The sequence below is a fragment of the Diadema setosum genome, chromosome 16, assembly GCF_964275005.1.
Source record: "Diadema setosum chromosome 16, eeDiaSeto1, whole genome shotgun sequence".
Lineage (NCBI taxonomy): Eukaryota > Metazoa > Echinodermata > Echinoidea > Diadematoida > Diadematidae > Diadema > Diadema setosum.
This window is the reverse complement of record NC_092700.1, coordinates 9,748,226-9,892,404: the sequence shown is the minus strand read 5'-3', so window position 1 is coordinate 9,892,404 and position 144,179 is coordinate 9,748,226. Positions and strand designations below refer to the sequence as shown.

Here is a 144,179-nt window from a genome sequence, read left to right as displayed (position 1 = left end):
CCCTTCCCCTAACTCCCGTTTGCACTAGTACTCATGAACCTATAAGAACAACGCGCAGTCAGTACTGTATAAAATCACATTCTATTCTTTAGTACTGATCACAACAGCGACTTTCCGTTTGATATAGGAACGGGTGGTTTTCACCACCGACCGTCTGTCAGTGGCGGTTCATATCTACTTCTTGGGCGTCATGGCGAGATAATCTGTCGCACTTTGTCTGAGTCGGCTTGAAAATTGATAGTCACCGCAACACAAAAGAATTCAGTCTGCGAAACCAAAATACCCATGATTAAACCAGATCTGTTGAAATATAGGAGGGCAATATATGCAGCGACCCCTTTGGAGCATCACACTTACGTCATTTAGGCCTACATCCTTTTTTGTCTATTTCCATCTTCGTCAGTGAAGGATATATATACGTACACCAGCAAAAAAGAAAGTAAACACTTTTTCGAGTTCGTATTTTGCATAGAAAATCTTAATAAAAAATATGTGATATTATATCCATATTAATTTAATCACTCTATCACCCTAGTAGGTTGATACAAAGGGAAACTTAACGCATAAGTGAACACATTAACTTTTATCCTCAAGGCACAAAAGTAAATATTACAAAAACTGACATGTTGTTTTTCATTTTCAAATGCCCTTCAAGATAGCTATGATAGCAAAATACCAGTTTAACAGAATGAGGCACCTGAATGAAATAGCAATGATAAGTTTTTATTCACTTTATCACTTTATAACCTCAAGCTAAAGCAGAGCGGAAAACTAAAAGGGGAAAATGAGACAACTTTATGAGACAACTTTCTAAAACAACTTCAAGAACCAAATCTGACTTATAATTTTTCCTAATCAGAAAAAAAAAAATCAATTTCTGTCATTTCTTTTTATACTGCTTCTTTTCTTATCTCAGTTGAATTTGAATTTAACTGAAATTTTTCACTTCCCTCCATTATTCTTAGATTGTACTAATCTTTGGGACTTCATAGATATCATAGAGATCAAAGGGATATTTTTGCAACTTAATTCATGTCTATTGTTGTGTTTAAATTGTCTTTTGTTCTTATTATTATCTGGAAGAGCACTGACGCTTGAATAACAACTTGTTCAATTTTGCAATTTTTACTTTTGTGCCATGGAAGAGAACAACAAAGGTGCTGACTCATGCATAAAGTTTTCTTATTTATTGGCACACCAGATTGATAGCCAATTGATTTACCTTTAATATGATATATAATATACACTAGCTTTCAGTCAGGTATTCTATAAGAAATATAAAGTTGTTTACTTGTTTTCTTTTTTTTTGCTGAGTGTGATATGTATCGTATGTATGTAATATGTGTATCGTATATAATATGTATATATATATATATATATATACATATATATATATATATATATATATATATATATATATATATATATGTGTGTGTGTGTGTATGTGTATGTGTATGAGGTCACCATTTTTGCCGTTTCCACGTTATCATTCTTAGAAAAATTCATCTACCAAAACATTGTCTGTATACAGTATGTTCACATCTACGGGAGATGTATACAGTTTTCAAGTATTCTCCTGATAGCGAGTGAGGTTTTAAAAGTATGTTGACATAACATAGCAATAAACACTGCAAGGAAAATGGATTCCTAGTTTTTGAATGTCTTTATACCAATGATTTAAACAGCTTGTTTCCAGGTGTTCAGAAAATAAAAGGTCATTAATTTGAATCCAGTCATTAGTACAGCACGGCAACCTATATTGCCCTGCTAATGCACTTAATGCCTTTTCACATTTTGCAAGTAAGCAGCTAACAATTTAATTTTCGTTTGCATATTCCTAAATTTCTAATATCATGTGGGGGAAAAAGTCAAACGAAATACCAAGACAAAACCATAGCCCGCTATCAAATGCATGTAACTCTTTTGCATTTCGTTAGTAACTGGCAAACAATAGATTTTCATTTGCGAATTCCTAAAAGTCAAATTCTTTTATCCCAAGGAAAAAAAAAGACAATTTTAGCACATAATACAAACTGAAATACTAAAACAAAGCCGTTGATATACAAGACATGGATAATGTAAACGTCATCAGCCCCCCCTAAAAAAAAAAATGGTTAAGTTCTATTTTTTTCCTTTAACCTCGTATTTCACTTACCTGCGACAAACTGCAATTGCATTGCATTTCACAATTCAAACGTTGCGAAATGACAGTCCGAGAGAAAAACGTGTTTTCCATGATTTTGCGGCACAACGTGTTTTATCATAACCATTTTGTTTTTTCTTGTTACTAACCACTGTTTTTTTTTTTGTGTGTGTGTGTGTGTGTCTGCTTTGGCAGGCGAAAGTGAAGCAAACTTCCTTCAAATATGGCGTCATTTCAAAAAAAAAAAAAAAAGTGCGGAACGAATTCGCAGATACTCTACAACCTCTAAAAAATATCACATATCACATCAGAAAGGAATGGCGTCGCAGGCTATTATACCAAAGGTTTCTATTGTCTGAAATTATCAATTCATCGCCATGTAAAGCCTGACTTGGGCTGCATTTGCGTCCATTTTTGTCGCGTATCATCCTATCTATGACAGCGATCACCGCGGGGGTTTAGGGACTTGCACGACTCTGCCAGAAAAAGAAGAAGAAAAATCACATTCCACGTTTTGCGGCGATGGTTGACCAAGCCACTTGTTCTCATGTTTCCGGATGTCCAATTTGATGGTTGTTTATACTTTTGCTCGAGTTCCCTGCGAGGGTTGCCGGATTATCAGAACAACAACAACAACAATAAAATAACAACAACAACAATAACAACAACAAGTTATATATATATGCTACTTAGCATCTGATCTCCTTCATTCTCGAGTTCATTCAACTTCTATTTTAAGACCACCAAAGTCAAGTATGAAATTGGCCTGTAAGTGTTCACACGTAATGGAATGGTCTATCACGGTGGAGTATGCTGGATGTACTAAAATACAAATGGCTGTGGTTTCATTCCGTGACGTCATCTACAAAAAAAGGGAACTGCATGTCACAGGACTGTGGCTGTTTTGAAAATACGGGAACAATCTACTCTGTAATTTATCTTCCCCTATTATTTCATTATGCAGTTATAAGATGGGTTCAAGAAAGACAACCAGAAGAGCTGAAGTGCGTCACGTTTGAGCTCTTTATTTTCCTACTAACATACATGGGCGTGCAAGAAGTGTTCATCAAAACAAAACAAATCCCCCCACCCCCCCCCAAAAAAAAATTGCTCTAGAGCACGACGAGTTATCCTGTGGCAGATTACTGATTGCTCGGTGAAGCCGCTAGCAGTGTTAGCCATCTGTGTAGAGTGCTGCGTACCTAGCTAGCTGCATTATGTGCGATCCAATCGAGTACGTGTACGTTCCACTCCGCACGAACTCTAGCACCTTTTACGAGGTCGTCTGTACTGACGATCGAAAAGCGGCCAAATTGCATCGAAGTATGAAGCTCTACCAGCAGATATTACGATACTAAAGATAGTTTATAGACCCATTTCATAAAACAAATAATGCAGAGGTTTTAAAGTCATGACGTTAGTAGAGATGCAGGGCACTCTTACCTGTGCATTATTTGTATAATATGATGGTGCACTATAATGATAGTCTATTATTATAGTTGGTTCTGCAAATGCTATTTTAGGAAATGATATATATGAAAGACCCCGTGGTTGAAGTTGAAGTCAAACGTCAGCCAGTGATTCGCGAAAGTGAATTATACCCACTTGCTTTTTAGAAACCTATGAAGATATTTCTTGAACACTCAGTCCTTTAATCTCGAATTACTCATTGAAATGAAAAAGGACTAAAGTAAGTGGAATATGACGTCCAAATCTTCTGTATATAGGACTAGAAAATTACAATTTTTCGACTTATTCAATGTATACATTTTTCTCGGCGTTTCTAGATTATCTATAGATAATCTAGAAACGCCGAGAAAAATGTACCAAACGGGTAGAGTCACATTGATAATAAAACATCCAAAATGAAAATCGTCCAACTGACTCTCTTGCAGGGAAAGCCAAACACGCATGACACCGTGAGGAGTTTGATAGCAAAATGAATTAACTCCACTCTTGCTGATTTGAAATATTTTTTTTTATGATTAATGCTGCTAAAAGAAAAGAAAGTGATAAGACAACATGGGATATTTTCGATTACAGCTTTATTTATAGTATTTGATGTTATTTTACAAGTGATGTATCACCAAAAAGGTTTTGCTTTGCTCTATATGTGATGATGAACTAACTCTAACATGTTTAAAACATCAATATTTTATATCATGCTCCTCTGTGGTAGAAATAAGAATGATTACGTTCTTGCATAGTCTGTCTGGTAGTTTATGTAGACAGTGTAGTCGCGCAAATTTGTTATTTCATGACATTTTATGTATTTGTTTTTCTTCTTTTTTGAAGGAGGGGGGACGAGGAGGGAAAGAGAGTAGAGACCTGGCTTTAAATAGACATTTCCTGTCTTTCTTTTTTAGGCACGGCAAAGTTAATTTAAAACGTAAACCGAAGAGGAATATTTTTTTTTTGGGGGGGGGGGGGGGGCAGGGAGATAAGAAGAGTTTGTTCGCAAAAACCGATAAGTCCATATCTGCCAAATGGAGATATTTGCGATTAAAGGTCAAGAAAAACAAAGAGAATTATAAGAAAATTTGTGCTTCTTTTGGCCATAACTTCAAAAATGTCCCTTTATTATTGTAGTGACCAATATATCATTTAAAAGGTATTATTTTGTACTTTATGACAGACACCGTACTTCAAAATCTTCAAAAATGGACTTATCGGTTTTTGCAAACAAACTCTTCATATTTCCCTTATTTCATGAAGTCAGTTTGACTTGACTGATGTTTTCCCATGTATTCTTTATAACTTATCAGGAATTAATGTCTTCAAAGTCGCAGTAGGAATTACCATTTCTTCGAAACAAACCGCATTCTAGTGATTCTGCCTGAAGTGAATCATGGCAAACAGTAGACGTCCTTGTCTTCTTTGCGACACAAATCATGTTTACCTGAGTTATGGTAAAAAGACGTTTTTCCGTCACCCTTAGGAGCACGCATACGCACAGTGTAGGTTGTTCCGCCGAATATGACCATAAATCATCACCTTACCTGCATTGTTACTGATTTCATTTATATTTTACAAGATCTGTTGCTTTAAATGCAACCTGTTCTCCCGAGGGGTTAATTTCTTTCCGCCGCTTCAGACTTAAACGCGCTCTAATTTCAGTCCGCGGGACCGGTCGTCATTGCCACTTTCTATGATACATGAGCATCCCTCGCCGCGACACGATCAGTAGGGGGCGTGTGTCTCCCGAGTACTAAGAGCAGCTCCTCCGGAATTTCGTGTATAAGTGTTAAAAAGGTCAAAGCCGAGAATAATCAATTTAAACTCCTCATGTTTTTCTTAAAAGATGCGACAACTTCGCCGAGGGTGGCACGCAACCTACAGGCCGTATATACACTCCCTAAGGATTTGCTGAAGTGTGAAATAAGAGAGAATTCCTGGTTCGTGGATGTCAGGTAACTTGCATATTTATGATCGATCTCGACGATGGAAGAGAAAAGATGACGGAAGAATTGGAGTTCCAATACAGAAGAAAAGATATGAGAAGATGATGGGATACGACCATGCGTCAATATATAGGGTCAATATCTCCTACAGGGATTCTTTTGACAACGGGCTGTACAAGGGCGTCGAATTTAATGTAATCGGTGATTGATTTGGGACAACCATAGCAGACGATACTGCCATCCTGTTGGTTCTCAGGTGTGAGTTTTTTAGTGTTTCATCAAATCAATAACAGGAAAATGGGAGCAAATATTTTCATAACTCAATCCTGGCAATTACCTCTTATAGTTTCCGAGCCCAAAAAAAAAAATGAAATTATGATTAAGCTATATATTCAATCATTTCAGTGATATCTAAATGTTTATGTGCTTGTTTGTGTATTTCATCATTCTTTTTAATATAAAAAATAGCAATAAAGAGCAATGTCATTGTCCGTGGCCACCATATCCTTGAATCAATGACTGTGCTCTCCATTGCTCTATTGTTCTTGCACTTTGGCTATACATAAAACGCTATGCAGGACTTTAGTGTCCAAGTTCCTTTTTGACATTTATGGGTGTGGGTTGTTTTTTTTTCCGGAAATGATCATACAATCGTAAAATGGATGTTCATTTACAAAGAATCATTGACGATTTTTGTGGATATGAGGCGCATTATACTGAAAGTGGAACCATTACAATACTCATTGCTCCATTTTGTTGCCTGCTCATTTCTTTCTTTATTGTCGCCAAAATTCCTCCAACAAACTTTGCATCTATAGATTAAAGTCTCTACCGGTATGAAACGTGAAGATACTACATAAGTGGAATATTGGTGATCATGACACCCACCATTTCTTCTTTTTTTTTTTTTGGGGGGGGGGGGCGATGAAACCTTCAATCAGAAGTAGCAGCAGTTTAGAGGGCTAAAATAGCGCAAAGTGGATTAATAATTTTTCGGTTTCCCGAATGATAGTTGTTACATTACGTTTTCGAATCCAAAATTCTAAGAATGGTACCATAGGGATGAAAGAAAGGCACGTGACCTTGTGACCCTAATTAATATATCGACACACCATTCATTTTGTTAATAATAATGATAACACACACACACACACACACACATACACACACACACACACACAGACACACACATACTCTGACTGAGGAAATGTTATCAGGTATACTCATTCATTCGATACGAAGAAGAATAGAGTCGAACATGAAGAATCAGAATTGAAGGGAAAACAAAAAATTTTTGAGAGAATTTTTAACATTTATTTGTGAAAAGGCTAATCTGCGGTCACAATAACATGTGGAAATAGGATAAGGAATAACGTCATTGTCACGCAACATTTTCTCTGATCTGTACATAATCATTCTGTTATTCTGTTTTACTCAACTTAGATGCCCCTCCTTAGAGACATCATGAAATCCCTTCACCCCGGAAAAAAAAAAAAACAGTGACTCTTTTTGTTTTCTTTTCAATAATATTATTCATGTCATAGCGGAACTTTGGTGAAGATTTCTGTGAAGAAGAATGCGGAGCGGGTGGGCGCGGCGGCTTGCGGGAGCACTGATCACTACATGGAAGTAGTACTTTACTTGTAGGGCCTACAAAGATACATATTTATCACAGATATCAGTGGGCGGGGAGGGGGGGGGGTGGTGGTCGGAGGGGAGTTACTAGAGGCCATGAAGTCATCATTTCCATGCGAGAAAGTAACCAGTGTCACTGTCCTCGGAAGATTTTATCGTGTGAAACTTTCAAATTTGATAACTTTCTCGATGGTGTTATAAGACTGCAAAAAAGAAAATAATAAAAATAAAAATCTGCCACAAATTTGAGTATTCTCCTTCTTGTGTTGTAGTTATATTCGGTTTGAGTATTTTGAAGGATATTCTAATTCTAAATGCGCTTTTTTTCCAATTTTTTAAGGGGATTTTATCAGAAGGGGCTATACGGTACTAGGTATGTATTAGTGTGTCATTACTATAACGAAATGCACGCGTTGGCAGGAGGACTATTATCAAATGTTTACTAGTATAACCAACGGATTTTTTGTTTTGCTTTTTTTGTTTGAGTCAAGGAGGCTCTCTTCGCAGAGGTTTCTAATTTCTTGAGCCTTAACCTCATATTAAAGGTCAGTCGAACACTCTCGGCAAATTTTGACGAGAAGGGGGTGACGGGCGTGCATAAAGCCACCGGTGGAGTGTGAAATATTTCTGATTGAGTGGTCGATCGAGTTTCAAAGTACTCTTTCACCAAGGGTAAGGGTAATTCGCAGTACCTGTGGGGAATTGTTTAAAAATTGTGCGTTCTATAGCTTTCGGATTACCCATAATCTGATTTCGTTCCAAGGCGTGTTGCTATTCCATACAGTAAGTATATAGGTCCGCATTGTTTTAACAAAAATGCCATTCGCAAGGTCCCATTGTATACTCTCTAAAAAAAATCGAGTGAAAATTTTCACTCTAAAAAGAGTGAAAACAAAAAAGAGTGAATTTCGAGTGAAATTGGAGTGAATTTTGAGTGAAAATGCTCATTTTCACTCATTTTGGAGTGACGTCAGGGATCACTCCAAAATCTTCGAGTGATCCCTGACGTCACTCCAAAATGAGTGAAAATGAGCATTTTCACTCAAAATTCACTCCAATTTCACTCGAAATTCACTCTTTTTTGTATTCACTCTTTTTAGAGTGAAAATTTTCACTCGATTTTTTTTAGAGAGTAAGGTAGGAGCAGAATTGCGCATGTTATGATAAATTGTTGGAATGTTTTCATCTTCAAATGTCAATGTCTTTCTATGAAGTCCTTATGGGAATATTACATAGAATGATATCATCAAAGATCAAAGGATATTATTCAATAGTTAGAGTTACGACACCCTCTTCAAAAGCATAAGCGTTTTATACATGACATCCCAAAGGATAAAGACGGGTTTGTTTGTGGGAGGAATCGTATTAAGTTAAAGTAGACACCATATTATAATGTATAAAACATAAACTGAGATTCATTTGTCACGTGGGCGATATGGCGACGATGGCAACAAAAAGTAGGACTACCAATGACCTGACTCAACGGTGGTATCAACGGAAGTATACACTGCCAAAAGATCGGTGTTAGATTTAAAACCACATGTGTTAAACACAAATCGATGTCAATGGAGGACAACACTGACAGGTTGAGAAAGTATGTTGGATGGTGTTAAAAGTGTTCACTTGGCAATTCTTGGTGTTAATTTGACACTGTAGCTGGTTATTTATTTTTTTTTAATTGACACTGCACCGGTGTTAATTCAACAATAACACTACATACAGATGTACGTGTTGATTTGACATTACTGGTGTTAATTTCAGTGGTATAACATTAGCCCAGCGTGAATATCGTAGGAGACCACTCAACTGGTGTTAATGTGGACAGGTGTAAAAGTGTTCTCGGTTTTCTTTTCATAAATTAAGGTCTTTATCGGGAAGTTCTTGTTAGTCTTGTTGAAGTTCAAAATCAACAAGAATAACAGGAACTAATTACCTATCAATAAAAGAGTTTAAACTTTGAAGTGACACCGGGAGGTATTAATTGAACACCACAAATGAGTACCGGAAATTTAACGTCAGCTCGGTGTTAAACATCCGACTTTTTCATCACGTAATAATGATTTTTATGCATTCATGGTCTGTGTCTATGCATGCAAATGGAATTCAGCACGATTACAACCTGTACCCTGCACAGAGTATTTTTTTTTTAAATAAAACATATAACACTTTGGTTTCCACAATATGGATACACCTTCGCTAAAAGTGTATGCTAGTAGTAACGTTCCACTTACAGCTCATGTAATGTCTCCGTGTTCTTTTTTTCTCTCTCTCTCTTGATGTCTTTATTATACTCAGTTTTATATGACTTGTTTTGGCAAAGACGAAGGTAGACATTTGCAAATCATATCAGCGATGCAAGTGTTTTAGTTTGTTTTCATTGTTGGTGAGGTAAGAATGACATAGCATGATCATAATTACGATTGCTTTCTTTTAATAATATCATAGAGTAGAGAAAACAACACATATTGCACAGTTGATGTATATTACATCTAATCTGTCTATCTATCAATCTATATAATACAGCACACTTATATACATGTATACATAATGTGCATTATCATTGTTACGGCGACGCAATACAGAATCTCAAGATTTCCATGTCGTTCAAAAACAAGGCCAACTCATGCGCATTCGCAGTATAACGGGAGAACCCAATACGAGCTGTGGTGAGAGTGCGGTTCTGTCGGTAGAACTATCGGGTGTCGGCCGGCCTGTAAATCTAGCTCTGGTTCATGGTGGTTGTGCAATCGACAAGCGTTAAGTGAACGAGATTTACGATATGGGGGTTTTTCGCGCCGACGAAACGAGACTTTGTTGAAAATAAAGCGGGAGGCGGTCGACCTTGGGATATGCTTTGCATGTTTTGATTTCGTTTTATTTTGTCGTGTTTATTTTTGTTTTGTTTTGTTTGTTTGTTTGTTTGTTGTTGTTGTTGTTTTTTTTTTTTTTTTTTGGGGGGGGGGAGGTTTCTTTCTTCTTTGGTCGAGTAAACGTCAAATTCACTGAACGATTAGTTGTTTCTTGCAGGGTAGCTCGTGTGGACATAATTAAGCCTACCGTCATTTAAACTCACCATGATAATTACATGTGAATCGAGCGAATGCAGCAATATCAGTATAACACATCATTGATAATTTGAGGAAAATCAGACAATCCTTTGAAAAGTTATTAATTTTTAAAGTTTCTGTGCAGTCATTAATTGCTGGATTAGAAGACTAGGTTTTGATGTCACATGACAGTGTAGAAAGAGGAAAGAAAATAAAGAGAGAATTCCACGAAATTTCGTTAAAAAAAATACAAGTTCACATTCCCTCGAGTAATTGCTGACGTATATGTTGGCGGTAATATTGTTCCCCCGGGCTTATGAAAGAGGAAATTCAGGTGCCCTTTTACATGTGAGAAAAGTTAAATTATGTTGAATTTTCTTTCTTTTTTTCTTAATATCATTCTACGCATGTGACATCGCAAAGCTGTAGTAGTCTTCTCTTCCAGTGATGACGGCACTGAAACTTCAAAAATTCATAAATTGTGAAGAGATTGTCCGATTTTCTTCACACGTTCACTGATGCGTTCTACTAACATTGCTGTATTCACTCAATCCACGTGTAAATGAAGGTGAACTTGTCCTTTAAAGGGGATGGCTAGTAACTGATCAGTGGGAATGCTGGGGGATGACTGTTCCAATTCTTGTGGGTTTCATTAAAGAATACATCATATATCTATTGTTGTGTGAAAATTATTTGCGTCAGAACGGTCTTATATTCAAGTAATGTGCAGTTTAATGTCCCGTCACTGTACAGGCACGCTAACCTGGAAACATTAAACTGCACATTACTTGAATATAAGACCGTTTTGACGCAAGAGAAAAATTCACACAACAATAGATATGTACTCGATAAATCCCACAAGGATTGGAACAAATCATCCCCCAGCATTCCCACTGATTCCCACTGATCAGTTACTAGCCATCCCCTTTAACTGTATCAAACCATAGATAGTAGCTCCATGATCACTATCGAAGGAAACGGACTTTTCGTCGCGAGTACTAACTTGGATGACGCTTGGATTCATAAAATTATGAATATAATAATATATAGATATAGATATAGATATAGATATAGATATAGATATAGATATAGATATAGATATAGATATAGATATAGATATAGATATATCTCCTGTGATTCGGTGTCCATAATAATGAATTTACCAAATGTACAGTACAAGGAATATAAATAATAGGCAATAGAAAGAAGAAGAAGAAGAAGAGGAAATGATATCCATGCTGGACAGAACACAATGTTCCACAGTTTGAAACACAATGTGAAGCACAGTGTGACCACATTGTGAACGCAGTGTGAAATCTCTTCACACTGTTAAATTCGAGCGTTTTAACATCGTGAACATAATCCATTATTGTGAATCAATAATTCACACCGTGAATCAATTCAAGGTGTGAGACAAAACATTACTTTCTGAACTCTCTGTGAAAACACACACACACACACACACACACACACACATACACAAACACACACCACGGTGTGAAGTCATCTGTATACTGTGAAATTCGAGTGGTTTCACATGGTTGACTGTGTGAACACATTGTGAACACACTGTGTTCTTTCCAGCAGCAGCTGCAGGGATGAGCATTCCACTGACAGTGGACCCCCCCTCCCCCCCCCCCAAAAAAAAAAGAAGAAGAAAGGATACATGTATAATATATAGGGCAAACTAAACTTATAGTCCCATGAGTCGCTAGAAAAGTATTAGTATAATCATGTAAAGCATGAAAGTGAAAAGTCAGTTTTTCTTTTATTATATATAATATATATATATATATATATATATATATATATATATATGATTATATATATACATATTGCAGCTGTTTTTGTATGCGTAGCCTATATCATCAGTGCCCAGGCCGAAATGAGCAACATGATTTTGTAGTCTTGCCTTATGATAGAATTGGATCGCGGTACTAACCAAGTATTGCATCCCCCTAAAGATGACATTTGCCTGTACAATAAGCCAGGTTAGGTTTTGGAAACACAGTCCTGTACTGTATACGGATGTGATTACACATTGACTACTCCCCCCCCCCCCCCCCACCTCCACTCTTTCTCATTCTCTTTTCCGCTCTCACTCTCAAATTTGCCCGTGTCTGATGAATAAATTCGAGTAATTCCAGAAGCCCGTAATTGAGATGAAAGCATAATGGCGCGAGCAGAAATTGAAACAACCTGCGAGCCAGAAGTGGGATCGGGGTATAGATGAAAGCGCGCAGAAACTGTTGGGAGAAAAATAAGGGGAAGGGGCCTCTTGGGGGCCACTTTCTGACATTCATTGGGGGCCTGAGTCAACACCGTGCCAAATTCGGATGCTCATCCCAAAGCGTATTATTGGCACTTAATGTCACAATGATGGATCAGATTATTAATTGGGGGCAGGTCGGTGGATTTCGTCCACATACCGTCTATACTGAAGTGGGCCTACATGATTGTATTCTAACTACATATCGTTGCGGCTGGATTCGTTGGCCCAAGGGTTGGGTGGTCGGGTGGCGCTAAGCACATATTGACCCAGATCAATAATCGTTGCGGAAACAATGTAATTATTGTCATTAACGAGGAAAATAACAATGTTGGTAATAAACATGTAAAACATGGATCATAAAATTGATTTTTTTTTTGTTTTGTTTTTGCAATGAATTGTGGTATGATGCTACCAATACGAACAAAAAAGTTAGTTGGCAATCTATTCAGAAAGCAATGTATACGGCTTCGCTTTTTCCTTTTTTTTTTAACTCGAATGACACAGGAAGGTGATTTGTTCTTTTTGTTTTATAATTGTGGTTTCCAGCAAATAACACTCCGTCCGACAGCCTCTCAGCATTGGACACATTTTTTTCCAAAAAAAAAAAAAAAAATACACAGTAAAAGAAGAAAAAGGTGAAAATTATTATCTGTAAGTAAAGGAAAATCTTTTTTTGTTTTCAAAACAACTCGTTTGTTTTAAGTAAAGCTACCTATAGACCGATTCAAGCAACTGTTCATGGAAGTGCGCCCTCTTAAGGCGACGCCATAACTGGGGGCCAAACAGGCCGGGTCGGCAAGCGCCCTGCGTGCGTGGCAAGGGTGCCAGCGGCAGCCAGTGCTTTTACCACCCGGCGCCAGCCGGCCAGCTAGCTATCTCTGGCGCTGGCAGCGATCGACGCATCTGGATTTGTGACAACTAGAGTCTACATTTTTTTTTTTTTTTCGCTAGCTAATTAAAAAAAAAAAATCAAGCAACTTCTACCGACTATGAGCGAATGGGTAGATGACATACGGCTGTAGCCAAAACTTGAATTTCAAGGTAAATATCGGCACGATCCGTGAGTGTTTGTAGACTCTATTTCTTTGGCGATGACTTGGTTACTCGCGTGTAAGCCCCATATATTCACATTTGTGTAAGAGAATAAAAACCGCTGGGGAGAACTATGGCTAGGCGCAGGCAGACGTCTGAATTGCTAGTAAGCATAGACTGTTGAGAAGTTAACTGGTATAATCAAATACAAATAATGAATAAGAACCTTGAGCTAGATATGGCGCTATAAATTGCAACCTATCAGTTAACTTGAACCTTTTTAGGCTTTTGCCTTTACTCGGGAGTCTCGGGCCAGCGGGGTAGAATCTGTCTAGATCTACGTTAGATCTTGTCTAGAATTCTAGGCAAGAGTCCAGACTAGATCTAGACCTATTGACTTCTAGAACCCTACATCCTATATCATTTTCGGTTGTCGATAACTTCAGGCAAGCCTAACTAAGTAAACCAAAAGGAATACACATCTAGGCGTTTCTAAGCCGTATAAACTTAAATTACGTTGCCTGATGTCAACAACCAAAACTACTTGGGTCTAAGTAACCTTGCATAACATCACCCTAACGCCTAAGATCTACAAAAGTGATTTTCAAATCATGATTTTCAAATCATACTTTCTTAATATGATTATGAAACGGATGTTAATTTGCCACCATCCATGGTTTAATATTTAAAAGTATCACTTTATCAAAAATCAAATTCAGAGTTTCAGGCCAAAATTGAATATGGTCAATTCAGTGCTGAACATTGAAGAAGTGAAATCAATAGGCCCCTATAAGAATTTAACGCATCTTGAAACATTTATTTAGCTGTAGTGTAGGCTGTAAAATGTGTGGCATAATAATATAGTATAGCCAGGAAGTGTATTCTAACTTTGGCAAGTAGTGCACACAAGCATTAAAAAAAAAAAAAAAAAAAAAAGATCAGTGAATTATCAAAATCTTTGATCTGAACTTGTCTTCTAAAATGGACAACATATTTTACGAATATGCAGTGAAAGCCTAATCAAATAGAGAATCTAGTAGGCATAGTTTGTTTCGATATCTATGCATTTTTTATACCGTTTTATTTCACTTAATTGTCTCTAATTGTATATTTATCATGCGTCAGTGGTGTCTGAATTGCACACACTGCCGTGAAGCTTCCATTTCCATTGTTTTTTTTTTTCTGTTATTTGTGCACCCAACAACTGCACAATATGTTTTCCTGATCCTTCCTCTGAAGCTTTCATTGTAGATCAATATGTCTGAATCACTCAATTTGTCCAAAAGAAAAGCATTAAAAGCCGCTGAACGACTTTTCCCACAGTGTGTAAACAATCACAATATTAGCGCGGCGGTCGCCGGCCGCGGCGCAGCGGCCAGGCCCGGCTAACTATGCGCGACGGGTACGGCTATACTAGGCTGTTGAGCTGCAAGTGCAACTCGCTGGGTAGCTAGCTCGCTGGAAGCCCCCGTTGGCCCCCAGTTATGGCGACCGTTATACCGGTAGGTGAATAGGTCATCGAAATTGAATCGGTCTATATTGATCCACGGACTTGAGCGTATCCATCTATGAATGCACCACACCGGCAGGATAGAAATAATTTTTTTCTTTAATATAGGTCTACAGGGATGTGTGTGTGTGTGTGTGTGTGTGTGTGTGCGTGCGTGTGTGTGCGTGCGTGAGTGTGTGTGTGTGTGTGGGTGTCTGTCTGTCTGTCTCTTTGTGAATTCACAAAAAGGATTGTTTTGCTGCTATAATTACCCTTAGAATAACATGTATCATAAAGAAAGAAGAAATTGAAACTTTTGTTTGTGTCGGCTCATTACTTTGATTACGTCGCAACTCAACATGTGGGAGTATGAAGAGGTACAAGCGATGGCGTGCCAGAATCTAAGCATCGCACACATACACTGATAATATGATAATAACTAAGGACTTTGCTAGCTGAAAACAGGCAAAGGGAACTTCATTATAGAGAGTCGAAATTGAGCCCATGATTAGCATAACCTCTTGGGCCAGACAATTTGCAATCAAAGAAAATATTTCTGAACGAAAACCTAATTTCAGCGCCAAATGAGTGCCTGGAGATTTCTTCAGCTTTGTGTGTTGCACCGCATACGATTCAAATAATACATTTTTTTTTTTTTTTTTTTTTTGCCCCGGAGCAGTTTAAAGTAATTCAAGTAGTTTTTTTTTTTCTATCTCCCCAAAACTCTGGGGCATTAAAGATCTGTCTTGAAAGTGCTTGTACATACATAATTTTCTCTGTAAAAAAGAGTATAACGTAACAATAATGAGCAGTCATGGCCGAAACAGACAAATATAAAAGAATGGGGTATTTTTCAGTGATGAGATCATGTAATGAAGTACACGTTGTACACAGTGCCGGCGGCGGAAAGAAGAAAAGCTTCCATTTAAACATAAGAGCAGAACAGAGAGATAGAGAGAGAGAGAGAGAGAGAGGGAGAGAGAGGGAGAGAGGGACAGACAGACAGACAGACAAAGCGAGCTATATTCTTTAAATATGATTTAAAGTATGGTAGAGTATGATATAGCTCATTTTTTATGTTTTATTGATTTCAACCATTGACCATTGGCATACAAACTTAAATAATCTCTAATTATGGTATACAGATTATATTATATCATTAGTATTCTTTGTTACGTCATAGAATGGACTTTACTGAGAAATTCCATGACGACATTAATGTGTGGTTGTCGAAGACGCCAAGAGTCCTATATGCTCGGTGTCAACAGTCCTATATGCTCGCCAGACAACCAAGACGCGGCAGTTTCTACTCAACTTTCCGCCCCCATAATAATACAGGCATATTGAATTACAAGCAAAAGCCTATCGACGACCGTAAGGCATTGCCTAAAGTCGCGGCTTCAAATAAACTTTTCTGTTATTTATCATTCAAGCAGTATTCTTTCCACGCCATCCGTGAAAACACTGGCGCATAATTGTTTGCGACAACCCAGCCTGCCATAAGTGCTAAAAACTAAACGCATAAGATACAAAAGACACCAAAATATGAATATATAAACTACCAAAGAAAATAATGTCTAGCTTTGGGAGATGCATTAATAGCCGGAAGCGAATCCATTAGGATGTGAGACGAATACATAATATCCATGTGGATATATACAGCCACTCGTATTGATATGAATACAACTTACCACCGTATCCCTATTCACCTATTCTGCTATTTCTTCCGAAGGCATAATTCAAAGTGACAAGAAGTTCACGTATAAAAAAAAAGGCATTCGCAAAGTATTCTTTGCTTTATTTCGCTCATACGGTTCAGTGTCATTTTAAGCACTGGAGTCTACATTATCGTCCTCAAACTGAAATTCAGCGTTCTGTTTTGCCGTTTGTGTTGTTTTTTTTTTCCATTTTCTGCTGTTCTTTCTGTTTCAGATTTATTGTTATGATATGTCACCTTCAGCTTTAATGGAACGCAACATTTTGCTTTTGTTTACGTTGTCGGTAGAGTGTGTGATTGTCTTTTCTGAAACAAAAGGTCTAAAGCTACACTGTGAAAACATCGGTGTTATATTTAACACCATGGGTGTTAAATCTAACACCGATCAAGCTTCAATAGAGGACCACACCCACAGGTGTAGAAAATGTATTGTGATGGTGTTCACCTGGCACTTCGTGGTGTTAATTTGACACTGTGGCTGGTGATATTTTTGACACTGCGCTCGAGTTAATTCAATAATGACACCGCATGGTGTTGATTTGATATTGGTGGTTTTAATTTCAATGGTATAACACCCGTCCAGCTTCACCAACTGGTGTTACTGTGGTGTAAATGTGTTTTCACATTTTTTCGAAAATCAAGTACTTTATCGGAAAATTCTTTATCGTCTTGTTAAAGTTCAAAATTAACAAGAAGTGCAGTAACTAAGAAACTATTCGAAAGACAATTTTATATTTTGAAATGACACCCGGAGGTGTTAATCTAACACCATGAATGAACACCGGAAATTTAACGCCAGCTCGGTGTTTCATATTTAACACCGGACTTTTTGCAGTGTATCCTCTAACAAAGATAGCATGAACGATTTGACTCGGTATTCTAGTCTCTAAATGTAAGACAAGATGCTCTGTTTCAGGGTTGATGTTGGTTACGTAATAAGTTCATCATCAATCCACTTGAAAGCTGTTTGAGAAAAGTACAAGACTAGTGCATTCCCCAGATCCCACGCAAGATTATCCTCTGCGACACGGACCGAAAAAAAAAAAGCTCTGTATAAGAACTACGAGTAGGCCTATTATTGCTTTTTGTGAATTTGGTCACAAGTTTGCTGCAAATAGATTATGACGTCGATACAAATTAACACCACGACAGACTGACCCATATAGGCGTACATCTGATCATGGACCATGATCTGATACATCCATACGGAGATTACCACGATCGATCAACATATCCCAATATTTAAATAAAATAAACGTCAAATTAATAGTGAAATAATACAGAAAACTCTTCCCCTTTGGTATATTTACGTGTACGAGTGCAGACAAAGTAAAAAAAAAAAAAAGACAAACATCTTGGACAACTCGGATATTTTCAACCAAGCCAATCACATTCAGTTTGTAATTCTCATGCTGTTTAGAATGAAAGGGGCTGTATTTTCTTTAATGTATTGCCATGCATGGGTATACAATGTTCACTCTATAAAGTTTTATATATATATAATATAATGTATATATGTACAATATAAAATATTATAATCTATACACACATACACACATCCATACATGCAAAACTTTTAAGAGCCAACAGGCACTAACACACACGGAGACGCTATAGAGGCACAATAAAAGTAAAGTCAAATATAACGTTCAAAGTATCATTCAATTTATTCTAGAAGCCATCCGTATTGTGTGACACATAAGGGAGTCGCTCTACGGCGACGACCGAGCGAGGGCGCTAAAGCAAAATCGAGACAGACGCGCACAACATCGCACAAATTAAAAAAAAAAAGAAAAAGAAAAAAGAAATCGAGTTTACTATTTGGAGTTATATATTACAAAGACATTACATCCCAGAATCAAATTCAGAACTCACGCATCAAATATAAGTAATCATGGTAAGTATGTGGTCGTTGTGAATGCAATGGGAAACGCTGGCCACTGTTTGGTCAGGTGGAGGTGTGTTCGGGTGTCATTTAGACTTAATGAAATTAAGTGAGAGGTATCAATATTATTGCTTTAAAATTAACAAGCACGATCATGTCACATAGACAACCATTGAAACTGAATTTATGGTGCAAAGTTCATCAACCATCTTTAGTACACATCATGATTATCATTATCTTCTCTATATAAGTCACCTCAGATCATGCTAATCGCGCTGTTGCCAAACGTCAACGTAACAGATCGTCAACTTTCTCTATTTCATTTCGCACCGAGTTCAAATCTTAATTGAAATGAGAAAAGTTATTCTAATAAAAGAAAATATATAAATCTATACCTGTCGCAGCGCGTGTTCTCTGCTTGGTAGAGTTTTCGTTATTTGTTATTTTTTGTTGACAGCATACTAGAGAATTTCTTTTCAAGTTCCATCATGTCTTAAAGGAATACGTAACTGTCTGAAGAGCCATCTCTTCATATCCTTTATACCATGCGATCATTTTTGCAGTCAGTAAAGTATTAGGGAGCTTTAGATTCTCGCAACGCAGACGGTGGGGGGGGGGGGGGAGAACAAAATCCTGTTCTGCGCATGCGCAAAATTGCTTAATATCAAAATCGATGTGATGGGGGCGCCATTTTACTTGGTAGAGGTTGCGTCTTCGTTTAATCTTTGCAACGCGACGCAGGGAGAGAAGAGAACGGCCAATATGAATTGCCGTCTATTACGTCCGCGTCGCAAATCTAAAGCTCACTATTCTTGTGCGAACTGCTATCACAATTTACCTTTGTTCTAAAATCGAAACTGGGATTCTAACCTCCACGGTTAAACTATAATGAGAACAGTGTCACTGTCCATAGCACACATAAAAAACAAACATACAATCATGAATACATACTAGTACATCTTCTCTTCTTAAATCTTGATCCATAAATTCTTTTCATCTTCTTCTGCTGTAACAGTTCTGCTTTAGTTTTTGCTGTACAATAATCATCAAGTTGGCAAAGAGTGGCAAAGAATAGTCACATGGAAAGAGCAATATCAATTAAGACAAATTTCATACAAAGTAATCACTCACTACTTAACACACATATCCACTGTACATAGAGCCCCAGTACTACAATGTATGTTAAGGACTATTTCACAAAGTTAAATCCATTTTGGATTAGTATAGAAACTTCTCGATTTTTTTTTTTCTTTTTACCTTTGCTTTGATACATATATTTTTTTGAGAAAAATAGCACATTGAATCAAAAAGAACAATTTCATCAAGCTTGTCACGGAGGTATAATATCTGGGAATACATGGAAAAAATACAGAACAAAATATATACTATTGATATAATGTGTGTATATATCTTTATATCACAGACCTCAGTGTGCAATTCCTGCTGTTTAATATGACTTACACTTGTATGATACCACTATAAATGTAGGTGATATGATTTTTTTTTTCAGTTATAATGTAGTGTTATCCCAACAAAATGTAAGTACTGCAGTTCTTGGCGTATCCTGTACTGTAAAACTACCTCAAGAAATCACATATTTCACACCTGTATATTTCATATTTCTGTTCTTTTAGCTAACAAAGGCACATATGATCTTTCATAGTTTGAAAACATTTCCATGAGTATGACCTTCCCGTTTCCGTATACATTGCCAGTAGCTTGCATGGATTATAAGATCTATTATGATGACAACCTAGACCATCCTGCTCCTAAAATTATATCCTACACTAACTCCTCTCCAAAAGTTTCTTTGTAGTATGGTTTAACCATGTCCAGCATTGGAAAAATAAGTAGACGAAGATGTAGAAAAACAGAAAGAGAGAGGGAAAAAAATACTAGTAAGCTCCTACAAAGCAAATATTTGATACACGACATTGAAATTTCCACCCATTCACGATCACGTTCATTTTGCAAACTGTTGAACACACACACATACACATACAATACACATACACTTGTACACATGCACACACACTCACACGCACCCACACACATGCACAAAAATATGTTTAAGTGACCACAGTGTGAAATTTCACGTTTGACCTAGCAATTACATAATCACAGGAAAACTGTCATGTAAGAAGCATACACACATACTTTAAATCTCTAGTTCATCTGTGTTAAAAAACAACAAAAAATAAATGAATTTCTGAAAAACTAGAGAGGAGAGGTAAAAAAAAAAAAAACACCAACCAAAACAATTTGCAATGTCTTAAATAGTAATGAGATAATTGAACAGGCATGCTGGAAATAGTTTAGGATATTGTGGACCAGCCATACATTACATTATAATATACAAAATCTACCAAAAAAAAAAAAATGAAAACCTGGTGATAAAGTACTCACCATCCTACTTTTCCAATTATGGGTATGTTACATATCTTGCAATGAATTCTAAAGAGCACAATTTATTGTCATTTCATTTTATCAAAACAGCAAGTTATCACAATATTTGATTACAATTCTGCACTGTAGAAAAAAAAAAAGAAATCTTCCCAAATCATAGGGATATCTTTCTTCAACTCCTTTTATGTCCAGTTTTCATTTCGTGAGAAAAGACCCAAAATCAGACTTTCTTTTGTATGAGTGATGAAATAAAAGTTGAAGAGTGAAATATGTACTAGAAAACAGCAAATGTAAATTAAATCCTGAAGGTTGTACAAGGGATTAAAAAAAAAAAGAAGGTTCCCATAATAAAGATGAATACAAGTTAATGTTGTTTGATAGAGATATACTGAAATACAGTGGTCATATCTATGGACGGCCATGGAAGTGTTATAAGGCCGTAAAATACACCCAAAAGGGGCTAAGAATTTGAAGATAAAGAACCGCAGTTAGAAGTGAGAATGTTCCATAAAAGGAAAGCTCATCAAGAAAAGCTGGAAAAAAAAGGCAACTACACTGTATATGCTGAAAGGGAGAATATAACAAACAATACAAACCACATGAAACCTTTTCTTTCATTAAGGTTCCAATCTTGTGTGGGGCGAAAGAGAACAAGAGAAAGATGTGAACAACACATGCAGTGGGACAAGTCCTCACCACTGTAAGCAATGAGGTATGTGATAGTCTCCTTCAAGACTCACGACCAATTAAATTCCTGCAGCTTTTCATATCAAACATACTGCTCAACAGGACTGCTGAAAATGTACACACACTCCAATAGGTCTTACGTTCTGCGAAAGCATAAAGTGTGTTCTACGGTAGTTTGAAGAAATCAACATCTGTACAATTAGTTCAATTCACACGCACTGTACATACACTAGTACAGATGTATACACCGTACCAGTATTTAATACGACAGTTCATGCAGAGACACCGATCATGTATTCATGGCACATGAACAAGAACTTGGCCAAAGCATAGGGGATAAAGAATCACCCCAGTATGTCCAACATCGAATGGCCTCATAACCAGCGGACGAGCGAAAATCCTTCTCAAGTCTCTACAGTGAATCATATCATCAAAAAATGATTGAACAAAAACACAATCAATTGTGACCACTCAATCAACAGAGTCGCATTGACATTTGAAAGTACTATAGAGAGCACACATGCCACATTAAATCAGCAAATAACGGTCCTCCTTTCAAAAATCTGAAGGCAGCCAAGAATATCACATAGTCAAGAAAGTACACAGAGGTCACCGATTGGTACATACCAGTATCTCACGAGCATCAAATGCACACATTAAGCTATTTTGCAATGCTTCACATATTTTCACTCCACAAGAAGAGTCTTTACATGCCCTATTATACCACTCTATGGCATCAATGCCTTTTGGCTTTATATTACTTCCCTAAAGTGTACCAATACCTTGGAAAACAAATTTGTTACAGCTAGAATATACCCCCCCCCCCAAAAAAAAAGGGTCATAATTCACCTGTGATAGCCCTGAAAGTGTGCATATTTAGATAAATCAGACCATACCTCTATAACAATTCGGCACTTGTGCTCCGTAAGCGCCAGTACTGATGTGTGCGTGTTCTTGCTATATGCATTTGTTTTTTAAGAATAATATTAAGATTCCATGTTGATCTGTTAGCTGATCGAACGCACGCCTGGCATGTCACTATCATTCAAGATGTATTTGAAAAAAAAAAAAAAAATATATATATATAATCCATATATTGATAGGGCGATCATTTGAGTGAAAGAATCTGGTGATCAACTGGCTATTTGAAGTCATTTTTGTTTTTGAATACTCTTTAGAAATCACATTTAAACCCCAATAAATAAAAATCTGAGAGACGAAAAATTCTAATATTTTGCAGAGGGGATGTCTCAAGTATATTCTACAAAATAATATAGCAAACTTAATACTCCGGGTATTGGTACACTTTAAAAATAGCAGAGAGAGAGAGAGAGAGAGAAAGAGAAAGAGAAAAAGAGAGGGAGAGAAATAAAGTACAATCCACCAATCACCTTTAGATCTTACAATGTATATGTCCAACAGTGTACACTGTATATCCTATATGCTTTTTGTTGTTATTGTTGTTGTTGTTGTTGTTGTTGTTGTTGCTGTTGTTGTTTGTCTAGATAAGACTCATATCGTCGCTGGGGTGACAAGACCTTGTATCTGCAATTTTGGTGAAAATGACTCTTTGGGATTAATAGTCAAATAATGGGTTAGGTGATGTCCAGGCCAAATCCCAACTGTCTTTCTCCAAAAATGAAGCCACCACAGCATGTTAAAGGAAAGGCTATCCCATTCGCTTTAGTCCTTTGGCCACCATGTTTTTGGGCTCTCCTGAACATTTGACATTTTGTAGATACGAGGTCTTGATGCCCCAGCGACGATATGACACCTGAATAGTATGTTGCTCTTATTGCTTTTTGCTTCTCACTCCCTTCCCTTGGAAATATGAAATGTCCTGTCCATGGTGGTCACTAGGGCACACTGATCCCACCATTACCTGAAGCATTCATACAGATGTTATTAAAGTCAACACTTTGAACAGATATATCATATTGTGTATAGATATATTTTTACATGTACCTCTTTATTTTTGTATATATACAAAAATAAAGAGGTTGTTTGTGTGACTCCAATACACCGGGAAAGCTGTCAGAGGGCCAAGGTACTTAATAACTTGAATGTGTGTGTCTTCCTTTTTAATCCTTTGGACAGACGAGTTTGGACAGTTGCATTAGTGACCCACTAAGTTTCCTGATGGCTATGTTGGTCTTTGGAGCAAGAAGGCAACAATTAATGCATAAGTTCCGCTATGAAATGAAGACGTTGACATTTGTCTATTAGCAATTCAAAGTTTGGTATTTTAATTAACTCTTGTCCGTCCGACCGTAAATGTGTAAGAATGCTTTAAAATCTGTACTTTTCTCTTTTGTTTTTTGTTTTTGTTTTTTATCCATTCCTTATCTCGTTGTTATCCCGTTCCTTATCCCATTTGAAAATATAGGTCCATCTTTATTTTGCAATGTTTAATGGTGAGTGTAGTTGACGGTGTGAATGGAAAACTGGTACTGCTTATCTGCTTTCACAGATGAAAAGCTCTCTAAGAATTGCAAGAAAGATGGGTTATGAGATGTTACAAGCTGCATTAGATGTGTATCAGGATTTATGGTTATAGCCCTGCACATTTGATTTCATGTATGTATCAACTTTGTTGGTGATGGGTGACAATGGGCAAAAGGGCAGAGAAGTATAAGCTTGCAATGAAAATATGCACATACAATTAATAATATCTATACTCCTCTTTTTCAACAAATACACCTTTCAGACATGTTGCTCGAGTCATTACCCAGGACATTCAAAGGGGAATCAAACGGGTAACACCTTTGAAGATATTCTTTCATACTAGCAACACTGAACTCTCGTTGAATTTCTCTCCTCAGCGTTGAGGGTGAGTTGATTTTGCTATAACACACATTTCCCATAGACACCTGCCCAAGTATACTGGGGACTAGTCTTCAACAGGTTAAGTACACATCATGGCGCATGCACAAAACAGCTCGCAGGAGATGTTGGTACTATGGAAACCTTTCACCCCAGACTTTATCCACGATGCCTTCATACTGCAGCATCACCCGAGACTTTACCATGGATGGTTTGAGGGTAAGATTTCTGAAAATTTACCCGGCATTTTACCAAGGGATTTAACCCAATATGCCGTTCATACTAAAAGCGTCACCTGCGAGTTCCCGGGTAATCTCAGGTGAGATTTGCTATGTGTGGAAGGGGTATCAGCTGATCCTGAATACTACGAGAAACTTCCTAGAGACAAATGGCAGTGCAGCTCACGTGGCTGGTGCAAAGTAAGATTTCATCTTTAAACACGTTCAATTCATGCACACATTATAACATTTTCCTTCAAAATCCACACAACATTTCGACATCAACTTTTATTTTTTTTTTTTCTATACAGCCTAGTACATCCATCCAACATCTCTTTTTTTTTTTTAAGGTACTGGCACCCACGGACAATAGATGGTATACACATTATATATATATTTCATCTTGCAGTAGCACACATATGGGAAACAATACTGAACATGACACAGGAAACACTGCATCTCTTGTAGTACCTTACAATATGATCATTCAGGCAGTGAGATATATAATATATAGATCACATCATACAATATCATACAATAGTACAGCGAACTTCACTGCCAGCAGACTCCTTTCCGTTGATTATGTAATCATTGTCATCCCCTCTTCATTCTGATTGCATCACAAGTTGCTATTTCTAAAGACAATGATTTTTTGGACGAGTACCTCCATCACTCATCCATTCTTCACCTGCACCACTTCTGTAGCATCCCCCATCTTTAATACTCCCTACAGAATTACTGCACTGGCTACCCATCTTTACATGAGTGTGTCTTTCAATACTATAAAAGTGGAAATTCTCATGAATTCCATGCCGCATAAAACTAACATGAAAATAAGAGAGTGCACATTTTTTGCTTGTTGTATATTATATCACTATCCTTTCTTTCAAGGTAGGCATTATTGTAGAGGTATAACTTTTATATTGTTTGCAGTTTTTTGTCATGTTGGCTAGTGTTGCAGCATTAGTGAACTTGCTGTCAGTATGCGGGCCAGTTGGAATACCTTTCAAGACAGTATGAGCTGTGACAGGCCTTAGCCGGAGTGGCAGTGGTGACCTGTTTGAATCCGCGAAATTAAAAACGCCCACAAAAATTTCGTAGTGTGAGCGTATGTATGTATGCTGGCGAGTGATATTTTTGTGCTTGTTCATTTTTTTCATCCCTGCATCACTCTGCTCTGCTGTTCAATCGCCAACCATGTCGCGGATTTAGTCCTTCCTTCACAGAGTACAAGCTGGTATAGCCAGAAACTCTGGTTTCAAAAAGGTCAAGCAGATGGTATGCTTTCAGTAATAGCAGGCACTCAAAGTTATACTTATATTATATCTTTATACTTACACAGATATTTTGGATAAAAATATCATTTCTGATCATGAAGATAAATTGCAAATGTTGGGCTAGGCACCTATCAAGAAGCTACAACGGCATAATCTTGTAATTCATCACATGAATGCATCCTAAAACCCAAAGGAGCTATTTTGTTTTTAAAAGTTTTTGACACTAGGACGACATAAGGACGACTTGGAACTGTGGTTTTTGGAGGTCTTGCAGAACAGGCGAATATGGAGTACTCTTCTACAGGTTGAATAGAGTATGAGCATGCACTTGTATCAAGCTTTAGGCTCAACACTCTTCAACAACCTCCTTGCAAGGTTGTTACAAACACCACAACAGATTGCTACCAGGTTGCTGCAAGCAGAACAACAGGTTGCACACACCCTGGTACAGAGACAGCTCGATGGCTGCCACTCACAGTTGTTGCAACCGATGGCAAAGGTGGCACAGTCCACCCACCCATTCCCATGACTGGTTGTCGCTAGCTGTGAGCTACTGTACAGCTACAGCTGGTTGGTGCCACTAGTGGCAACAATGACCACTACTTGAACTCCGTGCCAGAGGTAATGATCCATTGCAGTGGTCAGAAAACAGTTTACACCGCACACCCTGCCCCCATCTTTACCATGTGACAATCTGTCATATCACTGCAGGATACAATTCCCATGGTCGGACATCAAGGTATCTAGCAGCAGCTGGAGTGAAAACAAACCCACGATCAGTGCACAATCGGCATATTTTTGAGACGAAAATCGTCTACTTTTCTTCCATAATTGGCTTTGAAATTCCATGAAACATACATGTATGGTCCATCTTAACATTTCTGATAGCCACAAGAAATATTATTGATAAATTGAGTAAAAGAACGGTACCGTATATCGAGGATTTTGAATGCTGACATAATCGTCTGTATCGCAACTTACATATTCATACATGTACATGTACATCCTGCATGTGTATGCACAACATTCACATCAATTTAACCTCCAGCTCCACACATGTACTATATGTATAGGCCAGACTGCTGTTAGTTTTCACTCCAGTTACACTGGAAGTGGCGTATACCCGACCATGAGAATTACAGTATTTACCATTTACATGTATTTCTAAGAATGCCAAAGAAACAGACATACATTGTACCTGTAGCAGAGTATAAGATTACTGACACTTTCATATCTATACGCATCTGGGGACTGTTGAGCACACATCTACTACAGCATTCATGTACAAATGAAAGTCCTTCAGATGATAGATATTTGGCCATATCCAACAAGGCAGTTTGCAGAGCTCTCCCTTCATCCATTTTACATTATTAAACACCCAGATGGATCCTTGGCATTTGATTGTTTGATATTAATAATTTGTCCCATTTGACTACAATGCCATCTTCATGCCACTGTGGTTCCAGTTACTGTGTAATCTTGGATCCACACGATTTGCTCCATTGCACATATGCTGGGAACCCGGCACACTACTTACACAATACGTAAAATGCTTGCGTTTGCAGTGTGCAAGCGTACAAGCATATTGACGGACAGCGCGCTAGCATCTAGCGCTCAACACTCCCTCAATCTCAGATCTAGCACGTTCTCTCCCGTTTCTAAATTCATAAAACATCAAATGACAAGGATCTATTTTTAGGTGTTAAATAAAACAAATAATGAATATTTTCATTCGTGCAATGGACAGAATACTTCATTCCGTCAAAGATGAAATTATTGATCACTTCATCTTTCACCCCATGAAATATCCTGTCCATTGCACTCATAAATATTCATTACTTGTATATCATCAACAAAGCAACTAAAACTGAAACGAGGATGTCATGACAGGGTGTGACTATCCTATACCAATAGGATTAATTTTGTATTTCACACTTGAGAGAGTTAAAGCACTTTCTTCTCCCTCAAAGAATAATAGTGATATTCCCAAATACATTTTCATTCTTTTTTTTTTTTGATAACTCAGAGAAGTGGCTATCATAATATCTTTTTTGAAGGCACCTTTTCATTTTGAACTTGTAAACCAAGTGACTATAACAAGCCCAATATATGTTCGCTTGAACCACGCACTTGTATTCATACATAAGGACATAACATCACAAGACACAAATTTACGTCTATACGCAGAGGTCCTATAATAGAAGATGTAATGTGTACAATTCAATTATTAAGCTCCCTTCGTATACGAGAGGGGCGCCAGTCCTGTGCATCATTTCTGCCAGCAGAATAATTTTACACGCCAATTTAAACGCTTCTTTGACATGGCTACTGTCAACACGAAAAATACTTCGACTTTTTGCTGTAGTAAATGTGCACAACATCTCAATAACAGTTGATCACACTGATGTTTGGTTACAGTACTTGCACACACAATATCAAACAGAAGTCTGTTAACAAGGACGGGGACATAACTTGGTTATTTCACCCCAAAGTGACTATTCAGAATCTTCTGAAAAATCAAAGAATACAGGATTGTCTCGACACGCTGTTTCATAATGCATATAAAGCATACATGACTGAGTATCTTTGCTTTGTTTACATTTCATTTCACTCTTTCTGCAAAATTACAAGGACAGAAATATTTGAATACAATTTTTGTAATAGGTACTGTACAGTTGACACATTTCATTCAATAATGTCATTTGCCTGATCACTATTGTGTTTTCTTGAAACACATTTAAGGTTTTAAGACGGCGACTGCACTCTGGCATATACTGTGTAACTTTACATTGTAGAAAACATATCCACACTTATAGTACTAAGAGGGACAGTGATTCCTTAGAACCGACTGTCGCGCAAGTTAGTTGTGACACTTCTCAAGCCCTCTGACTTGGTAAAGTCGATTGTGGAGTAATTTACCTGCTCCAGTTGCTTTTCCTCGTTCGGGGAGCGCCGGAATGGCGACCTCGACCGCTTTTCTCTCAACGTTGGCGTCGAGCTCCCGCTGATGTCCGCGACAGGCTGTCCGATGTCGACATCGATGTAGTTGAGTTCTTTCTCCCCGACCAGGGATGACTGGCTGGAGCGACGGGAGGAGTGATGTGATGAGGGGGGCCCACCGAGATTGATGGCGTCGTTCCCCCGACCCAGGCCCGTCAGCGAGTTGGCGCTCCCGCGCGAGGGAATGTTGATGCGGTTGCCGAGCGACAGGTCTTCCAGCGACTTCTGGAGGAGCTGCTCGGCGACGGGCCGCCGGAGCCAGGACGGGGAGGGCGGACTGTTTGGGGTGTGGCGGGGACTCGTCTTCATGCCTTCCTTCCTACCACCGACGTCCACATTGATGTAATCGTGACTGTCTGGTAACGGGTGCGGCTTGTCATCTAGGATCAGCGGCGGCACCTGTCGTAAACTCAGATCCATCTCAACTTTGGTGGAGCTCTTTGACCCCCGGCCTCCAAAGTTCATATTCACATACTCCCCATTCAATGCGTTTTCCACGGAACCATTCTCCATGACTGTTAGCCCCTCCTTCATCGTGTTAACATTTTCTGGAATCGATGTCCTGTGTCTCGATTCGGGCGCATTCACCGTGACCTGGACATTGCTGTCCACTTCATCCTGTGACTCCGTGTACGCCACGTTGATGTAGCGGGGCTCCTGGGCTGGAAGGCTGTACCGCTGGCTCGGACTCTTAACCGTGTTGTTGTTATCGCTGGAGTCCTGCGAGCCCCTCTTCCCTCGCGGCTGGAACTCGATGTTGCTGTACGTGTCCACTACGGGCTCGCTGTGCGACCGCTGATGGAGCGACGAGCTCACGGTCAAGTGGTTGGACATGTCCTCCCCGGCCGAATTCCTCTTGTTGTTACTGACGCTGCCCCTAGGTAGTGTCCGCTGGGCGGGGAAGCTCCCCCCACTCCCGAGGGGTGACACAGCAGGAGGAGCGGGGGCCCATGCCAGGCTGGAGTTGTTTCGGGATGACGAAGATGAGGAGCGGTTGGTGGAGGGGTTCATCAGCATGTAGGTGGATGGTTCGTTGTTAGTGCTCCCTGCCTGAGGGGCAATGGTGATTGGAGTTGCCCGTTTGGAACCTAGGAAATCAGGAAATCATGTACAGACCTTCATTAAAGCACTGCTGGTAGAACATCTTGCATGTACAATGTAATCAATTGTCTCTTTAGCTGTGATTTGTAAAACTATGTGGGAGCAATTCTTTCTTTTTTGCTTGAGTGTTGCCTGCACTAATAGACAGAAATAAAAAATCAGCATATTGCTGCAGACACTGTAATAAAAGCGAAAAACACAAATGACTGTATACAACATATATTTCACAAGGATTTTATTTTCACAAATTTGCAAGTCAGGTGCCAGTTGTGAATTTAAAAACACGCAAAATTATGACATGAAATGCGATGTGCATGAATACATTTCTCTGTCCATTACCAGACTCCACGATCACAAAGTCAACCACTGGTGAAATTCTCCAGATGTCATGATGCACGAAAAATTAGACTACCTATTGAAAATATATGACTATATATTAAATAAAGACCAATTCAACCAAACACCTGTGGCCCGTTGCATAAAACTTACCGTTCAATTTCAATGGTAACTACCGTCAAAATTAGGCGTCACAGCCAATCAGCATCAAGGATTATAAGCTTTACCGCTAATTTGAAGACTTACCGCTAGAAAGGAGCGGTAAGTCCAGCGGTAAGGGTTTTATGCAACAGGGCACTGGCATTTTTTAGGTAATGGTAAACATTAAGGATGAATGAAACAGAAAGCAAGATGGCCAAGAATTCTTCACCTGGACTTGGTCCCATCATCATGTAACCCTCGTCCTCATTGGCCGCTGGGGGTTTGAGGGCTCCAGAAGCCAGTCTGTGATTGGACGACGGGGTGACCAAGGTGGCCGGGGAGCTGGAGACCAAGGAGGCGGAGCCTGGCCGGGATCGGTTGCTAGGCGTCATGGCCATGTAGGAATCCGGCTCATCAGCCACAACTGTCACAAACAGAAAACCAAACACAAGAACATAATGCCAAGAAAATAAATAAAATGTCAATGCCTGATCAACCAATTAAAGTAAACACACTAAAAATCTACATTTCATAAGGGAAGAAATCATTGTCCCATATAGGCTAATGGCAGGATTAAGTGGAAAAGTAACAGTTTTTTATGTACATTGTAGGTTGGTCATGCACGCATACAAACTATAAAAACAAGAAAAGAAAACAGCTACAAAGCTAACATTAAACATTCTGAATCTGCATGCATCAGAACATGGTTGAACAGTAATGGTCCCATATACTCACATCCATGTGGTTGAATTGGTTTACCTTGAACAATACCACTGTTCACAGCATTTGACATGAAAGGCTTACAGCAAATTTGTTGTTTGTTCGTTTTGCATTTGACAGTTCCTAGCAATCCAGAATGTATGTACATGTATGAGATGAGATGAAACTGACAAGTCCCAGCCAGGGCTTAAAAAACCTTTTTGTGCTGCCCGTCCAAGGGAATTCTTCTGATACCTACAATGTTTGTTTAACTCTTTATGTGCCATGTTCGCAGGTCCAACTCAGTCGACGGTGTGCTAACTTCGCATATTCTGTTCAAACCCACAAAACCGCCCAAACCTATCAATAAATCGCCAAATGCCGCAGTACAATGAAAGCTTTTCTCGCGCTTCCTTTCGTCTCACATATAACTATTATCTTATGTGGTAATCGTCTATCAAGTGGCGTTTCCTGATAGATTTGCGTGTAAATTCTAAATTTCTGTCACTGTTTTGTGTGCAAAAGTCACGGCATTTCTTCTACAACTTTGCTCACTACATGTCCAGCTTAGCAGAAATATTACAGAAGTTACATAGATTTGAAAAACAGAATGTTTTCTCAAAGCATGACTACGTTCACTGTCTCAGAATAAAGTGGCACACAGGGGGTTCTACCATGGCACATAAAGAGTTAATACAAATCCAGCTAGATGTACAGTACACATACGTATGTACATACATGTATAAAGAATGCAAAGATGAATGTCTCAGTAAACCATCTCAATCAAAATTATTGAAGATATAAAGAATATGGCACACAGCTTTTGGTGCTTCTGCCCGACAGAACTTGTCCACACCAAGAAGTCTCAGATAGAGACACACAAAGAAACAAAGAAAAACAGACAGAGACAGGAAAAGACAGATGTACAGACATTAAAGATATGTAAAAACAGACAGATGGTGACAAAAAGAGGACAGATCATGGACTTGATATTAAAGGCATCGGGAAAAACTCGCGACTTTTAAAAATGACTGGAGACTACACATCGAATACCCTGATATGCAACTTTCATAAAAGCAACGACAGATAAATGTGGACATCTCATTAGCATATCATCCATTTCCACGTCGGACTTTCTCTGGTATCAAAACCAAAATGATCGGTACCTAATGGGTTCTATCCCCCCAAAGGCAAATGGAACGCGCCCCACGGGTATTCGCGGAGCATGAGAGAAAAGTCAAGTGAAAGTTTCTCTTCTCATTTCCTGACTGATGCGAGTCGAAAAAACAACGCTGACAGCATGCCATGCGACGCCGGAGGCGATCTCCCACCCGAATCTGACGGATATTGATGGGATTTCCAAAGACGGCCGACTACTGATGTGAATATGAGGAGGGTAGATGATGATTTAGAATGGAAAAGACTCAGAATAAAGTGATGTGAAGAATGACACATGGACATGGGTGGGACTTTAGGTGAGGTGTATGCATTTCTGAAAGGTGTCTTAAAGGGATGGTATAGTTCTGGTTGAGATGGGGATTCACGTTTTAACTTATTTGTGAGATAATCAGGAACCACTTATAAAATCATTAAATATACATGTAAAAGAGCATACAATTCTAAGAGGAATCGAAAGTTCGTTTGATGAAAATCAGTTTTGAAATGGCTGAGATATGTATCCCAAAAGAGAGTAAAACAAAGTGGTCCTAATAAAAGGTGGGACCCATCTTTTATTAGGACTTTGGTTTTGGATATATCTCAGCCAATTCAAAACTGATTTTCCTCAAATAAACTTTTAATTCCTCTTAGAATCATATACTTTTTAATATTGGATATAAGTGGTTTCTAATTATCTCGCAAAATGTTAAAACCTGAATCTCCATTTCAACCAGAACTATACCATCCCTGTATCAAACATCAAAGGCTTCTACCAAGAAATGCACTGTGATCACGTGCAATTATGTGCGCAAAATGGCCTACAGCAGATGCACTGTTTGATATTAAAAACAAAGCATAAAAAGAAAAAAAAATTCTCCAACTGAGGAAAGATTCCACTTCACCACTTTACATGTACAGCTGTACAGTCTGTATATACCGTACACTGTACATGTAGAACTTGGATAGGGTTACAGCTCTTGACCATTGCAAATTTTTCAACTACAACTAATTTCCATGGACCAGATGCCAGCCACTTTGATTTCCAGTGCATATCATGCCCACAATCGTCATCACGATTCTTGCACACTCGAATGTTTGTTTATGACTACATCCATCATAGATGCATGCTCAAGACATCACCGGCATGGCAGAACAATGCAGGATTTTCATTAATCTGAATAATCAACTGAATGAACGTGTGATTTTTTTTTTTTTTTTTCTTTAGAAAGTCTCTATGAAGTTGATTCATACGAGATGTTTAGGATCTGTAACATAATCTCATCTTTCAAAACAGTGCCTTTCTTGCCTGCTTGATTAGTTTGTACATTTGATATGAAAACTACAGACTATCATACATCTAAAATGTCGCTTGGTTTGGGTTAGGACATGCAATTGATTCAAACAGTTAGAATGGAACCATCCCACGCTGACACCAAAATTATTACGGGTGTGTGCTGAGTTTATAGGTTGTCACTACACAGGGGTACATCTAGCCTTAGTTCTCTGTAGAAAGAATTCCTATCATCTACCTGAACCATGACCATAAAAGGGTAGCTGTCCATACGATTGAATATACACAGTGATCAACGATTTATCAATGAATGGTGTTCACAGAAAAACGGTGAACTCATGCAATGAGGAAATGGGGGATTGAATCTGGACTTTGTAGTGTTACTTCAGGCAAGAATGGGTTCGCAGGTAGTGTGGTATACGATGAAAAAAGAAAAAAAAAATCGGGTTTGTCAGTGACATGCACAGAAGATGCACAAAAGAAGAACAATGAATACATGAACAAACAAATAAACATATTGACCGATTCGGGTTCGTTGAGGGCAGCAGACATTTTATGGCACTAGGCGCTGCCATGAGCTCAAATTGCGGTGTCTCAGCCGACCCCCCCTGCTCTCCCCCACCCCCCGGGCAACATGTTTATCGCGCACTTGTAACAAAGGTTCGCGCACTAAGCAAGCATTCGCGCACTCAGTACGAGACGCCCATTGGCTAAAGCAACCATGCATCAGTTTTTCATTCTGCGCGCGTGGTAAAAAATGTAGGGAGAGGGGTGGGGAGTGGGAAGGGGGGTTGGCTGAGACACCGCGTAATGGCGCTGCCCATGCCAAAAATACACATAGCGCGTCACAGAATCGGTCAATAGATACTAAATAATTACCTATATTGACATTTAAATATGTGCAGGAAATGTTGAAATGAAGACTGAGGAACCCTGGATCCATTTATGTTTTAAAGTTAATGTCAAAACTCATATTGCTAGTATAATCTTTTTTTTTTTTCTTGGGGGGGGGGTTGTTTTTAATAACATGTGTATGGTAAGAGTGACAATCAGCCAAAATTATTTCTACACTTAAGGAAAATGAGGACAACAATTGCAAATTAGGCAATTATTAACCCAATCTGTGATACTACATTAAATGGCAATGAATGGGATACCAGGGAACATTAGCCCTAACTCATTGTGCAATATAGCCAATGGTCAGTGAACACATGTTATAGTCTTTAACAAAGACTAGATGAAAGTATGTATTTCTGTTCTAGGAATTCTTTTAATAGGTACAACATGCCTTTTGATGCCGAGATGTACAGTGTAACTGTACGCTGAAAGAAGGCAAAAAGGGATTTTATGGCATAAAGAGTCAATAAAGGTACACATGATTGTGTATATGTATAATGAATAGAGAAAAGAGTCTGGGATGAAGTACAAAACACAAATGATCACATACAGAAAGGGAAAAGATGAGATAAAGGAAAACAAAGAAAAAGCAAGCAATATATATATATATATATAAAAGCAAAACAAACAAAGAATTGACTAACGGGGAGATAAACTCCGGGGTGAGCTTTCACTGCTAGACACACATGGGAGGGGTGCGGCATGCGGGGTGTGGTTCTGGTAGAGGGGGAACTCCCTTGGAATAGCCACGCCCTGCTGGAAGAAGGGGGTGCTTCCCGCCATCGTGGGGCTTACGATTGGAGAGATAGCCGGCGACGATGCCCGCCGCCAGGACAGGGCGGCAGCAGTGGAGTGGGTGGGGCGTCGGAGGGTGGTTGGGGAGAGGCGGTGAGGGGTGTACTGGTGGGAAGGGGGGTGTAGGGTGTGGCCATAAGCCCTGGGAACAGGTAAAGCTAAACGATGGATACAAAAAATAAAAATAATTACATGCCGGGCAAAATACAGAAAGTGACATCAAATGAAACAGACACTGACATTGCTAAACATTCAAATAGTATTAGCTGTAAAACAAATATGAATCTGCAAAAATTCATACTGCTAAGAATAGTGATCGAGGAAGATAATTTATGGATGTCTTTGTTCTGAATATGGAGAAAAATATCTATTTGGTATCCGACACTTTTGTTCACATCTGTAACATGCACTATCACTTTTTTGTTCAGTTTTTTTTTTTCCAAAAGCACATAATGAGCATTTGGTGTAAACAAAGTGATTTGTCAACAAACAAACAAATGAATATGTTTGTTGATGCATTCAATACGTGCGGTCTGTATTGGAAATCATATACATACATGTACATTCAAACATGCTGCACCAACAAGCATCACACATTACTCCAAAGTTTTAATATAGATTGGAAAACTAAAAACAAAACCACAACAAATGACCATCGCATGTTCAAGATATCAAGAGATAAAGCAGGTATAATTTCATATCTGACAAAACCATGCACTACCGTGAAATACGCAGGAACACAGGGAACATTTCGCACATTAACACAACACATTCAAGCCTGTTTACATGAACACCTAAAAGGGAAATCAAAAATACACATCTTAAAGCATGGGTGACTACTACAACTTGTAGGTTTTGTTAGGTTGGCACATTTTGCTTGCTTGCATATCATCAGTAATGAACACTGACAAGATGGACATGGGTGTAATATGTAAATGCAAACAGTTATTCCATGTTATACAGTTGTACTATTAAAAGTCAGGGATGATATTGAAGTTTGTTGAAAAAATCAGAAATCAACATTTTCCGAGTGTGATTTTGATGCATAGAAAAAGCAAAATGTGTAAAGACTGAAATCAGATTTAAATCTACAGATATTATGCCTGCTGATAAAGTATTGGGTTTAAAAAGAATAAATTTTATGATTTTACGACTTGCTTATTTCAGCTTCCCTCCTTTTTTCACTGGTTGATATTTTGGTTGGTCCAAAAAGAAAAAGAAAAACGATGTTACAATTGTATACGGTGGCAATATCTAACCTGGGAGGTCTGGTTCTACCTGGAAAAATTTACCATGAATATTAAATGAATACTGAAATACAAGGTAAAATAGTACAATAACGGAACAAACTACATCGACATTTATGGTGGTATTAGATCCTTAGCACACAAGTATCATTTTTATCTATATTTCCTTCTTTCTTTCTTTCTTCTTTTTTATTTATTTATTTGTTTATTTATTTATTATTATTATCATTTTTTTTTTTTTTTTTTTTGGGGGGGGGGGGGGGTCAGGAATTTACATTTACCAGGAGTTCAAAATGCATGTCTTGATAATATCTTTATGAAAACATCGTGTAATTGACATGACATCTTCACAAACAGTGACAGCCTCATAGGGGTATAACATCTTTACCCCTTTCTATGCCCTGGACTTTGGATGTTACGTAGAATGCCATATGGCTTTTTGTGCCCGTTGGCACTCAGTGCACACAAAGGATTAAAAAAATGGCACGGTAATCTTTACAGTATTGAACACAGCACACCCTCAATGACGATGCAGCATGCAGTTTTGACAGCAGTAATGTAAAACCAGAAAAAGTTTCGGGAGCATAAAGATTTTATAAGCCAATACTGTATACGCTGAATATTTCGCAAGGTTTTTATTTCTGCGAATTTCGCGAGTCAGGTGCTATTCGCGAAATAAAAAAGAGAAGCGAAAATATTGACTCTGATCAAACTATAAATGTGAAGTACGCATATACATTTCTCCATTCAATACAGGACTCCACGATCGTGAATTTAACCACTCGCGAAATTGTCAGGAAGTTCCGATTCATGAAAATTTAGCCTTGCTTTTTATATGGCGTATACAGTATTTGCCAAAAGTGAAATGCATGCAAAAGTTTTTTGTCTACACAATGCATTGAATGCCAGTCACCAAGGTTCCATGCTGGAAAAAAAAAAGGCAATCGATTGGCTCCAATTCATGAAGTTTCATGCAGCGAATACTTCTGGTATTACAGTATGTGCAAACTCAGCGGCCAATCATGCACACTTCAGACTCGCTTAAAAGGCATGCACCTCTTTTTTTTTTTTGGAGCTTCAATTTATCATTGGCCAGAATTCACCAAGGTGGTACAAATGAAACCATGGTTTAAACCATGGACAAAAACTATGGAGCGCCAAGTGTCGCATGGAATATTTCGTTACGAAATCAGTCATTTCGTCAATGAAATGACAACATTTTGTAACTAAATGAACATTTTGTCCACGAAATGATACATTTTTTCGACAAAATGACCAATATTGTAACGAAATATTCCGTGCGACACTTGTCACGACATGGCTTTTGTCCATGGTTTAAACCATGGTTTCATTTGTACCACCTTCGTGAATTTGGGCCTATGTGAATAGAGAGAGAGAGAAAGAGAGAGGGATGGGACCACGCTGATCCTGACCTTTGGAGGACGCAGAGGGCGACATACTCATGTATTCTTCGTTGGCCTCGTGGTGGGACTCCTCCCGGATGGAGATGTGGGAGGGTGAGTCGGGGGTGCGGCTACGTCCCGATGTGCCAAACCTATGGGGGGAGATTGAAGCATCGTGGGTAACAAATGCTGAAGGAGGTGTTCTGTCACTTGACTTTTATCACAAAAACAACCAACCAAACACGCAATATTTCCTTACTGAAACAAAGAAACATGAAAATGAACAAAAACAAGTTCTTACAATCTTAATCGTGGGCAGGGAACGTAACCTCAGGAAGCATGCAATAAAGTTTAGTCAAGAAAATCCATTGACCACAGAATCAATTTCCCTGAATCCTTTCCATTATAAAGTTATAAAGGAAAAAGTTGTCTTGCTAGTCCTACATACCAGTGTTTATGTCAGTTCTTTCATTAAAGCAATAATGGGCATCAGCGAGTTCAGTATCAAAGTTAGAGTCATTGGAATATTCAAAGTCCCTAACTTCCACAGTTTGTGAGGTGTCATGCATAGAGTAGAAATGATGGAAACATGGAATGATCGCTTTTCTTGAAATCATCTTGTGACCCACATGACTGCTTTATTGAGATGTGTTGGGCTACCCATGACTACACCTGAAATTTTCTTTCATTTACGTTTGCATAATTGAAGGGCCTACGGTGGAATACCTGGAGTAGTAGTGGTCCTCTGGTAAGTGAGCATCAGGGGTGTACCTCTCATCCACGTAGCCTTGAGGACTTTCACTGCAAGACAACAACAACAACAAGCTATCAAACATGATGACAAGTATACCAAACTCCTTGACTTTCACTACAGTCCAACCTCAACCTAAACACAGCTAGGTTACACAGTACCAACATCTTCACTCACAAGGATTTCTTACCCCTTCATCTTAATAACAGTAACAGGCGGAGTTCTTTTAAAATAATCAGATATACTACATTGTTCTTTCATCTCATATTCAAATTAACTTGCCAAACAACCAACTCTGTTTTCAAAATGAATCCTTTATCATTCCTACACAAACAACTTAGAAACACAAGATATGGAAGGAGCCTGTTAAGCACAATGATAATCAATGGATAATTATCATCATCATCATCACCACAATTATACTAATATCGTTGATGGAAGATACTAGATATAATAAAAACATACATGTTAAAGGGGCAATTACAACACAAGATAGTGGACCATAAATAATGTTGCAGCGTTATACATATACATACAATGTATATACTGGACCAATAAATTTGTAAAGAGCTCTAGTATGATACTAAAACCATTCTTACCTGAGGGGACTGTTTGGTATGGGAGGGGAGTTGGACATGGGCGGGGCCGCCATGCGGTGCACACTGAGGGGCCGGATGGGGCCCCCGCCCATGCTGCTTCGCGGGCTCAGGGCTGGCACCGAGAACCGTCCGCGGGTCTTGGTCGGGCTGCAGACGGACGGATGGAAGAGAGCAAAAGAGAAAGTTGCGTGAGTGTGTTAAAAAGAAACAAACAGCAAGGGGGGGGGGGGGGGGAGGGTGGAGAGAAAGAGATGTACATCGTACCACTACATTGATTAGCTGTAAGTAATCACTTCCACTGATGTGTCTCCTGACTGAACATCCACCTTGAACCCAGGGGACGTAATCCCAACACCAGCTGGTCCTTCGAGCCCAGTATTGGGATTGTGCCAGGTGGAGAGGGGAACAAAAACATGACTCCTCTTTCATCGTTTGCCTCTGCACAAACCACAACATAAACTCAAGCAATGGTGACCAAGACTGTGCACAGGTGAATTTTGAAAATGCACAAATGTGTGTTTACATGACTTGTGTAAATACTGTAATTTGAATACAATGTACATTGTTCTTCCCTCTATAAATATGAATAGTCCCTGTTTTGTCTCGCTTCTTGGAAACTCATAAATGAGATGACAATTACAAGGAATGGATATGTCATCAATAGGATAACACATGGCCGCCACGTCATGTTCGATTCACGGACGATCGATGTCGCGGAAAATGAGCAATTATTGCACACATGGTAATACGGGAAGTCCAGAGTGAGGAACAGATGGTGTTCTTAGCATAACAATGAAGCGATTCATTATGAAGATTTTGAATAATTTTCAGCACAAAGCAGTAAACTGGGCAGTGATGTTGACTGACACTGAGTGACTGGTTTTGTGATTACATTGAGAAATTTTAGGGGCTTTTCTCCCTTTAAATCAGCCATGAATACAACCCACGGTTTGATAAAAGCAGCATAATCGCTTTGCCTTGAATTAATGCAATGTACAGAACAACTGCTACGGTAAGGGGATTTCACGTTCACATTGCCACTGTCTCTCTTTTTTTTAATGAATATAAGATTAAATACAAATGAAGCATGGGGCAAATGCATCCCTGAATGATGACTAATAAATGAATGATATAATAAATGAATGAAATGATGATGAATAATGATAGTAATAGTGGCCTCTTATAAAGCGCTGAAGTCCATCAATAATGATGCTCATGGCGCTCTTACATAATCAGCATGAACAGTTATATAATACAACCCTACAATATTCAAATACGATGACTAGAGCAAATGAAATACAAACAAGAATACACAAGAATGACCCCAAGAACAACAACAAAAATGATCATAACAAGTCTCACAGAAAGAAAAAAACTACTGATGAAATTACAGAACATAAGACAGGATAACATCAAACCAACTTGCTTCCTCTTGTCTCTCTGCATTTAACCCAAGAGTTGGTTTTTTTTTTTCTCTTTTTTTTTTGTGTGACTTTATACGAATGTTTCATTGTACTTCCAATTATTGTGTTTGTTGGAAATGAAAATAAATGAACTTGAACTTGAACTACTATCATCATCTTTCATGTTATAATTTCAAATTTGGAGTAAAATGGTAACATTTCAGAAATTTGGCATTGTTCCTATTTGTTGCCAAATCATACCTTTTCAGTGCCCCAAATGTAGTTTTCCGTTTCGCAGGACATTCATGCACCATAACCGGTGACATTTAACAGTTATGTTAATTAATGTAGGTAGATAAATATTTGATTTTATTCTAGAATGGGGTTTCACGATGAAATATAATTTGATCGTACCTCAAAAATTTACCTCTGAAATCCCAAACCCTAAAAACAAACAAACAAACAAACAAACAAACAAATCCCTGGATGAAACAATTCCAAATAGTTCATACTTCTTGTTCCTTAGCACAAGAATTGAAAGGCTTGATTCTACCCTGACCTTCAACCCCTGACTACGACAATGGTTTGTCCAGCCTATAATCTCAGTACACAGGAATCAAAACTAACATTGACCATTTTAATTCATAACTGTATGATCCCTAATTCTCAATGGCTGGTCATTTCCTTAAAGAAATGAATTTTTTAAGAGATCAAGTTTGATGAAATATTGCCAAAGATTCCTGCACTGCTTGTTTCATTAATGAAGTTCTAAGATTTTATTTTGAATTCCCTTTCAACAATGCTGGAAGTTGTACATCAATATGTAAAAACACCAGCTGTGAGGATTATTGGTAAGACAACACATACATGTATGGCAAGGGGATGTGCAGAAATGCCAAATGGGTTGAAAGTTTGTGAAATACAACTTTAGCCCATGTTTCACCGCCTGAGATTTATGGGTTTCACATCAAAGTGAGTAGGGAGCTTTAGAGTTTCACAACGTGAACGTTCAGAGGAAAAAAAAAAAACTGTTCTGCGCATGTGCAAAATAGCTGATCAATATGGGTGCATTTATACCTCCCGTCGTCTGAGTTTACACTGGGCATTCTGATTTATTTCTGCATCCACTCAATTCATGACGCAGAGAGCCATTTCATGCACTGATCATATGGGAATGCCGTTTTGCTTTTCATAGATTGCGTCCTTGCGTAATCTAAAGCTACTTTGCAGCACAACGTAGGGAGAGAGGAGAACAGTAAAAGCAATTTGTCTTTACGTCCACATCGCAACTCTAAAGCTCCATTGTGTGAGAGCACCACGACACGGTACTTACCTGTCGGGAGCTTTTAGCCCCTTCTCGCCCTCACTCGAGGTCCTGGGACGCAGCTTGTTACCAAACTTGAGCAGACTGCACAGAAAATGGACACGTACAGGTGATGAATATGGAGTCATGAAAGCAATAGTAAGTTTTGAATGTCACGTCATGACACATGTACATGTACAGCTGTACGACTGTTTAAAAAAAAAACAACAATGTACGTAAAGTAGTCACGAATACAAGTGAATAAACTTTAGATACTCAGTAGTGAATTGAGGTTGGAATGAAGCATCATACACTCAAACTTTATACACTTGTGTGTGATAATATAGAAGATCAGGTAAGATAAAAACGAGTGAATGCATAAATGGAGGAGTTCAAATTTGATTGACAGAGTCGCATGATAGCAAGTGAATGTTTGGAATCAAACATAAATTTTATGACTACACGCATAAATGGTACTGCCAATATAATGGAAAGTGTACTGAATAGGATAGAACAATCTGGAATGAAATGTGCATTGCAGTAGTCTAACATGAAGATGAGTTCACTGTATGCTTTGGTTAACTAGAAAACAAACACAAAAACAATAAAACAAGTAAAAAAAAGTATCCTGAAACCTACATGGTTTTCCCATCCTATCAGAAAGAACAGGGAATGACCACGGTGTACATTTTGTATACCAACATCGTTTTCACAGCATCATACACTGTCTACCAGTGTACAATTGTAATATGCTGTGGTAACACTGAAAGTCCTGTCCTCTTTACACAGTGTATTCTATAATACTGCAATGAGCAAATTTAGGGTAAGGCAATAGTCGGATGTTTTTCTCTTTTGTTCGGTTTGGCACAGGATAAACATAGATGAAGATGTACACTGTAATGTTGTGTAGCACTGTGTAAATATTACACTGATTATTGGATGAGACTGGTACACATGCCAGGCAGTGTGGAGACTGTGTGCTTTGGTATACGATGTCTTATGTGCAGTGTGACACAGTGTGGTTGGAAACAAGGTCATTGTGCAGGAAAAACAGTGTATTTCTTCAGTCTGTACACACTGTTACAGCTTTTTTCATTCAATGAAGTCATTGAGTGTATAGACCACACTGTGGCTAGTACAGTAGTGAGAACATGGGTATACCAAATACATGTACATTGTATGTCACATCCACATTGGACGAGTTTTGCATGGATACACAAAATGACACATGCATAAAATCTTCTGAGGGGGCAAAGGTTGAAAGGTGTGGCCAGAAGAGCTGGCCCTCTTTTTTGACACCAAGTACATTCTTCTCCCTGCTACATAAAACAACACAAAAATCTTATCCATTCATACTGACATGCAAGAAGATAAATCAAGAATATGCAATGCAAAATCTACAAAGAAAGTACTATCAAGATTTTAAATCATGCACTTAAAAGGAGAGGAGAAAAAATAATCAGATTAAACAACCCAATACATCAACAAAATGAGTTCAAAATCACAAACCACAGAAAGGCTAAAAACAACTCAATACGCAATTAAGTACTGAAGTTAAAAAAAAAAGATAAGGTAAGAGCAAGGACAGTCATGCATGCATACAGACATAACTGTTCCATTTCCCCCTGCACACTTCATAAAGACACTTGTAACTAAAATGTACACAAACTCAAAGGAAATTCTACCACAAAAAAGACAAAACTTTGAGGAGACTACCAAAGTGCTACTTATGGTATATTTTTGCTTTGCCAACATTCTGTACACATCGCAGTACACAGCAAGGTTGTGCGTGTGCAGGTGCACATGTACATGTGTAATGTACATTGTATGTGTGTATGTGTGTATGTGTATATGTGTGTTGTGCCTTGTGTGTGCATTTGTAGGTATGTACATATGTATGTTTGTGTAATAGTGTGCTCTACAACACGTTACATTTCATATTCATGCAAGAACAAGTGAATACCGGTACCAAAGCTACAATAAGAGAACATGTATCAACACAGGAATACATACACACACACACCCTTTCACCTTGCAATGCTAATTGAAAACTATGCATTTTACTTCTCATCACTGACTGGTTTACATACAGTATGTAATATGATACTCTCTTCTTACATTCACCATAATAAATATAAAAAAGGAAAGGAAGATCAAGGAAAGGAGACTTCACATTATTTCCAAGTACAGTTCGACCTCGATTATCCGGCCTCCTTTTATCCGGAAATCTCTATTATCCGGACGCGTTCAGGCAGTGAAGGACTTTTTTTTTCATCCAAAATTTGAGAAAAAAAAAAGGACTTTAACATCTTTTCATGGCTCTATTTCAGTAATTTCATAAGATGTGCATGATAGATTTCTCAATATCTATTGAAATGAGGTAAAACATGTATGATTTTCACATAAAGATATACTTTATTTTTGTGAAGAAGGGACTACAATTTTGCGCAGGCTAGCATACAAATGTAGATTACACCAACGTTGCGGGGTACGCTACCTGCCTTGCTGCCAGTGCACTGGGACGGCAGCTTGGACGGCAGCTATATACATGTACATTAACATTGTGTCTCCCATATCCGGCCAATTCGCTTATCCGGATGAGCGCCGGTCCCGACATGGCCGGATAATTGAGGTCCAACTGTATGCATTTCAGAATGTGGTCCATCTAACAAATTCCTATTTCCACTGCAATGGCGAGTTCATTTGCAAAGCACGACTGTGAAAGATAATGTGCACTACACGCACATATTCCCCACACAAGAGACCAAGAAAACATTGTTAGAGTCTAATCTACAGTACACGATAATACTATACAACTACTTGGATGACTGATTGCAAAATATTTAACAATGCAAATTATTGCAATACAAATAATTAATAATATCATAATTTGACATTTGAGATGAACTAAATGAAGTCTCACGGAAATGTATCAACATTGTATGCCAAGGTGGCATGCATACAGGAATGACCTAGAAAAGTAAATTTGCATTATTACTGACTTTTAAAGCATTGTTTTTGTTTTTCAGGCAAAAACACATTAAAACAGAGAGAAAGAAAGATTTATAAGACAGACAGATTAAAAAGAGAGAATGTAGTAAGAAGAGTATTTTCAGGAATTAGAATGCAAATATTTTGGCAGTTTAGACAGCAGAGATTTAGCTGGGAGGTTGGGGGTTTTGCACATGAAATGGCTTCACACTTCAAAGCTGTTCTATACGCAATCTTAAAGGGATCGTACAGTTTTGGTTGAGACCTAATTTCAGGTTTCTCACATTTTTTGGTGAGATAATGAGAAACCTCTTATGAAATATGAAAGAGCATGTAATTCTATGAGGAATTCAACGTTCATTTGATGAAAATTTGTTTTGAAATGGCTAAGATATCCAAAAAAGAGCGATTCTCATAAAGTGTGGGACCCACACTTTATTACGATCGCTTTGTTTTACTTTGTTTTTGGATGTTTCATTCATTCCAAACCTTTTCACCAAATAAACTTTGAATTCCTCTTAAAATGGCATGCTCTGTACAATATCATAAGTGTTTTCTTGGTATCTCACAAAAAGTTAAAAGTCCAATTCTCATCTCCACCAATACTGTACCATCCCTTTAACTAAAGCTGATGAAAAAAAAAAAAAAATCAAAAGAATGCCAGAAATGACTGTTGCTGTTTTTTTTTTCTTCTACATAATGTCTTGCATTTAACACTGAATTAATGCAGCATTAAAATGATGACAAGAGTCATAAAGACAAGAAGGAATAAAAGTAGAACAACAAGAAAAAAAGCGCTATGGGGAAAAGACGAAAGAGTGAGCATAGAAATTAAATGAAATATAAACTACAGGAAAAATTAGAAAAAGCAAAATGAAGGGAATGAAACACACTGCAATAAAAAAAAAAAAAAATGAGGAAGAGAAACATGTACAATGTTGGGGGCAGGGAAGCAAAAGTGTCATACATTAGGCTGCTGTGCCTCTACTCATTATTAAATCTCAGCACATAGCACATTGGCCTTCCATACTATCTGCCTATCATTGTATGTACCAGTTGATTGACTTTTACTATGCAACCCTGATAAAACCAACGAGGGTGAAATGATGTTCTCTAAATGAGCTCAGAAAGGCTGGGGCATCAGTGACGAGAATTAACCCGTTCTGTACGGGAACCTGGTGGCCTGTGCATTAAGTTCATGGGGATTTCAGAATTTAGTATGGAACAGGTTAACTCTCAACCTCTCAACCCTGTATATCCCACAAGATTATGTACACTGTCTTGTATAACCAGAAAAATTAAGTCTGACCCAGTATCATTACATATCGTCGCTGGGGTGACAAAACCTCGTATCTCAAAATTGTCACATGTTCAGGAGAGTGAAAAAACATGGCGGCCAAAGCACTATAGTGAATGGGAAAGCCTTCTCTTTGACATGTCATGGTGGCTTCATTTTTGGAGTAAGACAGTTAGGATTTGGCCAAGACATCACTTGACCCATTATTTGACCATTAAGCTAAAAAAAAATTTTTGGACATTTTTGAGATACGAGGTCTTGTCACCCCAGCGACGATATGTGTTTTGTTGGAAGATACTGTACATGTAGCTCTGAGAGAATATCAGTATTTCTGCTTCAACATAAGCTTTCCCATTAATAACAGTTTCACATCAACTTATTCTGCTCAGCTCTTCATTGCTTGCTCTTTTGTTGAATTGTATTACTTTAAAACATTTCTGTCCATCCTTTGATCCCTCCTCAGTTATATTGAGTAATATGCAGCTGTACAATGCAAATTGCAAAGAAGAAATAGATAAATAGAATATTAAAAACAAACACATCAACAAATAAACAAACTAGAAATGTCGCTACGGTGACTGGTATGCCTCCGCCATAATGCATGGTTCTCCTTATAGGTCTATAGTACAATGTCTTGACAATGTGTAATGACAGTTTCACATAATTGGCAATAAAATATGAAAATGACAGGCTTGTCACAAATGTGCTGAATGTTCACTTTCCTTGAACTAGGTTTAATTGGATGAATGACTACATTGCCAGAGTGCAGGTATTTGGGGATTGGAGGATTTTTACTTGACTTCTGACCCTTTTATACGTTTATGCATTAGGTGATTTACAGGTGGGTATGGAGAAAAAGTGTAATTTCAGTATTAAATGGTAAAATATTAGTATTTAAACCTGGTCTTTGACCCTTGACCTTTGACCTTAAAGTTCCAATGAGAATCACTGTTCAAAGGTAGAACATGCATGAATATGTAATAAGTTTCATGATGATACCTTGACTTATTTTCGAGATACGGAGGAAGTGGTAGAAGTGAAATTTAGCACTGTAACTTGACCTTTGACCTTTTTTTTAAAGAAACTTTTCACAGAATATAGGGTAATACATGTATATATCAAGTTTCAAGAAAAATCCTGCAGGCATTGCATAAATATGAGGGAAGTAGTGACATTTTGAGGAGTTGACCTTGAGCTTTGACCCCCTGATCTTTGACCCCTGACCCCAAAATTCCCTTGATAATCACTGCCAGTCAGTACATGCATATATACTAAGCTCCACGAGGAAACCTTGAACAATTTGCAAGATATGGAGAAAACGTACAATTTCAGCCTTTTGACTTGATCTTTGACCTCGACCTTTGACCTCATGACCCAAAACTCTCCCTGGAGAATCTTCATTTGGTAGTACACATATACACTAAGTTTCAAGAAAATACCTTCAGGCATTGCACGTATATGAGGGAAAGAGTGAAAATTTGTGCGTTTGACCTTGACCTTTTGACCTTTGACCTTGAGCATGTACACCTAAAAGTTGATAGGCACAACTTCGCCCACTTATACATATACATGCCAAGTTTCATTAGGATACCTCAAACGTTTTTTTTAGTTACGCTGTCCACAAAATTGATTACGGACGGAAGGACGGACGGATGGACGGAGGGAAGAACGGACGGACTTCGTGGCGGATAAAATTAAATGAATAAATTCATGGTCAGATAAATCGTCGCCGGTCACATGAACCGACGAATCACTCGATTTTGGGTCAAATTTTCGATTTGGAGATTTTCACTCATTTCGATAGTAGACATTCCATACTACATATTCTGAAATTCTCAGTGTGTAATTCCGTGTAACTTTTACGTAGTTATCACTTTTGTAGAAGTATGTAATTCCATTTGTGAAAATTATCGTTTTCCCCATAGACGCGTGTGTTAAACAATCAGGCGATTCGACGGTTCGGTGACCGCGCGTACTAGTACGCACCGAACCGACGAATCAGTGCGCATTGACTTGCGTGTAGTTTTTGAGATTCAACACTTCATTGACCGCGCGCACAGTGCGCGTACTATGTAATACATGTGTTGACAACGACAACGCTCAATGTACATGTACATATGGACACACATGGAAAATGACAACGTTCTTTGCAGACCGAAAATACATGCATGCAGCTCTTTGACGATTTCCCGCTTATTTGTTAACAACATAATTCGATAAAAAATTCACAAGTTAGAGCAAGAATTGAAGTCTGATGTACTACAAAAATAATTGGAAATTATAGACATGAAAGTGTAGCAACCATATTAAAAGTCAATAATGGGTTAACTTCAAACGCAATTTTCTCGAATTGTCATTCTTACGCAAACCTGAGGGATTCGTCGGTTCGTGTGACCGGCGACGAAATTTATGATCAGATATCAACATGAATAAGCAAATAAATGAATAAATAAAATCAATCTATGAAAAAAGACAGATTCAAACATTTTTTTTTTTCAGTAATACAATCACTTTAACCATCCTAAACTTTCCTTACTCAATTTAGCAATTCTAATGAAAATCTCAGTGATGTGTTGAATTCCGAATACAGTTGAATTAAAAGAAAAAAAAGATACTTGATTTAGACAGATCTAAAAATGGAAGCATATTAAACACCTTTGCAATGAAAAAGGGTCCTGAAAGTAGAGTACTAATAAACAACTTCTTTGTTTGTTGCATTCTTTTCTGAGATACCATTACCATTTGGTGCACACATATAGCTGGTGGCAAAACGGAAAAGCACGAGACTAAGAAAAAAAAAATGCTTAGTAGCATTATGAGTAAGATTCACACTTAGGAGAATTAGCGGGATACAAATCTTGAGATTAGCATCACAATTGAAATGTCGAGATTTTTTACCACTAAATCGGCAAATCCAACAAAATCTCACGCTTATTTCTGAATTACCACAATAATCTGCCCTACCGGGATCGAGTGAATGCTGGAGCAAATAATCACGAGATTCTACGTTCCATCATTCAAAGCGCACATCACGACAGCGCGCTCCACTCCACTGTGACGCGCAAGAACAAAAGGGCAAAAAGAAGCGCATGCAAAGAAGCGCAGTACGTATGTGTGCTACATTGTAGTCTAGCAGATTTTATGCATAATGTGCAAATTCATTGGCAAATTTTACCATCTGCCAAGCAAGATCTGGATCGCGATCATTAGCCAGCTATTTCGTCTGCTTTGTATCCATGCATGTAAATGCTTGCGATACGAGTAAATCTCAAGATACGGATCGTGATTGTTATCCCTCTTTTTAGTAGACGTGAATGCGGCTTTGATGTACAAATGTAGTCGGCAGCATCAGCACACTGTGCATGGAGGTTTCTCTATATCACCAGATACAATGAAAAGCTCCACACAAAACAGGCAAAGAATGGGAATCATGAGCAGCTTAGTGGTGTATTATATTCAGGAAATGGTCTCAGGGAAGCAGCATATATCGCCAACACCAGGAATTAATGGATTACAATTCGACACTTCATAAAAAACCACTGCTGACTTGTACATAAAGCTTTTTACAGCCAAGATATATTGTATATTTATGCAAGCACAAAAGCAGAAAAGCAGAGAAGAGGCGATATTGAGACGGGAGATTATTTACACTTCTAAAATTAAAATGGGGGGGGGGAGCAGGGAAGATTTAAAGAATTTCTATTTTAGGGTAGGGATTGAAGTGAAATTGAAATCAGGAAAACAATCATGAGAGTGTACATCTAAAGCCACTATTTGCAGTGAGATTTGTAGCTGTATGATGTTGATGTGTACAGAAGAAAAACGAGAGCCATCAAAATCTGCCATCCCGCAGGAAAATGCATAATAGAATGATACAATGTACTTTACACATAACAGACAACAATATCCAGAAGCAATTCAATATCTTCAATTTATGGTGTATGAAAAATACTTGATCCCAAATGACAACACTCTGTATAAAAACTACCAAGACTTATTCACCAGACACAGAAAAAACAACTATAACTTCACACAAAAGAAACACCATCTATTCAAACTATCTAAGGCAGAACGGGAACATTTATATTGGGGGGGGGGGGGGCGAGAGAGAAAGGGGGTAGAGACAGAGGGGCATTCACGAGATGGGGGTACCTTGATCTCCCCCGCGGAACAGTGGAATGTCCCATGCCGCCTCCCCCTTCACTGCATGTCCGTGGTCTCATAAAGGAGTTGGTTAGATTACTGGCCCCACGAACGCAGCAATGTAAGTGGAGGAAAGATGGTCACATGGTCATGCATATTGATCATCAGAACCAGAGGACCACCAGCGTGTCCTTGAGCAATCTACACCGATACACTAGAAACATGTGGCCCTGCATCACAAACCACCAAAAAGTTGCATGACCCAAATCTCATGTATGTGTAGGCTCAAAATTGGTGAAACGTGTCAACCTTATAAATGTTTAGACTTTTATATTTTCTTTAAAGGACAAGTCCGCCTTCATATACAATGTACATATGGATCGAGTGAAAGCAACAATATTAGTAGAACACATCAGTGAAAGTTTGGGGGAAATCCGACAATCCGTTCAGAAGAATGAATTTTTAAAGCATCTCCGCAATCACTGCTGAATGAGGAGACTACTGCAGTGTATGATGTCACATGCATACAACGGTATAAGGAAAAGAAAAAGAGAATTTCACAAAACTTTGTTTTTTGAATAAAGTGCACATTTCTTCAATTCGTTACTGACGTATGTTAAGGGAAATATTATTCCCCTTGCCTTCTGAAAGAGAGAAGTCGAGTGCTCTTTTGTTATGCGAGAAAAGTGAAAATATGTTGAATTTTCTTTATACTTTTTTTTATATCGTTGTACTCATGTGACATCACAAGCTATAGTAGTCTCCTCATCCAGCCGTGACTGAGCAGAAACTTTAAAAATTCACAACTTTTGAACGGATTGTCCGATTTTCCTCAAACTCTCAGTGCTGTGTTCTACTAATATTGCTGCATTCACTCAACCCACATGTCTATGAAGGTGAACTTGTCCTTTAAGGACCAATTCATCTTCAAGATATATTTAATATTTGGTACAATGTATCATGAAATTATTATTTTTTTTTTTTTTTTGGGGGGGGGCAGTTTATAGAACACTTTTTTTTTCCTGTGATTAGGAATGTCTTAGATGATCCTTTTCATTTCTTAAAAATCCTTTGCACACTCTTCTCTATCAACTCTAATGAATTATGAAAGGATAAAGCTATTTCAATGAAAGTTGGTATTAGCCAGCAATACAATATACATTGTACAGCTGTATCTATAAGAGTGTGCAAAATTGAAGCTTGATCTGATAATCCCTTTTATAGTGGCTACTATCAACTTTTACATCTTGGCTTTGTGTGTGTGTGTGTGTGTGGGTATTTGTGTCCCACTCAATGCACAGAACACCGATGGGTGAGATTTCCAGTAAAGCACCCAATAAAGAGACCCTAAACTTCAAAGCTTCTTTTCTCAGTTAATACTTTTCCAGAGGGTGTACTTTACCTTAATTATTAAAGGAAGTCATTTGTATTGAGTTATGTGTATTTGTCATTTTGAAGTCTTTGCTCCTACAGACTTTGCCTGTAACTATGCAAATCTGTGTCTGGCAACTATTTGCTGGTTTTGTGATGCATTGTCGCATATTCTTTATACAGAGAGTCTGATTTCTTTTTTTTTTATTACTTTTACTTTTAGATACAGTGTACAAACTCAAGCTACAATATGTACCTCCCTTTTTAAGTATTAGGCAGATGCCACGTTGTAACAAGCATATGACATTTGTAGATACACTACTGCATAAATGTATAAATGTATCCACCTAAATTCTTAGCCATGGCACACATACAAATGTATGCACTAGAAAAAGTGCTGTATGATTTCAAAAAACAAGTTTGGAATGAAAATGATATCATAATAGTATTGTATAAAAGTGGACACCAGTACAACATCCACGGCAGAGTACAGCCGAATCCCTGAATACACACTGAAGGTACTAATAGCATTGTTTACTGCAATGTTTCCACGGTTAATCTTGACAATATCCACCTTGTGAAAAAGAAAAAAACACTGATTTTTTTTCCTTCTTTATCTCCACAAGTAAAGAAAGGGGGAAAAAAAAAGAAAAGAAAGACAAAACACAGATATAATCTGTCTTGTCTTTGTGAATACACATTGCAAATGTCTGTATTGTTTTTAGAGGACACACATGAACAACTGCTGAACAAATGTGGAAATTTAGAAAATAATGTCTGCCAATTTTTCATAAATACAATAATTGTTGAATGAAATTGTGAAACCAAAAACACTCCTTAAACGTTTTTACAACCTCTTGATCACGAGCACGAAAAAGAGAAAGATAATTAGCAACAAAATATACAACTTGGAAGATAACTAATTAATAAAACCAGTGAGCAATATCCATCAAGTAATGAGAAACTGGGGACCATTTCAGTCCAAAGATTCTTTCCAAATGGTATTCTGTGCAAATGTTAAAAAAAAATTTTCAGTCTGCATCATGAGATCATAATTGTATCTCATACATAGTTTTCATGATGTGTTCTACCTTTCATTGCTACTGATTGACAAATTGCCCTACATCGACGTAAATAAGCACTGAATTGATCAGTGTTTTAGTAGTAGCCATGATAAAAAATCATGGGCGTACATACTCGAGCAGGATTCGAACCTACGACCTCCTGATCACCGGACAGACGTCATCTCCACTAGACCACCGAGCTTTCGCCTGACAGCAAGTATTGGATCTAATTCTTATAGCATGCAGCATGTACTGCATAATTATTCAAATTCATGAAATTCTTCCGTCGAGGTGTTTTCATTGCAACTGATTGACAAATTGCCCTACATCAACGTCAGTATGTATGCCCATGACTTTTTACCATGGCTACTACTAAAACACTGATTAATTCAGTGCTTATTTACATCGATGTAGGGCAATTTGTCAATCAGTTGCAATGAAAGCACCTCGACGGAAGAATTTCATGAAAGTGTTCTACCTTTTTTTTTGAGAGTTTATAAGGCCTGTGTTTTTGCTCTCCTCCTACGTATTCTTGTGGTACATTTTCCTTCCATAGCTCACACAACACCAGAGAAGCAATATAAAGAGAAAATGGGTTCTGGATCATATTCAACACACTTTAGGAATACATGTGACTGTAGAAGCCTTTATATAGAGAAGAGAATTGAAAATAAGTGCTTTACATTGACAAATTGTCTCCAAACGCTGTGATACCGATGTGAACTTTTGAAGGTAATCAAATTTTGTAGTGAACTCAACAAAACATGTTTTGTGGTTCCCAACAGAGGTTTTTCTACAGCACAAATCAAAAATGATAATCTACTTTTTTTTTCACTCCCTTTCCTTTATATAATGATAAAGATCAAGTGAGAATCCTTTTTATTAAACTCATTTATGATGTTAATGTATCATTCTGTTGATAGGCTACAGATCTAGCATCATATCCTCTTGTTTTCCTTTTTTTTTTTCTTCTTTATCTTCTTCTTTAGTGTAGGTGGGTGTAGTAAAAGCCAAAATAAAACTGCAGCTAGATTTGGTGGTAACAGATTAAGCATTTGAGGGGTATTATGTGCTGGTCCATTCTATGTTTTTGCTTCAGATTTAGTTCTCATAACTTTTCACCTCCAATGTACTTCTAGCTGAAAACTTGCAGGAAAAAAAAAAAAAAAAAAAAACCTTTGAAAGCAAGAAGACTTTAACAGTCCCTGTGCTCTGATTTTGTTAAGACTGAATAAAGCTACAATTTAAAAGTAACACAATGGCAGCTGGCCTAAATTCTCCTTGTTTTTGTTCTTCTTTCTTACACGCTAGTTCAAGTCTTAAACTCGAAAAATCATGCCTTCTCAAAGGATGCCATGAATAAACAGGACCAGTTTGACAAGTATCAAGCTTCCTTATTGACAAAATAAGAACACAAAATAAGACTGCACAATACCAGTACATGAAAAATACCTTCATGACAAGTCAGACCAGCAAACTGCAAATCAAAATAAGAACTCACTTTACAACTTTACACTGACATACATAACATTGAACAGTGAACTCCACAAAGAAAAGAAAAGAAAAAGAAGGAAACATATAAAGTAAACTTCACACAAGTACAAACACAATCAGCCCACTTTGTGCTTGGCCATACAGTGTCGAAAAGAAATTGTATGACCACTTCCATTGTGCAATACAATTAGCACAAACAATGACCATCAATAGTATAAAATGTAAATATACATTTCGGCGCACTCTCGTTATTTAATATGAGATATAGATACGGGAAGATATCAGCGTCATTTTGCATGGCACTGTATTTTTTGGGACCGGTGAAATATCCTCTGGATGAAGCATCTGTGCATCATCCCATATGCCTCTCCTCCGATGCAGACCTGCCAACTTTTTTTAAAAGCCTTTCAGTACTTTGATGGCTGAAAATCGGTCATTTGCACCTTTTTTTGAGTGAAAATCAGTAAATCCTCAACAGTGTAATAAAATATATCACAGACAATAATTTCTAAAATCAGTAATTTGCTTGTAACCTTCAGTATTCTTTTCTAATTCTAGAAGAAATTACTGAAAATCAGTACTAGTTGGCAGCTCTGCTGATGGTGTAGACTGCATTGTGGTGCATATGAGTACACCAGGTTAAACTTTACCGAGTGTGCTTCAACATTCCGTGACTGACTTTAAACCCTAATCCCACTGTGTTTTTTGAGGGACATGAAACCACCGGAGGGGTCTTTTTGGCCCCCCCTTCAGATCCCGGTCGTGGATCGCGCGATCCTCGCAAAAATTTGCGCAAAGGTAGAGGCCAATGTAATCTACAAGACTGTATAGTTAGATTTTTCAAATTTTAATTTATGTATTTCATATCAATTAATCTATGGTAATTTATGCAAAAAATAAAGCTCCAAGACTTCTAATTTTTGGTGATCATATTCTTTTCAATATCCTCAACAATAATATTATTGAAGTAAAAATTTGGCTTCATAGTTATTGCTTATGTATTTTATTGTTTATTGAATTTCTTATCTATTTCTGTTTTTTTTCACTTTTTGTTTTTGTTGTTTTTTCGTCAAAATTTGTTGCAGAAACTTTTTAAAGCATAATCAGGCTAAAATAAATTATCAGCCATTGAAAGTAAAAATAATTTTTTTATATGAATTAATTGCAAAAACACAATTTACATTGGATTTGTACACAAAATCACGTTTTTGAGCAATTTTTGGGTCAACAAATTTTTTTCAAAGGGGTGTGGCTTCAAAACAGTATGGCCGGGAGCGACAAATTTGGTCTCAAACGTTGCGCGATACTTGAAAGAAAAAAGTCATAAAATGTCGTGGTGAGAACATCACGCGTTGCGGAATAATCACGCGAAAGGTCGAGGGGGGGGGGGGCAACCCGTGGGAATAGGGTTAAGTGACAGTCCTTCCTTGTTTCTCAATAGAAAGAAGAGCTCATCTACCCCTCCCCTTCCCCCCTTTCGCACTTTTGGAATAAGACACAGATTCATGAGAGCAACATGCAAACCTCCCATATGGAATAAACAGTGAGCAAGACAGCACCAAATTCACCATGTGAAAGTGGCTGGCGATCACATACCCAACGTAAGATCCGATATAGTTACTACACCACTTCCAGTGAGCTATAAGTGAGCTGAAAGTGTTTGCATTGTGCAGCCGCAAGTACAGGAGGAAAAAAATAATAAAGGGGAAATTAATAGAAAGGAAACAAAAAAAGAACAATAGTGTAGAGGTGTGATTATCTAAAGATAGCTTTAATAATCAATCAACTCCACAACCCAAACATGCCATTATCTATAAATCCATAGGATTACTAGATATCAGAGCTGAAAGAGCTGACATGGACTTGAATATATGAAAGATTATGAGAAATGAAAACAAAAAAATAGATTATAAATCATTCAAAAATTAGACATTAACATGATAAAAATTAAATTTCTTATTTTTGCCTATTGCAACATTATATAATTTAACCACATTTTTTTTTTCATTACTAGTTTTCTATCTTACTGTTTCATTCGTTGTTGTTGCTTTTTTCCTGCTTAAAGGCATAATTTACCATTTGGAGATGAAACAAAAACCAAGCATTAGTGCTTTAAAATAGTTCTAAAATGTGAGTTAGGGATAGAAACAACCAATGTAAAAATTTGAACCAGTATAATTGATGTTAAGTGTTGTTGAATATACAAAATGTGAACAATAGTTATATAATAAAAGTGTTTCGAGACTACGCCATCTACAGTTATGGTTTAATGAGAAAAATGGTGATATCTCCTTATATTTTAGGTTTTATTGCAAAATTTTATGTGGTAGGATGTTTTGTGATACAACTGATCGCTACATATGCATCACGAGTGATATCTTGAACATTTTTTTAAATCACTGTTTCCAAAGGTAAACGGGACCTTTACGACCAGAGAAAGACTCTGATGTGTGGCCTATTCTACTAATTTTTTGAATATGTTATTTGTGTTCATATTCTCTCCCACATAAAGTTGTTTGTCAACGAGTTATCACTATTTTGAAATGTCCAACCGTATGTCCAACGGTATGATATATTGTATGTCCCCCCCAAAAAAAAAAAAATAAAAAAATAAAAAAATAAAACGGGACCCTCCACAATGATATCTTTAAAAATAGTGAATCAATCTACATACAACTTCAGTATGGAACTGTAACTCATTGTGAACATCTTACAGAAAACCCCATTCAATTTGCTTCAGTGGTCAAAGAGAAATGAGAAATTTTGAAGAGGATGTCAGGAATTTCTTTCCTCCAAGTTCTGTCTATTGTATTCACACACAAGAGCATCAAAGTGCTAAACTTGGAAGAATCAGACTCATGACATGCTTTCCAACAATCAACATTTCTCTGTGACTGCTTAACCAAATTGAATGGGGTTTTCTGCAAAATAGAGCTAAGATGTTATATTTTAAGACCCTAAAGTAGCATTTAGACAGTTTAATCATATTGGGTGTATCAATGCAAAAATCTGATTGTATTTTTATTTTTTTTGACATACTGTATAATAGTATGTAGCTATTGATAGAACTATTGTAATGCTGACTTAAGAATATAAAATAAAAATGATATACTGTAAAAGGGGAAATATCCATGGTGCAAAAAATTGTCGTGCAAAACGCACGACCAGACACGAGTGTGGAGAAAAAAAACAACACATGCTTGCTATTACCTATAGCAGGGCTCGACACTAACTTTTTTGTTTGGTGGCCCGATGGGGCCACCAAAATCCTAAATTTCAAATTTTTGGTGGCCCGAGAGAAAAATTTGGTGCCCCCCCCCCCCAAAAAAAAAAAAAAAAAAAAAACATTAGAAGTCCTGTTTTATCCAGTCGTAGTAAGAATTGGAAGTTGGACATACATCTACTCATAAATAAACCTCAACAAACTCGCAATACTCACTCTCAGGCACTCATTCAGTCCTTTTCATCCATCCTTTAAACAAATATAACTGCTAATTTCCGGCGCAAAAAAGTTACGAATTAATTGACGTACTTTTCAAAAAATTTTGGTGGCCCGAGGCGGGCCACCAAATTTGCCCTTTTTGGAAATTTGGTGGCCCGACTTTCAATTTTGGTGGCCCCGGGCCACCGGGCCACCGTTAGTGTCGAGCCCTGCCTATAGTGTACCACTACGTAATGCCTCGAGTCGGAAATAAAAGCGTGGAATTCATCTTATTGACAAAGCACGAAAATATCCACTTTTACAGTACACCGTACGCTCATGTGCACGCAATGTGCGCCCACTTACAACTACGAAGTGTACCAATTTGTTTTGGTTTTGGGTTTTTTTTTTTGTGGCTGTGTGTGTGGTTCATTACAAAGTCAAGAAAATAAACTGGCTCTGTATGTGAGAACATACAAGGAGACCTACATTGTGAATATCACAATGAAGATAAACACAAAACATATATATAAATTTCACAATAATTTTCTATGATATATGAAATCATTTATGCTATAATTGGTAAAATTATCCTGTCTGATGTAAAGCATGAGAACACCCAGACCTCCCAACCTTTCTCACTGAAAAAATAGGGATGATTTGGCTAAAAAGTAGGAATTAAAGAAAGAGCAGTTCCCATAGGAGTGCGTAATAAAATATGAAACTCCTGAAAAAAAAAAAGGAAACTCCTGTTGAAACAACAAAGCTGGGAATGGTCAAAATTCAGATTCTTTCCTCAAAGTCAGTAAGGTTGGGAGGTCTGCAACATTCCTTTGACACATTCACTTCATCGGCTTTGTGGGACACCACAGACATTCTCTCTCAGATAACTCATCCCGCAAAGAAGCTATAGTGTAGTTGTTAGACTTTTGTCCACCAGTATGTTTTGATCTACATGTATATATCCTGATGGATTCTGACAAGGATCAGGAGGGTGTTTCATAAAACTTACGAACGACTGATTCTGATGTGTTATACAAGTTCTGATGTGCTATACTTTAAACTAGAATTTCAATAATTCAGCACAAGAACCGATCGCCAGTCGTTCGTAACTTCAAGAACAGCCCCCCAGGGGGGTGTTTCATAAAGCTGTTCGTAAAGTTACAAACAACTTACGAGCGACTGGTGATCAGTTGCGATGTGCTATACTTACTAGAATTTCAATAATTCACCACAAGTACTGATCACCAGTCGCTCGTAAGTTGTTCGTAACTTTACGAACAACTTTATGAAACAGGGCCCGGGACTTATAAATGTGCACCAGCAGAGCAAGTCGATGCTAATCCAATGAAGAATCCACATGTACGTGGTGCAGAGAATGAACTGTGTGAATGTACACATACAGGTACAAGCTACAGCTTCTTCTAATGTGCAAAACCTTCAGAGAACATTTACAGTCTCCGCTCACACACGTGATGCATTGTTGTGTCATGCTTAAGTGAAGTCATTATTACATTGAACTTTAGGTTCTCATTCAAACTTAGCCACCAAGGAAAAATTGCAAAGGGCGCCCTCTATACAAACCTCACTGGACTGCTGCTACTGGCGATGACGTGTTCCTCCCTCGGTTGTCCCTCCTCCCCCTCGCTGCTGACGCGCACCCGCGAGTTGGAGCGCCCGGGGCCCTGCCGGTTCGGCACCGGCATGCTGTCGCAACGCGTGCGCCACGAGGGCCCCAGGGTGTTGGCCTGCCGACGCCCGCCGGATCCGGACACGCCCTTCGGGTCAGATCCCGCACCGGAGTTGATGGTGCTGCTATGGCTGCGTGGCCTCATCTCCTCTTGTTGCCGTACCGACCGCATCGCTCTTTGGAGAAACAGGGAGAGACATCACACAAAATACCGTGGTCAGTAAAAAGAATTTTATTAACAAAGGAGTAAAGTTACCTCATGAGGTTTGTTTGTTTGTTTGTTTGTTTGTTTGTTCATTTCCATCTGAGAAGATGGCTGGATAGCCCATAGCAGAGGGTTATTAAAAAAAGCTCACTGTCCAACTGTTACCATTTAGAATTTGGGGACATTCTACAAAATGGCTGCCAAGACAAAAAGGCAATTTCTAGAATGTCAAAGGCAAACAGAAAAATATGTGATCATTCTGTTTCACACTTGTTACCAGTTGTTTCACAAGGAATAAAGTGAAGAAAAAAAAATCAAAGAACATATGGAGGAGGTGACATGTCATTGATATTAAGACCAAACAACAACAACAACAAATCCAATCAGTATCAGGAATGACACCTGAGAGCAACCTCATTACAGTGCCTAATATTAGTATGACATAAACACAGTTTTATATATATATGACGACTAGGCGGAGGACACCATCCTGCAACTTAAACACCCCATAAAATTTGTGACTTTCTATACAGCATAGTGATATGTACGTGTAAAGACATATAGAGGAATTAAAGCCTGGTTAACCCATTGAGGACGAGCTGACTTTGCTACAACATGCATTTACCCACAGACCCCTGCCTGATTATACTCAGGACTAGTTTTCAACAGGTTTAAACAGAAATCAATCTGAAATGAGAGTGTGAAAAAAGAGTACAAGCACAGCAGTGAAAATTTGATCGAAATTGGGTAAAAATCGGGGAAGTTATACAATCGAGACGTTTCACTAACTTTTAAAACAATTGAAATGAAAATGCATGTAACTGAGCTGATGATGTCAATACATGATAATTTTTCACTGATCATGGAGAAAAAACAAATGATGAAATTTCAATTTCAAACATGATATCATTCATGGCTGAATAACTTCAGAATATCATCCGTTCTCCTTTCTGTCTTGTCTCAATAGTCTCTCTTTATTAGTTTCATTGCTGTTCTAGTCTCGTTTCATGTTTATTCACATGTGTGTACATGTATGTGTGTCTGTTTGTTTAAAACTATGTGTTCTCTGTGGGCTTCCAGACCTTTTTTTTTTTTTTCTACACCTCTTTTTATTCTTTGTCCATTAACTAACTTTTCTATTGATGTTTTTTTTACCTGAGGAGCTCACATTCTACAAGCTTCGTCTTTTAGTGGGTCCCCCCAATTTTTTGCAGATTGCGTATTGCTATTTCATTTTCATCACTTCAGTTTCCACAACAATGTATAATTACTATAAGGTACCACAATCATTGTATACTCTTCTCAGTTTGCTTTGCTTTGCTTAGGAAACGTTATTCTCTGTTACCGAAGAAAGTGAAATGTCTTTGTTCTCGTCCGAAAATGATAAAAAAATTGAATTGAATTGAATGACTTTTTCTGTCTTCCTCTCGCTTCCTTTCTGTCTTTCTTTCTCCCTTTCTATCTCTATCTCATTCTCTTCCTCCAAAAGAAAGCTTTCAGTATCGGGGGAAAGAGGATGATCTTTCACATTTCTGCCCCATCCTGTCGACACATCATACTATCTATCTTTTTCATCTCGCATCTAATATCATCCGCACCATGCACTTAACCCGATACCCGGAGGGATCGCGGTCCCAGCGAGCCACTCAAGCCTCTTTGACAAATTGGAAGCGGTCACAGACAAGCGAGGCAAGCAAGAGGGCTCAAACAAACAAAAAAGAAGAAAAGACTATAATATGAAACAACATGACAGCAACAACACTACAACATCTTTAGCCAAATTTTCTGTTAGCCATCTTGGCATGCAAAAGGGCAGTTTCTCATTGCTTTGTGATATTTGTAGCAGATATCAGATAAGCATTATGGATTATGATGAGTCTGTTGCACTTTTTTTCACAGTGTGTATTGTCTTCTTAATGGTCATCATATCAAAGGTATATTGGATTTATTGTGTATATTCCAAACACACAAATGTATAACCTGAAGTGGAAGAGAAAATAATAATAGCAAAGACATCAATTCAATGTTTTTATTTCTTTTATAACTTTTTTTCTAAGAACCTACGTTTTCACATATTGATTGCCAAGTATACTTTAGCTCTTGTATACTATATTCATATAATGCTACGATATTTCTCCGATCATATGTCTATTGCCCTTTCTTGCGTCACTTTTTCTCACTTTCTCGACACACTTCTTACGAGTTCGCTGTCTCTGTAGAACGTCTTGTCTGTTCTGTTCTTTTCTATTATGTTAGCTTTGCCTCATTTTGTCTCGTCTCATAGTCAACTCTCCATTGTATTGTTACTCCTACTCCAGTCTCATTTCATGTTTATTTGTTTGTATATCTGTCTGCTTTTGTTGATCTATCTTTCTAGTGGGCTTCCAGACTATTACTTTTTTTCTCAACTGATGTTTTTCCTCCGAGGGGCCCACAATCTACAAGCTTTGTCTTCTTAGTGGGTCCCTCCATTTTTCGAATTTGCATAATTTGTATAATAGCTTCTAATCACTTGAGTTATATGATAGTGTATAATTATTATAAGGTGGTACAATCATTGTATATACATTCTTTCATGTTATACTTTACGCACCTTAATTTCTGTTATCAAAAAAGTGATGTTCATATCTTTTTTGTCGAAAATGAAATAAAACATCCTGACCAAAAAAAAAAAGACAAATCACTAGATTCATTGGCTTTACAGACTCGAACGTCTTCATCTGCAATGGACACACACATCTTCAGCTGAGAGAATGAAACCTTCTACCACGAATTGCTTTTCTCCTGCCAAATGCCGGAGAGATGGAATCTCTGCATGTTGGATTTGAACCCAGGACTTCTTATTTCAGAGACAACAGCATCATCCACTATGCCACAGGTCTTTTTTTGTTTTTGTTTTGTTTTGTTTTGTTTAGTTTTGTTTTGTTTGGGGGTTGGAGGAGTGGGAGTACTTACTCAGCTTTGTGGATGCTCGAGGTGGGGGTGAGGGGGGGGGGGGGGGGTGAGGATGGGAGTACTTACTCTAAGGAAGCTTCGTGGATGCTCTGGGCGATGACCGTGTCTTCCACCTGCATCCACAGCTCTCCCGGTCCCGTCACCGCCTGCCTCCCGACCTCCATGAAGAAGAAGCAGTCGGAGTGACCGCAGCGACGAATCGACGACAGCTGTGAATGCAGAGAAAAGAGAAACAACAAGTGAAAGTGTGTGTACCACACAGAGATATTTTTATAATTTGTTACTATAATTATCATCATTAACATTACTGTGTGTGTATATATACTTTGATATGTTTGATTACTTTCATTTTGTTGCCTCCTCCTGGTACACCTTTTCAGGGCTCACTGTTTGCTCAGCCCCCACCCCCCCCCCCCTTCCCCTTGCTGTTACTATTTCACTCTTTTCCTTTCTTTTAAATATCCCTCTGTTGTTCCTTATCTTCTTTGATGTTGCCTCCCTATTCATCCTTTTCCTTCAATGGTTGCCCCCATGGTCCTCAGCATCATTACTGACCCTCCTCTGCCTTTTGCCTGTCATCCCTCCTCTGCCTTTTGTCTGTCCACCCTCCTGCTCTAATCCCCCTCCCTTTACCTGTTGGGCTCCTTGCCCGTGACCTCCCACCCTCTCCTTTGTTTTCTTTGTTCTGTGTACCCAGCCTGTCCCTGACTGTTCTTGTTGTGTGTAGTCCTTATACGTGATTCCTGTCCCTGCCTGTTTGTCATTTTGCCTCTGACGAAGATTCTGCTAGGATCGAAAGCTCAGGCCCCTTTTGACACCTTTTACTCCATTGGCTCGCCCTCATTGGATAAGCAGTTTTCAGCAGCTTTTTCTTTTTTTGCTACACAGAGAAAGAGTAAGAGAAAGAGAAGGGAACAATTTCTACCCATAGAAACAAAGGAGCAGTGGAAAAAAAAAAGGATTAATCAAATACTTCGCTCAAAGAGAAACTACAATGTACATCAACTGTCAATTATGTTTACTACAATGCAAAATGAATGCCTGCCATTGCAAACTGAGTAGTAAAGGCTTCACTAAAACTGGACTGGATACTCCCTTAACACATTTAAGACTAATCCCAGGCATTCTAGGGCCGGGGTGAATGGTAAATGCGTGTTATAGAAAAATCAGGTCCTCTTCGATGGGTTAAAAGACTGATACCAGTCACTATAATCATAAATGGAAATTACATATCAATGATCACATCATAACTGCTTCACATTTTTCTCCTTGGCTTGTACGTACATGAAGTACTATTGAACACCATGTAAAAAGTTGTCAACAATGGAATGATTGTAATGATTCTTCTTGGAACAGTTACACGTCCTACATCGTTCCCCAAAATGCTTGAAACTTTTGAAATTCTGCAACTTTTTCACACGTGTTTTCGTCCAATTGCCATAAGGCTGCGTTCACATAGAAGTATTCAGTATTCGCTATTCGGTATTTGCTATTCAGTATTCGCTATTCGGGCCCCGAATACACCATCACCCGCACCGTCAACTCACCATCCCATGCAGTGAGGATTTCTTCCTCCTACATCCTAGCAAAGCTTATTTAACAATTTCTAAACTGCATCAGAATGTCAGTCTACATGCTTATTTTTGCTAAAGGGCAAATCCAGACCAAAATTGTCATTATTTCATAAACGAGAGACGGTATACGCTGCAAGAAAATCGAACAAGTTCGATTCCCACTTTGCTATACTTTTCGCAGCTATTTGGTACTTTCGAATAGTGCCCTCCTATGTGAACCGGTGTGAGGAAATCCTATTGTTCGATTCAAGCTATTCGCGTGCCCTCGAAAAACGAGCCCGAATACCCGAATAGTATACTTCTATGTGAACGCAGCCTAAAGCTTTCAATGTTCTGTCTGACAAACTACATTCAAATTGAAGAAATACTGAGTGCAATACCATGTTTTATCTCCCTGCCAATGTGAATGCACCTACGCTGATGCTCATTCTATCTATACACAATTGTTCGTTGTGGGGCATATTTGCATTTACTACGGCAAGAAGATAAGGACGGAGTCACTGCCCTCTATGGGAGACGCAGCAAATGTAACAACAGGTGGCTTGGCACCTTTCTTTCCCTGACATCTTGATTAACTCTATATCATTCTTTGTTCACAATTGGCACACATTCAAGAAGGCTTTCTTTGCCAACTGGCACAAATGTCCAGACACTTCATATATCTTGGACTACTTAACATAACAATATCTGAATTTTGGAGCTTGGGTATTTGTTCCAGGTTCATCGTGTCACTGCCGGCAACCAGGGACAGCCTGGTGGTAGTGTAGCTGCCCGGAAAGCAGTAAATGACAGGTTCGAGTCCCACTGGTTCCTTTTTTCTGACATGTCTGTTAACGGGCAAGTCCAAGATATCGCGCACCTTACGTATGGGACATTCAGAGATTTCAAACCTCTGAAAAGTAATGAAGGAGCACTTGGATTTTATTGTTTATCATCAGGAGGACTGGTATCCCTGAGAAGAATATTGTGTTTAAGTTTGATGTCATTTGACCTTGGGTTAATGGTTTTATTAAGAAAAATATGCCAACTTACGTATGGGACCAGAGAAAAACTGGGTTTTTCAAAATAAAGTTTGAACTGAAAATTCTCTGAAAGTACCTTACTGATCAAGTTCTGTTTGGAAGTGAAGAAAGGTACAATACTGAAGTATCTTTCAGCAAAGTTTCACTGCAAAAGAATAAAGCATATTTTCATGAAGTTGGTTTAATTAACGAAAGTACACCTTACGTATGGGACATGGCTCAACTTACGTATGGGACATTTGTCTTTAGTGCACAAATGCATTCATGGGAATGACTTTAAATTTCCCCATAGTGTCATATTCAGTTCCACAAATCATGCTACAACATGTAACAAATGAAATAGACTTCTAAGTGGGTACTTTCCCGGTTCAGGTACCTAGCAAAAGCTAAAATAAAACAAATAAAAGTAATTACCAATTTACAATTAAATGTCTTAGTTTGGATTCCGTCATGCATTAACACTGTCCTCATGATGTCTACACATACAGATATAGTATACTGACACTCTATTTCTAGCCCATTTGTAATTACTCTAGTCAATATTTTTTCATCAAATGAAAAAAAAAATGAGCGAATTCTAGCTTGTGACCTTGATATAGCATACATGTACATGTACAATAACTAATTTGTAGTCTTGATAATTTCAACTTTAGAATCAAATGTCATGTACAATGTAATTTGCAAATACAGTTTGAAGTGGGTACTTTCAGTAGCTCTAGGCTTACCTTGCAAGTTGTCTAAGTTTTTATAAAGCTTTATAATTGTTTGAAATGCAGCACAAAACACAACAACAACAAGAGTACTTCATTTTGCTCTGTAATCATCATGTTTTGCCATGTGAATTTTAGCTGAACTGCAAAATCAATCAAATTTTAATGAAAGTTTTAGATTTTAAGGAGATAGAAGAATGTATGTACCAGTGCTGTTTTTTTTTTTCAAATTGCTTGGCTTCGTGTCTATGAAACCAAAGACGACAATATTTGTGTTACTTTGTACATACATACATGCTTGTGTAGTGATACAGGAAAGATTATCATTTGCACATTCAAATCTAGATTTGAAACACTTAAGTAACTCACTGATCTGCAAATTACAATTTTGAATAAATTCTAATAACCTCATTTGATCATACACTACCAGTACCAGATTGCAATGTATGTTGATAATTGTGTAGATGTGGGGTACAAAGTAAGTATGAGTTGATGAAGGTGTCTCAGAGCACATCTGTCTCTTCAAACACAAAATAGAAAAGAAATTGAATTCCCTATTTGTTTGTGTAATTTGTGTTTTTAGCACTCCAACCACAGAACCAGTATTGATATTGTGGTTTATAGCAAATGTAAAATATAGTCTTCATTTTACAGGATTTTCAGAAATCATGTTCATGACCTTGATAAGTCATGACATATTCTGAGGGTGAGCAGTTGAAATATTAACAATCATATCAAAATAAAAAGTATTCTCATAGGGTTTTTCCTTTGCTATCAACTCTAGTAATGACAAAGTTACCTGCTCACACCTTAAGTGATTTTTCTTTTCAGTAAGACCTATAATGTTGTCATTGATGCGCGCCATAAGCACAATTGTTTTGATTTCGCTTTTGAGGCTGTACAACCTGTGGTACATGCTGAACAGTGTACTGCACCTACAACCTGTAAAATGACACTCAGAGAATCCCATTCTTGGACAAAGTAATTTTGTAGAGAGGTAAAGTTGAAAATGATAACTGAATTAAGAAAATGTCCAATATCAAAATGTTAACGGGGAATGTTAATTTAAGACCAGCTGCACAGCCTGTAATGAAAATAAGAAAATACAAGTATAAATGAATATTCTTTATTTTCCTTTCTTAATCATAGAATGACTCAATAATGCTGTTCTTACACTCTCCCTGAGGTCAACTGAGTAGGAGAGGCAGATATATAGACATATCCTTCAGAGTAGGTGCAAAGATAACCATTAACCAAACAAATGTAAGGACATATAGCATCCATGTCAAAAGGCGGTTTTCCCATTCACTTTGCATGTAATGTCCCATACGTAAGGCATTTGTCCCATACGTAAGCAAACTTTAATTAGTTATAAGATGAAGGACTAATTAAATTTCCTCATTTAGTTTTGCTAATCTGGAGTTGAAATGAATAAATTAGAACTTCCTGAAGTATGATTGGTCAATGTTACAAATCTTCAGAAAAAACTTAAAAAAACATACTCAAATCCTTACGTATGGGACACTATGTTCTGGGAAAGTGCATAATTTGCATAATTAATGTGCTGACCTTGTCTTACCAATTGCAGATTATACTAACTCATACAGGGGTCATGTCCATAAAGGAATTAGGTCAAGGACAAATTCAACTGATTTTAGATGAATATTTATAATTTGTCCCATACGTAAGGTTTGTTTTTGATTTATGCAAATCAAGGCCATATTTCTTGCATAAATTTGCATAATTCAATATTTTCTTTGCTGCAAATATATGATTTAACTCTTTGGCTACAACATGATATCAATAACTTTTTGATAAAATCAAGATGAATTTTGAGCATCTGAGGGGACATTATCTTGGACTTGCCCTAACCCTATTCTAACTGGGCTATTTGAGACCAAGATTTTACTGGGGGGGGTCAATTTGACCCCCACTTCAGATCTCGGCCGCCGATCGTGTTTGCCTGAACATAGAGCCGGATGTCAACTACAAGATTACATGGTCATACAATAGAAAAATGTTGATTTCATACTTTTTAATAAATTAATTATGCAAATTAACGCATGAAATCATATTTTCACCTACATTGTATAACTCCATCAAAAAGACTGACGGATTATTAAATTTTTGTGTCAGAGTTCCTCAAGACACATCAAACAATTTTCTTGTGAAAAAATAGCGCAATCAAAATCATTTTCTTTTGTTTTTTATTGTTTTGTTAATTTCTTATGTATTTTATTGTTTTTTTGATCTTTTGTTTTCTATTGTTTTTTGCCAAAATTTGTTGGAGGCACTTTTTCAAGCTTGTCTACATTAGAATTTATTTATTTCAATGGTTAAAAGTTGAAATAATCTAATTTATATCAATTAAACAAAAAAACACAGTTTGCATTGGATTTGCACACGAAATCATGAATTTGAGCGGTTTTGGGGTTGACATGCATATATGCAAAACATTGCATAACTTCAGAACGGTGTACCCGGACATTGTAGATTTGGTCTCAAAATATGCGGGAGACTTCAATGAAAAAAGTCATGATACGACGCGGCAAAATCTTTGCGCGTTGCGGAATCGTGGCGCGAAACGTTGGGGGGGGGTCAATTTGACCCCCCCCCCCCCCCCAGTTAGAATAGGGTTAAATCACAGATCAGCAGTTTAGCGATCTTACAAATTTCATTGTTAGAGGGAGACATATTGAAGAAAGTGCCAACCTCAACTTCATACGTAATCGTCAATAAATAGAGATTACCTCGTCCCTCAGTATCTTTTCTGTTGGACTTGATGAGGCGCATAATTGTTAGATCTGAGTGGGCTTGCTAATTTTTACACGCAGGTCAGGTTTGGATGGATTCCTATTAAAATGCTAATGAAAAAGTTTGGCACGTTAAACCTATCTAAAGTGCTTGAATGGGCAAACCAGGGGTTAAGATATTTTGTAACCTAGATGAACTTGATGTAAAAGGTGTGTGTGTGTGTGTGTGTGTGTGTGTGTGTACCTGCAAATCATAAGCTGCTGTGACTGATTTCTTCTGGACTTCAACACATGGGGAGTCTTATCAGATTTTTCTTCTATCTTTGGCAAGTGACTTTTGGGACTGCACAACCTACAAATTTTGTACATGTTACACCCAGATGGCATTATTCAAACACATTGACCTAGACTAGACTCAAAAAGGTGGATTATATCAATATCCAATCCATGGTTTGAATTCATTCCATGGACTTTAAACAAAAGTGAAACAGGTGTGCCTTCCACATGCCAAAATTAGCTCACGTTCATTATTGGATGTGTTGGCGTACACAGTATGACATTTACACCATCACAATTTGCATACCTGATTAAATTCAACCTATCTTTGAGAATTCTGGTTACTAATTTCCTCATCTTTGCGTGGAAAAAAGCAAATAAAAGAACCAAGATAAAACTCTGTTAAAGTTAAATGTTGATTTCACCTTTAATTAAAGAATGAAGATGATGTCATACTCTAAAACTCTATTCCACCACCATGTGGGTTTGGCAAGACTAAAGAGATAGATGATGAGTGCATCTCATCCTCTGATAAGGACACCACCCACTCTCTGCTGATTACCCCCGATTCGGCTGGCATCTAAACGGAGCACAGGAGGGTGAGATCACCACTGTGCAATCACAAGCTATAAACGGACGACTGGGCGAACGAAATGTGGGCTGAAACGACTCTTGGCATTAATACCTTCTTTCCATCATCCTGCCCATTATGTCGTGGTTCAATTTCCACATATGCATTAGTCGTTATGAGGGTCAAGTTATCTGTGTAAAGCTACGTAAGAAACGGTTTCGCCCGACTAGTGAAACTGCCTCTTAATAATAGACACATCAACTTTCTCTGGATATCTTCAGAAAAGCTCGGTCTCAACAACAATCCTACATGAGTTTGGGTGGGCTTGTGCAGAGAAGGTGGGCGGAGGGATCATCAAAGAAGACAAAACAGTCGCTTTCGCACAGGGAAACACTGGTATTATTCTCCATTGGAAACTCTGGTTTTGCCCCAAGAGATGTCGATGAACTTTCAAGAAGCTACAAAATTCAATGAAACCCCTCAATGAGAGTATGGTATACATACAATTTGTACGTCAGTGTTGCACTGAAAGTGGGAAGCACCACTCAGGAGCTTCCAGGGATTCAACTGCAGAAGGCAGCATGTCTCTGCTTTGATGTACAGCAGCATGCTTTGGAGGCTTCAGAGGTGCCATTTACCATACCGTAAAGCACTAGCCTTGTTAACACACTCGCTATAAGAAAGTACAAGATTAAACTTTATTGTGTCATGTACTACGCAGATCCAAAATAATGGGTGATGTAAATGAAACTATACGAAGTTGGAAGAAGCCCTCAACAAGGACACATCTACTATGATTTCTGCATCAAAATGCAGTGCTATCTCAACACTCATTCCGGCGATAAAACCAACCTTAAAATCAGTTGGTGTTGGAAGGTTAACCTCAAGATTATGATGTACTTGTACATTGTATATCCGGTGGTTGGTGTTGGGCCTGGTGTTGAATGCCGTTTGCCAAACTGAGCTTCGCCGTTTGTGTTGGCGATTTACGTGCTTTTTCCCCATTTAATGATTAACACTAACCCATCTAGAGGGATTATCATCTATGCCATTACAAGTTCAGTGTTGTTAGCATTGCTGTGCGAGACCCACATTCACGTCCATAATCGATGCACGTTGTATGCGCAAAGTCTAATACTAATGCAACGGTCACCTGGGTAGCATACATGAATGCTCTAATCGTGCCTACATAAATCTGAGCCTGGGAGCAAAATCAAGATCGTTGTGTCTTGGAGAAGGGATGAAATTTGTAGCATTTCAGTTCATTTTTCCTCATTATGTGTATAAAACTATAAAGCAGTCATGGCTACATCTTTTAGCATTTGACTTGCACCATCACTTTCTTCCTCGCGCAATTTCCGCGGACTTCATGGTCAGTGGTCCGATGCCAACACCTACGTGTACAATGTAGTGTTGGGGATCAATAATTGTGATTGGTATCTGACCGTCAGTATTGGAGCTCGATTTAAGGCAGTTGTTTGGAAGATAGCACTACATAGCACCGAACTTGAAATCACCCATTCCATGTATCTCACAGAGAGATGAAGAAGAACAGATAGGTTGATGAACTTAAACATGAACTTTGACTGGTTTAAGCAGTTTTTTTATCTATATATATCTTGCCCCGGATGAAAAACCCTTTGGCCTGATTGCGGTGACACCGTGGCTCAAGACGGGTTTAGGTGATGAGTTGCCTGTCATACATGTACTCCCATAAGTCTCAGAGTAAGGCTTTTCAGAATACGGCGACTTTAAAAGAGATATATCGCACATCGTTTCTAATTCCCCCCAGGCCAACGAAAGGTCTCAAGGGATTACTAGTAATGACATTAAATGACTACCATAGATCCGGCGTGAAGACGCGGCGCTCTGATTTCAGCCTCGGTGAAAAATGATATCATTTACACCGTCATCAACGACCCTGTTTACAAGGAGTAGAATACTCCTGATTTTCTAACCTCCTTTGAACGCAAAAGCAAAAAAACTCTTCTAATTTCTCAGCAACTTGAAAACATGAAGCTAGCATTATGTTTTTTGTTTTAATATATGTAATGAAATATAAATTGTGTGTTGTGTGTGCATGTGTGTGCATTCTCTTCTATGTGCTGTGAGAAGCTGTCCACAAACTTTTTCTCTAACACTACAAAAGATGTTCTCTAATCTTGGCATACTCCCCCCCCCCCCCCACTTAAAGGCATTATGTACCATTTGCAGATGAAACAAAAACCCAGCTTTAGTACTTCAAAATAGTTCGAAAATGTGAGTTAGGGATAGAAACAACCAATGTAAAAAGTTGAATCAGTATAATCAATGTAAAGTATTGCTAAAATGTACAAAATGTGAACAATAGTATAATTAAAATGTTTCTAGACTAAACCGTCTACAGTTATGGTTTATTGAGAAAAATAGTGGTATCTCCTCAAATTTTAGGCTTTATTGCAAATCTTTAATACAGTATGTTTTGTGATACAACTGACCTACACATATGCATTAAATGTGATACTGTAAAGGTGGAAATTTTCACGGTGTTGAAATTTTCGCGCATTTTGCGCAACCAGAAACTAGCGTGAAAATAAAAACACGCAAATATTTTTGCTTGCAATACGTTCCTGTGCGTGATGTCTTGATTCCGCGGAATTAAAAACACGCGAAACTCTTCTGACCCGGCCTAGCGCGAAAAATTAGTCCCGCGAAAATATCCACTTTTACAGTATCTCGAACATTTCTAAAAATCGCTGCTCCCAATGATAAAACAGTAGCTTTAATTTCTCATAATGCATCAAGTGCAAGAATTTACATACCATGGTTCAGTGGTACATTCTAAATATAACAATCCAGTTACTGTTTACAGTATCTATTCAAAAGGCAGAATATTTTTTTTCCTCAAATACTGCAGTGTTGTTTATTTCAGTGCAGAATGATCCCAAACCTTTGTATCACTATTCATAACTGATCTTTGATACGTGTAAGTAGCACAATTCAAGACTATATAGTTTCTGTCCCAAATTCACACTGTTGTATTTTTCTTTTCCAAGACTGTGAAGATTTAACGAATTATTAAACAGATAAACATAACTTTTCTTTATTGCAGAGTGAATTGTCAAAATTACGCATTTAATGACACCAATATAATCATTACTTCCGCAGCAAAATTACCCTGCGGCTTGACGAGTTCAGGTACGTACGTGGGTAGGCTTCTTGTGCAAGCTCTGAAAGTTTCTGTTCAAGTTTCAGCTGCACCTTATCACCATTACACATCTGTGAACTAAATGTCAAGTCCACGCTATCTCTCTCCTAATAGACCATTGCAATACGGGGGTGACAAGAGTGCTCTTTAAATGTTATCTTGTCTTCCTGACGATATACATAAAACCCAAATGAGTCTTCACAAACTGGGGCATGCAGCAGCTGGTGAATTCTCACGCAAACTTTGACTGGCACAAATGTGGTAGTTTTTAACAACGAGCCACATTTTCAGCTACAGCCCTGTACACTGAGATGCTTTCAAATATGATAAGACTAATATTTCACATATTGTAGATGTCATATATGTAACAGAAAGTCTATCTTATTTCTTTCTTCTTTTTTTTTTTGCGAATCGGGACTTTAACGACAATTTTGCAAGTGGTTTAAATAAAAATTCGCGATTGTTGAGTACAGTACTGAACGGAGAAATGTGTGCATGCATGTCACATTCATGTCAGGATCAGAGTTGATATATTCGTGCATTTTTGAATTTGCAAGTAGCACCCGTCTTGCAAAACTCACGAAAATATAAAACTCGTGAAGTATTCGGCGAATACAGTAAGCGATTTATAGTTATCTCACAAAAAATTACTAGTAAAACCCAAATCCCCACCTCAGCCAGAACTACACCATCCTTCTTAAAGAGGATAGAGTGGAAAGATTAACACACACAAAAAAAAACAACCCAATATTAATCAAAATGGAATATAAAATTAATTTTTCAGTAAAATGCCAGAACAGCAAACGCGAGAACACAAAGTAAAAGGGCATTAAGCACTGCTCTTTGCAAAAAGGGACTGCATTGTAAAACTTTGATTTTTCACACTCCTTCAACAAGTTGTAACAAAAAGTCATCCTAGTCATCATTATCTTTCCCAGCAGTCTTATAGTTATTTCAAAAAACATACACAGAAAAAAAAAAGAGAGAATAGAACATGGTTGTGTAAAGCATCCAAGGAGAACCAAACAAGTTCAACCTTTCAGCCATTGCCCAAGACGCTTGTTTTCTAAACTGCAAATCGACGACAAACAGGGGACAGCCCCCTCATTACGGCATTGCCATGACAACAGCATCGTCATATTGCGATATTTCTATCACCAGTCCTGTGTCGAGGGAACAAAGAGGAGGCAAGGGGGAGGGGAGAGGGGGAGAGCGGGGAGAGGGGGGTGGTGGAGGGGTACTTCCCCTTCCACTTCAGGGTATCCAAAGAGGTGCTTGATGGATGGACCACTGAAGACTTTGATACCTCAGCCTGACCCTCCTATTAAAAGTGCTAGTGCCCTCAAATTTCTTCTTCTTAATATCTTCTTCTATTTTTCCCATTTTTTTCTACTCTGTGTCTGTATTGTAGATAGAATCAAAACATATGATGGGGACTGGATACTCATAAAGTATGTGAAGATGTTGCAATTCAGAAAAAAAAAATGATTGAATACCTTTGGTCATATGCACAGTCAGGGCTGCTAACATTCACACATCACAAAAACAGAAAGAGGATGAAGAAGAAGACCATCATCATCATCATCATCACCATCATCATCATCACCATCATCATCATCATCATAATCACCATCATCATGGTGATGATGAAAACAGTGATGATGAAAAGTAATGACATCATATGTGACTGTGCATCACAAAACCAACAAAAAGTTGCACCCCTCGATTTCATGTGAGGACTCAGAGAAAGTGGGTCAACCACGTCAATCTTGAGTTTTTCATATTTTCCGAAAGAGCTATCCTTCTTCCACATTATTCCTCTTAAAGCTTGGGAACACAAAATGAATGGGAAAGTGCATTTTCAGCAACTTTTCTACAACTCTTTTTCAGTAAAGTAGTGAGATCAAGTATGTCTTCGAGGCCCCTTTTCATTTCTTGAAAATCTGTTGTACAGTATTCACTTTCAACTCTAATAACTTTTAAAAGGATAACGCTGCTGTTTGACAGTTGGCATTAATCATGGACAGAATGTGTAATAGAGCATGCTTAATTTCAGCTAATCTGAAAATCCCTTCATTGTTGTTGCTCTGGTGATTTACATTGTATTTTTTGTCCCATTCATCGCACAGCTAGCCTGATTTTATAATATTGGGAAGAAAGCACACACTCTGGAAATAGACCCTGTACTTCACAGCCTCTTTTCTCAGTTCATACTTTTCTAAAGTGTGTGCTAAATATTTATATCAGGTCAGAACAGTCCATTTGAATTGAGTTATGCATCATTTCAAAACTTAAAGTCTGCTCTTTCAGAACCTGCTCTTAACTATTAAAAAATCCATGTCTGGCGACTTTTTGTTGGTTTTGTGATGCAGGGTCATATTTAGAATGAAGAAGTACTCACCGATTCACATCCAACTGGACCTCATTGAAGACCAGCTTAGCATAGCTGAATATGGGCTATCCAGCCATCTTCTCAGACGGAAATGAACAAACAAACAAACAAACAAACCGAGGTCATCATCATCATCATCATCATCATCAATATCATGATGATAATGAAGACAGTGATGACGTTTAAAAGATTGAAGAGGTGCATTGTACTTACTGAGAACTCCAGCGCCTCGTTCTCACAGTTCATCCTGACCAGGCTGATGGTAGTAGTGGTGAGGCAGAGGCGGTAGCTCCCATTCAGCGACTTGCTGGACCCCAGGCCTTTGGGCTTAACAGTCACCTGCCAAACATGTTCTACAACATTGATGAAGAACAGTAAAAGAATTGGTTTGACAGTGAATATCCTTACGTACTGTCCGTTTGATTATCCAAAGCATTTGGACTATACCAAAGCACTTCAAAACTCACATTTTTCACCAGGCATTCAATTGCTAACTCTCTTGGAGGAGTCTGTGCCTTTGAATGTTTCTGCAACAGATATATGGCACTATGCAAAGGCTGTGGATCATCTTCCTCATCATGTGAATATTCCAAGCTATTTTATTCACATCATTCTTTCTCCAAGATGGTTATCAAAAAGAGCAAATTTGGATCTACTTGTAGTCTGTGGTATGCACAGCAAAATATGTACTTATTGTACAACGTGTGAATGCAAGCTATCACCGAATGAAACCGAACGAAACCTAATGAACAATTTCACTTTAAAAGGTGATTGGGTTTTGGAGTATTGGCTACAACAGAAGAGTAAATCCTGCTCATTAATCTATAATACGATTGTGGTTTCAGCCCAAGCACCCATCATATGACAAAAAGGTAACTCTAATTTCCTACAGATGAGGCACATTATCAACAGCTCCTTATCATGGGACCAGAGAACCTGCAATAGACTCATTTAAAACAACTTATTGTAAAAGTGGACATTTCGAGTGAATAATGTTTTGTTTTTGTTTTGTTTTGTTTTGTTGTTTTTCTGTGATTAGCCAGGTAAAATGTATTTCACGTTTTTAACTCTGTGAATCAAAGAGATGAAATATCAAATACATACACATGACAAATAAAAATATTCACACACTTTTATTTTTGAGCTACGTTGCAGTTTAATGTCACGCAAAATGCGGAAGCATTTCCAAATGGCGAAAACTTCTACTTTTACAGTAATCACTATTCCGCCACTGCATTGTGATTTCAAAGGCCCGTTTTGCTCCTACCGAAGGCCGGTATGGGCTTCCCGTCCCCGCCGGCCCGCTGCTGTTCCAATAGCGCCCTCAGCCACTCCTGCTGCGAGTCCTCGTCTTCGGCCACCAGGGAGAAGCAGTCGTCCTTGGTGTAGAGGGCAATGGCGTGCTTGTGTTTTGCGTCCGACTTCTTGTTGATGTTGAAGCAGGAGGATAGCGGCACAGAGCGCTTGGCCTCCCCGCCGAGCCGGAACTTCTTCTCGTTGTCGTAGTACTCTAGCCGCGCGGGGCCGCTGCCGCTCTCGGAACGTAGCACAAAGAACTTCTTCCTCATCGTCTGTGATGAAAAAAGAAAAAAAGGAGAGACAGAGAGAGAGAGAAAGAGAGAATCAGGGGAAGAAAAAGGAGAATAAGATTAGATAATTTAGAATTTAGAACTTACAGTACATTTTATGTGTGTATCAAAATTCACTCACTCCAGCATGTAACTTCATGTGATCAGAATTTTCTTGAATGGTCAAGTACAAGTGTACACGTATTAGCTCATAATATACAAAAAAGATCTTGACATCAGCATTGAACTTGAAGTGATTTCTTTTCCCTAAACCTCACTTGCGAACTCTTTGCATAAGGTGATTGCTGGCAAATGATTAAAAAAATGAAGATGAATGATATTGGTATATTAAAGTAATGATCATTATATAAGATGCTGCTGGTGATGACTGGTGGTGTCTTTCCACAGAGCAGCCCTATGATTTCATTAAAAAATACAAAGTCATATTCCCAAAGTTGCAAATCACTCCATTGGAATCAAACAATGAAATAGACTATAGTTGAAATCATTCTTTTAAAATGCCTGCTGAACAACAGCATGATTGAAAATATATCATTATTGATTTGTTGCATTACCATCCCTCCTTTTTTGTGCTTTCTTTGCCTTTTTGGGTTTCTCCTATTAACCCGTTGAGGACGGTTTGATTTTGCTACAACATGCATTTCCCATAGACACTTGCCCGAGTATACTCGGGACTCGTCTTCAACGGGTTAACAAAAGTGACTTGTTTGAGCTGTCATATTATCACAAGAAAACACTGCAAGGGTAATGAAAGGTGGACAAGTTAAATCAAACCTTGTTTTATGATGTAATCTCTTAAAAAATCAAGTCAAACAGTCCATTCTGTTCTTTCCATGCACTGTGTATTTTTTGTATGAAGAAGTAATTAACAATGTAATTCCTCTGACAATAGAATCCTAAATCAATTGTATTAAATCTATCAAAGTATAATGTCAGCAAAGCTCTGTGAGTACATTGCTTGACTCCAGATCCTGTTTACGATAAAAAAAAAAAAAAAATCATCATTTGTTTCCCTTGAAATTCATAGACGCCTTCATGTATACACACTGTTCCTCTGAGCATTCTGCTCATCTACAATGTAGTGACATACACGCACAAAGTAAAAATTGACATAAGAATAATCACAGCATTACTATTGTGAAAATAATTTGCCTGGGAGCTGCTCCCTATCCCATTTGAAACATCACAAGGAAAATCACACATCAGAAAGATTGATACTTTTTTTCTATTTTTTTTTTTTTATGTATGTGTTGCAATTTCAATTTGCAGTAATGTCCAAGTTTGCAATTACAATTTGCCATGTAAATGCTTAAACAGGATAATATCATTTTTGTTCCTACAGCTTCAACCCAATGTCTATTAAATTATTCATTGTAGCAAACGTGCTGTATCCAGCCACACTACTGTTCACATTATGGACAAAGTTACTCGCAGCAGGACTAATAAGGTGCTCTGTATGTAGTTGCACATGGACACTATAGTATGGCAGCAGAAACTCACAGGTTTTCTTCAGTTCAATAACATTTTCACAATTTAATAGCAAAATCAGACAAAGGGAAAACATGAGGATTCCCTCATCATATCCCCTTATGAGAACTGATTCTATCTCTTTCTTTTCTTCCTCAACCTTACACCACCTAACATTGTCTTTTTTTCTTTCTTTCTTTCTACTTTTAATATCATTTCAGGACAACACGGCAACTCCTTCTCGAGAGAATAACAACAGAAAAAAAAAATGGTAAATAAAAAAATTAAAGCAGCAGCAGACAAAAATAAAATCCAGAAAACACCTTTGAAGCAAAGTGCCTGGATATCTTGGAATCAGGTGCAGCAGTACATTTCCCCGGTGACTACAAAAAGTCAGCTATTGTGTTTTTCACTCTGTTGCGTAGGCAACATGAAAGGTGCACATAAAAAGAAAAAAAAAAAAGGCTAATATCTGCCCAACGTGGGGCACACCAGCAAGCAATGACATTTTGCTAGGTCGTGTAAATTGCCATAGAAAAAAAACAAAACACAAAAAGCAAAGATGAGAAGTGAGAGAGAAAACAAAAACAAAAACAAGAAATGATCCTCACTGTGCTACAAGAAAAAAAAAAAATCATCTGATTTTCGTTCACAGCTAATTGTCATGTTTATCTCATCAGTGGATTCTCGCACCTGCTCCCAGAAAATAATTGCACATTAAGCTTCTCTTTAATAGTGTAGTCTACTCATATTTTTTTTTTGTCTTTTCATTCCTGTTTTTTTTTTTCTTTATTTTTCTGTCTGCTTGAGATACCAGTTCAGAGCTTCATTACGGGCTCCCACGCTCTTTGTGTACGTATGAGCACTTCAAGTGCAGGTTGCACAGTAACGAGAAAGACGAGAACACGACATGCAATTTCCTCCACTCCAGTTTTCCTTCTGTTTTTTTTTTTTTTTTCTTTAGCTTTAGATTAGCATGTTCTTCAGTATGAAGCAGCTACTTTAATCACATCATTTTTCAACATAAAAGAGCAATTCGACAAGACATTCAAGCTGGCAACACCAAATGGTGTACTAAAAGGGAAGGGGGTGGGGAATGGTACAATGTACAAGTGCAGGAGTGCCAACAAAACTACAGGGGAGAGCCCTTGGATATTGGGAGTTGTGGAGATCGTATGATTCACATTTTCTTTTTTTCTTCAAAAAGTGCTGTAATGGGGAAAAATATATGCAAATCACGTTGAGTGAAGTGAAGATACTACAGCTTTCCAAAGTCATCCTTGGACTAACTCTACATGCACACACACATTTTATCCCGTTTCCTTCCATGTTTTTGTCATGAAATCAAAGACAAGACCTTGTATCCTTATTAGTATTAGTACCATTTTTTTTTTTTTTTTTTTTTTTTTTTTGTGATGCAAACATCCACACACTACATTGTACACATACCATGGATGCCAGTTACAATGAAAGAGGGGGTCTGAAATACAGATCTACATAAACAACTTTGTACATGAAAAGCCTGAACTTGAAAACTGTCGGGGCCTGATTTCAGGTTTTTGCCTGAAAACTGGCATCCCTGACTGTACACTGTAGATATTAATTACAGCCCAAAATATGATATGACATTTTGGTGCACAGACAAACAAGAGCCAAAAGTCAATGACAAACAATACAGTAGTCTTGTGTGGACTTAATACACACTTCAAGGCCTTGAACAAATGAGCAGTAAGGCAAAGACAATTTAGAAAAACAAAACAACAGAAAAAATACAGGCCATACACCTGTACATGATTCCTGATAGACACACATTAAAAAAAAAAAAATCAATGATACAGTGTCTCTCTCATTTCATATCATTTTTAGTAGACTATACACGTATTTCACTTCAGTCCAGAAATTTTCAAGGGGGTCGTTGGTCTTATCTGTGCAAAATTTGCTCAGAGGTCCTCAAAGAAAAACTAGACAGCTTTACCACTCAAAAATGTTGTGTTTTCTGAATATAGGCTGAAAAAAAATAGTTCAACTATAAATCTTTAAAACCAGAGTGAAATAATCCCCCAGTACACTTGGTAGGTGTCGATGGCAAATAGTTAAATATAGCAAATATAGCAAAGAAAAAGCTTGTCTTCAATGGGTTAAAAGAAAGGATACCCAGGATCAAAATGAGGAGTACATTAATCTGAAAGAGATTCATCCCCATCAATCACATCTGATCACTTTTGTAACAGGCTAGTGTGGTTTCAGTTTAAAGTGTTAATACATTGTACTTGAAGAGTCTTCCAAACATTTTTGCGATGCCAAAAACATCTTCTTTTTGTTCTCGCTTTTTTGCTTTTGTTCTAGCTATAACTTCCCTTTCTCTCTCTCTCTGTCTTTTTTCTTTCTCTCTACTGAAACTGATATTGCCTAGTCTCAGATTCTAGTCTCAACTCAGCTATAAAGTGCACAATTAAGATACATGTCCTTTGGACACCATTTTTATTTTCAGTTTTCACAGCCACTGTGTGACTGAAATTTTATCCACTATCAAATGAAATGAATGTCAGTCATCAAAAAAATCATATTTTCCTCTCAAATTACGAATGAGGAAACACTTAAACCACAAGGATGCACTTAGGCACTGATTGTGAAATGTATTCATTCTTTACTTCAAAATATACCATTTATAATTTTTATAATGCTGATCAACTATGATTCCAAAAGGAGTCTTCATATATATGTACCTGGGCATTTTGTGTGCAATTTTTCTACTGACAAACTGTTCTACATATTACCATAGCTGTAAAATGTTAGTTTTATCTCTCAGTAATTTTTTTCTTTCTTTTACTAATATCTAGTTCAGCTGGCACAAGAAATTCATTACCAAGAGTAACCTCAGCAACATATAAAATCTGTGGTATCCCTTTAATGCAGGTGTGGTATGCCTTCTCGATTTCCAGTGCACAGAGCAGCCATTACTCAACGCACAGGAGGAGTGTAATCTCGGCATCATCCCTGCATCCCTGGCAGCGTGCCTGCAATTTTGCCCACCCTGCCGTGCCCTTTGATACTACATCGTAGTACTACTCCTCCAGCTTCGAGGAAACTCACTTTTACATCACAGAAAGGGGAAGTACAGGGTAGAGGTCACTGCAGGACATGGCAGTGTTGCTTGAGGTCAAAAGGTCACCGTTCAAAACTATATCTGGACAGCCAGTTGGTGTCTCCCAAGAACCAAGTTCTCAATGTGGATGAAACGAACGTCTGGTTGTAAAAGTGCTTGCCTCTTTCTCCTATTCATCGCTCCCCCCCCCAAAAAAAAAAAAAAAGAAATAAAGAAAGACGAGAATGACGTAAACATCATATTTTGACATTTTCCTGAGAAAACTACAACTGCATTTAAAAAAAAACATCACAATAACTTCATATTTTCTTCTTTTTATGAGGAGGGGGGAGGTGGAGGCTAGTATTGTGATCTACAGTTTCACTTCGTGGTTGTTGTGGGGGGAGAATGAATGACGTGAGCGGCAATTTGAAAATACTCTTTCGATCGATCGAAGCAATCCAGTGTGGATCAAATAATAAGCCAGCAGCAGATTTTTTTGTAGCAAATAATTGTAAAAAAACATGTTATTTGCTATCTCTCTCTTTTTTCTTCTACCCACATTTAAGCCACATTGCATTTTTGTGTTTGTGTGTGTGTGTGTGTTTTTTAAAGTCTTGTCGACTTTGGGTCGATGTAATAATTTTGGACTCACAGGCATTTCATCGACGAACATGTTGACTGCCAGGCAGTGTTGCTGCTGATGTTGTACTCTCCAAAGGGCCCTGACATTACAGCTTGAATAGGCTTCTTGTGGCGAAAAAACAAAAATCAATCTTTTTCCACGGAAATCTTTCCTCATCATTGAACACACTATTTGCTGACGTCCTACTCACATGTGGTCACTCGAAAGCCAAGAAACAAATAAAGGACAGTTACAGTATAAAATTCCTACAGAATTCTTGTCTCCCGACCCTGAACTGTTTTATGCTCCGCCTTGGGCCAACCGCTTCAAACAGGAAAAAAAAGAGAACTCGGAATTATTGAAAGTTCTGTCAAAACTGGTGTCCTCGTCACTGTGACGACTCGGTGATGTACATGCTTTTTGTTGTGACAATAGATTCCTATCTGTCTTGTGGTATACAAGAAAAGATGAAGATAGATAATATACAAGATGAAACTCTTTGGCCTGAATTCACAAAGGTGGTTAAAACTTAACAGACCATGGTAGAAAATTTGTGCCGTGGTCTAAAATTAGCATGAAATAGGCGTACCATTGACCTGCGCGTATCAATGCGCGTTTGCTAGTGGACGTGTGTTGGCGTACACAGTATGCCAATCGTATTCACGCAGAAGAAATTTGCATAAACCATGGTTTAAACCATGGTTTCAATAGTTGTACACTTGTACCACGTTCGTGAATTTGGGCCTTTAGGTACCTCATTCACACACTCGACTCAGTCGATGGGGTGCCAAATTCGCATATTATGCTCAATTTTAACCCGCCTCAAACCGACTGATAAATCACCAAATGCCACACTACAATGAAAGCTTTACTCGTGATTCCATTCTTTACACAGATACCGTAGCTTGTGTTGCGTGGTGATTGAATAGTGATGTTTGATATGCGACCGTGCATCACAAAACGAACAAAAAGTCGCACGCACTGATTTTGTGTGAGGACTGAAAATAGGTGGAAAGGGTCAATTTGGTCAAGCTTGACTTTTTTGTATTTTCTGAAAGAGCAAGTCGTCTTCTACATTATACTTAAATTTGGTATCATAAAATGAACAGGAAAGTGTGCTTTTTAGCAGTTTATCTCGAACACTTTTTTTTTTTAGAATAGTGTGATTAGGTGTGTTTTTAGAGTCCCCCTTTCATTTCTTAAAAAACCCTGTACACACTCTTCACTTTCATCTCTAATAACTTTAGAAAGGATGATGCTACTGCTTTGAAAGTTGCCATTTATCATGGACAGAATGTGTTAACAGAACATGCTCAATTTCAGTTTAATCTGATAATCCCTTCATTGTGGTTAAACCAGTGTTTTTCATCCTGTTTGTTTTGTTTTGTTTTTTTGTCCAATTCATTGCACAGGTAGCGCGGCTTGGTGAAGATTAACCGCTTGAATAGACCCTGTGCTTCAGAGACTCTTTTCTCAGTTCACACGTTTCTGGAGTGTGTGCTTTCTTTCCAATATTTAGATTGGTTAGGAGAGTTCATTTAATTTGAGTTATACATCATTTTAATGCCTGAAGTCTGCTCTTTCAGATATGCTCTTAACTAAAAATCCATGTCTGGCGACTTTTTTGTTTTGTTTTGTGGTGCAGGGTCATATATAGACTTTTCATAAACATTCTAATTCCTTGTCGTGGTTGTGTACATGTTTGCAAAAATCATGACTCCCACACCTGGAAAAAACTACGTGTATAGCAACTAGTCATTTGCAAGAAAAGTAACCTTAGCTTTGTTTAAATATCACACCAAGTCTTTGAATTTTCTCAACACAGAAAAATACAACTTTACTCCATAGACACAGCATGTCTAGTACAGCATAAACGTTTCTATGATTCTATGAAAAGTTACATGGCTTTGAATAGCAGAGTGTTTTCCATAAGCACTCATGCAAGTTGATGTGTGGAAGCGTGTTGTTCAGTTTTAATCGGGGGCAAGATCTTCTCATTGATGATGAGTTCTGTGTGAAAACTCATTTGTATATTATACCTCCCATTGTACATGTTGATACCTCTTTTAAGAATAATGTGGAAATTTTACTGTCTTCATTTTGACATAATCAGCAAAAGCTGATAAGTAAAATAAAAATAGATAGATAAGCTCTGGCTGCTTTCATGATGAAGATACAAGGTTGTTTGTTTGTTTGTTCATTTTTGTTGATATTTCTTTTTCATTAGATTTCTATGCTGCTGTAGTATAGCACAATCTTGTTGTGCTTCTGACTTTTGAACCAACTCAGAGCAAAATAATTAAATGCATACCAGTTTGTTGTTTTATTCATGATGTCAAAAAGAATGCCTGTTGGGCAGCTACAATGTACAGCTGCCTGTCACATTTAGCATCCCAGCAGGAATGATGGAGGCTTTATAGAGACTTTTAAAAGCAGTTTGGTTTTGAGAAATGGATTCAGCGTCGTCTATCACATATTCATGGATTCTGTCATCTCCTCCCCCACTTCCTACAGGAAGCAGCCTAAATATTCACTAGAAAACACATTTGTGACCCGCCAGAACGAAAGGATCCTGAAGTTGCTGACTGCTGAGTTGAGAGAATCGAGTCTGAAGTCAGATCATCAAAATTGGTCGAAACCATCAAATTTTTGTTTTTGGCGTGATTTTGTAGTGTGTTGTCTATCATCAGCCAAAATTTTGAAGCTAAATGAGCAAAAGAAAGGCAAGCAATTAGCATTTTTCTGAGGCATGATTTTCCAACTTTCAATGGAACAGAAACATGTCTGAAAATTTGAATTTAGCGCTGCAAATAGACTCCGCCTCGTGCAACGAGGGAGTGATCTTATTGGACAATGCGTGGCAACCTGGTTTATACTGATTGGTCATGCATCTAGACCGCTGGTGCTTAAGCTTGAATGAACATCATGGAGGTTCCTGGGGGCATATCTTCTATTGTCCACAGGTGAAAACTGTCTTACCTTCCCTTGATCATGATTGCGTTGGAAGGAAAACTTTGAAGGCGGTTTTCTCAAATTGCTGATTTCTTAGACCACTCGACATGCTCTCTTAAAGGTCCAGTTTACCTTTGGGAGCAGTGATTTCAAAAATGTTCAAGATATCACATTTGGTGCACATATGTAGGTCTGTTGTATCATTAAACATCCTACCATGTGAAATATTTGCAATAAAACCTAAAATATAAGGAGATATCAGGGTTTTTCTCAATAAACCGTAACTGTATACGGTTTAGTCTGGAAACATTTTTATTATACCTATTGTTCACATTTTGTGTATTTAACAACACTTAACATCAATTATATGGATTCAAATTTTGACAGAGGTTGTTTCTATCCGTAACTCACATTTTACAACTATTTTAAAGCACTAATGCTGGGTTTTTATTTAATCTGCAAATGGTAAATTATGCCTTTAAAATCATCAATATCTCAGCAACAGAGTACTTTTATGAAACATGTTCTATATGAAATTTAAGTGGACGAGTAAGGGAATAATGCCATGCCATTTTTAGAAAATCAAACTCCCCCGACTTTCGGATCTTTCTGCTGTAGCAGGTCACATTTTATTTCTATAATGCAGCAGAAACACAAAAATAAAGAGGTTATGCGGAAAAAAAGTAGGGGACCCTCGAGGCATCCCTTCAAAACCCATGAGTCAGCATTGTTTTGTTTCTTTGGGTTACTTTAGTTCACTAAATATAAAGGTTTTGTATCTTGTAACGGTGTGAGCTTAATGCATATATTTTGAAGAGACGATATATAAATATTAGTTGTTGCTATTGTTTTTGGTATCATCATTACTATCATCATTATTAGTATTATTATCATTATCATTATCATCATAAAAATATATGTGGAAAAAACCTGCTCTCAGACTTCCAGCTCAGCAGCATAAGATTACCCCAGGGTCCTAGGGAGCTGACACCATGATGCATGTCTCGGAGGCATCGGAAAAGCGTGCTCTGCTCAAAGGCTTGGGCAGCATCCGCTACCATGACGGCACCCACCCACTCGAGTCCCTCGTGTGGGGGAGCCTCTGCTGCCCTCCTCGGCCTCACTGGTAGCCTTCGGGGCCCGTGAAGTCGCAAATCATCAATGTGATGATTGAAGATATGGTTGCTGCTGTTGTTGTTGTTTTTGTTGTCATTGTTGTTGCTGCTGCTGCTGCTGCTGTTGTTGTTGTTGTTTACTCCAATGAAGGGAACGACAACAGTGCTCAATATACATGTACATATTATGCATTTTTTTGTTTTCAAATGTCATAATCAGGCCTCCAGAGTAATACATTCTCATATCATGTGCACCATTTATGTTGTGAGCAAAATACTATTTTACACCACTTTTTACTATCAACCTACAGTATAAAATTACAAACAAAACAAACCCAACAAAAAAAGCAAGATCAAACGTGTCATCTTTGCTATGCATACAAGTGTACTTGTATATATCATCAGTGTCACTGCATCGAATTTCATTCATCAAACACAATCTCCACAACAAAACTATCCATCTTGCCAGCAGATACGGAGCCCAATTCAACAATTGATAGAGTACACGTGCATTGTATGTATTTGTGTGTGGACTTCTTAAAATGTGCGTGTGAGTGTCTCTGCGTTTGTGTGTGTGTGTGTGTGTGTGTGTGTGTATGATTGTCTGCATGAATACTGGCATTTCGTGTAATCTGGCCGTAAACGTGAAACCACCAACAAATGGATTTCAATCTAAAAGTGCATTTGTTTTCCAAGCACTAGATTTTGTATCAAAGGTTGTTTTTTTCCTATTAAATACATTGTACATTACCTTTTCAAATCACCAAAATGAGTTTACATGTATAAAGAATAAAAAAAAATAATAATAATAAAATGTTCAAAGTGAATGGAGAGAGGCATAACTGTCAAGAATTATTCTTTATATGTTTGCACAGCAAAGCAAGAGACAACATAAAGAGAATAATTCTCTTTCTCTCTCTCTAAAAAAAAAGAGAAAGCTAAAGAATGTTATTTAAAAAAAGGAATCACTGTCTATAGTAAAAGTCTAAGTGTACTGCTTAATAGCACACTGAACAGATGGAATTTTTAAAAAAAAAATCAAAAAATGTCTTAATTCATGAGTATACGTACAAACACCATAGTGTGTGCATGTTTAAAATATTTTGTTGCTAAATTGTGTTTGAATTTGTAATAAATCACGAACAAACTATTATGTCAGCCCGCACAAAGCAGCATCAGTCCATCCCTGTGGCAAACCACTTTGTCAATCACAGCACCGAGATAATAAACGGGACAGAAACCATTGTGAACCGCACACGCTCTTCGCTCTGCCATTGAAACGGTACTTCCGTCCGCGAGTGTGGAGGGAGCGGGTTGAGGGTTGAGGGAGTGGGTGTGGGAGGGGGCAGGAAGTAGTACGTCTACAGACACACAGACAGAAATGGCATGCGGGCATCTGTTTACAAAATAATTTTTGTTTGTTTGTGTGTGCGTGTGTTTTTGTGTGCATGTGTACACTTATGTGAGAATACTCTGATAGTAATGTCTCCACTATCCTCTTTCTGCGTAAAATGCACGAGATGGCACCACCACAATGGCAGTGGCGTGACAGACAAACAACCTTTCATTGTATCCTCTTCAACAAAGCGGTCTTTGGCTCCCAAAGTGATGCGGGAATCCTGAAGAAGACGCATGATGCCATTCCAGAATGCCATTCAAATGCCACCAGACCTACACCGCACGTTGGGTGCCACTGATGACGTATCCTCTGCTGAATACTGTACCTCGGTTCATTTTGAAGAGAACCCATGCCAAATCTTCACATTTAGTCAATCATTATTCAGCAATCCAATCAATACACACGAATGTGGTTTTAGTAGTTTACATCATCTGCGCAATGTGACATTTGTTTTGCAAGTTTTTATATGCATGCACGTCATTTCAACATGTACGTATCAGCCCCCCCCCCCCTAAAAACACACACACACACACACACACACACACATGTATACACACAAACAACACATGCTCACATGCTAAAAAAAGAATGATACAGAACTGTTTGTCATTAGATCTGTATTGGTCATTTCAAAGCAATTTCTGTTATTACTACTCTTCCTTATGACTTCTAGCCACACAATGTATAGTACATGACATCTTGAAGAAATTGGTTAATCTGCCCATAGATGCCCATTATGAACAGTGTATCAAGTGCTGGCGACAAAGGTCGGGCGACATCCAAAGGCAACCTACCTCACAGGCAAGTAGGACAACACAATCATAATCCAGACTACATAAACAGCAATCTTACAAAACTGAAAGCGAACTGATTGAAGATACTGTGCAGATCTATTGATGCAGAGGTAAGCACGTAATTCATCATTCAAATGACTTGGAGGGCAAAAAGCATATTATGGGCACAACAAAGGCTCTGGGAAATGTCAGCGATCTCCTCTCAGGGAGGAAGAGCTTGCATCTCCAACGTGACCGCATCTTCAGCAGTGGACGTTGGGAGGACTACATCTCCGGAGGACCATTAATGTCTTTGTTGTTGACTTCAACAATCTGGCATGAAAAATACCACACTGGGATGATCATTCTCACTGACAGCATAAAGTCCTGATGTTACATTTTCAAACAGTGATTTCACCTGACAAAATAGCAACGCACACATCTTTTACCAAGGGTTATCTCTATTTAAAGGGGGCGTTTATTGCAAACTTTTCCGGGAAGAAACAGCAGTTAATTTGGAATCCATGTTTTGTGACAGTTTAAATTTGGCTATTTAGAAACAGTAGTCCAATTTTACAAACATGGTTTTGAAGCACACTGTGGTGGTGCATTTCAAAACCGTGTTTCACTTTCTAAACAAGGTTTTGAAAGTCAAAATGCAACAACGTTTTGAAATGCACTTCATATAATGTCATAGTTGACCAATCTCATTGCCAAGGGAGAAACTGCGCACATTATTATGAGATGCACAATGGGACAGTTCGAAGCCGGACTCAATAACACCAAAACTGATTCTTTCCTAGAACAGTTAGGTCTTGGAACGCCCTCCCAGACAATGTTGTGACGGCCTCCTCAGTCAACGCCTTTCGTCTCCTGCTGACGGAAGGCAGCAGCAGCAGCTAATTTTGAGGCAGTTTTTACTTGCATCCTGTAAACTATTGGCATATATATGCAATTTTAATACCCCCTATAGATGACACACACTGTCACCAAGTTCTGCAAGAATCTTCAAGGCTGAAGGAAGCAGACTACCGACAAGAAGAAGAAGAAGAGCAAGCAAGAAAACACACTCAGGATAACGCTTCTCTGTCAAACCAGGTTTCAAAACAGTGTTTCAAAACTGTGTTTCTCAGTACGCAAAATCTTAAAAATGCAGCCTAATATCAGAGAACAACCAGACAGGAAGAGAAAGAAGGACAGCTAGTTAAAATGCAAGTCAGGATGTAGATGCTCTGAAGGAGCAGAACTAGAGGATGGAAAACAACAAAGGGTATCGTAAAATGAATATTGGAGTAGAATTCAAACAAGAGTGGGAGAAAGGTTACCAGAGAAAATGAACACAGGGAAAGAAGGTGTGACAATTTATTAGAAAGAAGTAGCAAATGCTATAATTGGTTCCCTGCAAGATTGATGTAATGAAAATCCACTGCGCCTTTATACGATGAAGCCGGCGCGACCGAATCTGTGCGCCGTCTTTACTCGCCCGTCCAATCTCGTCTTGCTGCCAATGCGACCTCGGAAGAGCCTGGTTTAATTGGGCTCCCGGGATCCCATTAACAAGATACATTACTTGTTCGCACTTGTCCAATTTTCAGAAGTGTACATGAGGAGGAGGAGGAAAAAGGAAGATGGCAAGGGGATAGGGCAGATTCTGCCAAGACGAACGTTCCATTATAAAGTGGCAATGATTAATGATAATGCTGATATGACCTGTATGCTGCAGGCTTGCACATAACATCACCATATTTTCTTCTTTGAAAAAAAAACAAACAAACAAAACTTCTTTGCAGTTTATACGTGTGCATATGGGTGTGCACACACATGCATAGGTGTGTGTGTGTGTGTGTGTGTGAAGACAGAATACAAAGAATAAACAAACATCTAGATCTTACATTGTATCAGTATTTCAGTATTTCAGTCATCACGCAATGTTTGTTCTTGGAAAGCAGTAGTGAATGCGCAATCGCAATTTTCCTTTCTGACACTTTAACCAATGTCATGAGCCAAATGTTTTGTTAAACCCTTCTACACAAAGCCTATTCCTCTACATGCCCCCCTCCTCCACATCAAAGAGAAGATGTGACCCGCTACAACAAAAGGATCCGAAAGTCGAGGGAGGTCGATTATCTGAAAATGACATGACATTATTCCCTTACTCTTCCACTTTAATTTCAAATATTACACGACTCCTAAAATTACTCGGTTGCGTAGATATTGAGGATTTTATGAGACCATGTTCAATGGTCTAGGAAATCAGCATTTCGAGAAAACCGCCTTCAAAGTTTTCTTTCTGACGCAATCGTGATCAAGAGGAGGTACAGTATTTCAGTTTTCACCTCCTGACAATAGAAGGTTCGCTCAGAGCAACCTCCGTGATGTTCATTCAAGCTTACACTGCAGCGCCAGCGGTCTACGCACAACCAATCAGTACCATGATGCCACACACTGACCAATACGATCACTCCGTCGTTGCTAGGGGCGGAGTCTATCTGCGGCGCAAAATCCAAATCAGCGGACACATTTCTGTTCTGTTGAAAGTCGGAAAATCATGGCCAAGAAAAACACTGATTTCTTGCCTTTCCTTTGATCATTTAGCTTCAAAATTTTGGCAGATGATAGAAGAAACATTAACATTATGTCAACAACAGAAATTTGATGACTTTGACCGAATTTGATGATCCGACTTCAAACTCAATTCTCTTGACTCAGCTGTCAGCGACTTTCGGATCATTTTGTTGTGGCAGGTCACATAAATGTAGGGTACTTTTTGTGAATTGTTAAAGCTGGAGTTTTATTCCTCACTTGAGATGATACAACCTCCTTCATCAAATTCCTAGCTAGCAAACTAGAAATGATTATTTCTGCTCTTGTGGTGCCCCATACTTTAAACAGGCATGCATCCATTCAGTTTTAAAAAGCATGAGATTTCATTGCCCTATGCAAGTGGACAAGTAAAGCGGGTTTGTAGCACTCCAGCTGTAGGCCGTAGCTACAATTGTATGAAGTACCTTCTATATCAACTGTATGACACATGGCCGTTTCTGTTTTTCTCCCCAGCCACATCTGCGTGAGCTTTTGAATGTATGGCTCATCTGAAGGCGGTCTGCATGCCCGCGCGATGTCAACAACATGTTTTTGCAGACACCCTCCTCTTCCTCCAACCCCTCCCCTCCCCCCCCCCCCCCCCAAACGCTCCCAATGTTGCAGGCGAGTGCTCATTAACGGAGCACGGAGCCCTGTATCCCCACATGACCAGCCCGCGCCATCATACCAAGCCAGTGAGCTGGCCCACGATGACTCCAGCGTTTGTCATGCGCCACCCCAGTGGGATACCCTGATGATGGCGGTGAGTGGTAGCACCACAAAAATGGTAATAGATGGCCAACACAGCATGACTGGCACTGGGTAAAAAAGAGAGACAACTCATGAGAGAGAGGGGGAAGGGAGAGGGGACCTGCTTCAAAACTTCCCCTCCCCCTCTACCAGTTCAATACAAGCTCCTATCCACCCCCACCCCCAAATCCCCATCTTGTTGGTTTGGCAAAACATTTGTTTTGCTCAGCGTGCAAACAACTTGATAACATGAATTTGATCAATCACCATTCAAGCATGCAATGTACACAATCCACATCTGTTGTTGTCATTAGTCCTGTCATGCATCCATGGCACAACAGACATCCTCTAATGAGTCCCTTTGCTACAATGTATTATGCAGCTGCCTTTTGTTTAAACATGATTGTAATGTGACTCAGAATGGAAAGGGGGGAGGGGTGAGGGGAGGGTGCAGTTTTAAAGGAATACCAGTTACATGTTATTACAACCACAAGACTGTATTATTGGGAACCAAGAGCAATCATGCAATTCCGACCGTGACTTGTACACATGTTTATAGCAAACTTGGACTTGAGGGCACAAGGACAAAACTATGAATACTTCATTGTCGGGACATCTGCAGCTGCTGCAAATAATATGCATTGTTATATAAATGTACAAAGTAAGTAGGCCTATTAAAAAAAAAAAAAATGCACTCAAAGCACAGTTCCAAAGGTTAATCAAAGTATCAACCTGTTTGTCAGTGGTTTTCTCCACGATTAATTTCAAAACTGTAAATGTGGATTTTTTTTCTTTTGCATTTTGTGTGACATGAAACTTCTTGTAGCCCACATGTAAAAGCTTACAAATTACGTTTAGATAGTTTCTCGTGGTATCTATTAATATTTCATCTCCTTGATTATGGAGAATTAAAATTGAATCAACTTTACAATGAACTTCATCAAGATAATTGCGAAAGATTTTTCATGCAAAAGTTTCCACTTTTTCAGGATACACTGTTTCAGCTTGTAGTATGCATTTTAGCACTAAAAGTTATCAGTTATTAAAAGGAAATACAACGTACATGTACATTGCACAGTACGTACCTGTCTACACCCCAGCTATACCCCAGGCTACAGTTGTACCCCTCCCCCCCCCCCCCCCCAACAAAAAAAAAAGAAACAGAAAAGAAATTTTAAACAATATGTTACAATATATTCATGTACATTGTGCATTGTACAGTGAGCACACCCACACAGAATGCACTCTGTGTTTGTACAATTGTATCCACACACATCAATGCAGTATAAAATCTGAACATGCATCAAAAGACAAGAAAAACCTCAATCAGAGCAAAGTTGTATGGATTGATGTCATGTGTGATCTATTTAACACAGGGTCTGTAAATCTTCAAGATTTTCCCTCTTTCTTAAAATGAGCTGTATGCATTCCTAATACTTTAGGTATTAAATTTAAAATGGAGACAAATTCATGTTAAATCTTATTTTCTTTGCTCAATTTGTTACATGACATGTCTCTATAACATAATTTCTTACGCTGATATCATGGGAAAAAAAAAACAACAACTTACAGTATTCCTTTCCCTACGTGAAAGTCCTGAGAATTCCAGAGAAAAAGACACACAGGCATTGAAAAAAAAAAAAAAAAGGATAAAGAATCTGACCCTCCCTCCACAAAGAAGACTGACCACAACATGATGCAAATGAAATTAAAATGAGGTTGTTTACGTCAAGCTGGTCTAGAGTGTAATCCTCGGCCAGCTCATTCCCAAGCATGCCAAGTCAGATGATTAAGGCCGCCGCAGATTTAATCTTGAACCAATCAATTATATGATGGTCAGAATTTGAGATGGAATATATCTGAGGCCTTTCACAATACAGTGAACTACAGCCGTAATAAACTGCTAGGATACATGGACATTTTTGTGATATATGTGTGCATTCTGCTGCCATATTTTTTTTTTTAATAGTAATACAGCTTGTATGCCTGTATAAGTCTAGTTTTAACGTATCAAGATTTCATGTGCAATGAAATTACATGTACCTTTTCGGCATCATAACTTGGCAGCCAAATTATATTGCTGCATTGTCAATCAACAATTTCCTGAATGTTACTCCAAAGGCTCAACATCTGCTTTTTGCGAGCAAAATAATTGAACCTAATAACTCTGAACACTCCATAACGTTTGTACACATGTACTTCTGAGACTGCACTTCAATGCACATCTATTCAATTAGAAATAGTAATCTATAATAATAATAATAATAAATCATTTATTAAGCGCAGAAACTATGTCTATATATTCTACTGAGCTTCAAGAGCTCTTAAATTCCTATGTTGCACAATGCTGCATGGGAAGTACAAAAAGAAATAGGCCCATACTAAAACAAAAAAGTTTTTACTTTTGATTTAAAACTGTCTAAAGTCTGACATTTTCGAATGTCTAATGGTAATCTATTCCACAACCTAGGGGCTGCACGAGAAAATGATCGGTCACCTACAAGTGTGTAAGGTGACTTTTGTTTTGATTTGGGGTATCTGTAATATCTGTAATAATCTATGTTGAAAAGGGATGAGTTCTACCTTTTAATACTCTTTCTTATATATCATTCACAATGATAATAAACAACACGACATCAACATCTTCCTCAGATGCTGGAAAACATGCTAACTTTGTGAAATGAATTATTCTGAATTTCACTCTCATACATACAATGTGTAAAACCTATAAGTACTACATGAACAATAACAAGTAAAATATCACCTACAACGGCAGGATACACAAAAGTACAGCGACCCCATTTCCTCGCAGAAACCGATCAAGCTGAAAGAATATGATTAATAAACCTGAGAAACTACAGAGACTCCACATTCAAACACAACTCATATTTGACATTTATGGGAATCCAGACCACAGTGTGTATCTGGGAAAGAAACGAAATACAAGTGTACAAGGACGACACCATATTTGTACAACAGCCACTTGTGTGTACACGCGCCCATATGTCACGTGCGTGATGCATAAAGATGTGGGAACCCTGATACTATTATTCTTTGTGTGTATGGTGTGTGTGTGTGTGTGTGTGTGTGTGTGTGTGTATGTGTGAATGTGTGCGCCAAGTACAGTACTATGCGTATTGGAATATAATCCCAGGGTACATTTGTTGACACTTCGCTCCGGCAGAAGAGTGATGTTTCTTTTTCTCGGTACAAAAAGAATGCTGAAATATCAAGTAAACGTAATATAAAATTTGAAAAGCAAAGAAAGAACAAAACAAGATGCCAATTTGATTTCAATATATACCGCATACAAAGTAATTTGATTTGTGGTTTATGGTAACACCAGTTCTCATACTTGCCTACAAGCACTAGTATGAACAAAACAAAAAAAATTACATAAAACAAACAAAACAAAAAAACTCAATTAAGATGTGTTATACAACTTGCAGTTACAGTCTCTAGTGAATACAAATCTGTAGAAAATCACAGACACGACATCACACTGACCACACATTAAGACTTTTAACCCATTGAGGACGAGTCCCGAGTATACTCAGGCAAGTGTCTATGGGAAATGGGTGTTGTAGCAAAATCAGCCCATCCTCAATAGGTTATTAAATCGTTCAGGATTATTTGTCTGATGGGAGTGTCTCAAAACACAGGTGAGATTTGAGAGTCCGAGAGAGAAATTCAAACCTTCGCAAACAAACACGGGACACTGCCGGCTCTCTTCGGCGTGATTTGGCAGGGAGTGGCTTACCTTGAGTTTGCGGAGGTAGCCCGATTTCTCGATGTCGGCCAAGGAGACGTTGGCCCCGCCGCACGAGATGGGCACATTCTCCTTCTGGGAGGACATCTTCTAAACACCTCCGGTCCCCGGAGGGAGGGGGGGGGGGGGAGTGAAGACACAAACTGGTGGAGGGATAGCTCCCTGATGAGACGACTTCCCCCGAAAACAGCAAACGGGAGATTGTGTTTCGCTCACTTCCCTGGAAAATTGTTTTGTATTTCTCTCTCTCCGCTTTCTCGCTGACTTGCTTGCTCTGTTCCGGTCTTGCCTACATCATGGCGTCTCCACCGACGACGGGGAACTCACTCTCGGAGGCTCGGAACGTGGCACCATGCCATTCTGGGTCTGTGCAGAGATGAAAAAGGAGTCGTAAAAATGGAGACGTAAAAAAAGAGGCAGAATGGGTTTCCTCATGAAATGAAAAAGGAACAAGTCCTGAATGGTCACCATAATGCAATATACAAAATACTGTAAAACGAGGAATTTTCGCGTGCACTTTAATTTCGCGAATTTCGCGAGCGCCAAGATTCGCGAAATTAAAATGCACGCGAAAGTCCTTGTTAACACTATATGCATTGAACGCCAGTGGCACTTCGCGAAAATATCATGCCACGAAAAAGGCTGTCGGCTCCAATTCGCGAAAAATTCATGCCGCGAATATATCATGTTTTACAGTAGTACATCTGTATAACACTGAATCTCTAACATCAATTTGCACAGATTTCATTATATGTGGTCCAACATACTGAACACCAGTTTTAAAACTATTTGTTACACTGTATCTGCCTCTGTGATTATCTTCTTCTTCTTCTTTTTTTTTGGCTAACTTATTCAAACTATAAAATTAAAAAAAAAAAAAATTAAAAAATCTTTTAAAGATACATAACCTACCGGTATGTACATTTTGTACATATTTACAGATGTACAATGTACATGTATGAATGGCATTTTTACCTGACAACAAAACGTGTTAAGTGCTTGAAATACAGAGGGAATACAGTGCTTATATTGAATATTCAAAGTGCCAGTTGCCTGAAATGGCATTTGTAACAAATCTTTCAGCATGAGGCATAAAGCACGCCATTCTGAGACTTCCTCCATTTACAAGAAGAAGGCCCCACGGAGAAATACTGCGCTCAGTGAAATTACAATTCATCACATCCCCCACTTGGGTTTGAGAGGATGATCCTGTTTTTATCATCATCTACGATGCCATTTTCACAGTTCTCATTTATTTTTTTTTTTCTTTTCACCCAAGGGCTTGAAGGCACACCACATGAGAACTCAATGCATAATCATCACAGACATTTGCATTTAAAAATACGACTTGATGGATGTTTTTATCAAAAGCCTCCATCCCTCCCACACACACACACACAAAATACATACATCACTTTTGCGCTCAAGATAAGAACTGCTATGTATTTCCGCCATATCGTGTTTGATGGCGTACTAGAAGGGGTAACGGTGTTTGATTGATTTCACAATTTTTGACGATACAGAGGTTTTACAATGAAAATACATTTCTGTTCCTCCAAGACAAATGTGGAAACAACCCCTCTCTCTTTTTCTCTCTCTCTCTTTCTCCCTCTCTCTCAGGCAGTGTTCATCATGACTGACTTGTTGTGATGAGAAGTTTGCAAAGGCTGCATGAGAATACATATTGAAAGTTACTGTACATTCACCAGATGTTCCTAAACTTTTAAGTTCAGCTCAAAGTTTTAAATCTTCAATAGCTTGTGGTTCAGCCTCCAGCAGATATACTTGAAAGTTAGCAATCTACAGTGTAAAAGATTAGAACCACAAGACATCTTCGGGTTTGAACGCTCTACCCATGAGCTAGGGGGGGGGGGGGATCCCCATTCATGATTTGATAGTATCGTGGGGACACCATACAAACTGTAAAAACAATGAACTTCAAAGTTGAGACCTCTATGAACCTTAATACCCCATGGCTCCTGTGTCCACCTCCTATGTGCGTTGCATCCTGTACTATATTGTCAGACGTTTTAATGGGTTTATAGGCCTAATTGCTAGTACTGTGTGAGCACGTATTTCTTCTGGTTCTGTGGTTCTATTGAGTGGGACTATTATGCTTAAAAATTATCGAGATCAGGTGTTGTGTGGACATGCGCCATAGTTTAAAACTACGAGCGAATCACCACAGATTATAACTTTGAAGGACATGGATGTTGTGTAAAAGTAACAAATGACGTTTGGTAGCTGGCACATCAATAAAAAAATTTAACAAAAAGGACAGCAAGAAAGAAGGTAAGAAAGCAAGAAAAAAAAAGTTTGCAATAGATTTTATTACTATAAATAAATTTGCAACCCTCCTTGATATTTGCAGTGCACTGACATGTTGATAATGTAATGTAGAAAGCCTTGAGTAATATTATGTACTTCTTAAAAATGTTCCCTGTCCTCAAGCAGCAAAGCAAAACAACTAAAGCCACAACAATGAAGAGGATGCTTCATTGTCATCGGACTGGATCGTGTGGACGAGAGGGAAGACATCAAAGTGCCCAAGTCTTTTGATCATGACATCATCACAAGTGAATGTGCCCGCTCCGAGTGACAAACAAAGAGTCCTCGCTTGGCACTGATGGCAGTGAAAACAAGACAAAAGGTTCGGTGAGAACATTGACATGACAGAAGAGAAAGAAACAATGAAATTATCATCAGTGCTAAATGTGACGTAGACGTCGCTTACATCACAAACAACATGCATGACATTGACTTCAGCTTCTTTTGTGCTCTTCTTTAAATGTTCTTTGGTGCACGATTTTGCCATAACAATGAGAATTCAGAGAAAACATAATGTTCCAAAATGTATACATTTTTCAGCACCTGGAAACTACAAAACCAAATACACACAGCAACCCATTTAGAAATTCACTGAAAAAAAAAAGAAGAAGAAAAAAAAAAAAAGGACAATTATACAAGAAGTGTAGTAGCTGATTCTAAAGTCAGCAATCTTAAAATACAGACAGAGAGAGAAGAAGTCCGTTGCAGAGACCATAAAAAAAGACTCCTGTACATTGTGTAGTCGATATCTACAGGCACTCTTCTGGAATGATGTCCATTTGTAGCACAATAAAGCTTGGGATATAAAGCAGATTTTTGGATCCCTGCAATTCAAAGTAAAGTGAGTATTTCACTTTATGTCTGATTTTGATCATTTTACCGCATTGTTGTTTTGTTTTAAGTTTTGAATAAAAGGCTAGATCTTTTTTTTTTTTCAAATGAGACTCAATTCAAACATATTGACTGGGTTTGTGTTTCATTGTAGATGAAATCTGAAACATATCACATTGCAAAAAAAAAAGAAAAAAAAAAGAATCAAACCACAAAGGGATGAACCCTTTCTTTCTGTCTTCTTTTTTTTTGTGTGTGTGTGTGGCTGTACATAAACTGATACTTTGACTGACGATGATGCAAGTATCAATTTCCATCGCCAGAGAGGCACAGCCGCTCGTAAAATGACCCCACGAATCACAAATAGCGGCGAGGCGATTCAGAAAGAAGAGCGGCAATGACACAATCGCCGTCATTGTACACTTCTGTTGTCGTCAAACTATTTCCTCCCCGCGAATGACTGGCATGTCTTGCATACCACATCTGGGATGGAAATGGACAGAGAAGAAGATGAACCAAGAAGGAAACAGATCTGACACAAAGTATCCGGTATATTACGGAAGCATCAAATATGACATACCTCATTTGATGAATCTTTGATCCTTATCTTATTCTTTTTCTTAATTGAGGGAGAAAATTTCAGCAATTTCATTCAGCCCCATGTAGTACCCAAACTGCCCCAATAGTATCAAACTGCCCCATAGTACTAAACTACCTTCTGTCGATACATACGTGATAAATAATGTATGTACTCTATATGTTTTGTAAATTACGTTTGGCTTAGACAGCACGAGAGGTGACCCTTGCCCAATGCAATCGCAACGCAAATGTTTGTGACATCACTTAATTTGTGAACATTCATTTGTTTTTTTCCATCTATACAAAACAGCTGTGGACTGCTTTTATTCTGGGCACTGCTGGTAGTTGTTATCAACAACCCTCCAAAAAGCAGTCCAAATACAAAGTATACATCGTGGCATTATTTCATACAGTAGGATATGATTGACACACGGCAGTTGCCCTATTTTACAATTCTTCTACATTACTCATGATCCGAATATGACCTTGCATCACAAAACTAACAGAGTGTAACCAGCCATGACATTTCGAGTGCAATCAAATATTGTTCATAAAGTAAAGAATACCTGCTGCCCGGAATACAATTTCTGTTCATCCACATAGACTGTTCCTAATCCTGCTGTAATAAAATATAAGATTACCATCCTCTAGAAAAGTAAAAATAACCTTGAGCAAAAGGACATGAAGTTTTGGGGTACATCATCTGTATCAAATTGCACTGATTTATTTCAGAAATTGCCAATGGGATGAAAGGGTTTAAAAATGACAGCAATTGCTATGATAAGAGTATCAGATTATTCTGAAACTTGGAATCTCATGCAGCAACATGCTTTTCATTTACTATTTCAAAGTAGTAAAGTAGTTATGCTACTTGCATGTACAATAAAGTACTTTGCTAGGTTGTTTGTTATATTCTTTTTCTTTTCTTTTTTTTTTTTGACCTACAGATGTACAATCAAAATGTATGTAATATGTCCAGTAAACTTTCATAAGGGCAGAAAAGTAAAAATGTAATATTATCTAAACCAAAAGCTTTTATTTTGTAAGCACTCTGTCAAGAATACTGTTTAGTTTATATCTGAATATTGTAAGCTGAAAAAAAAAAATATTATAAAACACTTAATACAAAGGAAAAGAAAGAACAAAACACAAAAGCATTCAGGCAAAAAATAAAAAAATACTGCAGCACAAAATGTCCAGACAAACATCCATCAGAATCAGCATATAATTCATTACGTTTCTGCAGGGAGGTGGGCGGGACAACCCCCAGTTTCAGTAGTTTACGATGTACATCATTTGGACACATGACAGAAATATGTCTTCAGATGTCTTCATTTATGAAGCCTTACAACCTAACATTTCCAGTAAATGCAATCATGTGACCATGAATAAAATCCTGCAGTGTTGCATTTACTATGACATTGTGAAGTATCACAAAATTCCATCAAACCATTCCTGGATAGGAGTTATTACTGCTATTAATACTAATAGAGATTTTTTTTCTAGGTTAATGCATACATCAATGAAACTTGTTCCACTATTCTTGTTTTTTACCATGATGAAAGAGCACTTGACTTATAATACACAATAGATGAGAGAGGCAGGGGTAATGATTTTACCTTTAACTTTGATACAATACAATACAATGTATGTCAGTGATTTGGGAGAATGTGTACAATGTACGTATACACTCACTGAAAACCCAAATATTGTGGAATTTCCTTTTATGAAAGTATATATATTCATTTATCATACAGCATGTATTCCACTTGCACCACGCTATTAATATCATTGATCCCAACTCCTCTGCTTTTTTTTTCTCCCCAAATTTGGAGATGATTTCAGTAAGTGAAGAAGAATTAAACTACATCCTCGGGTCTTCCATTCGGGGAAAGCTTCCTCCGGGACTAAACCTCACTCTGCATGCAAGAAGAGCAGAATCTTGAGAGAGATATGAAAAATATGCACAAATACTGAAACATAAGCTTCAGCATTTCTCTCCCCCCTAGGCTTTGTCACTTTACAAAACACTCCAGTGAGGCTCCTGGGTGCGTTCACACTCAGACTTTATTTCACGATCGAGTCGGTTATTTTGTAAGTAGACAAACTTCTGTCTGTACAAATATGTGAATGCTACTTTTTTCCTTCTTCTATTAATTTCATTCATCATCTTCTGGACTAGCAAAAATTATGCAAAACTGGAAAGAAAACAAAAACATTTATGGATATTCACGAGTGCATGTACCACTTTGTCATTATAAGATAATATTTTAGTAATATCTTAGAAATGTTCTTCGCAAGATTGAAAGTATTGAAGGATGTTTGCTTCCTGTTACCCTTGGAAGTAATGCTGTTTTATAAAGGTTATGCAGCTCTGTATGACAAAGGACAGTCCTGGGAACATAATAAACTACCAATTCAACACATTATTATTGTAGTTCAAGGAATAAAACAAATACCTATAACTAGCCTTCCTCAAACAAACTTGTGCCGTTTTTCAATAGCGGGCAATAATCATGAGCAAAGCGAGCAAAGCTATAGCAGATCAGGGTAGGGGGAGTTTTGAGATATCTGTGAATGTCATTGTGACTGTGAATGTGAAGTTTATAAACAGGAAATATTAAATAATGCAGTTTACATACTTTTGACCAATAGTGGGATTCACACTGAGTGCACTCCGCTTCATATAATTAAGTCCTTGGGACTAGCAATTTTCTTTCATTTTTTCTTTCTAGTTTCATTACAGTCATACAGTAAGTATGATCTTTAAAAATGATAATTTTGAGGCATGAATTTTTACTTTGTTGTATTACAAAGAATTTTGTTACAACTGTGTCTGTTATAACTGGAGTTCACTGTATGTTTCTTCAAAGAAAATGCCTACTTTTTTGTGTAATATTTGAAAGTATATTATGTGTAGACATCTCAGACACAATGTGATACTGCTCACAGGACTTAAAAAGTCAGAGCAGTATGTCCTTCTGGACAAATTATTAGAGCCAACTAGCCCGGGGGTATTTTTTTTTTCTGCAGAAATTATCATCTTTCTCATTCAAATTGGCACCTTTGAATTTCACTGTGCATCTTATATTACATCAAAGGTCAAATGGAACTGGTTATTAACTTTAATAATTGAATGTGTATTAAATCAGTGTGCAGTGGTAAGATTTCCAATCAATTTTCCACAAAGTCTCTATGAGCAAGGTTCACTCCAATGATAACTTTACTGGGATAAAGAGGAGACTGGAAAAAAAAGAGTCTCCGAGGGGAAAAAAAAGAGACATTTACACCATTGAAAAGCCATACTCTATTGACGTCTTTTGGAATCATTTTTAAAAATCCATTGTTTCACTTTTTCTTCATATCCACTGTCATCTAAAATTGATTCATTTGAATAAAGTTGTATTACTTTTTTGTCTCATGTTGTCAAACTTTTAATAGTGAAAACTTGTTGCATTTTATGTGAGAGTAGTATTTGTCTTTTTTTTTCAAGGAGTGTTTTCTTTTTAAAATATCCCATCAAGCACATATTGAATGATTCATCGTACTGTTTATGACAAATGTCAATGCTTTATATTTCATTGTGCGAAGAAAGGGGCACCTTGCCATTAAAAACAAGCAATCTGCAGACTGCTTTTTGAGGAGCTCATTGCACATCTTTTAAACATGCTATCACTTGACTTTCATTCAAAGTACAGTGTGAAACTGAATTTGAGCACTGAACATCTGAGCAAGATTAATACAAGAAAAGTGGGAACCCTGTCAATGAAATCACATCAAATTGGCAAACCAAAATGGCTGTTTCTGTCACTGACTTTATGGACGAAACATTCAGTTTCCTTTTTTTCCAAGACAGATCCTCCAGAACTACTCTAATTATCTAAAGAAACTGTTTAACATTGGGAACAGTGATTCAAAAAATATTCGAGTTACACTTTTGACACATATGTGTAGGTCAGTGACATTAGAAAGCATACTACCACATAAAAATCTTGCAATAAAGTCTACAATATTAGGAGATATCACTGTTTTTCTCAATAAACCATAACTGCAGACGGTTTAGCCTAGAAACAGTTTTATTAAAACTATTGTTCACATTTTGTATATCTAACATTACTTAACATTGACTACACTGATTTAAACATCACATGTATTACATTGGTTGTTTTTACATTTTAGAGCTATTTTGAAGCACTAAAGCCAGGTTTTTGTTTCGTAGATCTGAAAATGGTAAATAATGCCTTTATTAAAGGGGAATTTACCCTCAAAATACACTGAGAAATATCAATCACTTGGCACTTTCATTTATAAGCACTTTGATGAAGGCAAAGGTGAAGTTTTCAAAAGCATTATCATTTCCGCCCTAGGAGAACAGCAGACAAATAATGGCCCCTCTGTTGCTAGGAAACGCTCTCACTGCTGCAAGTTGATGTTGTGACATTTATACCACTTGTACTGTGGCTTTGGTGCGTACATGTGACCATTTCCATGAGCCGTAAACAAGAAATTAAAGTGTCAAATGTAAAAAAAAATAATAATAATACTAAAAACAGAGGCCTTGTATCACATTTCATTTTTTAAAGTTTTTTTTTTTCCCCTTTAATAAGAATCTAATTCATCACATGGTCATGTGGTAAGGAGGCAAGTGCTGCCTTGTTTGCACTTAAAAAAAAAAAAATCATACATGGAGATATCCGGAGTTTACTTTTTTTCAAAATGGTGGCCACTTTTACACCTGTACTGTACTTTATATAGTAAAGGCACAATTTTGTTGATGTTGTTGTTTTTAAGTGACAAAGCTAATGAGATTTTCTGACGTACAGCTATTTGCCATATTCACATTTCCTGCTTGATTGTGTCATTATATCGTACATGTGTAGCTACGTAATGTTCTGCGATTAATTACATCTGCAACACTCTGGCATGCCTTACGTAAAAAAAAACAAACACCGTCACAAACACACTGACAAACAAACACCCTCTTAAACACACTCACAAACAAACAAACATACAAAGGCAAGACATTTCGCCACTTCATTCATACGCAGGTGTTTTTTTAGTTGGATAGAGTGCAGGCTGCAGACAAGAGGGCGAGTTCCCTGGCAGACGCAATTAGCGAGAGAGACACTTTTAAAAAAGGTGTTGCTCGGAAATTCCCACAAGCGCATTCTTGAATAAACCCAAGCAAAGCTGCTGTGCGATGCTTGATGCAAACGCAATTATTGTAAGTCACATGCCAGAGGAAATGGGAACTGAAGTACGATGTAATTGTAAAGCGTGTATTTTTGTAAAATCTGTAACAGTCGCAACGTGACCAGCAGCAAGCTGTGCCCTCATGCAAATTGTACCAGTGCTCAATACAAGTTGTTTGGGTGATCTACAAATGTACTGTACACACGCAGGTACTTTTAACCCATTGAGGACGGTTTGATTTTGCTATAACACGCATTTCCCATAGACACCTGCCCGAGTATACTCGGGACTCGTCTTCAACGGGTGAATATCAGACAACTTATACAGTGACATTAACAGAATCGTGGTACGCAATATCAAGCTTCGACAATTCCTTGATAATCAATAATTGATCAAGCAATATCACAGTAGGTGCTAGAGGCATCCTGGGTCTTGTGCACTTGTTCTGAATTCAGAGATAACTACGGGATGTCTCTTTCTACCGATTACTTACCAAACCTGAGGATGACATTTTGGAATAATTGATGTCTGCAACCTCCTTCCTTTGCTACATGGTAGCCTGATGATTTGTATCATCCAGTAGACGAATGAAACCCAGATATGTATGGATTGAGTATAAAATGTGTCAGTATTACCGAAAGCACCACAACTCTTAAAAGCTCATTAAATGCTTCTGAACAGATTGTCCAATTAAATTGGACAAACTTTGCTTGCGTGTTCTATAAATACAATCAACTGCTGCAGTCATTCATGGGTTCTATTGTCCTCTAATGTTAAAGTAACAAAGTACAACTGTATCAAAAACATATGAAATGCAAATCCTTGCTGTTGCTATTACATTCAAGGTTATTGATTTTTTTTTTTATGTCACTATGAGAAAATAAAAGCAAACCTATAAAAGATAATTTTAAACAAAATTGCAAAATCCACCCTCTGCAAGACCGCTACAAATTGCAGATCTATTAATTTAAGGAGAAATAAATAACCCAGCATTCCTCTGTGTCCCAGTTCTTATTGCTCCCTTTCAAACCCACGCAGTATGCATCATCTACATTCCGACGTGCTCATCGAAATGCGTTAGCACCTGTAATGAACAAGCTCGGACAAACATGTCATTCCGTCTGGCAATGTTAATCTGTCATTGCGGTGGCCTAAACGAGGGTGGGGCGCTGACCAAGATTGTATCATCAAGTGAAGTTATAAGAGGGGGAGAAGGAGGGACACGGTTCAGTCTTAAAGGGCAACACCAGGTCCCCATTCGATATAATGACTTCCATTACAACTTTACAGCACAGTCAAACACTCATCATCAGGAGATCGCAACTGACCGCTACACAAAAAGAGAGATCAAAAGGGAAGTTCCAGAATATTACACTCAGCTCTCATTTTGGATTGTACAGAATGTGATCAAATGCCAACTATCTTGCAACTGTGACCAGTAGCCCTTTAAAAACTGTCTAACCATCACAAAATCATTATAGACCTCTACAACAACTTGATGGAGGGTTCTTTGAACTACATTTCAATTTCCAGCACAGAAAACTAGTGAAGTGATGGTTTACAGTGCCTCAGTGTGCCAACACTTTAAAAGGTGATGGCATCATCACGTCATCCATGAGATCAAGATTCATTATCATCGTTTTCTGAAAAACTGAACTTTCTGAACTCTTTCCTTCTCATTCTGTGAAATATTTCCTACAGGGGTCCATTTCCTCAATTTCCTCTCTTATGAACAAAAGTTGAAAGGAGATTCCCTTTTGGCCAGATTGGCAAGTGATGGATGGGAGGAATGGTTGCCATGGAGATAAATATTAACTTTAATACCATTACAACAGACTTTCTACAATAGATATTCATTTGTTATATTTGTGGAAAGACTGATGGTAAGGGAAAGATTTGGTTTTGGTGTTGTAAAATGAGATACAAAAATGTCAGGACCTTAATCTCGCATCTTATCCTTCTTTTGGCAGGATTGCAATTTTGTGGACAAAAGATTGAGGACACCAACTCTTCCACAACATCCATTCCAGTGCATCTCTTTTCACTCTTAAAATAGTAAATTCATCATCATCTGTTAAAAAATAGCCGTTATCTCATAGACCCCCACCTCCTCCCCCTGAATGACTTTTTTCTCTTTTCTTCTGTTCTTGATCGTGGGCTGTTGGGTTGTTTGTTTACAGTTTGTTTTTTGGTGATATTTTCTTAGAATATTTCTGGGCATGAACTAATAACTGAAAAAAAATATTTGCATGCTTATTTTTGCAGTAGCTCAGTAGAGCAAAAACGTTCCCCAAAGTTTCCATATTGACACTACGTTCACTCATAATGGCGAATGCTACGGATGGCAGATGAAGCAGTTAATATGGCAACGACATGTTGGATAGTAGTATCTGCTTTTTTCTTTCTATGGCAAAAAAAAAAAAATACATCAAAACAATTCTCACATCAACATGTGATATAGGACCTACCTGACACAAGGCAGATTGCATCTGAAGTTACTAATGGCAATTTTTACAACAATATTGTCTAGCAAGACAGGCTGACACAATGAAAACATGTAGAATGGATGAAGACTGGCAAATATTTCTACGTACATACAGGAAACTGGAAGGCAAGGGGTGATGACACAAGAAATGTGGATACAGCTGGCGTATACGCATTGTAAACTGCCTCAATAGTCAAAACCTTTTATATTCCAAAAAACAAAACGAAACAAAATTGTGTCAGAAAATGAAATTGCCTGTCGGTTGTCTCTTCAAACAATAATAATTTTCTCACACTTCTTAACCCACTGCAGGGACGAGAAGGGGTGGGGGGGGGGGGGGCTATTAATACCGTTATACACAAACAATCTGGAGCGGGAGAAAAATCAATGAAATCCTATTAATTGGCAGAAGTCCATCCATGAGGCTAGAGATGGAGGAGCAGGAGCAGGAGGAGCAGGAGCAGGAGAAGGGGGAGGGGTGGGTGGGGGAGGTGAGAGATGGGAAAGGGGGGCACCCTGGCTGTATCCTCACCAGACACAGAGATCCCAATTAGGTCTAATTTATGTAAATGGCTGCCCTGTGCAGACTGGATCCCGGGGCCCTGGGGAATTTGAGGGTTGCAAGCAGAGAAGTTGTAAACAAGTCTGTCTGACAGGCAGAAGCGGACACGGACATACTTCTTTTTGTCTGGCATCGCTACAACTTACAACCGTACCGTACTTGCACTCCAACAGGCCCATTCACACTTGACAGTGAAATACCGTGGCACTTCCTCCAGTATACGCATATTTTCTAAATGTGTGGCGCTCCGTCGGAATGAGTCAAAAGTCGCAAAAAATGAAATCGTAGTTATGCCTATATGTGAATTCTACAGACTCTAAGCTTTACACTGATATGTAATACAACTCATTTCGACATCCCTGTAGATCATAAAAACGAATATTAACTACGCTTACAATGTCAGTCCTTTTTCTAAATAACGGAGAAAATCGCTCTCAAAGTTGAGGTTAGGTTCAAGCTCACAACCGGTTTCTTTCGCGGGACGAAACAATACAACAGTCCTGCTTAGCGACGGCGTTTACGCTCCATCACACGCACTACCGTATAAGGCGATAGCTTGGGTGTGTAAGATAATTAACCAATCGCAGGACAGGTCTATCATTAACGATTCTGACCAATACGGTCGTCCGATGTAAACTTCGGTGCGTTTGTGTCCGTGCCGCTGCCGCCGCATGAATGAGTCGGTACGCGTTGTGTGTCGGCTGCGGTGTAGTTTGCCGCAAGTTTTTAACTCACAAACAATAGGAAACAGTAGAAAGAAAAAAAGGCACGCAATGCGTATTACGAAAAGCGTCTATAGCGAGAGCGTTGATCGCTTCCATTCTCCTCCCATGTTGTTGTCAATGGAAACTATAGAGGATGCGTTTAGCAAGTACCAATACCTAAATCGAACCTGAGTACCTATTGTAGCATAGGCGGGCACGCAATGCGTCTTACGAGAAGCGTCTTTTAGCGAGGGCGTTGATTGCTTCCATTCTCCTCCCAGGTAGTTGTTGTCAATGGAAACTAAAGAGGATGCGTTTAGCAAGTACCAATACCAAGATAGAACCTGAGAACCCATTGTAGGCGGGGGTTCAAAATGAAGTTAATTAACGATAGCCGTCATTTGAGATTGTATTCTTTGCGTGTACTAAAAACCCTCAAATTACGCACATGGTCGTAATGTTGCAGAACATCAAAGACTGCTTTCGCGTCTGTTCTGCTGCAGCTGTATACAGCCGTAACATTCTGAAATCCCGCCATATTAGGCACATATCCTTTATAGACGTTGCGTCCACAGAATTATCGCTTATCAAGCTTGCCAATGTTGCACGTACTATACGTATCAGAAGCAAAGGTTGATGTAGGCCTGACAGCTTCACGTTGGGTTTATAATTATGACTGTATCATGAATATACTTCTTATTCTCGGTCACTTTTGTAATACCATAGCATATAGAGACTCGTTAACTTGTAGCTTAACCTTATCTTCTTTTTTTCAACATCACATTTACAGTTACAATCTTTCTGCATTTGTGAAGTTGAGTATAGATAATTATAATGACATACATTCTAAATTGATAGTTAGGCCTTCCTCATTTCGTTTTGTATTCACAAACCTTACTAAAATAAATGATTGCTTGATTACTTTCGGGTAAAGGAAACACCGGAAAAGGAACCGCATTTAATGTGTGTGTGTTGTTTGCTGTTGTTTTTTAACGAACCTAAGCTAATAGCGAACCATATTTCATTGTATGATTAACGAACCTTCAGAATAATAAATTGTATTACCCCCCCCCCCAAAAAAAAACAAACAAACAAACAAACAAACAAACATTTCAATGTCATGTCTTGTCAATAGTGATAAAAGGCCCGTTTTTATTTAGTAGTATATCTCAGTACTCCTGTGTTTATTTTTAAGGATGTGCCTCTCCTTATGATTGCGAGTGATGTTCAGCTATTTCTTTCCCGCAAGCTTGAAAAGGAAGCAGCTAAAATTCAGGCAAGGAGACTAGTTTTCTTCCATGAGATACAATCATTATTGTATCAGGCACTATACAAAACGGTTGAAATCTGCTGAAAATTGAACTTAATTTTTTTTTTAATTCCATTTCAAGCGGGGATAGACTAGAAATTAGTTTGTCTATACTGGCAGGAGACATTAGTTTTACAGTACCTACATGTACTCCGCATTTAGATAGTCGCCACATTTTCGTGGTCAGAATCAGATACACACGTGATATTATCATGAAAATGAAAATACAAAACAACTAACACGCCATAATCGTACAAATATTATGAACTTCAATGAATTAGTGACTATACTTACCTGTAATAGTCCGCATAAAAAACAAGCACGCCAATCAAATAATTTGATAGAATTAATAGAACATACAGCGATATCATGCGTGGCAGATCAAATCAAGTTCCATTGGTGAGAAAGCTAAATGAAGTTAAAAAGTTGACTTCTTTACGTTTCTCTTTCATTTTATGAAAACAGAATTACATTGTATATCTACTGAAACGGATTGTCTCTGTTGCGAGCGATCGCCATATAAAGCATTTTTAGTCTTCTGAGCAAATCCGAATCCCTAAATACTTTAATTTTTGCTTGATAATGTAACAACCCTTATAACTTTACAAAGGACTCGCAAATTCAAAGTTTCAAAACGTATACTAAAACATTACATTGTACACGGTGTATTTCAAAAAACATTTTGAATGCGTTGTGTGTTAGCATGTTAATGGAATCAATCTGCCTTTTATTTTCCGTACGTAAAGCGCACAGAAACATAACCAAATGTTACCAAATACAGTGGAATGCATTGTACGGGGTGGTATCATCATTAGAAGTATATCCCATTCCTTTTTCCTTTTATTTGCTTGAAGCAGTAGTCAAACCATGTGTCATTATCGCAGCGGCATCACTTAGGAATTAGAATGTATGAAGATAATCGTTACTCATTTATTTCATGCTATTATTATAGCATTTACATTTTCCAACTGTTATTGACAGTATTATGGTACTGTATGGTTACGATTACGAATGTTGGTTATGAATTCAAAAGACTGGTTCATTAATCGAACTATAAAGGTAATAGCTGTTTTGAAAGTAGTTCGGTACAAGTTCGAAACGCAAACGAAATCATCGTCATAGGGGGAACTGATAGCTCTAGAAAACTTGTTTAGGCCAGTAAAGATTGCCGTATGCAATCCTTGTAGAAAGTTTTGACTATGGCCATCTTTTGAGCATTTTGAGAAATTATATAAAGAATTATTTGTTTGGATTATGCCAAGAATTAGTTTGAACTATGAGAATAAAAAGGCGCGGTTACCTCAACAATGTCGTAGTTCGATTAGACATGATGGGTAAAGTGAATTCATGACTTGTTGATTAATCTTTGCTGATTGATGATCATTTCTGTATTAAAAACCATCAGATAAGTCTCGTAGATGATACCTCTGTAATCGTAGTCAAAATTCGTTTGAGCAATGAGACGAAAACCAACAAAACAAAATGCCATGTATCATCGCTCGAGTTTCCAACATTTGTCGTCACCCGACCAACAATAAGTGACGAATCAAATGGAACATTTAATTGTGGGAAAGCGGACTGCGTTACGATTTTTAAACGTTGCGAGCAATTCTTTAAAAAAAGAGAAAATGAGGCAAAGTTCAAGAAATTAGAAAAAGCACGTAAATGCAGGCGATCATGTTTAATAGTCAAAGTAAGAGATTACAATCGGCCATGCGGATGTATATGATTGCCTTATTTACATGTCTGATTTCTATAAACTATGTTATATTTAAATTTAAGTTCCCTTCCCTCCTTGATAAAAGTTATGTTGGGTTTTCGCTAAAGGCATTTATTAGGACGCGCTATAAAAACGACAACAAATGACTACTATACATCAAAAGATTACCTATGCATGAAGCACAATAATTCTGTACGTTCTGATATAATGCAACTGCTTGTTTGTCTGTTTATTTGTTTGTTTGCTTGTTTGTTTTGAATTACCATGGTCTTTGTCGGGGGAAAGATGAAGAAAAATAGTAGAGTGTATCACTCTCAAATCCGGAAGATTGCGATAAGTGTGTATTCCCGCCCTTTCTATACAGGTAAACGATTTAAGCTTGGTATGCTATTATAAAAGCCTTGTGTCACGCAGAAGAACTGATTCCGCGATCACTTTCAACCTTTCATAAAATTCACGTTTTAAGATAGTAACGATAGCTTGTAGGAGATAAAGTAAGTTGGCGTCCCTGGCTGTGGTTCTGAACACAAAAGGGGACTGAAAAAATCTTTTACAAATTAGCAGACATAATGCCGATCCTCCAACACTGTCGCTCCGTTACGTCACTAATTCTGCTATCAATAGCGAAAAAAAGAATTGTACTGGTTGCGTGATTATCCACCCCGTGATAGCAGGAAGTTACCTTTCATTGTTCAAGGCTTCGTTGATGCCGGGTTTACTCGGACAAAAGGCGTGAACAGTGTCGTCCGAGTTCTTTTATTCGGAATTCCTCAGAATACACAATTCAATAGGCAATTAGCGCTGCTACTTCGCAAAGCTGTTAGCCAAATTCTTTGCAGACTTGACCTCTCACATGTCAGCTACACGTAAGACACGACAAACAACTATCATTACACACATTCTGATTTAAAAAAAAAAATGAAGAAAAACACTTTTGAGTAGCGACACAGCTTTCTGTCACGTTATCATAGGTCCTACTTCTAAAAAATACACAAATGACAAGAGTCAGAATATCCTCCAAAGGGAACACGAGCTGTTTGGGCATTGATAATGTTTGTCGTCCGATTTCTTTCCATGCCGTTGCGGCCCAAACCATCATAAGAAAAAAGGGCAATAAGTTTTATTAACCGGGGAAATAAAATTACGCATTACACACATTTGGCTTAATTTATCATGCGAATTGTCGACTTTATAAAGACGAGAATAATTGACAACTTATGCCATGCTATATCTCCAAAGATGAACTTTAAACAGCAAATCACATACCAGGGAACCACAGTTATACATAATTATTTGAATGAATTCATTAATGAGGCGAATAAAAGTTGTAAAAGTACACACACACATAGAGAGAGGTTTCAAGTTCGATATGTGATCATGTATTAGCTCATTGATAAAGTATCATAAATTTTGCGTGATCATTCGTTGGATTTTTTTTTTTCAGCGCCATTTGTGCGTCACATCAATCACCACTTCATGAAATGTGGTGCGTGTATCAAACGCAACTCGCTGGTCATGCAATCGATAGCCTTGGTCAGCTCACTGTTATTGCGTAATTAAGCCCTCGCCGCCGCCAACGCCGCCGCGCGCACCATGCTTTGTTTTGTCTTCAATGGGGTCAAGAGCAATGCTTCATTAGCATACGCCCTCGCAACGGAGGCGGAGTCTCAATCGGGCAAGAACAATAGGTGCGAAACGCAGCGCAAAGGCGAGCGTTCGAAAAAAATGTAACCGAAAAAAATTGTCTCAGAAAAACTGTGATTTGGGACACTTGTCCTCATTTTTACACGCTGAAATTTTCTGTACAAATAGATAAAACGTCAAGGAATCAAAATCCGTCATAAAAAATTTTCGACCCGAGTAGTGCTTCCCCTTCATTTTTGGCTCATTACGGGAAAAGTCCCCGTGCGACTTATGACTCATTTTGTCGGAGCGCCACACAAATGTGAACACAAAGGCACCACAAAATAGCCTGGTATAATGTATTTTAGGGTCGTAAATCAAACTGCGCACAAAATCATGCGAAATCTGAGTGGGAATTGTGTCAACCACACTATGTCGTATTTGTTACATGACCTGACACGCTTCGTGTTTTCTCCTGTTGATACTGTATGGGCACATGCAATGCTTGCCAACAGTACAGTAGTCATCGCTTTATAATTGGGAGGGGTTGGGAGACAAGTTTTTTCCCGGTTTGACCCACTGAGGATGGACTGATTTTGCTACAATACGCATTTCCCATAGACACCTGCCCGAGTATACTCGGGACTCGTCCTCAACGGGTTAAGCGGTGGCTGGTATTGGCCCATGCAAACCACCAAATATAAAGCCCAGATATGGGCATGACACTACACCATGCAAAGTTTAAACCCAAAACAGCATTAAAAAAAACCAAAACATAACTTTAGCAATTATGCATCAGAACAAACCATCTTTCATTCAATCCACGAAATACATTGTAACCCTTTTCAGAGTTTTACAGTACGTATGAAGTCACGATGCCTATGACCCTATCAATGCAGAGAAAGACGCAGCACTGCTACTGTATTAAATTTCAATAATCTGCTGACAACACCCACATTATGATGACACTGACTGTGATTTTAATGAATGCATTTTGTTCATATTCATGCCTCCCTCTAATGCTATCTGTCACACACAAACACACGTATGCAAAAACGCTGAGAGCATGGGTCGCACGTGGGGAAGGTGACTCTCTGTACCGTATTGCACTGAATGGGTGGTACATCGTATTGAAGTGCATGAATAGAACCTGATGACCCTCAATACGTCCTACTGCGTATAACTCCAATTGTGTAGACTGTGCGATCCGTATATTAAAGTCCAAGCAGACGCTGCGTGCAGCACGCAGCAACAGGGCTGTGTACATATAGCTGAATCTATCTGGAATTTGTGTGAAAATAAGCCTTCTGGTAGAGAAAGGAAATCCCAGCTATTATTTCTATTAGGATTTATTTATTATTATTATTAGGCTGATGGAGGTAGAGTGGCCATAAAAAACTGCATCATATTTGACAATGGGCAATTCATTCAGCAATGTCATCATCATTCAACTCTGAAATGCATTGAACTTTCATCCCAAAACAGCAATTAGCAAAGACACAGGACATTGTGGAGCATAGACATCAAAGTAAAAAACAGGTCTGCATGTTGAGACTACAGAGCTGTACCACAGAGTGCAAGATCTGTGTCTGCTAAGTACTATCAACTCTTCATTTAGAAAATAGTGGAGAATTTAATAACACCACGTGCCCTCATTTCATTTGCTTTAACAGTTGATGCTGCAGTCAGCAATCACTTTGGTGGGCCGATTCCATCTCGTGGACACATATGCTTGTTAATGTCAGCTACCGCTGTACAAATGTACTAATGACCCAGCAAAGAATGACAGACATGTCAACATATGTCTCGTCCTAGTTCTCCTCTTTGGCTTGGCTTCCAAAGTTACATAATACTACATGTTTTCCGTACCCTTGGATATCTTTGACAAGATTAAACAAGATTTGGTACACAAGATTTCAAAAGTGGAATGCCACAGTACAGATTTGTTTTGTTGTTTTGTTTTGTTTTTGTTTTTGTTTTTTCAAATTCCACACTTGAATGAACTTCACGCAAAAACACTACCATACTAATTAGGGTTCGAAATTGGCGATGGTCCGCTGGCCATTGGCCACCCAAAATCACGTCGGACTAGCTAAAAATCATGAAATTCTGAAGTTACTAGTCCGTCTGGCTAGCCAAAATATTGCTTCAGTGTCGAAATTGATTCTAAGCAGTCCGCCTGGCTGGTTAAAAAAAAAGTTAAGTGCGACCCCTGCTAATATTTTGAGATACTGCATTTTGTAAAAATACTCTCACCGATGAATGATCTTTTGCATAAATATGAAACCTTGATGATGATGATGATGATGATGATGATGATGATGATGATGATGACAATGAATTTGTACCATAATCATCCAGTACACAACCTGTACAATGTACTACGTACTGTCAGCACTTGCATCCTCACAGTAACTCATAATGGTGATAAACTTTAAATCTTTTATTAAGTACTTAACAATGATAATGCCTGCAGGCAGGTATATGATCCTGACCAAAAACACCAATAACCCCCGAAATAAAAAAAAAGAAGAAAAGAATAAGGCCAAGCAGCACACTCTATCTACAGCGCCATCGCAGTACACTGGAAAAAAAAAAACTAGAAATGTCGCTATGGCGACTGGTATGCCTCCGCCATAATGCATGGTTCTCCTAATAGGTCTACAGTACATGTGGACAATGTGTGATTACATTTTCACAAAATTGGCAAAATATTAAAGTGACAAGTTTGTCACAAATGTGTTGAATGTTCACCTTCCTTGACCTAGGTTTAATTGGATGAATAGGAGAGCATGTACAATGTGTATTTGGAGATTTAAGAACTTTAACTTGACTTTGATCCATTCATAAGTTTATGCACTGAGTAATTTTCAAGGTATGGAGAAAAAGTGCAATTTCTGTATTGAATAGTAAATTGTTGCCATTTTCATCTGGGATTTGATTAAATTCATATTAAGATAATCACTGTCAGGCAGAACATGCAAAAATATAAGTTTCAAGATAACTTGAACCCTTTCCTAGATATGGAGGAAACAGTAATAGTTCAGCACTTTCACTTCATCTTTGACCTTTTGACCTTTGAGGCAAAAAAAAAAAAGAAAAAAAACTTAACAGAGAATCTCTATTGGGTTATACATGCATACACCAAGTGTAAAAAAAAAAATAATCCTGCTGGCATTGCATATGAGGGAAATAGTAAAATTTTGAAGTGTTGCCCTTGACCTTTGACCCCTGACTTTGACCCCATGAACCCTAAATTCTCTAGATAATCACTGCCAGCCATATACTATGTTCCATGAAGATACCTTGAACAATTTCCAAGGTACAGAGAAAGAAGTGAAATTTTAATATTTTTACTTTACCTTTTGACCTTTGACCTTTGACCTCATGACCCCAAACTTTCACCAGAGAATCTTAATTGGGTAATACATGCATACACTAAGTTTCAAGAAAATATCTTCAGCCAATGCATAGATATGGGGAAATAGTGAAATTTTACATATTTGACCTTGACCTTTTGACCTTTGACCTTAAGCATGTGCACCCAAAAGTTGATAGGCACAACTTCACCCCCTAATACACATACATGCCAAGTTTCATTAGGATACCTCAAAAGGTTTTTTAGTTATGCTTGCCACAAAATTCATTACGGACGGACAGACGGACGGACAGACGGACGGACGGACAACCCGAAAACATAATGCCTCCGGCACCACTTTGTGGCGGAGGCATAAAAAATAGGGAAATATAATATTCTCATAATGCACAGTGCCAGGAAATACAAGAAAAAAAAAAAGATTAAAAATTGGGCAGATGGACGGCACAGACAAATCAATTTCCTACAAGGTATCACCTACAGCAGAGGTGTGAGAATGAATACATTCCACTTCTTCCAATCAACTTTATCAGGATACTATTTATAGTCTTTATTCCAAGACTCTACCGAGAAGTTTCCTCTAGCTCCGTCCACTCGGTCGTGAATCATTAGCATTCGTGCCGAGTGACACCTTCAGCACTTTTTACAACAAAAAGAACAAAAAGAAAAAAAGGACATTTTATCAAAAATGACATTATTTAGCAACAATAATTAATTTTATGAAATCAAGGGCCTGTTTCACAAAGGTTTGTAAGAGCATAAGTAGCCATCAATCGCAAATTGCATTTCAAACACAACTTTGCAAGTGATCGCAAGTAATATAGGCCTACTAAAAGTGTATTGCCCCAGTCACATACATGTATAAACACGGATGCTCAAGGATCTACGCGGTGATCCGGGGACGTCCGGGGATATCCGGGGAGATCCGGGAGTTTGGTATGACTGTACACACAGTATCAACACGGCAGCTACACGGATAAGGCCGGAAGAGCGCGGCGTCTACACGGACAAACACGGCATCTACACGGATCAACACGGCAGCTACACGGCAGCCACACGGACCACCCCGGATTGCTCTGCCAACACGGCAATCCCCGGATGACGCCGGATGTTTTTGACCTCCAAAAGTTGCCATGTTGGCCTCCCGGCGTCAACACGGATCTCTCCCCGGATCAGATCCGGGGTGGTCCGGGGTGATCCGGGATGTCTATGTGACTGGGGCATACTTTGTATATACCCTTGATAGTTCTTGAAATCTAGCGTACCGTAAGTGTCAAGTTATGAAACAGGACTTACGCTCAATATTGAACTTACACTCGATTGAACAAGTTTATACAGGTGTACATGCTCAATAAATCTAGCGTAAGATCAATCGCAACTCTTTATGAAACAGGTCCTCATATCGTCTGTTGAGAATGATAAGGGCTTAAGTTGTGACAAGACCCATAGTGTTCAAGACAACTTAACGCTCTTCTCATTCTCAACAGACGATATTCCATCGTGATCATATAACGATGAAAACAATAATGAGTGATGAATTTCCCTGGAACAACAGCAATAAAGAACGCTTGTGTATTGTACAGTGACTGTAATTGAATCACAGCGTGCTTAGGCTCTTCCACAGCTCATCAACTCTAATGCTCCTATTTATAATTAAAGATCAATTCCAACACAACTAGTAAATAGTAAATTATATTATCTGCATTCTTACAAATTATTAAGGGTTTGTATGATACCTTTTTTTCTTTTCTTTTTTTCTGGAGTTTAGTCTCAAAGGTTCACATCCATACAGAAGCAAAACAAAATGTGGCAAAGACAGAGAGCAGTGGAAGTACACATTATCATACCATTATTATTATTATTATTTCATTTTTCTTTATCTATTTTTTTTTTTTTAGCAACTGATGAAAACTAGCAACAGCCTAGCATGGTTACATTCAATAAAATTATTGGCACACAGGCCGGTATTAAAGAAACGCAGCAAAGCAAAACGAGGTACATATATCTATCCTGTACTAACAAATTCTTCTCTATGTAAAGCATAGTGCATTGTACAGAAATCTCACTGTGAAGCTGAACAGTTTGGGTATTCCTCAGAGGGGTAGAGAGAGGGAGAGATGGAGGGAGAGATAGAGGGGAAAAAGTCCAGTGCCACATGTGCTGGGAAAACCATCATCTGGTTGAGCAGTCATTCACGTCAATGGCTGTTTTCAAGCCCCAGATGTCCCCCTGTAGCAAAGCAGGAAGAGGCAGTCAGGCCTGGGCTGGGCTGGGCCAGCATGGCAGGAGATAAACCCTCAAGTTCAGGGGTTCAGCAAAGGACCGCTAGCTAGTATGTACTGTATGCCGCAGAGAAAAAGAAGGGCGACACGCGGACCGGGTCGAGAGAGGGAAAGGTTCACCAGAGCCCTACTCACCGCAAGAAGAATCTGTGACGCATGTTATGGCTTTGCATACAAGGCATGTAGTGTTGCTCTCACGCGACACTGCATGGTTTATATTAAGTGTCTACCTACCATTTTGTTTACTACAATGTGCTACCTCTTCCATACAGTAATCATACTTGCCTGGCATTAATGCTGTACACACAGGGATGTACAAAATATCTCAAAAGTGATGTATTGTTTGATGTTGTTCTCAAAATTTCAAGACTCCCTCTTCAAATAAAAAAAAAGCATGACTTGTACTGCATTTTCATAAAAAAAAAATACTAAAACATGATGATCATCTGTTTGAGAGCCTTCCTGTTATTATATTAACACACATGGAATTGTATATTAAAGGCATGTCCATACGCACTTACAACGTAGGTACCTATATGTACAATCATACATTTATGAATACTGACAACTCAAGTACAGATATCACATTTACTATTCAGGATTCACAATTGTACTCAGGAAATGCAAAAACTGGTTCACAGAAAATTCCAGTGGTGCATAAAACCCAATGTGCAGATATTCCTCCAAAGTGTTAAAATTCATGCGGTACTGTATAATTTGATTTTGCAATAATCCCTGGAAAAAACAAAACAAAACAAAAAACAAGCATGTACTGCAAAGTAATACACAGAATTTCAATATTTTACCACGTATGACTGACACCATGACAACAGGGTATTGGAGGTAAAGACTACACTTGCTTGCAGCGGATGCACACACCTCCCCACCACCCCTCCCCCCCCCCCCTCCACACACACACACAAACACGCATATAAACAAACACACAAACATACACACAAGAATGATTCGAACGCATTATTATCTCTGTGGACGTATTGAGACAAGCAGGGCGGATGGACAGGAAACAATCAATTCCAGAGAGATAAATCCAGGCGAAGCATGGCCTCCATCCTCCAACCCCAGGGATGTGCTACAGTACACCCCTAGAGACACAGAGGAGAGAGGAGCTGCATGGCGTTAAATCACAGAACAGTTATAAAACAAATTATGCACAGTTTCCGATTTGAAAAATCTGTGCTGCATATAAAAAGTGCTGTACATGTATGAATGTGAAGTAATGCAATCAAATCAGGGGAGAAATTATAACACTACATTTAAACTGCTTCAAAACCATAAAAATCTACCACACTCATTCCCAAGAAAGTGGTGTTTGACTATTCAAAGGAATTGCTTGGAGAGCCTTTCCACAGTCAGACTTTAATACAGTCCCTATCGTGTAGTCAGTTTACATGTAACTGCATTTCAGCCTGATTAAACTAGTTATTTCTTGATAGCAAATCAGAGTGCTCTAATTTTTTGTATTAAAGCAACGTTTTGTACAGCTCAGTCAACAAAGTAGACAAGCTCTGGCATGGAGCCATCATAATGCTCAATCAGTAGTCACGTTCACACCAGACAAAATAGCAGGAAAATCATCGCGATCCAAATACCACGATACTCTACGGCCGTTCAGACAGACAGAATTATCCCGCTCATTGCCGATTGTGATGATTAGTCCACCAAACTGTGATGCCCAAAATCTTTTGGGATGGTGACCCATGCAAAGTCTGTGTTTGTGCACTGTTGTGATGTGTGTTTTGAATGATGGAGCAAAAAATCTACAGGGTTTTTTGGCTTCTGCGTTCACACAGGCTGCAGTGAAAACTCAGAGGTGCAAACTTCTTGACTTAAACACACACACACACACACACACACACACACATCCTGACATAGAATATCCTAGAATTTATAATCAAATTTTTGAGAGGAAAATCAGATTTTCATGAAATCTTAACAGCACCGCTAGCCCACTGCCCCTGGGCCAGTAAAATGTCCGAAAAAAACCAAAAAAAAAAAGTTTCCCTGGTATTCAGATCCGGAAGTACATGTAAAATACTGCACTACTTCATCAACAACGATGACAAAATTGTATCATAAAGCATCCGCATAATTTCCTGCCTATTTTAACTGGCACGAATAGTTTTGGCAAAGGTTGCACAAATTCAGTAGTACACATTGCACATCTCTATGTGGTTTAAAATTTGGCTTCATCTTTTTTTTATTCAAAAGATGGAAAGTCTTACTTTCTAGAGTCAATATCGTATCATCGTATTTCACTCTGCTTTAATATCATACTACATGTAAAGTATTACAATTTCTTGGGATTCAGATCACGATGCTGATCGCGCTATTTACAAAAGTGTAGAGTGATTCTTATGCCAAAAGCAAAAGTCTTGAGATATGGATCATGATGCAAATCCTGAGATCCAACTAAACTCCTCAAAATAAGTTCTGCAATTAAAGTTTGATATCATATTTCTCTTTATACGCACATTATCTTCTTTAACTATGACATCATAAGAAAGCTTGATTAATTATCTTTAAAATGACATCTCACTTGCTCGGGATGTGCAAAACAGCTGAGTTGGGGACAGATCAAAAATGAAAAGTCACAACAATTCTGCCATTGATAATGTACAGTTTTGATGAAAAAAGGCCACTGGAATAAGCAATGCTGAAATGACGGCACTTTCAAAAACTCCTACATGATTTCCTAGGCATTAGATGACTGGTCAACCTTTACATTGTATGTTTAATTCTAATCTGCAGATACTACTGCAGTTTTTAATTTATGGATGATGCCTGGAATCTATTGATAATCTCACAATGCATTCTTTTCAAGCAAATTCCTTCCCTGAAACGACAAAGCAAATGGGAATTATACTGTTTGACATAAACACGTTTGCTCTATTTTGCAACATTTCACATTTGACCTTTTTTTTTATACCCAATCATAGCAAGTGAGGTGTCATTTTAAAGATAACAAGGAAAAGTAGAAATTACGCGGTGCGTAACATATGTCCCCGCCGGAAGTAGCATTTTGTAACAAAATGTGCAATATAGGTAAAAAATCAAGGTCAAAGGTCAAAGAAGTCAAAGGTCAAAATTCTGTGTAGAAGTTTTGAAGCCCTCACCTAGTGCTATCACATAAAGCAAACGGAATCGAAATTGGGTTAGAAATGGCGAAGGAGTAGCATTTTGTAGCCAATGTACAAAATAGGTCAAAAATCAAGGTCAAAGGTCAAAGAAGACAAAGGTCAAAATTCTGTGTAGAAGTTTTGAAGCCCTCACCTAGTGCTATCACATAAAGCAAACGGAATCGAAATCGGGTTAGAAATGGCGAAGGAGTAGCATTCTGTAGCAAAATGCACAATATAGGTCAAAAATCAAGGTCAAAGGTCAAAGAAGTCAAAGGTCAAAATTCTGTGTAGAAGTTTTGAAGCCCTCAACTAGTGCCATCATATAAAGCAAACGGAATCGAAATCGGGTTAAAAATGGCGAAGGAGTAGCATTTCGTAGCAACATGTACAATATAGGTCAAAAATCAAGGTCAAAGGTCAAAGAAGTCAAAGGTCAAAATTCTGTGTAGAAGTTTTGAAGCCCTCACCTAGTGCTATCACATAAAGCAAACGGAATCGAAATCGGGTTAGAAATGGCGAAGGAGTAGCATTTTGTAGCAAAATGTACAATATAGGTCAAAAAATCAAGGTCAAAGGTCAAAGAAGTCAAAGGTCAAAATTCTGTGTAGAAGTTTTGAAGCCCTCACCTAGTGCCATCACATAAAGCAAACGGAATCGAAATCGGGTTAGAAATGGCGAAGGAGTAGCATTTTGTAGCAAAATGTACAATATAGGTCAAAGGTCAAGGTCAAAGGTCACGACTGAAATTCTGTGTACAAGTTTCAAAGCTCCCATGTAGTGCTATCATATAAAGCAAACAGAATCAAAATTGGCTCATAAATGACAGAGAAGTAGCAAATTGAAGATTTTGATCACACACGGACGCACACACGGACACACGGACGGACACACGGACGGACACACGGACGGACGGACGGACGGACACACAGACACACACACGTACGGAGCCCGTTTCATAGTCCCCTGCTCGAACTCGTTCGGCGGGGACAATTAATTGGGCAAACGCTTTCTTATGATGTCACATTTAATGGAGATAATGCAGGTATAAGAGAAATTGATATATCAAACTTTAATTGCAGTTACTTATTTTGAGGAGTTTAATTTGTGTCAGTGTGAATCCCACTATATAGTGTCTTGACGACTCTTCAAGTGACAGAACTTTCATTCCACATTCATGCTGACTTAAAAACGAAATCTCCACAAACTATCTCTAGAGTACAACATCCAGCTAACAGAACAATGGATGTTCCACAGAAATCATAAGATATTTGTACCGGAACTCACTTTAATAGCACTTCTACATGAATCACAATAACTAGAGAATTTTTGTGTTCCCACACAAGAACCTCAATCTGGAAAAAAACAAACAAACAAACTAATTGAATTTTTTGTTTCTTTTTAATTTCAATATTTGACTTAAACACTTGTGTAAGCAGGCCTGCTGAAATAAAAAAAAAAAAGAAATAGAGTTGGAAATGTTTCAGAGTAGAATCTAAAACTAGAGAAGCACTCTGAGAGTGCAGACCTCCGCCAAGCAGTACACCTGTAGGCCCTAGTTATTTCCACCAATGATCTTGTTCTTCCACAGAGATCAGTGATTTCCACCCATACATACATTGTACAAACATACATTGTAACCTCCTCCCTTGGCGGAGGTAAACATACAATGTGACATCTACATGTAGACAGCTTTGTCAAGTCTTAGTGCACAGGAAGCGAAAGATTGAATTTCTGCTCTACTTAGCTTTTACAATGTACAATGTAGGAGAGAAAAGACCCAAGAAAACAGCAGGTCAAAAGTCATCTGTACAGTGTACTGTACCATCCATTGTTTAGCAATTAGGAGGAGCGTGCATTCACTTTCAAAACAGAACCATTCCAGCCAAGTATGATCTTTTTGCCTCCGCACCACCAGTTTAATCATGAACTGATATTGTTTCATGGCCAGCCAGCGATAATTTATACCAATTGTTTGTGAGCATTGCATGACACCCTGACACGACTGCATGGAGTGAGTATATGTTCAGCATAGCTTCCAGCAGTACTGCTTCGATGCATTACTTTATACACATAACGCACTTCTGATATGTTATACAATACGTACGTATGCATACGGTTAAGAGTAACAATGCACTTTACATTGTATAATAGTACCTGTAGACAACACAAATTGAGTATGAATGGTGACTTTTTCTTGTACCCCCCATGACATGTCTTTTCCCATTTCTATCTATCAAAATTGCAGAAATAAAAACTCTGGCTACCAAAACAGAGCAAATCATAATTGGCTTAGAAATTATTCTAAATCCTTACATACAATGCATTGTAAAACAGGATTACATTAATCTGAGGGCTAAAGTGTATTTGGTCAAAAACAGTATATTTACCTTTCCTGTGATGTCCCATGTAGAGAACGTTTTAAAAAATATGTTTTATCACCCAGTGCTAAATACCTGTCAAGTTTGCTTATAAAATTGGACCTTGCATTTTCAAGAAAAAAACAAAAATAAGTTTGGCCCAAATTAGGATTGCTTTGTCTTGGATATTTCAGCCATTTCAAAACCAGTTTACATCAAATAAATGTTGAATTCCTTTTGGAATATGTAACATGCTCTTTCATATATTTCAAAGGAGGTTTCTCATTTTCTCACCAAGAGTTAGAAACCTAAAGTTAGGTCCGAACCAAAACCATAAGATCGCTTTAATAAATCTCAGTCATATCCATACAAAGTGCATCAATTTGTTTGTAATGCCTCCATTAAACAACACTTCATACACTACATTTCATATCCTGAATTTGCATATTGTACAGCTATGAAACCATAAAAACAACCTGCTTGAACCAAGCTCTGCAAGACTCTTTGGTTCAAAATTATGATGACAAGAGGAATGTCAATAACAAGAAATAAAGTCAGAAGAGCTCAGACTACATGTAACTTTCATTTAAATTTTAACTATGTGGGAGACATCATTAGATTTGTATCGATAGTGAGGTTTTCTTCTTTAAATGTATTGACTGACTCAACAAATGGCACACATTGTAACCAATCTCAGGGACTGACTTAAATCTCAGTTGTTCTTCTTGAAGTGTTGCTTGAAGGCAACAATACTTAAAGGAGAAGTCCACCTTCATATACATGTGGAATAAATGAAGGCAACAATATTTAAGAGCACATCAGTGAAAGTTTGGGGAAAATCGGACAATCTGTTCAAAAGTTGTGAATTTTCACAGTATCTGTGCAGTTACTGCTGGATGAGAAGACTACTACAGTGTATGATGTCACAAGAGTATGCACGATATAAAGGAAAATAAAAAGAGAATTTCACAAAACTTTACTTTTTGAATAAAGTGTGCGCATTTCTTTGACTTGTCACTGATGCATGTCGGGTAATATTATTCTCTCTGCCTTCTGAAAGAGAGAAGTCAAGTGTTCTTTTGTTATGAGAGAAAAGTGAAAATATGTTGAATTTTCTTTAAATATATTTATGTCGTTGTAAACATGTGACATCACAAGCTATAGTAGTGTTCTCATCCAGCCATGACTGAGCAGAAACTTCAAAAAGTCATAACTTTTGAACGGATTGTCCGAGTTTCCTCAAACTCTCACTGATGTGTTCTACTATTTGATATAGCTGCATTCACGCAACCCACCCATGAAGGTGAACTTGTCCTTTAAATTCCCTAATGGTGCCTTCTACATGAATTCAGAGAGATAAAGAAATAAAGAAGACTAAGGACAAAAAAAAAAGTTTCCTTTATTAGTTAAATGTTGTTCTGTTGACAGGATGAAAATTGGTGTGCACAATATGAACCACATTGCTGTTGTTCTTGTTGTTGCCCAAACTTTCTTCTCATATTTTACAACGCTCCCAGTACTGACTCAACAACCAACTGGACTCAGATTTGCACAACATGACGCACACGCTGCCGTCATACCGGGGGCAAGATGACCAGACCCCAAGATGGTAAAATCAGATGGGTCTACAGAGATCCATGGAACTGAGGAGAACAAGGGGGACTACCAAAGAGAAGCAAAGGGGCGGAGGGCACGACTAGGGTGCAACCCCTATTGACTCTACAGACGGTGCTGGCTAGTGCAAGGAAGCAGATATTGTACTACAGATATAATGCTGTATGATAAGTCACGAGGCTCAAGGACAACTCAAGGATGCCTTTTCCAGACCAGGTGTAGCACTGCATCCTAATATCACTGTTAGACGTGCACACTGTCCAAAATTCCTGGCATAGAAAGGGTTAATATTAAAAGTGAACCCACAAAACATTCCAATAAAATGTTGAGGTATTAGTGTCTTACAAGATTCATATTCCTTCTATGTGTGACTGATAAGGCTGAATGCTGCCGAATTACGCTGTATTCAGACAGGAAATTCCTTTTGATTGAAAACATCCCACAAAAATGGCACAGCTACTAGAAGTCTATGGCTGCGTTTATCTAACTTGAGAGAGAGAATCACGTTTCTAAACGTGTTTGGAATGGTGTTTGCAAACATGGTTTGAAACGTGTTTCTCAGGGTGCCGCGTTTATCTAACCATTATACAATCGCGATTCAAGTGGTGTCACTGTGCAGCTGCTTTGCGCCATTTGACCCGGGAAGTAAAGGTCAACTGCATACCACCAAACATGCCTCATCAGTCACACACAAATAAAGGGCAGAGAACACAACCGGAAACAGCTGGGATTTGACCTTGAGATACAAACGCATTTCAAAACGGCATTGCATTTATCTACTCACAGAACAGCAATCATGGTTTCAAACGTGTTTCAAAATGCCCTTTGAAAGGCGTTGATGCTTTGAAAACACGGTTGCATACACTAACCCCTGAAAATGCCTCGAACGCGTTCAGGATCGTGATTCTGCCGCAGCCTGAGTTCAACATTAAATCTATCTGTAAAAGCAAAAAACATGTAAGAAAATATATATATTTGCTATGTCACACAAGATGCCGACTGGACATCATATTTAGAGGCCTACACAATATTTGCTGTACTACTTGTAGTAAGTGACACTGGAGTGTGCCACTGCACAAAACTGTGCAAATATGCCAAATTAAAGCAGGTTTGGATTGCACAAAATGATGCCACAGACAGTACTACTGCATTTCTTAGCCTTTCATCATTTACATGTATCTCAAAGTTATCCATTTGTTCAGTTTGCCCAGAGGAAGGTCAGTATCCGAAGTGTTTTTGAACCTGTTGAAGACTAGTCGCGAGCCGAGTATACTCAGACAGGTGTCTATGGGAAATGTGTATTGTAAGATTTAACGTCTGCTCATCCTTGATGGGTTAATTAATCTACTTTGTTGTACCTCTATGTTAATCTTGTCTTTATTCGTACAATAGAGAAATATTCCACATTCAGTAAAAGATGAGAAACTCAAAACTCTCCAACTTGTTCATATCAGCAAATCAGGCAAGAACCAAACATGTTTACCCCGTTGAAGACTAGTCCCAAGATGTTGTAAGTAGATGATCTATTAAAGCTAACTTGACACTAGATCTTCTGGCTGGTAATATTAGTTACCCCCTGCTTGTTCACGAAATACGGGCAAATATGTAGACACATATTCCATGAGGCCAGAGGACGAATGGAATATGGCACCAGACCGTAGATAGCGTGTATTTGCCGTATTTCGTAAGAACAAGCAGGGGGTAACGATTTTATCTTTTCAAGTGTAAGTGCTAACCTTCTTCTTGCTGATTTCCTCTCGTGAATGATGTTGAAATCGCCGGCTGTCAGCCATGTTGACTTGCGTCTCGCGAGCTGATTACTGTATGCGCGCATACGTACACGCGCAGCTTGCTGGGGACAGCGCGTCTCAGGCACAAGACGCACATCACCTGAGACGCGATGTCTTTGAAGTTCTTGTTGTTGTTTATCAAGCGTCTTTGAGTGGTCTCAGGTGATGTGCGTAATACGCTTGAGGACCACGCGCTGTCCGTTTTGTACAGGATTAGTGCGCACTTTCCCGTCTTTTCAGTTAAGCGTCTTTGCTGTGTAACCTGGAATATTATGACGTCATATCACAGAACACGGAAAATATTCAGTGGTTGGTCCGAGTGTGATTGACCAATGAGATTACAGAATTCACGATCACTAAAAGATAATGTGTGTAGGAGGTCTAGTATAACTAGTGTCTAGGGCCAATAGGCCTAGTAGTAAACCTTTAGACATTTTCTAGGCCCTAACGTTAGGTAAATTTAATTCATGGCTGAAGACTGGATGACATCTGCCTAACAGTTAAATTTAGGCCTAGGGGGCCTACATGTACCGTTAGTGCACCAGTTTTCAACAGGACCCAGATTTCGACACCCAGCAGATAATTCTTATAAAATTTTATACTTAATACAAACGTCTGACTTCAGCAATCAACCAAGTTATCAATCACATTTCTAGTCTTATATAAACACCGTTTGACACTTATCATCATAATCCGACGGTAGAATATTTAGGAGAAAAGCAACACAGTGTCAGCAGAAATGTTAATGTCAGCCATTTTTAGGGGTTCTAAACAATATGACGCATTTTGTATACATCGCCGTAAAATTAAATTCACCCGTGCCGGTTATCTTGCTTTAGTATCAGTTTGTTTGCCAAATCTTAATGTTTGATTTCATAATCGTCTTTAGTAATATCATGGCTGAATTTGTGATAAATGAGCAAACTTGTAGAAAGAGTTGGCTTTGAGAATGTGGCACCAGATTTCGACATTCCCATATATCAAGACACGTTATAGAGGAAACAACAAGTTCTTGCGCCGGTATGATTGCTGGTTTGCGTTCACAATGCAGTGTACGCGTACTGTACGCGCCATGTGATTTATGTGTGATGCGCGCTGTGATTGTGTCGAAAAATGATGCTGGGTGTCGAAATCTGATGCCAGCGACGGCGTGACGGAAATCGCTAAAATTGAACACGAGTGCATTCAAATTGGAATTCGTTCAAGGCATATTATTATTGGCCTTTGTTGCTCAACTTCATGTCGAAATTCCGAGGTAAAACGGTGCAGTATTGATGGTAAACAAGGAAATGTGCTAAAGTGTCGAAAACCGGTACCCTTACTGTAATTCAGGCAGAGCCCTCATATGATGATGATGTGTGATTACATACACTCATTTACAGAAATACAGTATAGATCTAGTGTCTACACATCAAATTGGAACAGAGTGTTGAGAGATCAATACAGAGCACAGCTTGGCATTCAACTGTACAGTATTCATCATGGTTTTCTGGGAGTGTAAACATGGAGCACAGACAGGCAGTGCAGGGCAAGCCAGAGGAGACCACACACTAACATTCACTTTAGCGCTAACCTCCGGTGTGATATTTCACCCTACCCTGTCACACACGCCTTGCTCATCCCCCATCCATCCAACATCACTGGGCTCGCCAGACGTCCACCGCACCACCACACACAGTTTTCATGCATGCGTGGCTCCCCTATGCGCTGGCGTACAAACAAGTCTGCGGGTCCGCGGCTGGTCGGGCTGAAACAAATATGACATTTTGAGAGGTTGTGATAAGCACTGCGTAAAGCATTTCACACTTACCCGATAATACTATCGAAGGTTGTCACATACACTATGCAGATGAATATCCACAACTCAACGTCTGAAATTACTTGGTCCTGACGACGACAGAAACGAAGACTCGGGCGACAAGTACTTCTGTCTCCGAATTTGTCTTCTCCCCCTTTCATCCACCATCTAGATTCTAGAGGCCATCGCATCGCAATATCGTAAACACACAAGTCATTATTTCTATAGCGCCACCAGTCAGCTTACTCAAGGAAGTCGAGTCGGGGTAACAACCAGTGACGATACAACCTCTTTTTGTACGTGGGTGTAAAGAATAGCTTTTGTGTCGAGGTTGTTATTCAAAAGCCCCGCATGCTTGACTGAGTAGGGAACGTGATTTAATCCCAAATCGATTACTAATTGGGGGGAGAAAAAGAGATAGAGATTTACGTGATTCTTAACGGGTCATTCCTCATACTCTTTCGTGTTTTCGACAACCACAGGATCTTGAATAGTCACCTCCCTGCAGTCACATGATCAAAATAATACACACATAGTGGTTACCCTCAGGCGTGTATTATGCTTTCTGATAATAATGGACTATGAAAACTTTGCCTTTTTAAATGATAAAAAGTCATATCTGTACCACTGTTTGCTTACGTTTGTTTCAGAGTTTAGTCTTCTCCATTGTAATCCGGCAAATGAAGAGACCGCTAACCCACTATGCAAATGATAATCAATACCGTGCCCATTCCACCATGGCACCAAACGTATAATATACGGAGATTTTTTTTTTTTTTTTTGTCTTCTTCCATTGTTAGTGCAATGTCACTTTGTAGATGATGTCAGTAATCAGATAACTTGAACAGTCTATTCCATATGACGTTGACTGACATGGATGTCTCTATCGATCGGGCTGGAAAAAATAAATGCTATAGCCGGCCCTTGTATTGGGAATGGCACATCAAGATAATCTATTATTATATACATTATAGCTAATCGTTTCACTGGCCTAGACGTGGTTGATAATAGACCTACCCCCGCCATAACTTTTCGCATTGGTATACACTGCGGAGAATACTGGTGGAAAAAGTTATATGTGAGCATCAAAAAAAAATCCTTTGAATCGCCTCAAGCATGTGGATATAAATATAACCTTACATTGCCTGATTTTGTGCCCGTAATGTGTTGTTACCGTGGCAACGTAGGGCCTGCTTTTCTCTACTCGCACAATACTCTACAGCTCAATCAACACATTGTGTCAAATTTCTTCTGAATCGCTTACAAAGTGGCAAAGAATTCAATTTGTAAAGATTTTTTTTTTCTTGAACTTTGTGATTTTGGAGGCCTATAAATGCATTGTTGTCATGTAAACCCACTTTCCGCTATTACGGTATATCAAACTTGCTGAGCACAACCAAGTTGTATCGAGTTCAGCAAAATATCATCCTTCCCGACAAACCCTGACAAAAATACCTTCAATAAGATTAATTATAAGGAAATTACGTGATAATCGTAATTATTCACGGCACTACCAAGCCCACACAAACAGTTATAAACGGAGCAGCTTCCATAATACATGGTGAATTTCACGCACACCATGTGGGCGTTGGTTTCACGAAAATGTTTTCCCGTGGGAAATCATAACGAATGGTCTAATGAGTGTCATGTGATTGTGCTCGATCCATTTGCTTACAGGCACTTGTCTGTCAAACACTATATCCCGCATAAGAGAAGTGAGTTGTGGGGCCTGATTTTGGCGGCGAACAATAATTATTATTCACCTGCAATGCAAGACCTATACTGTACACAAGAAATAGGCCTACCCAATCGAACACTCTCCCCTCCAGAACAAAATCGTGATGCGCATCACATCACAACATAAATAGATATGCTGTTAATATTGTTGTTTCCCTTTCAGTTTGAATTCACACACGTCTGTATCACATAGGTCCGTTTAATTTGACGGTCATTTCACCAGGTGGAGAATAATTATTCTGATGTGTTTATAACATTAATAGAATGAATGATGCTAGCAAAGCATCGACGTCAGTGACGTGTAATCATAAAAATCGGTTAAAACGGGTCTGAGAATAAGCAATTTATTTTTAAGATGATAACTTACAATCGTCGGAAGAGTATACATTTATGTACTTTTTATATACGAAAGACACATCTATCCGCATACTGTACCTACTTTGATATGAGATTTCACAGTCCACAAATTTGTCTTCCTCCATCTTGCCATACCGATATATATATATATATATATATATATATATATATATATATATATTGTGGTTCGTTACTCTGAGAGTTTGTTAATCCGAAAATGAAATAAGAAGATTCGTTATTCTGAAGGCTCGTCTATATTAAAATGAAATAAGGTTCGTATTTCCGACTATTCGTTTAGCGCGCAACTTTCCTTTATTTCTTGTTGTTGTTGCTGTTGTTGTTGGTGGTGGTGGTGTTTTCATTTTTCGAATGAACGAGGCTTCGAAACAACGATTCTTCTTCTATTCTCTATATCGAAGGATAAACGAACTTTCGGAATTATAAACCTTATATTTTTAAGTGTCCACTTTCTGATTAACGAACCTTCGGACTTCACCTGTAGCTATATTATTATCGAGTATATAGAAGAACAAGCCAAGAGATTAGGTCGGGTTTTCTTCTTTTGTTCTTAATTGGACATGATGAATAAGAAAGTAAACAAGTTTCACTATATATACCATGTTTTCTTTTGTTTTGTTTTGCAAGACAATTGACTTCATGACTGAAGGTTGGTGGCAATGATAAATATAGATTATGAAAAAAAAAAGAGTAGTTGTTTAAATATCCATTTACGAACACATCAGTCAGATATAGGAGGCCGCGGGGGGGGGGGGGAGGGGTAATGAGCATTAATTTTGATCAAGATAAATGAACAACGATCTGTAATGTAAATAATTATATAGGATACATGCATTATCCTGATTGGTGAAGATTCTCGTCAAGATCTAGAAAAAGCGATCGCAATCACGTCACTGGATAGCAATAGCTGCACACAGAATGATGAGAATCATCCACGGTATCTTGCACGATGTTACAAAAATACCTTGTATAGCGTGTTAACAAACTTGTCGCAATATTGTACCACTGACGTCAAGGCTATGATAAGAAAAGGCACCACAACAATGTCACATTTGCAAGCACGAATAAAGGCAAGCACTTGAGAAGCAAGCAGGTATAGCAAAGAAAATGTCGTATAGGTGTTATTTGTGTTATTCTAGAAATGATAGGAATTCGTGTCGAATGAAAGCGAGAGGGGTCTGCGAGTCGATCACCTTCGTATTCGAAACCGTTATTTTCTGTAAGGAATATTATTTGCAGTCCCGGTGCTGAACTCAAGCTTATAAAAAGAGATAATGTAGAAAAAAAAAAACCTTCATACCCCCCCCCCCCCATAATGGTGTTATTTCGCTTTCTCCCTATATATTCATAATAATATGCCATTTATCCGCTTGCTGGCTATACAATAAAGCAAAAACTATTAGTTCATGAAAGAGGTATAATGATATCTGGTAACGTTCACTTCTAGATAGAACAAAATTAATCTTTATCAAAACAGGGGGCTTAGAGAGAGTAATATAGTTTTTTTCCCTTTAACATGCAGTCATAGGGAAAGTCACTCTTTATATGCCTCTGCATGCTCATAGTTTGAGAGTCACGAAAGGACTTTAAATTACATAGTAATGCTATGATGAGATCTTGGTACTTCCCTCTCCACCCCACTTCAGCGAACGACAATGCTGGTTTGGTATGAGCATTTTCACTTTACAATAAACATGATAACTATCATCATGATAAGTAATTATACAATCAGGGGTAATTATGCAGTAATGTATATAATATTGTTGGCAGACCTATGACTATGATGGCGTAAGACAACATTGCACAATCCCGTGCACAGTGACGTTATTAGGGAGCTTTATAGATCGGCGCGGACGTTTGAGACGACGGCTGATAAGTAGCTTTAGATTACGCTAGGACGAAAAATCCTGTGATATAATAATAAAATGGCGCCCCCATACTTACGATCGGTGCATAAGTCATAGCTCTCTGCAGATGCGTCGTGAATTGAGCGGACGTAAAATAACCCAGAACGCAAAGTGAAAACTCAAGACGACGCGAGCTATAAAATGTAATATAAAAAGATCGACTCTGATACGCGATTCTGCGCATGCTCAGAATAGGTTGGTTCCCCCTCTGAACGTCCCCGTCGCGAAAATCTAAAGCCCCCTATTATAACAGTGAGACTTTCGCGTTCTACGGTTGTCGCATTCGGATCTAAGTATACTATGTCATGAATAAAGTAAGATTGTCGTTAACCCATTACTGTTTTTGTAAAAGTGGACAAATAAAACAAACTGAACTGAAATGAAGTTAACTTAAAAAAAAAAAATCGAAATAGTCATAAGTTTTCTCGAGTTTTGTTTTGTTGTGTTCCGTTTTTGTACGAGCCAAAAAGTCATGTCCCCCATTCGGCAGCCCTAATACTTATGACATCTCCCCCAACCCCCATCGTGACACGAGGGCATCCACACGCACTCACCGTCCCTTGAAAGTCATGCGCACCAGTCCTGCATCGTGTATTATATCCATATTATAATCACCAACAAGCGCGCCGGATTTGGGGGGGGGGGGGGGGAGGGGGGCAAAATCTCAACGAGAGCACATTTTATGTGACGATGTGAGATCCTCGGCGCAGGAGCGAAGCGAGCGAGCGGGGGGGGGGGGGGTGGAAAGGGGGATACCCCCCCCCCCCCCCCCCCACTGGAGGGAGCTTTTGTAAAAGGGTACAAAAGTCGCGTTTATAGAGAATTTAAAGCAAATATCTAAGGAATTAAACATAGCGAAAAATAATCAGTGCGAAGGACTATGATTATTACATACGGGAGTACATAATAATGTGATGGTGTGAGATCCTCGGCGAGGGAGCGAAGCGACCGAGCGGGGGGAGAGTATGGGAGGGGGATACCCCCTCCCACGGTAGGGACTTTTTGTAAAAACAGAGTATAAAAGTCGCATTTATAGAACATTTAAAAGCACATTTCTAGGGAATTAACATATTGAAAAAAAAAATCAATTGGAAGGACTATGATCTTAACATACGGGGGGGGTATATTATGTGATGGTGTGAGATCCTTGTCGAGGGAGCGAAGCGAACGAGCGGGGGAGGGTGTGGGAGGGGGATACCCCCTCCCACGGTAGGGAATTTTTTTTTAAAAACAGGGTATAAAAGTCGCTTTTATAGAGCATTTTAAATTAAATTTCTGAGGAATTAAACATAGTAAAAGAAATCACTGCGAAGGACTATGATAATAACTTATGAAACTTTTCATTTTACTATAAGTACGGGCAGAACGAGCGAGCCACTTTCACTTTGCAATAATTTATGTGAAATGTACTCATTAAAAGCTTAAACGTGATCGCATCATTCGAATAATAAAAAAATATTCTTATACTGCTAGAAAGCAAAGAAGAAAATGAAAAATGTAAGGTTTACTAAAGGTATGTTTCAGCGGGCACACTCGAGGACACGAGGCTACCATCTATACACTAAGTTTACTCCAAGTTACTATTAGTGTATAGATACAATAATGTATGTTGTTAGTGTACCATTTTCAGACACGTCAGATATGAAATTACAACATTTAGACAAGAGATACGCCTTTATTGTTCATTTTGGTCTTTGTAACAGGGGCACTTGGGGGGGGGGGGCAAAAACTCGTTTTGCCTCCCCCCCCCCAACATTTTGTTGGGGGGGGGGGGGGCAAATGCATAACCCTGATTATTAGGAATAATCATAAGTGCAGAATTCTTCGTAAATGAGATCATTGTTGATAGAAATTCAAGTAGTCGTGATGTAATGTATACACAGTGCTGATACACTGCAGATACCAGGGGCGGATCCAGGAATTCCGTAAAGAGGGGGCGTGTTTACAAAGTTAAAGGGGGGCGCACGCACCCCTCCCCCCATTTTTTCTTTTTATTTCTTTTGTTTCAACAAAAAATAAAGGGGGGCGTGCGCCGGTTGCGGTCCTCCCTGGATCCGCCCCTGGATACGTAAAACAGTCAACGCCGTGACGATGTCAAACTATGTAATTCAAGAATGAATGTCATGCACAGCTAAGTGGAAACCCGTCTGCATAGTACAATGTATAGTGTTTATGATCTGATAATAAATACGAGAAAATACAGACCAAGGCGAGAAAGGTGAGGTGATTGAAAGGTACGGTTTCTACCCTTATTGATTTGCGTAAAATCGAGTGGGCTGGTTGGAGGGAGACGATCATAGTGGCGGATCCAGAGGGGGCGCTGGCAACCGGCGCAAGCCCACCTTTATTTTTCGTGAACAAAAGAAAAAAAAAAATGAAATGAAAACCAGAAGTGGCACCAGAAATATCACTCCTGATTATCATTACACTTTTGAGGATAGAATGAGTACAATGAAAGCTAGGTTAGAGATATTTCACCAACTGTTTCTTCGGCATAAAACCAATATAGCGACAGCGCTGATGACAGGACGAGTGCCTCACCCCGTCTGCCAGTCAACCCGCTCTGCAAATACGCAAGCAGAGTACTAACGCCCTCTACGGCCTCGGACAGAGAAGTCAAAACCTGTACCAGGACAGTGTCTGTGGTGGGAACCTTTGAGAATAATTTCAACAAACTTAAATACTAGCTGTACGTAAGTCCCCCTCCCCCCTTTGCCCTATATGCCACATTCTTGTTAAAATTATCATACTGTGACTGGTGTAGAATGTTTACACGACCACATACTTGAAGATTAAGAAGTCTGAAACAATACCACATGAAGATTATAGGAAATCTGAAATTAATATCTAATCATAGTTGATATTGGTGGTGTACAGATCTGCTACGCTCACTACATGCATAACTCATTATCTCACTGTCCTGAAACCATTACGGAATTCAAAACAAACCAGCCCAAGCAAAACAGACATAAAAACCCTTCTGAAGAACTATCATTCCCCTACCTCAAGCTCTCACTAAATACTACACTGTACCTTAAGTTTTCTCTAGGACCCTGTTTAGGACCCTGTGGCTTCTCTAAATGCTAAAATCATAGTATGTATAATCATTTTTTTTTCATCCCTACTTTTTCCTGCTCTTTCATTCTTCCTCCCATCTCTGTCCGTCCATCTGTCTGTTTGTCTCCCTTTTTGTTTTATTTCCAATCTCTCTCATCCCTCTTCTTTCCACGTACTGTACTTTAGTGCTTATATTAGTACTCTAAACGCTACCTCAAGGTAACTCTATGAACTCCCTCAACTCGAGAGTTCACTTGAAAGATTACGGGGCTGCCAACGTCAAGTGAGAGTTTGGAGTGAGACACTGAGGGAGAGAGCCACTAAACCCAATTGATCAAAAAGTGGCGGTGGTGGTGGTGGTGGGGGGGGGGGGGAGGGTTGGGATGGTGTTGAAGGGGAGTGTCTGATTCCCCCCTCCCCCTTCCACTGGAGGGAGCTTTGACAATAAAAATTTTACATTTTGAATGGTGCCCTCTGGTGCATACTTCAGTTATGATTTCAACACATGCATGGACAGAGTTTGCCTGTGTGGAAATCTCAAAGGTTTGGGCTCAGGCATATTGATGTTCTGATTATCAGGGATTTGGGGGACATTTCTTTCTTTCTTACTTTCTGTCTTTGGGGTTCAGCATGAGAATTCTGTCATTACAGTGAGACAGTTCAAATTTGGTGAACTGTGCGAGTCTCATGCTAATTGCTAAAAGTTGGCAGCCTCGAGATTACCTCGGATCTTTCTTTTTAAACAAGAAACACATGAGAGACACACTCATCACAATGCATACTTGTACACGGCTGAAATGACATGTGCTTAAATACTTTATTAGATGCAGTAAGCATGCATTTTCATTACATGAATACCTTGCGTGCCCTCACATTTTCATACAATCAGCATAATACAAGCTAGAATAGTATGTAAGAACTCTGTAACAAAGTCTGCTTTCGTACAAAATAATACTTCTTTGCAGTTGATTAACAGTGCTATCCACCAAATATCATTTAATGATAACATTTAATAGCACAGCTGACCCAAGGCATAAACACATACCGTATTGATGGACAACCTCTACAACATTTGGTACAGTATTCTACAGTGTTGTAAAAACTTATCATAAATTACATACCGGTACTTCACGTGTTCCTTTAACTTGGCATCAACTCCAGTGTGTAACATTCTAGTAATAGACGGTTTTCTTTCTTACTCTTTGGCATACAACAAAAGTTTCACGACACTTTGTCTAGGACTTACCATCCCTCTTTCTTTATCTAACAACTCTGAAAAAGAGTAAAAAAAAAAAAAATAATAAAAAAAAATAAATAAAGATTAAAAAAAAAATAGTGTGCAAAGTTTGTTTAGGAAATAGTCACCAGGAACTTGCAAGAATTTTGAAGCTTAAAGACAAACTCCAACTGACGTTGGTCACATGTGCCTATGTATCTGTGTTACGTAGGCTCATGCTGACATAATGCAAAACTGGGCCACTAGTGTGAAGAGTTTGAACATGAAAGTACCCAGAAGGGTCTGAACCAGCAGACTACTTAAACTCTCATATCTTCAATATATAAGATGATGCTCTCTTTCAATGAATGGAGGGAACTGTTTACGACAATAACAAATTGCTACCGGGTCCCCGTTGCAAGAAAGTTGCAATCAATTGCAAATAATTGCTAATTTTGAAACAACCATTCTGATTGGCTCAGGGTCTGCCCTATTAAGAAGACATGCATGCAACAATGATTTTGATTGGCCAGTGACAATCAGTTGCAAGTTGCGTTTAAATGCAAAGTTTCTAGCAACGGGGCCCGGGAGTGGTTTGGGAAAATTCAGCAAGTTTAATTGAAGACATTTAGTTTTTCTTCACATGAGTTCTATTTCACAAAGAGTCATATTGGTGCTTTAATAATCTCCTACTTTCAATTTACAACAGTATCTAATTGCTAACTTTGGAGTGGTTTGCAAAAAGTTCGGTACGTTTGATTGAGAATATTTACTTTTTTATTTTGAGTTCCATTTCACAAATTCAAAGTGAAACTTAATATGATTATATTTCTTGGTTCAGCTCACATGTGAAGCTATAGGACCCTACTGGGATGAAGAAGTATTTATGGTGCTGAAATGGTATATGGGTTGGCAGATGTGTTCTGAAACGCTTGGTACTATTGGAGCCTTGAAAACAGAAACAAAATTCATTTCAATTTCTCAAATATTTCAGCTTCTAATATTGATCATAAAAAAAAAAATACATCAATACAAACATTTCAACTTCAAAGTTGCCCATCCAAAGTATATGCACTCATGCAACGTTTTCATACTTAATAGCATACAATTTAATTTTCCTCTTGAAGAAAATTTATGTAAATCTCTTGTGAACATTGCAACACGTTTTCACTATTAAAGATACTTTTGCAAATAACAAATAATTTTACTGGAAGTGCATGTGAATTTTAACATCGTATTTGTAAATCTTACTTATATGATGCATACATGTACATCTCTACCTTTTAGACATTCCTTCAGGATGCGTGATATTCCTTCATATGCTTGGAAAAACGTCTTATAACTTTTAAAGTTTAAACATGAACTCATAGTACAGACAAACAAGACTGTAGCTTAACACTAAGTTCAAATGCACACAAACAGAGCAGAAATGGCTTAAAAACACCAAACTGTCAAATATTTCTATAAACGGAAATGAGCACAAATGAGGAAAAGTGAGTGAAAGTGAAGGTAACCAATATACGGGGTATAAAATAGCACAAGAGCTCCACCTGCTGTATCTCTGTCTAGAAAAGTTGCAAGTGTTACGTCGCCACATCCAACATACAAAGTAGCACTGCTAACCTTACAAAATAATAAACTGGGCTGGTCTCAAATGCATCGCTTGATTGCTTGAAAGTTCACCTTGGAAATACTTTTTACCCTGTCTTTTTTTTTTTTTTTTTTTTTTTTTTTGCGGGGGAGGGGGCAACAACACAAGAAATACACTAAGAAACTACTAAATCGGCAAATCAATTTAAAAAAAAAAAATGAATTTTAGTTGCCCAATTGGGCCACCAAAAGTTAGCCTTTTTGGAAATTTGGTGGCCCGACATCAATATCCAGTGGCCCCAAGCCAGCGCTAATGTCGAGCCTCCCTTAAAGGTAGTCTCTGGGGCAGTAACAAATTATCCTCAGACTTTACTACCTAGTGATGGTAGCAAACTAACAACCCATGGTATAAGTCTGCATGCTTCACTTAATGCAAGTGTCTCTATCAACCTTCTGGTACACAGAAGGCTTGGAATTCCCCAAAGAAGTGTCAACTGTGAGAATGATAAAAAAAAAAAAGAAAGAACAAAACATCTGCATATCTAGGTACTTCAGCAATGGTTCCCATAATGACATCCAATTTCATTGTAATCCTACATGTATACAGGTATACATGTCAAAATAATGCAATAAACATTATGTTCTGAGAACCAGCGAAGGGGACAAAATAACAACAACAATGATTACATGTATTACAATATTCTCTATAAAGCTGAACTTTAAAAACAGAAGAAAAGACTGGAATCTTGTTCCTGGAAGAAAAACTGATAACACAGATCACCTTCACATTCCTCTCCATGATAATAATCCATACAGTTTGCCATTTTTTTTTTTTTTTTTTGTCAATGAATTATATGCATAAGTTATGGATGAACAAGGAGAATAGAGTATCAAAGTGTGACATCATATAGGCATTCATCACCATGGAAACAGGTTCTAAACAACCTCATGTAGCCCGTATATCTGTGAACACAGCAGTTGCTGGAAACCGAGCTCGAACAAAAGACTGTGACATCATCGCTTCAGTACTCTGTATCAACACATTCCATGAGCGAGGGCAAATACAGCATTATTGGAACATGCCCATCTATAAAGTGAACAACATGCTTCATTTTTCATGGGGTTGTCAACTAATCTATATGTGCTATTATTATTATCATTATTACTTTTGTCAGAATTTTCATCGATTTATTCATCTGTCTTTTTTAAAATTCTTAATTGTTTATCCTTCATTTTGTTTCAAGCTGTATTCATAATGGAGAGGGAGGCATTGTACAAGTAGCACCAGCTATTGCATGGAGATAGGAAGTGAAATCACAATAGATATTCTACATGGAAGTGTACAAGTATGAAACACAGAAATACACACAGCATGAAATAATGCACCGTAATATAATCCTACAAACAACAAACACTATTGCTCTCATAATGATCATCCAATACTTGCAGGTGGGTATAGTATAAAAATGAGTGCATGCAATCTTGAGACTTACTCCAACAGAAGATGTGACAGAGATGGTAATTGGCATTGTGACATCAGAACAATATCTAAAAGCAGAGCAGGCCACATAGGAAACTATCAAATGGAATGGCTAATGAAATTTGAAGATGCTGAGAGTGGGACACAATGACGCCATGTATGCTAATTGTAGCTTCAGCTTGAGATACATATGTGACCCTGCATCACAAAACCAACAAAAAGTCGCCAGACATGGATTTTTATTTGAGGGCAGATTCTGAAAAAGCAGACTCTAAGCTTTAAAATAATGTAAAACTGAATTGAAATGGACTCTCCTATTAAACCTATCTAAAGTGTGAACTGAGAAAAGAGGCTCTGAAGTACAGGGTCTATTCAAGCGCTTAATCTTTTACCAAACCGTGCTAGCTGTGCAATGAATGGGACAAAAAAAAAAAAAAACAGGATGTAAACCACTGGAGCAACAACAATAAAGAGATTATCGGATTAGGCTGCAATTATACATGCTCTATTGACACACTCTGACCATGATTAATGCCAACTTTCAAAGCAATAGCTTTATCCCTTCAAAAGTTATTAGACTTGAAAGTGAAGAGTGTGCAAAGGGTCATCAAGAAATGAAAAGGGGCCTGTAGGACATACCTGATCTCACTATTCTACAAAAAAAAAAAAAAAAAAGTTGTACAAAAACTGCTGCAAATGCACTTTCTCATTCATTTTATGATCCCAAACTTAAGAATAATGTAGAAGGATGGCTCTTTCAAAAACATGAAAAACCCAATATTGACTTGGTTGACCCATTTCACCTTTTTCGAGTCCTCACGTAAAATCATGGGGTGCGACTTTTTGTTCATTTTGTGATGCAAGGAGAGATAGATAATAGAGCAAAGTATGGAACAAACCAAACTAAGATAAAATGATGCAGTTACCCTTTACTTTGTATGGAGATTAAATTTGGCGAGCAAATTGTCATTGGGTGAAAAATCCCCTCCCCTCTAATAGCAAAAGGCTCGATCCGTCCCTGCTACACGGTAAAGAGCACAAGCGATACAATGTATGCTTAAATCTCTTCCCACCTCCCTGCTTAAATTCACAGTACAGCGTGTCCCAGAAAAAACGAAACTGAGTTTCCTTGCAGCTTTTTACTATCGAAATCATAAATTTTCTTTTCGAGATATACATCAATGGAAAGATAAACTTATCTTCTTTCATTTGATGTACAACTTAATGTTCATCGTTCATGCATGACTGAGTTAGAACAACGAACAGTGATGCAATCAAATTTTCATTTGCACACGCACAGGTGATTTTAAGGGGATTTTTCAGACTTTTAACGGTACATTTTCAAAAAACAAAGTTCGTAACATAAATATCCATATTTTCTTCTTTCGTATGACACCTTATGTGTCAAATATGACTAACGCCTGCTTGAGAAAAATGTGCATGAAAACATGCTTCATTTCTACCGATTCTACGGATAGTCGAAGAACAAACATTCAGCTCTCCCGACTTAGCATTAGACAATGGGCTCACGTGCGCCATTGAATTCACACAAAACAATGGCAGTGCTACAGTGAATGTTGTTGGGGGGGGGGGGATTTACAGAGAATGCTATATGAGACGTGAAGCCCTTTGTTGTCATTTATTAAGAAATAGCTATGAGACTTTCCCAATAATTGAACACTAATATCGTGTATTCTCAGGTTGTATGCATGCAGTCCAATGGCTATGGGAGATCAACGTTACAACAGTGGTACTGTACACATTTTGATGACTTTGTATACTTCAAACTTATCTCACTGTTTTCATTCATCTCTGCATTTCCCTCATGCTTGGTTCATGCTTCATCACTGACAGGGTTTTGAAGTTTTTGAAGGGGGAGTTGAAGCAGAAAGAGATGGTACATCACTTTATTTATCACTGAACTTGCGCTTCTAGCATTTCAAAGGTACAAGTGCAGGGCAGAAAGTCGTCTTCTGTTTTTGTATGTGTGAGTGTGGGGGAGGAGGGGGGGGGGGGGGGGGCTCGGAAGGCTTTTTCGGTCGGTTACTTTCCTCCCCCTTCAACATTCCACTGATGAACACCCTTGCTCTGTGGTTTGCTGTATGGTCAGGCAAGCTCACGATCATGTAATAACTAGATCCTATTCCGAACCGTCTCTAGCATTCCCTTTTACCCCCTCCATTCATGTTTGTGTAAATTCATTGAAGCGTGAAGGCAAGGCCATTGTTATCTGCCATGTCGGGCAGGAGTCGGGAAAGCTAACTGGCTCCTTATTTACTATCCGTCTTTCTGGGTAAAATGGAAGCATATTTTCAAATTAAGTTTTCTCGAAGAGGCGTAAAATCATTTTTTACGCATGAGATATCATATGAAAGGAAAAGGAATAGATATTAAGGCTATAATTTCATTTTTTGCAAAAGATTGCCAAAACAAACCCTGAGAAACTCATTGAAAGTCGCCATTTGCTCGTGCAAATGAAAATCTAGTAGCATTACTGTCTATTGTTCTAACTCAGTCATGCATGAATTATGAACAATGAGATGTGCATCAAATGAAAGAAGAAAGATATATCTTTCCATTCATACACATTTCGTAAAGCAAATATATGATTATGATGGCAAAGAATTGCAATGAAACTCGGTTTCGTTTTTTCTGGGACACGCTGTATAGCTCAGACATGTAGTGATGATAACAGTAGTGATAAAAACAAAAGTATACTAATTGCGTCGCTACACTGTATCCACCCTAACAATACTATATAGTAGTCCATACAAATGTAGCCTGTACACATCATTGATGTACGATCATTTCTCAGAACATGGACCATATTATTAAACAGCTGTACTAGTATCTACCCTCAGTTTAGGATTAGGATTAAGTTGTGAGCACTCTGTTCACAGCTATTTCATGGTTTATACTAGATTCTCTGTACGTATATATAAACAAAAGCACTTCTTTCAGCAAATTTACTCAATCTAAACAACTAGTCAACACTAGAAAATTGCACATTACATTTTTGTTTTGTTTTTCGTCAGACCCTCTTTCAAAACATAACTTTAACACACGAACAAAACCTATTAAATTGACAACGAATGCCAAGTTTGGAATATCACGGTAAAAAAAAAAAAAAAAAAAAGGATACCAAATGATAAAGATAATACAAAAGGCAACTATATATAAACTCATATATATGTACATGAACCACAGGAAAAGGTAGAGATAAATAAATTCATACAAAATGGCAGATACATATATGACATGCTTTTGTTACAAAAGTATAAATTGGGAATGCCATATATTCCAAGTATAGGCGGCGAGGCAAGACACATACAACATGGACTCCACACTATACAACAACAACCACAACAACATAGAAAGACAAGGGATAACTAAGCCTCACTAATGGGGCCACATGGGCACACGGTAGCAACAAATGGAAGCGTTTTGTTCACATCTGACCTTTACAAAATGAGCTGTAAATGAAAAATCTGGATTGTGTGGATACCCATGGGGCAAGGCAATTGCTCTAACACGACTATACAATGTCTACATAATTATTAGTGTCATTTTGCAGAAGTTTGGTTCCTTTATTTTGAATGAAATAAAACAAAAACACACTGCATTTTCTCTATCATTTTCAACTGTATCATTTCTACTATTCAGTTTCTATACTTCGAAACTAATGTCAGGCCAGTAGAACAGTTTCAGTTTTCCTCATAGTGAGATGAATTTCAGAATCAAGCTCAT

At 38.2% G+C, this 144,179-nt stretch overlaps 1 protein-coding gene across 1 annotated transcript; it reads right to left on the bottom strand.

Annotated features, from left to right (window-relative positions):
• Positions 1 to 28,299: 28,299 nt before the first annotated feature.
• On the bottom strand, positions 28,300 to 95,496 carry LOC140240279 (uncharacterized). Its single transcript, XM_072320062.1, has 14 exons — positions 95,371 to 95,496; positions 76,540 to 76,843; positions 75,486 to 75,625; positions 62,854 to 62,996; positions 59,522 to 59,803; positions 56,113 to 56,166; positions 50,597 to 50,686; positions 42,187 to 42,261; positions 39,451 to 39,597; positions 38,827 to 38,901; positions 38,131 to 38,252; positions 35,300 to 35,608; positions 30,840 to 31,034; positions 28,300 to 30,120 (listed from the first exon to the last, which is right to left on the bottom strand). Exons 1-14 carry the CDS (start codon positions 95,464 to 95,466, stop codon positions 28,871 to 28,873), a joined length of 3,282 nt encoding a protein of 1,093 aa, XP_072176163.1. The 5' UTR covers positions 95,467 to 95,496; the 3' UTR covers positions 28,300 to 28,870.
• Between the last annotated feature and the right edge of the window lie 48,683 nt (positions 95,497 to 144,179).

Coding starts and splice junctions, on each gene's coding strand:
- LOC140240279 (XM_072320062.1), bottom strand. CDS start 95,466: ATGTCCTCCCAGAAGGAGAATGTGCCCATCTCGTGCGGCGGGGCCAAC. Junction 42,262..50,596: donor GTTCCGCGGGGGAGATCAAG/GTACCCCCATCT, acceptor TTTTCTGTGCAG/TCTGCTCAAGTTTGGTAACA. Junction 30,121..30,839: donor GATGATGGGACCAAGTCCAG/GTGAAGAATTCT, acceptor CTGATTTCCTAG/GTTCCAAACGGGCAACTCCA.